General features: G+C 39.9%; 1 long non-coding RNA gene across 3 annotated transcripts; it reads right to left on the bottom strand.

Moving 5' to 3' along the window:
- Nucleotides 1-24,257: 24,257 nt before the first annotated feature.
- On the bottom strand, nt 24,258-140,560 carry LOC148777674 (uncharacterized). 3 transcript variants are annotated; one of them, XR_016037523.1, is made up of 4 exons: nt 140,334-140,560; nt 84,023-84,116; nt 73,818-73,899; nt 24,258-24,392 (listed from the first exon to the last, which is right to left on the bottom strand). It is a non-coding gene; the product is annotated as an uncharacterized LOC148777674 (long non-coding RNA). The 3 variants fall into 3 exon arrangements; XR_016037522.1 differs by lacking the exon at nt 24,258-24,392 and adding an exon at nt 35,900-36,130; XR_016037521.1 differs by lacking the exon at nt 24,258-24,392 and adding an exon at nt 69,947-70,104.
- Between the last annotated feature and the right edge of the window lie 3,619 nt (nt 140,561-144,179).

The raw sequence follows: 144,179 nt of genomic DNA, 5'->3' as shown, positions 1-144,179 counted from the left end.
ATTGTCTCTTAGGGACTTTGTAAGGGTTATATGGCAATGTTGCAGCAGCAATGTCACCTTGAGAAGGGGTAACAATCATAGATCAAGTTGAAGTAGAGTCATGGCAGATTCCAGTAACCACAAATCAGGCATCAATATGAAGGGCACAGACCATGGTACTTTGAAAGCTCTGGGAACAGGTTATGAATGTGCAAGAAAGGAGGCTCGTTTAAGGAAAGTGGTATAAAGCTAACGCTGGACTGACCAAGACAAAGCGCAGGGTCACAGGCCAGATGATTCCCAGTCAATTGATAAGATAGAGGAAGATGCTTCTTAGTGACCTATCCCCCAGTAGGGTACAGAAGAGTCTCTGGACCCCATGGAGAGGAGGAGCAGGTCCAGACACAAGGTGTAGCTCTCCTGGAGTTGGGTTGGGGGGTGGGCAGGGTTCCAAGGTTTTGACTCAACAGGAGCATATTGCTTCTGCATCTGGGAGTAGGGAAAGCAAGACTATTTAGAGAGACATGGTAAGACATTCTGACTGGCCTCCCACTCAGTTCAAGATCTTCTGGCTCATGAAGGACAAAGGCCTATTCAAGCTAGTTCAAGTACAGATAAGGTTGCTTTGAGAACTGAGGAATCTCAGAAGCCAAACACTGGGAATAATAGTAACTCCAGTTTTCTTGGGAGTCAGACTGGGCAGTCCCTGCAAAGACTAGGCAGTACTCTCCCTCCTTCATGCCACCTGCTTCCCTCTGGCTTTACTTCCTCCCTCTGCTCATGGGCTTCCTCCTTTTCATAACTGAGGCTGGAGCAGGGTCCCCTGGGCTTCTACTGGCCTCTCCCCTTCTCCTCTTGGCTTTGCACACCTGTCACTACTGTCTTCACAGATCATTCCCAGGTTTTACATTCTTAAGAGCAGCACCCATTAGCTCAATTCATCTGGAAACATATCTCACAGATTGCTAAGCATCACCTCCTCTTGATCTTTCAAGTTCCAGCATAGATGTCACTTCCTCTGACCAACCTTCCCGGTCACAGCCCCCTCCTTAGCCATGCTGGTGTCCTCACTGTGAGTTCCTGCAGGCTCAAGGCATACACACAGCCCCATAACTGCCTATTAATTTGCCTGTCTCCCAATTAAACCAGAAGCTCAGGGGGCAGGAACTATGTCTTAACTATAGTTACCTCCCCAGCTCCCTGATCTTTGAATAACTAAATATGGACTCAATATGTTTTGATAAATTAACCTATATTAAAGCAGCACGTACAAATACAGAAATACTTTACCTATACTTTTTATTCTAGCTGAGGCTGCCTCGTAAATCTCGATATTTCTATAAAAGCGCCTGCTATCCTTCCAGTTGTTTTGGCACCTGGCAGAGGGCACACATTGAAGACCTGTTTCTTTTGTACAGCCCTTTACTGCTCAGTGGCATTAACTAGTGAGCAATGAGTGAGGATTCACTTTACACATATAAATAAGGTTATGCCAGACTCTTTTTTATTTCTCACTGAACAAAAACATAATCTAAATGAGAATTTTTCTTACCCTGGGTAAATCTAAAGTGGACCTGAAATGCCATTGATTGACTTTTCTAACATGACATTAATACAGTTATCTTAGTAACAGAGACAGAGTCAAAGGGATTTTTAAAGGTTAAAGTTCTATATCTAACACTGCTAACCATGAATTCTAAGTCACAGGCCTAAAAAAAGTAAATGAACCCTTCTTTGAAATATCCACTTGGTTCACTTCTTACCTATATTCTAGTTCTGCTCTATAAAACTCCTATTAAGTTTATTTTAAACCGATATGTTTTCTTTCTCTTTTATTTTCCCAGTTTCACTCAGGAAACACATACAGATTGTATAGTCTGCACCAGGCACAGGTTTCTAAGACTTCCAGACAATAATCTTGCGTATCTCATAATGACACTTTCGGAGCACATCAACAATGCCATTAGCAGGGACAAGGATGTCTGTTCTATGAAGTACCTTCATCAAGAATCACGTGATGCCAACAAACCCCTTCAATCTTATGGTGGAAGAGACTGCTCAAGAGGTTGTGTGACTTTCTTGAGGTCACTCCAAGTGCACAGCAGAGTCCCACTGGGTTGGCTGGCTCCAAATTCAGTTCTGTGCTGCCTCGCGTGGTCGCTCATTCCCACTTCTTTATTAATATGGAGAATGGACAGGGAATATACTGTGTCCAATACTGCTTCTGCAGAAGCACCTGCCTGAGCCTCAGGCTGTCCAGCAGTGCAGTCCAGGTGAACATGACCTTCCATGTGGCTAATTCAGGGCTGACGTGAGCTTACAATGAGTGTATAATCTTTTCAAATAGCACAGTCAACAGACGTTTACCCTGCTGAAAATTTGTGTTAGAGCCTCACACAGCCAGAAATAAAATTGTAAATTAAAAGCTCTACAGAACATTCACTAGAGCCTGGCACTTTTGTCATTATAAAAACTATTTTTGGTGTTATGTTCCAATTTTTGAAGAAAAGTATTGTTCCCTTAACTTGCATTGGTTTCTCAGCAACTGAAAATTCAATGAAATATTAGAATGGAGGATTATGTCATTTTTCTCTGAAAAGTAAAAAGCCAATTGTTATACTGAATCAGTACTTCCCAGCTGCTGGAAGGCACATTATGTCACCCATAACAGCTCCCTATCAGAGTCACCATCTGGGTCACCATCCCCAGAGACCAGATAGGTTGCTCAGCCCTCCTAATCACTCCATTTCATACTATCTCCTCTAATCTCAATTCTAATTGAGATTTTTTTTAATTAAATACTTCACCCAACCATTTTGTCACTTGAGTTTTGAAAACCAAACTAGCAAACTAGATGACCTCTTCTAAACCCATGAAGCTATTATTCTATGAATAAAGCACTAAGTATTTGAATATTAAGCAGAAATCACACCTCAGAGGATGTTGTCGCACCTACGGATTCCAAAAAGTGACCCTTCTGGAAATCTCAAAAACACTTGAATGCTTTGTTAAATAAACATTACCAGCCCCAATCCTATATGTGCAGAATCAGAATATCTGGCATGGAAGCCCAGAAATTTATATTTTTAACATACTTCACCAGGTGATGCTGGTTTTCATCCTGGTTTAGGAAGTAATAATGAAATCAATGGTTCTCAAAGTGTGGTGCCTGAACTAGCAGCAGTGGCATCACCTGGGAACATTTTAGGAATGAAAATTTTCGGGTCCTGCCCCAGACCTACTGAATCAGACTCTTAGGGCAGGGTCCTAGAGTCTGTGTTTTTTTAAGTCCTCCAAGTGGTTTTGATGCAGGCAAAGTTTGAGGACCACTGACTTAAGCAAAAAAAATAATTAAATTTCAATTAAAAGAAATATATACTGAAATCCCCTTGGGTAAAGTCCCTGGGTTAGTCGCTGCAAGGAAAAAAGCAGCTCATTTTATACTTTTGAAGTATAGTTCTTCAAACATTTATTGAGAATTTTCTGTGCTAAACACTCTGTTAGAGGCTTCTTAGGATTTGAAACATAGTTCCTGGATTTAGCTCAGTTCAGTTCAGTCGCTCAGTCGTGTCCGACTCTCCGCGACCCCATGAATCACAGCACGCCAGGCTTCCCTATCCATCACCAACTCCCGGAGTACACTCAAACTCATGTCCACAGAGTCGGTGATGCCATCCAGCTATCTCATTCTCTGTCATCCCCTTCTCCTCCCGCCCCCAACCTTTCCCAGCATCAGAGTCTTTTCCAGTGAGTCAACTCGTCGCATGAGGTGGCCAAAGTATTGCAGTTTCAGCTTTAGCATCAGTCCCTCCAATGAACATCCAGGATTGATCTCCTCTAGAATGGACTGGTTGGATCTCCTTGCAGTATAAGGGACTCTCAAGAGTCTTCTCCAGCACCACAGTTCAAAAGCATTGATTCTTCGGCGATCAGCCTCCTGGATTTCTATGAGGCCACCATCACCCTAATCCCAAAACCTGGTAAAGACCCCACAAAAAAAGAAAACTATAGGCCAATATCACTGATGAACATAGATGCAAAAATCCTTAACAAAATTCTAGCAATCAGAATCCAACAACACATTAAGAAGATCATACATCATGACCAAGTGGGCTTTATCCCAGGAATGCAAGGATTCTTCAATATCCGCAAATCAATCAACGTAATACACCACATTAACAAACTGAAAAATAAAAATCATATGATTATCTCAATAGATGCAGAGAAAGCCTTCGACAAAATTCAACATCCATTTTTGATAAAAACCCTCCAGAAAGTGGGAATTGAAGGGACATACCTCAACATAATAAAAGCTATATATGACAAACCCACAACAAACATTATCCTCAATGGTGAAAAACTGAAAGCATTTCCCCTAAAGTCAGGAACAAGACAAGGGTGCCCACTCTCACCACTACTATTCAACATAGTTCTGGAAGTTTTGGCCACAGCAATCAGAGCAGAAAAAGACATAAAAGGAATACAAATTGGAAAAGAAGAAGTAAAGCTTTCACTGTTCGCTGATGACATGATCCTCTACACAGAAAACCCTAAAGACTCTACCAGAAAACTACTAGAGCTAATCAATGATTACAGTAAAGTTGCAGGATATAAAATCAACACACAGAAATCCCTTGCATTCCTATACACTAATAATGAGAAAATAGAAAGAGAAATTAAGGAAACTATTCCATTCACTGTTGCAACGAAAACAATTAAATACTTAGGAATATATCTACCTAAGGAAACAAAAGACTTGTACATAGAAAACTATAAAACACTAGTGAAAGTAATCAAAGAGGACACTAATAGATGGAGAAATATACCGTGTTCGTGGATTGGAAGAATAAATATTGTAAAAATGAGTATACTACCCAAAGTAATTTATACATTCAATGCAATCCCTATCAAGCTACCAACAATATTTTTCACAGAACTAGAACAAATAATCTCACAATTTGTATGGAAATACAAAAAACCTCGAATAGCTAAAGCAATTTTGAGGAAGAAGAATGGAACTGGGGGAATTAACCTGCCAGACTTCAGGGTCTATTACAAAGCCACAGTCATCAAGACAGTATGGTACTGGCATAAAGACAGAAATATAGATCAATGGAACAAAATAGAAAGCCCAGAGATAAACCCACGCTCCTATGGACACCTTATCTTCGACAAAGGAGGCAAGAATATAAAATGGAGAAAAGACAGTCTCTTTAACAAGTGGTGCTGGGAAAACTGGTCAGCCACTTGTAAAAGAATGAAACTAGAACACTTCCTAACACCATACACCAAAATAAACTCAAAATGGATTAAAGATCTAAATGTAACACCAGAAACTATAAAACTCCTAGAGGAGAACGTAGGCAAAACACTCTCCGACATAAATCACAGCAGGATCCTCCAAGACCCACCTCCCAGAATATTGGAAATAAAAGCAAAAATAAACAAATGGGACCTAATTAAAATCAAAAGCTTCTGCACAGCAAAGGAAACTCTAAGCAAGGTGAAAAGACAGCCTTCAGAATGGGAGAAAATAATAGCAAATGAAGCAACTGATAAAGGATTAATCTCCAAATTATACAAGCAGCTCCTGCAGCTTGATTCCAGAAAACTAAGTGACCCAATCAAAAAATGGGCCAAAGAACTAAACAGACATTTCTCCAAAGAAGACATAAAGATGGCTAACAAACACATGAAAAAATGGTCAACATCCCTCATCATCAGAGAAATGCAAATCAAAACCACAATGAGATACCATTTCACACCAGTCAGAATGGCTGCTATCCAAAAGTCTACATGCAATAAATGCTGGAGAGGGTGTGGAGAGAAGGGAACCCTCTTACACTGTTGGTGGGAATGCAAACTAGTACAGCCACTATGGAGAACAGTGTGGAGATTCCTCAGAAAACTGGAAATAGAACTGCCATATGATCCAGCAATCGCACTCCTGGGCATACACACCGAGGAAACCAGAATTGAAAGAGACACATGTACTCCAATGTTCATTGCAGCACTGTTTATAATAGCCAGGACATGGAAGCAACCTAGATGTCCATCTGCAGATGAATGGATAAGAAAGCTTTGGTACATATACACAATGGAGTATTTTTCAGCCATCAAAAAGAATGCATTTGAATCAGTTTTAATGAGGTGGATGAAATTGGAGCCAATTATACAGAGTGAAGTAAGCCAGAAAGAAGAACATCAATACTGTATATTAACGCATATATATGGAATTTAGAAAAATGGTAACCTGAACCCTGTATAAGAGACTGCAAAAGAGACATAGGCATTTAGAACAGTCTTTGGGACTCTGTGGGAGAGGGTGAAGGTGGAATGATTGGGGAGAATGGAATTGTAGCATGTATATTATCATAAGTGACCAGTCCAGGTTCGACGCATAAATTTTCCTCTGTTAAAAAAAAAAAAAGAAATAAATGTTATTATATAGACATAAAAAAAAAAAAAAAAAAACTAGTGGTTACCAGAGGGGAGGGGGAAGAGGGGAGAGGAAAGTTAGCAGTGTGGGATTAAGAGATACAAACGACTATGTATCAAATAGATAAGCAACAAGGATATATTGTATAGCAGTATTATATAGGGAATTATAGCCATAATCTTATAATAAAAAAAAAAAAAAAGGAGCTTATAATCTACTAAGACAAACTTTTCCTGTAAAGGGCTAGAGAGTAAGGGTTCTGGCTTATGAGCCACCTGGCCTCTGTAACTACTCAGTTCTGCCATCATAAAGGCAGTCTGAGATAACATGTAAATGAATGAGCTTGGTTTCATTCCAATAAAACTGCTTTTATAGATACTAACATTTGGATTTCATACAGTCAATTTCACATGCCATGAAATATCACTCATCTCAGAATTTTTTCCCAACAGTTTAAAAATGCAAAAATGATTTTGGAAGGTCTTGCATAAACATGTAGGGGACAGAATTGTCCTTTGATGGTAGTTCCCTTTAAAGTAAAGTCAATAAGGCAGTAACTAATGAAATCTGAGGGTTTGAGTCTCTGTAATGTCATCAATAGAAACTTAAAAGTCAGGATAAAGTTTTTTGGAAAGAAATTTGTTGGATTCTGTTTTAAATAGCCTTTTTGGTCACTTCCTATTCTGTTTTTTCCCCTAAAGAAAAATGTCTTCCTTTTCCCTACAGCAGAAACAGATCTGACCACTTACATATATATATATATATTTTTTGTCTTCTCTCCCATACCACACCTCATGAAAATAGCATGATGCTGACAGAAGGTCTTTTTGTTCTTTTCCTATGGGTCCAATTTTCCCCATTATGGAAGCCAAGATTTTCAGTACTATAAAAGCAGAACATCTTTATCAAACATACACTGCATTACTCCTTTCCTTCAATTACTAGGAGGCAGAGATTGACTACTACTTGGACAACATTTAGCCTGCAGAAAAATGCCAGCTGCATCAACTACTGCAGACTGTAATCCTTTGAAGATTCGTAGTTAACTGAGGCTCTTTATTTTTTTAATTGGGGGATAGCTGCTTTGCAATGCTGTGCTAACCTCTGCTATAAAAGGAGGTGAATCAACCATATGTATACATATATCCCCTCCCTCATAGACCTCCCCTTGCATCCCACCCATCTAGGTCATCACAGCACCCTGAACTGATGGATGCTCTAAGGTCCATCCATATCTCAGATTTCCACAGTTAAATTCTAAGTGTCCAGTTTCTAAAGATTAATAACCACAGCAATTACATGATACTACTCAAAGAGGACACGTTACACAATGAATCTGTGATGTCAGTTCCCAAATTCAAGTCCATTGAGTATATTGTCAGAAACTCTAGGCACAGCACCCAGAGTTAGCACCCAGAGTTAGCACCCTAGTGTCCTTGATGCCCAGTCAACTTTGGAAACCACTCTTTAAACTATGGTTGGTTAGAATGTGAATCAGAGAGCCTGTGTGACTCCGACAACAGCATGATTTTGGATGATCAGGCTCAGGAAGTGGCATTGTACCATGTTTCTGGGTCATGCAGGAAACATTTTCAAATGGAACTATAATTCTGAGTTATTCATCACAACAATAGTAGCAATGAAACCCAAAGTTCCCACTCAGAATAAACTGAACAAAGCATGAGCTGGCAGATTATAGAACATCCAAACCAGAGGGAGACATGGGAATGAAGAGCATACTGTGTCTGTGCCACTGGCTTTTTCACCTGCCGGCCCAGCCACTTACTAAGTTCCTTCCAGTTCATAAAGTCAAACCAAGAATTCCAAAGTTTATTCTTGACAATCGCCTAGGTCTCAACCTTGTCTTCCACTTATGGTCATTTTTATAGGCCCTTTTCCAAAATTTTTACTTCAGGGTTACTGACACTATACTCACTCTCAACAGCTGGCTTTCACCTCCTTGCACTCCAAGAGTTTGCAGATAAGCATCTGGGTTTTCTGTTCCCTCAGTCTTCATGCATTTCTTTGCCTCCACTCACTTCCTTTGTTGTCGGTGAAAATTTCTCATCTAGCACTTGCTCCTATAGAAATTCCTGCTGGGTAGGAAAGATACAGGGTTTTGGACATGTGAAAGTTACACATTTTAATTAGGAAAAAATGACTTAATAGCTAATTAATGAAGAACTACATGCAAGATATAGAGAAATCTCATATTAATTTAATCACGCTATTAGACAAAAGCAGCCTCACTTCTTCAGGCTTTCAAGATGGGAGAAATCTGTAGAACCCATTTGGTGAGTCTCAGAGAAACAGCCTGACAAAAGCAGAAATCAAGACAGACTGGGTTAGCCAGAGGGGGGCCACCAACTCTCTAGGGAATTCATACATTGTTTTGTATGAAATTAAGCTTAAATTAATTAGAAACTCATGTTTCCCTTTCCATTGCATAAGTTTAGGAACTCTCAAACAAACCTATACGTGCACAAACTTCTGTAGATACTATATTTTAAGACAGAAAACAGGACAAGGAATAGGACATTACATTTTAAATTATTATCAAAATTCTGATGCAGCATGAAACAGCAGGTAGGTGACACTCCTTCAGAAAATACCTCAACAAATCTCACCCCTGTCTGGGTGCTATGTGGATCACAGGTGTCATCATTCCTTCACTGCATAAGACAGGATTTAGTCACTGCATAATCAGCTAAATCATCTCAGTTAGCCAAAGCCAATAAGTATTCTGTTTTGGGTGCCCATAGTGCTACTGCTACTTCTAGGAATATAAGAAAAATCGGGCAATAGGTTTGTTATTAGCACACCCTCCCACTTAACTTACTGATACATTTCTGTGAATGGGAGGGGATCTTCTCTTACGACTTGCATTTCCTCAGAGCATATGCCTGCCCCAGATCTCTAATCACATCACCTATGCCTCGACCTGCTCTCCCAGAGAGGGCTAATGCTGCAAAATCACCAGACAGAACACCCTGATACTCAGGGATCAGATCCTAGATGTACTTCAAAAAGAAAACGATCTGATTGAAATGATTCACAAGTGGTACAAATAACAAGTGTGTTTCAACAATTGGGATGTGGAAGATCGCTGTGAGTTTTATGTCAGGAAAACCTTTCTCTGAAAGAGGTGAATACTGGAATTGGACCTTTATGAATGGGTGAAACCTATGGGCAGGAATCAGAATGGAATACCGATGGGTTAAATAAACAATGTGTGTCTGTCCCAAATTTCTGAGACAGACTGTGCCAGTAGTTAATCCAGCTCACTCCACATGTTTGAGAACATTTATTGATACCTAAATATAAGGGGAGATAAACATACTCGAAAAGAGACAACGTTATCTCAGAAATTTGTCTAACGTTAGGTTGCATTCACCAAGTCCTGCTTTATAATGCTTTTCCTGGGTACACCAAAAGACTGCATTTCCCAGCAACCTTGCATTAAGTTGGAGCCTTGTGACTAGTTTTAGCCAATAGATGTGAGCAGAATTGTTATGTGTCACTTCCTAGCTAAAATACCTAACAGCTGGTGGGGCTAACTGAATGCTTAATGATATTAGGAGATTATGTCATCTTTTAGGTGTGATAATGATATCCAGATGATGCTTTTAGAAAGAATCCATATCTTTTATTTTTAATTATTTAATTAATTATTTTTGGCTATGTTGGGTCTTCATTATTGCTCGCTGGCCTTCTGTAGTTGCAGTGAGTGAGGCCTACTCTCTAGCTGTGGTGCATGGGCTTCTCATCATGGTGTCTTCTCTCATCACAGAGCACGGGCTCTAGGGTGCAGGGACTTCAGTAGTTGCAGGTCTTGGCCTCTAGGATGTGTCTCAGTAGTTTAGGTACACAGGCTTAGTTGCCTTGTGGCATGTGGGATCTTCCTGAACAAGGGATAGAATCCCATGTCCTCTGCATTGACAGGTGGATTCTTAACAACTGGACCACCAGGGAAGTTCCTCCATATCTTTTAAAGATAGATACGAAGAACTTTCTGGGACCAGTTTAAAAACAGTCCAGTGAGAGTAAGAAGGGTAAGTGGGAATACAAGTGAAGCAAAATTGGTCCTGGACTGATTACTATTGTATATGATTAAAATTTATTATTGAATATATTGTATATATTGAAATTTATTATAAAACATTTTTAAAAGATGAGTTGGTGTGAGACCCTCTTGCCTTCCCCTCCTGCAATACTGCCTAAATAGAAGGAAATATTTACCTTCCTATAACCAATAAACTGCCTATTTCAGAGGCAAGGCTGTAGGACATCACAGCATGAAATCCCAGGTCACTAGAACAGAGTAGTCGTGATGACCCAAAGTGGATCTCGCGTGAACAGGAGCAAAATCTTTGTGTGTTATTCTCTGAGATTTGGGAGTTGCTTGACATGTTGGTATATCCTAACCTGAATAACACATAGACAGAGCTAATTTTGAAGATAGTTACCCTATATGGTCTGGAACTAGACAAAAAGATAATATATAAAATAACTGCATAAGAAACTAGCAGGATTTGGGGAAGGCACAGCACAGAGAAGGGGATTGATGGCAAGAAGGAAAAGCTGGGCAGCATATGGAGTCAAGGGACTTACAGAAAAAAAATATCAACCAAGAAATCATCCAGGGCAGGGGTGGCTAAAAATTTTTTAAAAATGGAACTATCTAACAAATTAGATAATCTAAAGGAAACAAATAAATTCCTAAAAACATAAAACCAACCAGGACTATATAAGGAAGAAACAGAAAATCTTGGCACATCGATAGAGTAAGGAGATCAAATCAGTAATCAAAAATCTCCTAACAAAGAAAAACCCAGGGCTGAATGGCTTCATGGTGAATTCTATAAAATACTTAAATAAGAATTAATACCAATCCTTCTCAAACTGTTCCCAAAACTGTGAAGAGGAGAGAACATTCCTAAATTCATTTACAAGGCCTTCATTATCTTAATACCAAACCCAAATAAGAATATTACAGGAAAAAAAAAACTACAGACCAATATCACTGATGAACATAGAAGGAAACATCTTCAACAAAATAAACAATTCAACAGCACACCAAAAGGACCATACATCATGATCAAGTGGGATTTATGCCTGGGATGCAAGAATGATTCAACATACACAGATTAAATAAGCAATGCACTGCATTAAGAGAATGAAGGATAACATTCAGATGACCATCTCAGTCAATGCAGAAAAAAGCATTTGACAAAATTCAGTATCCTGTCACAGTAAAAAGTCTCAAAAAATTAGATATGGAAGGAATGTACCTCAACATAAAAAAGCTCACATGTGACAAATCCAGAACTAATATCACCCAGCAATTCCACTTCTAGTTTTATATTTGAAGGAAAGGAAATCATTCTCTTGAAGAAATATCTGCACTTTCATGTTCATTACAGCATTAGACACAACAGCCAAGACATGAAAACAACCTAAGTGCCTGTCAATGGATGAATGGATCAAGAAGATGTATAGATACAGATATATACACAGTGGAATATTATTTAGCCAAAAAGAAAAGAAAATCATGCCCTGTGCAATGATGCAGATGAGCCTGAAGGACACTTTGCTAAAAGAAATAAGCCAGACAGAGAAAGAAAATTTGTATGATCTGACTTACATGTAGAATCTTTAAAAATAGTCAAATTCATAAAAACAGGGTAGAATGCAGGGGCTGTGCAGTGGATAAAATGGGGAGATATTGGTCAAAGTGTAAAATCTTTCCGTTATAAGATGACTAAGTTCTGGGAATCTAATGTACAACATGGTGAACGTAGCTGTGCTGTGTTGTGCTAAGTCACTTCGGTCATGTCTGACTCTTTGAGACACTGACTGTAGTCCACCAGGCTCCCCCATCCATGGACTTCTCCAGGCAAGTGGGTTGCAATGCCCTCCTCTAGGGGATCTTCCCAACACAGGGACTGAACCTGCATCTCATGTCTCCTGTATTGGCAGGCAGGTTCTTTACCACCAGTGTCACATGGGAAGCCCTGAATATAGTTAATAATATTGTACTGTATACTTGAAATTTTCTAAGAAAGTAGAGCTTAAGTGTTTGCACTCCCCCCACAAAAGTTAACTATGTGAGGTGATGGTAATGGCTATGTTAACTATGTTGACAGTTGTGAATTTTTAACAATGTATAAGAATGTATATGTATCATCACACTGTATACTTTAAATATATATAATTTTACTTGTATATTATAGCTTAGGAAAGCTGGGGAAAAAATACTTACTGTAGGTCTATTCTGGGTTCAACACTATAATATCTATTGGAGATAAAAAGGTAGGCATGGTCCCAGCCCTAGAAGACCTCACATCAAAGCAGAAAAGAGTCACAGCCATTAAGAAACAATGAAACAATGAAAAGTATAATAAGACAGAAGTAAATGCTGTTGGAGAATCAGATGTACCAAACACTGTGGATAAGGAAGTTCTGGCAAGAAGTCCTAGAAACAATACCTAAAGAAGCAGTATGAGCTAAGGATAAAGAAAAGGGCATTCCAGAAAAAGGAAGAAGTCTGTTAAAAAGCTTTGAGCCAAATGAAATATGGTATATTTGGGGAACTGAAAATATTTTAGGATGGATAATGCCTAACATTAAAGGAGAGATGTCAAGATGTAAGGCAAAAAAATCAGCAAGGGCCAAATCAAAATCATATATCCTGCACAGGAGTATTAGTCTCCACTCTAAAGGTTACAGGAAACCACTTACTATTTTAAGATAATTAGGAAGATCAAGTGCTAGCAGTGTGGAGAATGGATCTGAAGAGGTGCAAAACTGGGAGCAGGGAGACAAGGTAGGAGTCTATTTGCAGTAACCTAGGTAAGACTGGTTGACTGGATGAGGGCCTTAACCAAGATGATGCCAGAGTGTTGCAGATAAGTGGTCAAATTCTGGAGAAACTGAATGATCAGAACCACAGCCCTGGTGACTACTTGACTGTGAGATGTAAAAGAGACAGTTGATAAAATGATTGCCAGGTGTTCTAGCCTGGACAACCATTACGGTGATCTGAATCTTAGAGGTTTCTATAGGGTGGGGTAAGTTGTTCAGAGACTATACCTCACTCATAGGGTGATAAATGCAGAGGCTGCCTTTCACTTTTCTTCTCATCAAAATACAATGACGCCTTTGTCCTCTAACTTTTAATTACAGATTCCTATACAACTTGAAAGTAGACACATTTGCCATTCAATGTCACATCATTCAATTGATCAGCACACTCTATTCACTCCAGGCCAGAAAAGCTATTGATCAAACACACAGAAGTGCTGACAGCCTACAATTGGCCTCTGGAGATAAAATAGAAATGTGAACAATGAAAGTATTCTTGTCACTAGCATATCTTGAATGGTGATCCCTAATTAGTAGTGGTCCTCTGTGTGATTTGACAGGCCAATTGATCAAAATTAAGAAGTTCCAAAATGCATGCAAACTTTTTGGTAACATAAATTGTTTCTCAATTATGCTTTTTTTAGGTAAGCCTTATGCTGTTGATCTTCTTTCACTTTCATTAAGAGGCTTTTTAGTTCCTCTTCACTTTCTGCCATAAGGGTGGTGTCATCTGCATATCTGAGGTTATTGATATTTCTCCCAGAAATCTTGATTCCAGCTTGTGCTTCTTCCAGCCCAGCATTCCTCATGATGTACTCTATATATAAGTTAAATAAGCAGGGTGACAATATACAGCCTTGATGTACACCTTTTCCTATTTGGAACCAGTCTGTTGTTCCATGTCCAGTTCTAACTGTTGCTTCCTGACCTGCATACAGGTTTCTCAAGAGGCAGGTCAGGTGGTCTGGTATTCCCATGTCTTTCAGAATGTTCCACAGTTTATCGTGATCCACACAGTCAAAGGCTTTGGCATAGTCAATGAAGCAGAAATAGATGCTCTTCTGGAACTCTCTTGCTTTCTCCATGATCCAGCAGATGTTGGCTATTTGATCTCTGGTTCCTCTGCCTTTTCTAAAACCTGCTTGAACATCTGGGAGTCCACGGTTCACATATTGCTGAGGCCTGGCTTGGAGAATTTTGAGCATGACTTCACTAGCGTGTGAGATGAGTGCAATTGTGTGGTAGTTTGAGCATTCTTTGGCATTGCCTTTCTTTGGGATTGGAATGAAGACTACCTTTTCCAGTCCTGTGGCCACTGCTGAGTTTTCCAAATCTGCTGGCGTATTGAGTGCAGCACTTTCACAGCATCATCTTTCAGGATTTGAAATAGCTCAATTGGAATTCCATCACCTCCACTAGCTTTGTTCGTAGTGATGCTCTCTAAGGCCCACTTGACTTCACATTCCAAGATGTCTGGCTCCAGGTGAGTGATCATGCCATCGTGATTATCTTCATCGTGAAGATCTTTTTTGTACAGTTCTTCTGTGTATTCTTGCCACCTCTTCTTAATATCTTCTGCTTCTGTTAGGTCCATACCATTTCTGTCCTTTATCGAGCTCATCTTTGCATGAAATGTTCCCTTTATATCTTTAATTTTCTTGAAAAGATCTCTTGTTTTTTCTATTCTGTTGTTTTCCTCTATTTCTTTGCATTGATCACTGAGGAAGGCTTTCTTATCTCTCCTTGCTATTCTTTGGAACTCTGCATTCAGATGCTTATATCTTTCCTTTTCAAATCCCTTATGATTATACAGTGGAAGTAAGAAATAGATTTAAGGGACTAGATCTGATAGAGTGCCTGATGAACTCTGGACGGAGGTTCGTGACATTGTACAGGAGACAGGGACCAAGACCATCCCCATGGAAAAGAAATGCAAAAAAGCAAAATGGCTGTCTGAGGAGGCCTTACAAATAGCTGTGAAAAGAAGAGAAGTGAAAAGCAAAGGAGAAAAGGAAGTAAAAAGATATCAAGTTTTATAGCCAGAATATGTAAGTTCACATTCTGGCCAGGTTGAGTGACCAAGGGCAAGTCATTGAACCAAATTTACCAATGAGTGCATCACTCTCACTACTGAATCATCCTGCATCCCAGGGATAAATCCCACTCGATCATCGTGTATAACCCTTTCAATATGTTGTTGAATTCAGTTTGCACATTGGTAAATTTGGGAAACCATTCACCCATGTATCTTACCACCCAAGAGTATAAAGTAGATGATAAATGGAAAACACTCCATAGTTATATAATTTTTCATCATTGACAAATTTTCATAAGTACTATTGTCATTATTATTATCTTGACCTTTTCAATGAAAATAATATGGTGGAAGGGATTATTCTAGAATCTATCACATAAATTCATTTAAGATGACTATGAAGGAAAGATTAATTGTGAGGGAGTACTCCCTGCCTTCTGCTGCTAAGTCACTTCAGCCGTGTCCAACTCTGTGTGACCCCATAGACGGAAGCCCACCAGGCTCCCCCGTCCCTGGGACTCTCCAGGCAAGAACACTGGAGTGGGTTGCCATTTCCTTCTCCAATGTGTGAAAGTGAAAAGTGAAAGTGAAGTCACTCAGTCGTGTCTGACCCTTAGCGACCCCACGGACTGCAGCCTACCAGGCTCCTCCATCCATGGGATTCTCCAGGCAAGAGTACTGGAGTGGCTTGCCATTGCCTTCTCCGCTCTACCTTCTACATACCCCATATTTTCTTTCTCCTCAGTTCAGTTAAAGCAAAAGCAAAAAAAAAAATTTTGAGATAAACTAATAAATGACAGAGTACTTTCTCCTAGCTAAATTCAGAAAAACAGAAAATCCAAAGAAGAAGGAAACTCAGAGAGAAATTCATAAAAGAGTATTTGAACCAGGAAAATGTAATAGGGAGTGTCAACAAGTTACATACAGAACACAAATAAGATTTTAGAAAACCCAAGTTTAATAGTAGAGCAACTACTAAAAGGATGGGAAGTCACAGAAAACATCCATCTTCTGAATCTGCTTTATATGGTTGTAGAGCAATTTACTCTCACTACTTTAAAAGAAGAGATTCATGTCAATGTATGGCAAAACCAACCAATATAATATTGTAAAATAATTAGCCTCCAATAAAAAAAAAGAAAAAAATAAGAGATAATTACTACCAAAACAAGGGGCAAGGATATTAAAAATTTTGTGAAATTTACAAATGCTAGAAAAGAAGTCAAGCATAAGAGGAGACTATTAAGAGAACTGACATCCAGAATGAAGAAACTGGATAATAAAAACAGATTAATAGAGCAGATAAAAACACAGCACCATCACACCATTGTAAAGAAAGAGAAACGTAAAGAAAAAAGCATATCCAATTTGAAGATAATCTGTGTACTAAAGGGTGTAGAAATGCAAGCAAAGTGGGAAGTCTTACCTAAGAAATAAAGATAATTTTGGACTGTCAAAATACCTAATTCTAATACAGGTTGATTAGAATTATTATTAATTCTAATAATATTAATAGATTATTAATATAGATTAATAATAGAAGATTAATATATATATCAATATTATATATATTGATCTTGGAGAAGTATGAAAAACCGACCACGATCTTCAGTGAAATATACCTGGGTGCCTACTTGTCACATTTTTAAAGTTTAAAACACATGAAAAAAAAGAATATGAGGTCTTGAGAAGAAATTTTAGAATGTGTTTATGTCCGGATTCTTGGGAACTGAAGGCCAGGGCCTGGTGAATGTCCTGAGGTATCAATTTTGCCATGCGATTCACCAAAAGAAGAGATTTTGTTTTTTATTTCAGGTCTCCATATGGGAAGAAGCCACAACACAACACTTGTAGCGGCTAAGATGCGATGGTTTAGAGAAGAGTAAGCTGGTGCTCAAAGGAGTGTAGGGCAAGCACTTCCTTACTGATGACAGAACTTTTGATAGAAGTCACTCTGGTGAGTTGATAGCAGTCTGGTGTAGCAGATTATACTTGTTCTGGTCCTCCTGTCTCTTTTGACTACACATCTTACTTTTCTAGAAATTGTAACCTCAGGAAAGACAGGTAGCATATATTTGTATAAAATTAAGAATGCCCTGATGCTCAAACTTGAGGCACAAGCCTGGTTCCAAGAGAAATAAAAACAGAATCCAGTAAATATGATTTTTCTCCTTGATGACAATCTAATGCCTATATAAGAGACATAAATATATATGTGGGCTAAAATCTACAGAATAATTTAAAGAATGCAGTATCTGCGCAAATACAAAAAGGAAAAATCTAGAGTTTTCTATTATGGCAAAAAACTAAGACAAATTAATAAGGTTATGATTATGTTAAATAAATTTTCATGAAGTCATATTAAATAAGAGAATATCTAACAATATTACATGTGTCAGTTCTAAACAATAGAGTAGCAATATATTCTGAAGAACTACTGAGAAAATGAAAAATATAGTTGTACCTGGAAGACATATCAGTTTATAATGTCAAGTTTAGTAAATATGAAATTAAAAATAAAGGTAAATACAATTTTAAAATCTGTATCAAATAACAAATGACATAAAACTAACCCTGTAATAGTAAAATTTTAATGACAAGATAGAAAAATAACTTTTAAAATTAAGTCGATGTATGGCAAAACCAACCAACATAATATTGTAAAATAATTCGCCTACAATAAAAAATAAATAAATAAAAATAAAATAAAATTAAGTCCATACAGATTATTTTTTAGACTTGCTTAGAAAAGAAAATTACAATAAATATCAGAAAAGGAGAATACATATATATATCCTATATTACCTTGTCATATGATAAATAACAAAGTTCAATTCAGTTGCTCAGTCGTGTCTGACTCTTTGCGACCCCATGAATCACAGCACGCCAGGCCGCCCTGTCCATCACCAACTCCCGGAGTTCACTCAAACTCATGTCCATGGAGTTGGTGACGCCATCCAGCCATCTCATTCTCTGTCATCCCCTTCTCCTCCTGTCCCCAATCTCTCCCAGCATCAGTCTTTTCCAGTGAGTCAACTCGTCGCATGAGGTGGCCAAAGTACTGCAGTTTCAGCTTCAGCATCAGTCCTTCCAATGAACACCCAGGATTGATCTCCTTTAGAATGGACTGGTTGTATCTCCTTGCAGTCCAAGGGACTCTCAAGAGTCTTCTCCAACACCACAGTTCAAAAGCATCAATTCTTCGGCGATCAGCTTTCTTCACAGTCCAACTCTCACATCCATACAGGACCACGGGAAAAACCATAGCCTTGACTAGACGGACCTTTGTTGGCAAAGAAATGTCTCTGCTTTTTAATATGCTATCTAGGTTGATCATAAGTTTCCTTCCAAGGAGTAAGCATCTTTTAATTTCATGGCTGCAATCAGCATCCACAGTGATTTTGGAGCCCCAAAAAATAAAGTCTGACACTGGTTCCCCTGTTTCCCCTTCTATTTCCCATGAAGTGATGGGACCAGATGCCATGATCTTAGTTTTCTGACTGTTGAGCTTCAAGCCAACTTTTTCACTCTCCTCTTTCACTTTCATTAAGAGGCTTTTTAGTTCCTCTTCACTTTCTGCCATAAGGGTGGTGTCATCTGCATATCTGAGGTTATTGATATTTCTCCCGGCAATCTTGATTCCAGCTTGTGCTTCTTCCAGCCCAACGTTCCTCATGATGTACTCTGCATCTAAGTTAAATAAGCAGGGTGACAATATACAGCCTTGACGTACTCCTTTTCCTATTTGGAACCAGTCTATTGCTCCATATCCAGTTCCTGAGGGGCAGCTGTGAGGCAATACCCCTCGTCCAAGGTAAGGAGCAGCGGCTGCACTTTGCTGGAGCATCTGTGAAGAGATACCCCACGACCAACGTAAGAGAAACCCAAATAAGATGGTAGGTATTGTGAGAGGGCATCAGAGGGCAGACACACTGAAATCATAATCACAGAAAACTAGCCAATCTGATCACATTGGCCACAGCCTTGTCTAACTCAATGAAACTAAGCCATGCCGTGTGGGGCCACCCAAGATGGGCAAGTCATGATGGAGAGGTCTGACAGAATGTGGTCCACTGGAGAAGGGAATGGCAAACCACTTCAGTATTCTTGCCTTGAGAACCCCATGAACAGTACGAGAAAGCAAAATGATAGGCTACTGAATGAGGAACTCCCCAGGTCGGTAGGTGCCCCATATGCTACTGGAGATCAGTGGAGAAATAAATAACAAAAGCAGACTCTAAAATTGCTCAAGTATGTAAGCATTTAAAAATTATACCCTAATGTCTATGTCATGGAAAAAATCCAGACTATAATAAGGTATCATTTAAAGGATATTTATATGTATATATAAAATTTACATACAGAATAAGAAACATACTACTAGGTATATATTGATATTATATAATATAATATTACCGTAGGATAGTAAATGCTAAGAAGATATAAATAGAATCTAAGGCTCATTGTTTTATTTTTTTCCTAGTGAGGTGCTTAAATTTATTTGAAATCACAGAGTATAGTCCTGTGGAAGTAAGATCCAAAGGAGACAAATTTCTTTGCTCTGTGTGTGTGTGCGTGTTTCATAAGATTTATCAGGGCTTTGGAGACAAAAAATATCATAAATGCATTTATAAGAAGAAGCAATAGAAGTCTCATATATGAAACATTTAATCTAGACCAGTCACAGTACTGGACACTTTTCACTTTTATCTCATTATCATCCAACCCTCCATTACCTATACCGCTTGTTATTCTCTGCTTCTACCAAATCACATGCGATAGAAACTGGCCTATCAAAGAGAGGAAGGGTAGAAGGCTGGCACAACACTGCCAGGGGGCTTTTGTTAAATGGTAAATTTGAATGACAAACAGAAAACTTAAGTCATTCTAAAGCAGCTAAAAGAAACTGGTTGTAAAACAAAAAGGAAAGAATCTGAAGTGAGCCATTTTATTAAACATGACATCGTGTTATTTATATTACACACCATGCTTTTATAAACAGTTTCAATGGTACAGAAATTAAGATGTTGATATTCATTAATATTTCACTTTCTCAAATGATTTCAACTATGCTTTAGTCTCACTTCAAATAACTGCCTCTAGCTCTCCATATGCTCTTCAAAACTGATTTTAGAAGTTTCAAAAGAACGTGAAAGAAAGAGTCTAAACATATTTTTCATAGTTTTTGTTATAATCATCATTGATAGCACATTGGCAATTAATAATCTACACAGAAAAAAACTCTTGAGTTCCTATTTTTAGAAGATTAACCTGAAAGTGAGGTTAAAGTTAAACAAGAAGTACTACAAAATAAACCAGCTTTGCATTATTTATACAGCTTCCCACATAAATACCATATGCTAGGTATATTATACGTTAGAATGTTTAAATAGCCCTTTAAAGAAACCAATAATGCCATCAATTCCTATGAAAGCCTTGTCATTGAATCAGACATTTCCCCTTATCCTAATTATATCTATAACTCTTGCAGACAAATGGTGACATAACCAAATGTATCTTTACAAAATAACTATTCATTTTTATTTGCCATTCTTAATCTTTCCTCCCCTTGAATAGGATGTGATTGTTCTTTCCTCAAAGTACAAAACCAAAAGATAACATGGGAGGATTATTAAAAACTATCTAATGAATACCAAGGTAAATTTCCAAAAATGTGATTTCTACTGATTTGACTAAAATGTAAGTTTTTTAGACTGGATTACCTGGAAAGAGTAGAACAGACCTTTACATTACCTACAGGCAGAAATACAATAGCCTGAGCACAATCATGGCAGAGAACAAAAAAAGTGGTTAGCAAATAACCCCCCAGCGGACATTTCAAGACACTTTACAAACACTTCTTATGGTGAGCATTTATATCCCAACGATGAACTGAGTAAGAAAAGTGGAAGTAGCTGTGCCAAAAGATAATCAGTAATGAGGTGATGGAGCAAAGGCAAAGCTGAGTAAAGGGAACAGCGGCTGGTCACTCCGCCCCTGTGGTCAGTGTGCTGAATGCTTCACATTTTGTTCTATCCTCATTGCACTCTAGAAGCTAAGTATTATTTCTACCCCCCTCTTACAAACAGATCAAGGTGTAGAGAAGTTAGGTGATGTGTCCAGGGACACATCAGGGGCTAGTCTTTAAAACTCAAAGACAAAGCTCTCAACCACATGCTCACACAGCCTCTGAAAGTAATTTTAATGTGACTCATAATATTGATTGTTTTTGTTTTTGCGTGAAAACAGTTGGAAGAACTCCAAATCTTGAATGTCCTGAGACAAAGCACTAGCAAAGCTTTATTTCAACAGATGTCAAGGAAAGATTTTTCTTTTCATTTTTAACCTCATTTAATACTGGGGCCCTGTGGCCACCTTGGGCAAGAAAACTACAGAGACTGAGGTGACAGTGATGCCAGGATGAATTCTGTTCATAGTAAGTCTGGGCATTCTTCTCATTTCAGTCAGGACCAATTACACTGCCAATGTTGAAGTCACTGGGCCGTGTTTGGTGGAATAAAAGTTAAAAATTATATTTTGAAGCAGTCATAACTAGATGTTTAAAAATGAATATCATAGACCTATTTGAATAAGTGGCCCAAATCCAAAACTTGGAATAAATATGTGGCATCAGTCCAGTTACCTCATCAGTGTAACAGTGGGCATGCATAAATTTGCATCATCTCAATTTCACACTTATGCAAAGTCCTCTTTTAGGGTGGATCAAGGTAATCGACAAATTTTCAGACTAAATTTAAATTCTTAAAGACATTTTAGAGGCAACATCAACTACAAAACTGGTAGGAAAAGTATCTTCAAAGAACATGATTTCACTGAAAACAGTATGAAAAAAATATGATAATGGAAGCAAAAACATGAATGAAAATCAAGTAGAAAAGATACTTTGAGACATAAGCTATTCAATGAACAGATGGACTGAAATTTGACAGTTTTCATCATCATAACACACACAATTCCCACATCACACACACGCACACAATAAAGATTTCTAGTACAGGCAGTGGCATCCTAATTCTATTTGCAAGAGTATTCTCTAGACACATGTTTCTGCTTCTTTTAAAAAATAATCTTCATTTTATTCCATTTTTAGGATAATACTCTTATCTCACAAATATATTTTAATGTTGGGTAAATAATTGATTATGTTAATGGTTGAAATTACATATAAACAGAAGGACATTTTCATGTATAACTTTTAATAGGAAATTTATGATAAAGAGCAGCATCTCACAAGGCTGGTCTCCTGAACTGGCTGAATAAGATACTCTAAACTACCACACAAATACACTCATCTCAAACGCTAGAAAAGTCATGCTCAAAACTCTCCAAGCCAGGCTTCAGCAATACATGAACCGTGAACTTCCAGATGTTCAAGCTGGTTTTAGAAAAGGCAGAGGAACCAGAGATCAAATTGCCAACATCTGCTGGATCATCGAAAAAGCAAGAGAGTTCCAGAAAAACCTCTATTTCTGCTTCATTGACTATGCCAAAGCCTTTGACTATGTGGATCACAACAAACTGGAAAATTCTGAAAGAGATGGGAATACCAGATCACCTGATCTGCCTCTTGAGAAACCTATATGCAGGTCAGGAAGCAACAGTTAGAACTAGACATGGAACAAGAGACTGGTTCCAAATAGGAAAAGGAGTACATCAAGGCAAGTATATTATCACTCTGCTTATTTAACTTATATGCAGAGTACATTATGAGGAACTCTGGGCTGGAAAAAGCACAAGCTGGAATCAAGATTGCTGGGAGAAATATCAATAACCTCAGGTATGCAGATGACACCACCCTTATGGAAGAAAGTGAAGAGGAACTAAAAAGCCTGATGAAAGTGAAAGAGGAAGTGAAAAAGTTGGCTTGAAGCTCAACAGTCAGAAAACTAAGATCATGGCATCTGGTCCCATCACTTCATGGAAACAGATTGGGAAATAGTGGAAACAATGTCAGACTTTATTTTTTGGGGCTCCAAAATCACTGCAGATGGTGATTGCAGCCATGAAATTAAAAGACGCTTACTCCTTGGAAGGAAACTTATGACCAACTTAGATAGTTTACTAAAAAGCAGAGATATTACTTTGCCAACAAAGGTCTGTCTAGTAGGCTATGGTTTTTCCAGTGGTCATGTATGGATGTGAGAGCTGGACTGTGAAGAAAGCTGAGCGCCAAAGAATTGATGCTTTTGAACTGTGGTGTTGGAGAAGACTCTTGAGAGTCCCTTGGACTGCAAGGAGATCCAACCAGTCCATTCTAAAGGAGATCAGTCCTGGGTGTTCATTGGAAGGACTGATGTTGAAGTTAAAACTCCAATACTTTGGCCACCTCATGCAATGAGTTGACTCGCTGGAAAAGACTCTGATGCTGGGAGGGACTGGGAGCAGGAGGAGAAGGGGACGACAGAGAATGAGATGGCTGGATGGCATCACCGACTCTGTGGACATGAGTTTGAGTGAACTCTGGGAGTTGGTGATAGACAGGGAGGCCTGGCGTGCTGTGATTCATGGGGTCTCAATGAGTCGGACACAACTGAGCGACTGAACTGAACTGAACAGCAGAAGAGAGTGACTAGGGGGTCTGTTGGACTGTTTCTTGATTTAACAGCTTGAAGTGGATGTGGAAATATCCTTTGCTGTTAGACCATGTTACTAGATCATGTTTTTGGACTCCAGTGTAGAGTTTATTAAATACTCTGGATCATGTCTCTGAGTCAGTTAAATTAAAAACAGTCTCTATCCGTCCCAAAGTATATATGTATTAACATAGCTTATGACCAAAACAGTCTTTTTTAAAATGGTCTCATGCTGCTTTTGGGCTTCCCAGGTGACACTAGTAGTAAATAACTCACCTGCCAATGTAAGAGGCAATGTAAGGAGATGTAAAATGTAAGGAGATCACCTGCAGGAGATGAAAGAGGTGGGGGTTCAATTCCTGGATTGGGAAGATCCACAAGGAGAAGGAGGGTATGACAACCCATTCCAATTGTCATGGTATGACAACTTCATTCAAGTATTTTTGCTTGGAGAATCCCATGGACAGAGGAGTCTGTTGGGCTACAGAACACAGGGTCACAAGGGTCGGACATGACTGAAGTGACTTAGCATGCATGCTGCTTTTAGCCATATACCTGAAACAGGAAAGAAAAAATTTCCCCCAAACAATGCTAAGAGTCTACCACATATGTAACATTCTTCTTTCAAAAGAAATATACCTTGGTCTTGAAAACTGCTTCATTCAATCTGCATTAATTGCAGTTAATGAAAGAGACTATCGCAGGAGGTCACTGGAAGATGTAACTGATGGTTGACCCATGAACTAGACCTGGGCAGTGAGAGGCTCTTCCCCTCCCTGTCACCCCACTCCCAACACCCATGCTTGGAATATACACTCTGCCCATGGTTCCCACAGTGGGAGATGTTCCAAGGACACATCTCTGAGAGAGTAAACTGTTGTTGAGGCCATATGGACTGAACCCAGTTCAGGTATCTCTATTTTTTTTTTAAGTTTCTGGCAGGTGGGGACAGAGATCTATTCATCTTGCAGCCACCTAAGACAAGTCTTGAATCTGAGTTCCCTTACTTATTAAACTCAATGCCTTCCCAACTAGAGTGATCCATATCTTTCTTCACTTGCCCCTTGCCCTTTGTGCTCAATTTTCAAACCAACAATGACCAAAGTAAGAGCATGGCCTCTGAAGCCAGACCGCCTGAGTTTCAGCCCCCCAACCCTGTCTAGGAGACCTGAGCAAGTTTTATATTCTCTTTACACCTCCATATTTTTCTCAACTATGAAATAACATCTACTGGATAATTCTGTTCAGAAGAATAAATGAGTTATTTTATATTATTGAATATCTTCCAAATAATCTATTTGTTATACCAGGGATTCTAACCTCTGGGATCTACTGCCTGATATCTAAGATGGAGCTGATGTAATAATAGATAGAAATAAGTCACACAATAAATATAATGCCCTTGAATCATCCCAAAACCATCCCCCCTCCTTGGACCCATGCAAAAATGGTCTTCCACGAAACCAGTCCCTGATGCCAAAAAGATTGGGGGTTGCTGTCTTATACTAAAAAAGGAAGAAATATCATGGTCAGGTGAGGTTATGTGATTTCTACAAAGTCACAAAGTTAATAAGCATCAAAGGTGGGTTCAGTGGCCGCCTGCTTTACATCATGTATCATTTTCTCTGTGATCTTCAGGCCACAACTTTAAATTATGTGATAATTTACTTTCTTTCCAATGTTAACATTTGCATAAATTCTTTGATGATATGCAGAGAATTCTCCTCCTTGGTTACCAGAATACGATCTTCCAAAATGGGCAGACAGAGGGTAGTGCCCCCAAGTCTACAATAGTGCACTGGTTTAGTCGATGTCTGTATATTAGCTTGCCAACTGACCAAGGACAAGTAAAGGGGAGAGGCAGGAGGCTGCAAGCCTCACAACTTTAAAATATGTGACTGCTTACTTTCTGCTGCTGCTGCTGCTGCGTCACTTCAGTCGTGTCCGACTCTGTGTGACCCCATAGACGGAAGCCCACCAGGCTCCCCGATCCCTGGGATTCTCCAGGCAAGAACACTGGAGTGGGTTGCCATTTCCTTCTCCAATGTGTGAAAGTGAAAAGTGAAACTGAAGTCGCTCAGTCGTGTCCAACCCTTAGCGACCCCATGGACTGCAGCCTACCAAGCTCCTCCATCCATGGGATTTTCTAGGCAAGAGTACTGGAGTGGCTTGCCATTGCCTTCTCCAGTTTACTTTCTACTCAATATCAAATTTTGCATAGATTATTTGGTTATACCCAGAGGTAATTTCCATGTGCAAATTGCATGCAAATTAACTATATATTAAAGGGTAGATGGCCACCTAATGTGAAGAGACAACTTACTGGAAAAGACCCTGGTGCTGGGAAAGACTGAGGGCAGGAGGAGAAGGGGGCAAAAGATGAGATGGTTGGATGGCTTCATTGACTCAATGGACATGAGTTTGAGCACACTCCAAGAAGTGGTGAAGGACAGGGAAGCCTGGCGTGCAGGAGTCCATGGGTCACAAAGAATCAGAAATGACTCAGCAACTCAACTCAACTCAACTGAAAGGGTAGAGAGGGGACAAAAAGAATCGTATCTATTCCTAAAATCTTGCAACTATTTCCCTCACCCTTACAGTCCACCCACTTTTTCTTTTCCCCTACCCTTTTATTGTTTTTTCAATAATATTTTTCCTTAGAGGATATTTCTCTGCTTGCCTCAAAATTTTGAACTTGAATGAGATCCTCTGGGAGGATCCTCCTGTAAAGCCTAATGAATTAACAACTCCAAAAGAAACTAGTTTAGATACTTAGAAAATATCCATGACCCCATATATTTTCTAGTAGTCAAATGTGCCTAACTGGCACAGAGAGCAAATGACCAACTCAGATCATGTCTTTTTTCCCCATTTTTCTCCCTATCTCTCCTAACATCAGGTCCTCTGTTACTATACTAACAATTCTGACGGAAGTGGTATGGACTGAGAAAACTGTCCAAGTGTTTAGCGAATGGAGAAAACGAGAAGAATCAGGAATACACCAAACTGAGTCTCTTTCAGCAAGATCTGGACTGGATTCACCCACAAGCACCATATTTACTCTTTATCTTCCTCTCCTCTCTGTTCCCAGGTGGCGCTACTGGCAAAAACCTGCCTGACAATGCAGGAGACATAAGAGGCACAGGTTCGATCCCTGGGTTGGGAAGATACCCTGGAGAAGGAAATAGCAACCCACTCCAGTATTCTTGCCTGGAGAATTCCATGGACAGAGGAACCTGATGGGCTATAGTCCATGGGGTTGCAAAGAGTCGGATACGACTGAAATGACTTAGAACTTCTCTGTTAGCTCCTACTCCTAAGCTTGGCAAGCCCTGATATACACTCAGCACTCACAAAACAGGCAGAGTTCCTGCCCCAAGAAGGGGTTAAGGGAGTCCACAGCCCTTGAAGTGATTAGTAACATTTTGCATATATGTGCACATATATATTTTTCTGAGATAAAAGTCTAACTTTGATTTTCTTTCAACAGGATCTGGGATCCTAAATTGCTAGAACTCTCCTAAGCATACTCTCTGTCTCAGCCCAGACTCCTTTATGGGTATTATTTTTGGCTCAACACAACAAAGACTAAACTCTGGTTATTCCTGAAATTTCTTTAGGAGTTAAACAGTAGGAAGAGAGAGAATGACAGTGTGGGATAAGGTGCTCAAAATGGCGGGGCTGAGTGGATAAGTGCCCCTGAAGGCTCATTTTCTCAACTTCTGTTAATTTTAACATAACAGATAAAATCAGAAGTGGTTTCTTTTTTCCTAAAACAACAAACTCCAGGTTTGGGGATTTCTTTTAAAATGTGATATTGAAGTAAATTTCTTGTATTCTACTTCCCGGAAAGTACACTGAGGGTATTATTTTGAGGAATTTTATGTATGAGGCTCTCACTTGTTTAACAATTCTTCCCACATGAAAAATTCCATTCCCTCAAGAAGTGAATCTAAAGAGATCAAATAATTTCTCAATTAAAAGTTAGCTTCTCATAGAAATGAATGAGTAGAGTGATCAATGGTTAAATAAACAACCTCTATTTCAAGGTTTCTATTTCTCTTTTTCAACCCATAATAAAAACAGAAAATAAGCCAAATATGACCTGGCTTCCCCCCTCTAGTTGGAGGCTGAAACTCATAAATTAATACAGAGAACACTCCAGGAGTTGAGTTACTTAATCTCTTCACTCTGCCCCTCACCCCTATAAAAACTGGCCTTTGGGTTTTTCCTCATCAATCCATTATACATGATCTGCAGAACTGGAACTTCAGTTCAGTTCAGTTCAGTCGCTCAGTTGTGTCCGACTCTCCGCGACCCCATGAATCACAGCACGCCAGGCCTCCCTGTCCATCACCAACTCCCGGAGTTCACTCAAACTCATGTCCACAGAGTCGGTGATGCCATCCAGCCAGGAACTTAAACACAACAAAATCAAAGCAATGATGGAAAACAATTTTTATGTGCCAGACACTGTTGTAATTCAAATATATTTCTTATACAATATAATTTCAGGGGCAAATCATTATAACATCCATTTTATAGATGAGAAGAACAAAGAACTATAAACAATACTTAATCATTATATCAGGTGTTTCAGCTACTTAAATAAATCATGAGATAAAGAACCTGATTGTGTTGTGTAAACATAAGATACTATTCAAATGCCCTTAGTTACTTTTCAATTTCTGCCAACTTCTCCAAGATTTGCTGCTGCAAACACAGCCAGCATTCCAACTATAAAAACACTTCAAACTCCCTGAGCATTAGCAGTCACCTTCTCAGTTAATCAGATTCCAAACCTCAGAGCCCTAAACTGCTTCCTCTCAGTTTACCCTCCATAGTTAACCAGCACTTCCAGCTTGTTGATTCTACCTTCACAAAGGCTTTTCAGTCTGTGCTTCCTTTTCTACACTCCATGGAATTTCCTTATTTCAGGCCCCTGTTATCTCTCCCCTTCATACCTGCAGAAGTCCTCACAGCAATCACAGGTAGCTTCTTGGGCAAAATATTTATCTAGGTCAAATGATTTAAGACCCAGTTCTAGATCTACCATGTACTGATTCTGTGGTCTGGAATGGGATGTTTAATCTCTCCGAAGCTAAATTTCTTTAGGCATAAAATGGGATTATGTAATAGTTGCCTGACCTACCTCATAGACTATAAAGTTTTTTTTTAATGTTTGAGAAGTCTCTTTGAAAACTATGAAACTCATCCCAAATATGTAACTCTCACTAAGGTCTAAATTTATTGTCATTCAAAGTCTCCAAAACCTAACCATGAGTTACATATCCAAATGATTTCCCATGGCAGACACACCCAAATCTCCTCTACCAATGCTGTCTAGGTTCTTCTTCTGTATATTTTGCAACCTCTGAATACACAGCTTCGTGTGCACTGAATTCCTTTCCCTTCCATGGCTCCTGAGACCTGCTCAATATTTAAGACCAAAATAAAATCTCACTGTTGACTAAAATGATGCACAACTTGAGAATTACAAGTTAAGTTTTATTTGGGGCAAAATGAGGGCTACAGCTCAGGAGACAGCACCTCACATAGCTCTGAGACACTGATTCAAAGAGGCAGTGGAGAAAAGGCAATATATAAGATTTGGTGAAGGGAAGTTCAATGTAATCAAGTGCTTACTTAACAAAAGGTTTTCTGTTAGTCATGAGGAGCTGATGTAACCATGAAGGGATTCAGTGATTTTCTAGATATAAAGAGATGCAAGGATTGGGATCATGAAATCAGTTCCTGTAAATATCTAACTATCTAAAGACCTGTTCCACCAGTTTCCCTGGAGCACAGAAAAATGCCTCACTCTCCACCATGAATTCCCCTCAGGTGGTGTTGGAAGTTGGCAGCTGCAGCAGCACAGGGTTCAATCTCTGCAGAGGCAGATGGCAAATGCCCTCTCGTTGTTCAGTCACTGGCAAATGCTCTTGGCAAGCGCCAGTTTGTAGTTGACATCACCTTCTCTGAGAAGGCGTCTGCAAAACCCCTATAGGACTTGATTTCCTCCTTCTCTGGAGTTTCACCACATAGTTACCATTTTGTGAACTCTTAATAAATGTCTGACATTGTGCCAATGCGTATAACTACTTAAGAACATAATCTTCTGTGTATAAAATTATATAATCCTTTTATGCCTGTGATCCTCACACTGACTCTTAGAGGTCAACATTATTATCTCCACTTATAGATGAGGAAATTGGGTCTTTAGAATAGTCAATATCTTGGCCAAGGTTACACAAAAAATATAGTGCAGAGTTTGGCTTGGCCAGGTCTGTCTTTAGGAGCTTCTGCCCTTAACGTTTGTGTACAGACATCCTCAGCGTCTATATAACAGCCATTACCATAATCAGCCTGGTAGTAGTACAAAATACGTCTACCCATCTCTCTCACAAGTTTGTGAGTACCTGGATAATGAAGGAATTTTCTTTCTTATCCATTTGTACTACCAAATGACAGCTATACCTTAATGAATTTACATGACCTTTATTGCTATACCTTAATGAATTTACATGACCTTTATTGCTCTTCCAATTAAAATTTCCTCTCACCACTCCTGCTAACTCTCTCTCTCTCTTGCTCTTCCTTTATGTTTTCTTACCATCTAGAGCTAATTAAGTTTGGTATATGGACAACAGGATCAAGGAGAAGAACCACTTGGAAAACATCATTTCCTCATCTTAATGCTGATGTTTGAAATGAAAATATCCTATTAGAGTCTCAAGCCCTTCACAGAATATATAAACACTTAATAACTTTTTGCCTAAATAGTGCCCATAGTAACCAAAATAATCACATTGCAAAGAACTGTAACTACATTACACCCATAAATTACAATATAGCTTTATATAAAATTTCTTCTAAACTATGAATTATCGTAAGATTATTTTCTTTGTTCTTTTACACAATAAAGGATAAGAAGAGACTCAGAGCTTTAAGAAAGAATTTGAATTCAAAGTTTTTAGAATAAAAGTTCAAAAATATGATTTCCTTTTCAACAGTAGGATGAAAAATTTCTCAGCTGACCAAAGTAGCAAAGACACAGCTCACATTGGGAAAGATTACAGTTTAACAAAAACAACAAAGAGAATTTGTGTCTTTGGGTTCCCCCTGGAATGCACTCCCTTGAACAAATGAAGTGTTTCATGTAAACCTTAATAACCAGTAGCATCTACAGAGAGGCAGAACGACCTTTGATGTCTCCTTTGATATTCAAAGGCAGATTCTGAAGGAAAGAAGCTGTTCAACCAGTCAAAGAATGCACTCATAAATGTCTCCAGTGCACCAAAGCTCAAATTAACCTTCAATATACTGTTCCACGGCTATAATAATGTTTCTTCCTGAACTGTGAAACTCTTATCCTAGCAAGTTACTTACAAGGAAAGGATTATATACAAGAAAATATTTCCCTTTATCCTACTAGGAAATATAGAGACAGGAGATGTGAGAATCAAGTAGAATATAATTTCAGTTCTCTAAACCAATTCAAAAATCATTCAAAAGATGCCAAAATTCTAGTATAATTAGAAGGGACCATATGAGCTCTTGTAGTTTTACAGGTAAGAAAAATGAAATTCATGAAACTTTCATCATTTATTATCAAAGTGTCAAAGGTCAACTGGGGTTCAGGTTCTTTATGTTTATTTCAGCTTTTTTCCTCAATATACTGTATGATCAATTTAGTCAGAGATGCCAGAATAATAATATCTATTCTCTATAAATTAATACCTTTAGAAAATTCCTGGGATGCCCAGTGGTTAGGACTCCAAACTTCCACAGCAGGGAGCTTAGATCCATCCCCGGTCTCATGGCATGGCCAAAATTTACTTAAGAGATTTAATCAGTTGGTGCTGCTGACCACTCCTGTCAGAGAAGTTTCAATTTAATAACAAAATCTTATATTTACTGTGTTTGATATTTATTGGTCCCTGTGTGAAGCAAATGTGCTTCACAGAGTCATAACAGAGTCATAAGTCTGTTTTACAGAGTTATGAGGTTCAGAGTTTTGAGTTATAGAGTTAAGAGACTCTTATCCAGGAGTCTGGAAAGTGATGGATGTAGGACAGAAAGCCATCAACTAATCTATACCCTCTGCAAATAGAACAAAGTTTTGCTTATCTAGCATGTTTTTATTTACTGGTATTTCTGAGTGTCTATAATACAATGATTATTATTCATTTGTTTTCCTAAAAAATGTATGGTGGATATACAGTGTTATATATGTTACAGGTTTACAGTATGATGATTCACAATTTTTAAAAGGTTATAGTTATGAAATATTGGCATTGTATAACATATCTTTATCCCTTATTTCATTCTTACTGATTTGTACTTCTTAATTCCCTGCCTCTATATTGCCCTTCCCTCCTTTCCTCTCCCCAATAGTGACCACTGATTTACTCTTTATATATGAGTCTATTTCTTTTTTGTTATATTCAAATTTGTTTTATCTTTTAAATTCCACAGATAAATGATATCATACAGTATTTGTCTTTCTCTGTCTGACTTATTTCATTTAGTATAATGCCCTCCAGGTCCATTCATATTGATGCAAATCAGAAGTATCATTCATGTATGTTTGATGCCTTCTAAAATGAGAATCATCCGTGGCACATAGCTAGCACAGAATAAATGTTTGTCACAAAAAGAATGAACTTAGGAGTGTGCAGCCCTGAAGGGCCTTCTACAAGCTATTTTAAAATATAAACACGCTTATCAGATGTATGCACACGTGTGCCCAGTCTCTCAGTCACGTCCAATTCTTTGCAACCCTATGCACATGGGATTTTCCAGTCAAGACTCCTGGAGCGAGTTGCCATTTCCTCCTCCAGGGGATCTTCCTGACCCATGGATTGAGCCTGTGTCTCCTGCATCGCCTACATTGGCAGGAGGATTCTTTACCACTTGGGAAGCCCCACATATTGGATCAGTTCAGTTCAGTCGCTCAGTCGTGTCTGACTCTTTGCGACCCCATGAATCACAGCATGCCAGGCCTCCCTGTCCATCACCAACTCCGGGAGTTCACTCAAACGCATGTCCACAGAGTTGGTGATGCTATCCAGCCATCTCATTCTCTGTCATCCCCTTCTCCTTCTGCCCCCAATCCTTCCTAGCGTCAGACTCTTTTCCAGTGAGTCAACTCGTCGCATGAGGTGGCCAAAGTATTGCAGTTTCAGCTTCAGCATCAGTCCTTCCAATGAACACCCAGGATTGATCTCCTTTAGAATGGACTGGTTGGCTCTTCTTGCAGTCCAAGGGACTCTCAAGAGTCTTCTCCAGCACCACAGTTCAAAAGCATCAATTCTTCGGCGATCAGCTTTCTTCACAGTCCAACTCTCACATCCATACATGACCACGGGAAAAACCATAGCCTTGACTAGATGGACCTTGGTTGGCAAAGTAATGTCTCTGCTTTTTAATATACTATCTAGGTTGGTCATAACTTTCCTTCCAAGGAGTAAGCATCTTTTAATTTCATGGCTGCAATCAGCATCCGCAGTGATTTTGGAGCCCAAAAAAATAAAGTCTGACACTGTTTCCACTGTTTTTCCATCTATTTCCCATGAAGTGATGGGAGCAGATGCCATGATCTTAGTTTTCTGAATATTGAGTTTCCAGCCAATCTTTTCACTCTCCTCTTTCACTTTCATCAAGAGGCTTTTGAGTTCCTCTTCAATTTTTGCCATAAAGGTGGTGTCATCTGCATATCTGAGGTTATTGATAATTCTCTCAGCAATCTTGATTCCAGTTTGTGCTTCTTCCAGCCCAGAGTTCCTCATGATGCACTCTGCATATAAGTTAAATAAGCAAGGTGACAATATACAACCTTGACGTACTCCTTTTCCTATTTGGAACCAGTCTGCTGTTCCATGTACAGCTCTGACTCTTCCTTCCTGACCTGCATACAGGTTTCTCAAGAGGCAGGTCAGGTGATCTGGTATTCCCATCTCTTGAAGAATTTTCCACAGTTTATTGTGATCCACACAGTCAAAGGCTTTGGCATAGTCAATGAAGCAGAAATAGATGTTTTTCTGGAATTCTCTTGTTTTCTCCATGATCCAGCAGATGTTGGCAATTTGATCTCTGGTGCCTCTGCCTTTTCTAAAACCTGCTTGAACATCTGGGAGTTCACGGTTCACATATTGCTGAAGCCTGGCTTGGAGAATTTTGAGCATGACTTTACTAGTGTGTGAAATGAGTGCAGTTGTGCCAATTGTGCAGTAGTTTGAGCATTCTTTGGCATTGCCGTTCATATTGGATACTGAAAGGTAAAACAGAATCCAAAGAAGAGGCTGACTCAGAACCCCTAAGTGAAAACAGCTGAACACAGAGTATACACAGAGGAGAAGACAAACCCTAGGCCAGTTGGCTGCATTATAATTTCTGTGATGAATCAGCCAACCAGCCCCAAAGACTCAAATCTGCAACCCAGGCTGTAGCTAGCACAAGAAGGTTGATGAAGAATTCATGAGATGACTGCAGGTGAGAAAGCAGGGAACAAGGGAATAACTCAAGGAGATCAAATATAGTGGGAGTATCAACCACTGGCTAAATGTAAGAAGTGAGGCCAGGGAAAGAAAAAGAGAAAGGTTAAAAGAAACTGGACCTTTGAGGCCTATTGAAGAGTCTGCCCTTTATTCTGAAGGCAGGTAGGAGCCTGGAAAGGGCTTTAAGCACATACATGACACAGTCAGATTTCAAGCAGTATAGCATCTGCAGCGTACAACATTGGTGCACTGCCACTCTGGGTCCATGGCAGAAAGAATCACCATGGTATAGGACAAGGTATGGCAAAACAAGGCCCAAGGACCAGAGACATCAGTGATGAGAGCCAGACACAAAGTAGACAGCAGCGCTTTGGGGGAACATCAAGGGCACTTTTAGAAATATTGAGAATGCTGTAACGGTAGGAAGAAAGACTCCCTTGGGCTTCCCATGTGGCTCACTGGTAAAGAATCTACTACAAATGTAGGAAACGTAGTTTTGATCCCTGGATTGGGGAGATCCTGGAATAGGAAATGGCAACCCATTCCAGTATTCTTGCCTGGAGAATTACAGACAGAGGAGCCTGGCAGGCTACAGACCATGGGGTTACAAAGAGTCGGGCACCTCTGAAGTGACTGAGCATGCACAATTCTTCCTTAATTGTGGAAAAGAATGAAATGAGAAAAGTATATAATATGTATATATCAATATGATTTAGGTGCTAAGTATTTTCTCAAAATAATGTTCTGCTAATTGGTTAGTAACCTGTTATGTATGAAAAATTCTCTATTATTGTAACATTTAATTTGCTAGAATATTTAAACATACATAAATAGACCCATTTTGTATTTGTATATCATTTCATAGCTTATGTAGGGCTTTTCTATCCATCTTATTTTATCCTTGAATGATCTTTGTGATGCTGGCAGGACAGCAAGCATTGTTCCCATATCACAGGTGAGGCTCACAGAGCTAAAACGGCCAGAGGCAGTGAACAGTGAATAAGAATTTGAGTTTTCTATTCATATTTCTCTTAGCTATATGACCATAAAGATATGGAATAGAGCATGTCTTATCGCTGATCTCCGTCTGTCTAAACTTGTTGCACAGCATGGACTCAAGGAATCCATGCAAATAAAATCACTGCTACTTGCAGCACACTCTCATGCAGGTGTGTAAGGAAACAGTGCTGAGAAGATTAAAAACAGCCAAAACCGTTGTAATGATAGTTTCTGAATCCTTAGTTAGGATACAGTGCAATTAAGCTAATGAAACAGATTATTTGACATTGGGATCTGTTGTAAATCTGGGTATATACCACCTTATAAAAATAATTATTATAATAATATTTATCAAATGTTATAATAACATTTATCAAATGATTACATTATGCAAGGGACTTTTCCAAGTACTTTGCTTGAATTCATATGTCAATCCTCAGTATAAATCAATGACATGGACAGTATCACTACCTTTATTTTACCTGTAGATTGTATCAGTGCTAGTTTCTTAGTTGGTATGATTTTTTTTCCCAACTTTTTTCTGGCTAAAATAATTTCAAACTGAAGAGTTAAAAAAAATTAAAACCCATCTGTTTCTTGAGCTGAGTTCACACAGGGGCCATGGAAGACGTTTTGCAGCCTCAGCTTCCCACTGACCACAGCTTGTTCTCAAATAGATCACTTCATAGCTGGGGTCAAAGTCCTTCAGCAAAGGCAGCCCCTATAAAACACAGTGCAATTTAAAGGGTATAAATAATGCTGATACAAGAAGAAATAAATCTTTTTTTAGCCCAAACAAAACTCATCTGAAGAACAGGTCACATTCCCCATCTTGCTCTCAATGTAGCTTTACATTTAAGGTTTATATTTAAGACATGATGATTTGATCATTGTTGCAGATAGGGGTAGAAAGTCAGGAATAAGTCATTCTCTACACAATCTTGCCAGCACCTTTAAAGTTAATTTTTTCTCCAAAAAAAAAAAACCCACCTAAAACATTAGGCAATGAAATCCAGTGACTCCTGAGAGGTGGAAGGAATCATCCCAACTTACTGGCCTGGAGATTGAGTCCAGACCACAGTGGAGAGTGAGAAAGGTCTCCTGAGATGGACTTGAACTGGGCATCCCAGCAGTTGACAGTGGCCAGAGATCAGAAGGCACATGGGGACAAAGTGCTCTGTAGTTCTTCACCTGAACCTCAGATTATTTTTACCTTGAGGACAAAGACCTGGGTCGTGTTAAAAACAGCCTGTAGAACTTTTTTGTAAGGCTTCACTTCCTAATGTATATTCAACTTGATTTTCTCTTTTATTTTGAATTTTCACTCACATGGAAAGCTAGCTCCTTAGAAAAATGCCATAAATAACATTTTGAAGTAGAAACAAGAACCACATTGAGCCCAGCACTGAGTATTCAAGACATACATACAAACATTATTCATGTCAGGATATAAAACTTTGGCTACCATGTCTATCAGTATTGCAGAAATAAGGTATACAGCTTAATCATGGCTTATATACATGTAAACCATGCATTTCTTTAGGTTATGCAGTTTTTGAAACCTAATTCCTCCATAGACCCATAAGTCTATATTTGGTGGAAAAGATATCTACAATGGAAAGCTGCTAAAATCTAGAAATTCTGGTCTATTTTATTATGCAGTATGTTTGCATATTTGCTTTTCACATTTCTGATCAAATCAACCAAAGTATATTTCCAATGCGAAAATCAGGAATCAGTAGAAAATACCGCAGTTTGTCCAGCTGTAGTGGTCCATACTGTGCTGTGTCCTGAGAATGAAGAATCCTGTTTGCGGAGCCCACCCCTCACCCTGGTCCTCCAGGCTGTCTGGGTGTGGCAATGAATAGCCATTACATGAGCACAAATTCAAAGGACACACGCTAAAATACAAACACAGATAAAAATAAAACAAAAACCAAATTTATCCCCCAAACCTTTGTGTCTTTATTAAAAGTAGTTTTTTGAGTTTTTAATTCAGACATAGTCTCTGGTTTCCTGTATGAGTCAGACTGCAAATAACAGTAGTGATTAGTGATGGCCCCAAACGATCTTCCCTCTAAGCAGGCAGGAGCTATTATCCCATCCTCTGCTGGAAAACAGATGGTCACACAGCCCAAAGTCACACAGCCATTGAACAGAAGACCTGAAATGTCACTCTGGCCCAGTTGACCCCAGGAGCCTAAGCCTTTATCCATAGCAGTTATCTGTCTCTTTCTAGCCCTGAAATAGTAACTTCATACTGGTCCAACCTACTCTCTGACTGGGCTTCCTAATGATGGTCGTGTTCTGATTCTTAAAATACTTTAATCAGGACTCTTTTTTTGCAAACTTTTTAGTTTCAGTGCTCTGTGAATCTGGGTAAGTTCCTGGGCTTTCTGGGCCTGTTTCCACAGTGATCTCTACTGCTTCCTCTCATTCTAAGCTCTCAGAAAGTCTATTAATTTCCTCTTGACTGGAAGGAAAAGCACAATGAAACACACTTTTGTTCCAAAGATAAAACTTTATTTGACTTTCAACATTCTCCTTGTTCATTCAGCATTTATATTGAGGTCAGACCATCACAGTGCAGTTGTGAGAGGGAGCCTTGCTGAGGGGACAAATGAGGCAGAAACTTCATCTATCCCGGAGAAGGGAAGCCCATATACTAAATGTACAAAAGGTGTCCTCCACCCAGCAATCGTGGGTTCTGTGCCCACACTTCATTCTAAAGCATATATGGGTGTCCTGGCCTCACTATTGTTTAACACTTAGGGACTAGACAGCTTCATATTACTAACGACGTCACAGAGACTTGTTTGTGTGTGTGTGTGTTGAGTCTGTTAAGTTGTGTCCGACTCTTTGAGACCCCATGGACTGTTGCCCATGAGGCTCCTCTGTCCATGGGAATCTCCAGTCAAGAATGGAGTGGGTTGCCATTTCCTCTTCCAGGAGACCCTCCTGACCCAGGGATCAAACCCATGTCTCCTGCACTGCAGGCTTTGTTTACAGCCAATTTCATTTTCTCACTGATATGCTATCACACTGTTGCTATATTTTCAATCACCAAACCATGTGAAAATTAATGTCCAAATAAAGAAGATCATTTAATTTTTCTAGCTATGTAGGAGCAATGAGTGTCTTATCAGTGTTTCCATTCCAACCCAGGGCTTTACACAGTAAGCATTTAATTCATTCATCTGAATTTATGAAAGAAAATTTTCATTTATATCTTGTCTTTCAAAAATCTTAACAACATCATGATCATATCTAAAATAGTTATATTTAAAAAGATACATTTTTTGGCCTAAACCTGAGCCCATGGCCAAATCAAATTTCCTCTGAAAAATTTCTGCCATAAAGTTTTAGCTTTTAAAAGGTTACTAGTGAAACTAAATTGCCATCCTCCAATAAGCAGGTACAACACAAGCAATAAAGACTAACCAAAAGTGCAAATAAAAAACCAACAGCACTTCCTTCATTTTTCCTTGAACATGTCTTTTGGATCTGCAATTCACCCACTGTCTATAAAAAATGTATTGAAAGCAAGTGTTTCTCTGGTGAAAAGAAAATACTAACTGGTTTCAGCTCATTCATTCTGCAAATAGGAGAACTAGAATTTTCTCATCCATGAACGTGAAAGTGAAGTTGCTCAGTCGTGTCCAACTCTTTGTGACCCCCGGAGCTATAGCTGACCAGGCACCTCTGTCCATGGGATTTTCTAGGCAAGAATACTGGAGTGGGTTGTCATTTCCTTCTCCAGGGGATCCTCCCAACCCAAGGATCGAACCTGGGTCTCTCACATTGTAGGCAGACGCTTTACCACCTGAACCACCAGGGAAGTCCAATATTCATCCATACTTTATTGCTATCAGACAAATTCAGCATACTGAACTCAGCCAATATAACATACTTTACATTTTAATCTTAAAAAAATAACAAGAAGAAATGGAAGAAACAAGAGTTTCATAACTTATAAGACTATTTGGAATGAATTATTATGTAATGGTTTTAAGAGTTCACTTAGTGAACCAAAAAGCTACTTAGTTATTTACAGTGGAGGTTCATATTTTAAGAACTGAACTCAAATATAATATACATCATGGACTGAAAGAATTCAGGGAAGCCTGGTGTGCTGCAGTTCAAGGGGTCACAAAGAGTCGGACACGACTTAGCTAGTGAACAATGGAACAACAAAAGGATTCTACCATTAGTTTTAATTACATCACATCTTGCTATGCTTGGTACCTATAATATTAATCCTATTTTAAAAGATAAAAATCAAGCCACACCATTTGTGTATACCAAGTTTTTACCTATGAATCAACTTTATTGGGTATAATTTACATGAAATAAAATGTGCAAGTTATATGCATACATTTAGATACTTTTGGTCAGATATATACTTTTCCATCTCCTGTAGAAGTGTCCCTTTGAATTCATTCCCATCTTCCCCTGCATGAGGGACAGCATTATGGAAACAACATTTTCGGTCTTGTTTCTTTCACTCAGCATTATATTTTGAGGATGAATTCATATCAATGTATGTATCAGCATTTCATAGATTTTTATTGCTAAGTAGCATTCTATTGCATGGATATACCACAATTCGTTCATAAATTCACTTGTTGATGGATATTTTGGATTGTCTCCATTTTGGATATTATGAATAAACCTTTCATAAATACTCATTTACGTGTCTTTTTGTGGACATGTCTTATACTAAGTGTATATTTAACTTCATTAAAAACTACCAACTATTTTTTAAATACTTGTACTAGTTTACACTTTACTGAGACGAGTTGACTCACTGGAAAAGACTCTGATGCTGGGAAAGGTTGGGGGCGGGAGGAGAAGGGGACGACGGAGAATGAGATGGCTGGATGGCATCACCGACTCTGTGGACATGAGTTTGAGTGTACTCCGGGAGTTGGTGATGGACAGGGAGGCCTGGCGTGCTGTGATTCATGGGGTCGCGGAGAGTCGGACACGACTGAGCGACTGAACTGAACTGAACTGAAGAATGTCTGAGAAGTCCAGTTGCCTCACCTCCTCACACTTAATATTATGAGTCTTTAATTTTGACCATTCTAGCAGGCAAATCATGCTCTTGTGTTTTAATTTGTATTTTCTTGATGAATCATGATGTCAAACATCATTTATGTGTTTATTGGTCATTTTTAAATCTGGTTTTCTGAAATGGCTGTTCAAATCTTATGCCCATTTTTTCAAGTTGGTTGTATGGCTTCCTACTATCATGTTGTAAACTGTCTTCATCTATTTTTTTTTTTTAGGTAATTAATTTATTTTTTATTGGAGGCAAATTATTTTACAATATTATATTGGTTGGTTTTGCCATACATTGATATGAATTTGCCCCGGGTTTACATAAGTTCCCCTCCTGAACCCCCCTCCCACCTCCCTCCTCCCTTTATCCTCCCTCTGGGTCATCCCTGCATGCCAGCCCCAAGCATCCTATAACATGCATTGACCCTGAACTAGTGATTCGTTTCACATATGACAACATACGTGTTTCAATGCCATTCTCCCAAATCATCCCACCCTCACCCTCTCCCATAGAGTCCCAAAGACTGTTCTATACATCTGTGTCTCTTTTGCTATCTCGTATACAGAGTTATCATTTGCATCTTTCTAAATTCCATATATATGTGTTAGTATACTGTATTGGTGTTTTTCTTTCTGGCTTACTTCACTCTGTATAATAGGCTCCAGTTTCATCCACCTCATTAGAACTGATTCAAATGTATTCTTTTTAATGGCTGAATAATACTCCTCAAAACGAGGGACACATACAGACTGAAAGTGAAGGGCTGGAAAAAGATATTCCATGCAAATAGAGACCAAAAGAAAGCAGGAGTAGCAATACTCATATCAGATAAAATAGACTTTAAAACAAAGGCTGCGAAAAGAGACAAAGAAGGAAACTACATAATGATCAAAGGATCAATCCAAGATGAAGATATAACAATTATAAATATTTATGCACCCAACATAGGAGCACCGCAATATGTAAGACAATTACTAACAAGTATGAAAGGGGAAATTAACAATAATGCAATAATAGTGGGAGATTTTAATACCCCACTTACATCTATGGATAGATCAACTAAACAGAAAATTAACAAGGAAACACAATCTTTAAATGATACAATAGACCAGTTAGACCTAATTGATATCTATAGGACATTTCACCCTCAAACAATGAATTTCACCTTTTTCTCAAGTGCACATGGAACCTTTTCCAGGATTGATCACATCCTGGGCCATAAATCTAGCCTTGGTAAATTCAAAAAAGTTGAAATCATTCCATGCATCTTTTCTGACCACAATGCAGTAAAATTAGATCTCAATTATGGGAGAAAAACTATTAAACATGCCAACATATGGAGGCTGAACAACACGCTGCTGAACAACGAACAAATCATAGAAGAAATCAAAAGAGAAATCAAAATATGCATAGAAATGAATGAAAATGAAAACAAAACAACCCAAAACCTCTGGGACACTGTAAAAGCAGTGCTAAGGGGGAAGTTCATAGCAATACAGGCACACCTCAAGAAACAAGAAAAAAGTCAACTAAATAACCTAACTCTACATCTAAAGCAACTAGAAAAGGAAGAAATGAAGAACCCCAGGGTCAGTAGAAGGAAAGAAATTGTAAAAATTAGGGCAGAGATAAATGCAAAAGAAACAAAAGAGACTATAGCAAAAATCAACAAAGCCAAAAGCTGGTTCTTTGAGAAGGTAAATAAAATTGACAAACCACTAGCCAGACTTATCAAGAAACAAAGGGAGAAGAACCAAATCTTCATCTATTTTGAATACAAGTCCTACATATCTACTCTGTGGTATTTTTCTCCAGTCTAAGGCTTGCCTTTTCATCTTGATTTTCTTTATAATGCTTTACACTTTAATGAAAGATAATTTATCAGCTTCTTTTTCTTTTATGTTTAGGGCTTTAACTCTCTTATCTAAGAAATCTTTGCCTACTTCAATGTCACAAAAACACCATTTTTGGTCTCTTCGAAAAGTTTTATAGATTTTGCTTTTACATTTATATCTATCATCCATTTAGAATTAATTTCTGAATATGATGCAAGGTCAGGGAGGGCTTCCCCAGTGGCTCAGAGGTAAAGAATGCCTGGGTTGGGAAGATTCTCTGGAAGAGGGCATGACAACCCACCCCAGTATTCTTGCCTGGAGAATCCCTTGGACAGAGGAGACTGGCAGGCTACAGTCCATAGGGTCGCAAAGAGTCATACACCATGGAAGTGACTTCACACACATGCAGGCATGGTATAAGGGAATAACAGGTTGAAGTTTTCTCCCTATAAGGGTATCCATTTCCTAGCACTATGTACTGACATAATAATCCTATCCCTGTAATACACTTTGGTATTGCAATTGACAAATCACGTGTGGGTCTGCTTCAGGTCTCTACTCTGCTATGTTGGTCCATATGTCACAGACCAAATCAGTAATTTTTGAAATCACATATAAATTCCCCAACATTTTCTTCTCATTAAAATTGCTCTAACCATTAGAAGTCCTTTGAATTCCCAAAATTTGCATTGTAAAATTTGAAAAAAAATTTTTATCAACAAGTCTGCTGCTGCTGCTGCTGCTAAGTCGCTTCAGTCGTGTCCGACTCTGTGCGACCCACAGACGGCAGCCCACCAGGCTCCCCCATCCCTGGGATTCTCCAGGCAAGAACGCTGGAGTGGGTTGCCATTTCCTTCTCAAACAAGTCTGGTGGGAGATTAATTAGAATGACATTGAATCTTTATATCAATTTGAAGTGAATTGACATTTTAACCACATTTTATGCTTTGAATCATGAACACGGTATATGTCTACATTTATTTTTTTCTTCACTGATTTCTCTCAGCAATGTTTTGTAAATTTCAGTGTGTAGCTTTGGCATATATTTTGATTAAAATTATCCCTAAGTATGTCATGTTTGGGGTTACTGTAAGTGATATTTTAATTTCATTTTGTAGCTGCTCATTGCTAGTATATGGAAATATTTCACTCATTTTCTATCCTGTCACCTTCTTAAACTCACTTATTAGTTGTAACAGCTTTTTTATATATAGATTTCTTTAGAATGTCTAATTTCACGATCACATTGTCTGAGAGTAAATCCAGTTTTACTTCTTTTCCAGTTTGTATGCATTTTATTTTTTCTTTGTTGTTTTACACTTGCTAGGACCTCCAGTACAACACTGAGTACAAAAGATGAGAGTAGTCAGCCTTATCTTTTTCCCAATTTTGTTCAGACTTTCCACTAAGATATTAGTTTTACAGTTTTTATAGATGCATTTTATCAGAAAAGTTCCCTTTGATATTTTATTTTCTGAGACTTGTTTCATTAAATCATGAATAGATATATAATAGATTTTTGTCAAATGTATTTCTACATCTATTCAGATGATCATGTGAGTACTTTTAAATTTTTTTCTTATTACGTTAATATAGTCATTAATAGATAAACCAATTATTTACACATATGTGTGTCCCCGTGTATGGGTATGTGTATTTACCACCATCTTGTCTTGTTGAGATAAATCCCATTAGATCACGATGATGTATTATCTTTATATGTATGGTTGAATTCAATTTGCTAATACTTTTTTACACATGGTGACTATAATCTCAAATTTGTCCCATGTCAAACCATGTTTACTTCTTCTCATTCATCATCCCTGTTCAACCAAAACCACATATTCCTGTCACAATTTTCTTACTCATTTTTAGTCTTCAGTCTCATTAACTTTCTGGAATAATCAATAGTGCTGGTCACCTTCTCCATCCTGAAATTCCCATTCTTTGTTTTCCTGACCTTCCTTGTACTATGCATATCATTCTCTGTGATTTCCTACTACGGGTCCCCCTTTTTCCTCTAGACTTGTAGCACTTGTCATAGGCTCTACCTTGATATGTCTCCTACCTTTACATGAACACAGCCTGCCTCCCTCGATTTCTATCATAAGACTTTCTGTGCATTGTCAGTGTCCACCACAGCATCCTCTCACAAAAGATATCAAGAAGCAGTTGTGGATGACAGCAAGTGCAGTTTGTGAAGACTTCTCTAGTGTTTCTAAGAAATTTGGTCTTCAAAGTCCTCTACTTGCATGATACATATTTTTTCTGAAGACATTTATGTATAAGCTGTCTCTTCATTCTTATATTTTGTTCAGAATTCTTAGGAAAACCAGGAAGAGACCTTTCTTCTGTAGCTGATCCATTATCCCATTTGGTTGACCCTCCAAAACAGTCACACTTCAGCACTGACTCTTGTCTCAGACACTGACACTCTTGCACAGACCTCTGACATTACCCTTCACTGTATCACCAAATCCAAATAAATATCTCAGCCTTGCTACAGTCTTTCATTATCTTGAAAATCTGAATACCTCTGTTACGAATCCAACTCTTATCTGTAAAGTCAAGAAGGAAATGAGTAAAGAGAAAGTTAAAATCTCATTGATAGAATGAACCCTTCACCTTCCAGTTATGAACAATTAGGCTTGTCAGCATTCCCTTCAGGAAACTCCTCCTGCTTTATTAGGACTAATAGGCAATGGAATTTTGACGCTTTGATACTTGGGGCTATAAATCTACCATCAAGACAGGAGAGGACAAGCTTTGTGCACAAGCACAATCTTTATGGACCCCACAAGACGCTCCACTTAGGAATGCCCTTTATGTTCCAAGGTAGGAGTGAGAGGAGATGAAAGAATTAGATATGAACTAAGGAATTATTTTATTTTAACCAAATTTACAATAGGCCAGGTAACAGCTGTGCAAAGCAAGATCTGTGATTTCTCTGGTGTGTCAACCAAAGAAATTTTGTTTATGTAAAGTTCTTTCCTTTATAGGTCTAGACAAGAATTTATTGCTTTCATTGAATTTTATAAATTGTTTTGTATACATTCTTCTACATGAAAATAGTACTTCCACTTTTGGCAGAGAACACAGTAAAGGTGAAGGAAACAAGTGAAATTTTAGTGTGTCTTGTTCTTAATAAGAACTTATATGAAAAAACAAAAAAGTTTTATTAAACCATAAAGGCTTCTGTGGTGGTTGGTAAAGAATCCACCTGCAATGCGGGAGACTGGGGTCCGATCCCTGGATTGGGAAAATACCCTGGGGAAGGGAATGGCTACTAATTCCAATATTTCTGCCTGGAGAATTCCATGGACAGAGGAACCTAACAAGCTACAGTTCAATGACATCTCAGAGTCAGACATGACTAACACTTTCACTTCACTTTCAAAATGTTTTTAATTTCCTTTGAATGCTGATTTATTCTGAAAGGCTCCATGTTTAAGTCAACAAATCAGATAAACAGATAAATATAGCTTCTTTTTGCACATTAGTTTAATAAAAATTCATATAACTCTAACCAAAATTTTGTTTTCAAACTTAAATTATTTTCAAAAGCCAAGAAGTCCATAATTGCTTTAATTCATGACCAAAAAGCTTTTAAACTGGTTGAGTATTCATCAAAAAATATTTTCAGCTTCCCAACCGGTGGTCCAGATCCCTATTTTTAATTCTGTTAGGAGAAAATATCTTAAATATCTGATGGTCTCTTTCTAATCCTTCTATATTGAAAATTGTTTGGTCATCTCTTCATTCTCAAAAACTCCCAGAAGGGTCTTTCAAGAACATCAATCATTCTCATTACTTCCTTGTTTAACATCTTCAACACTTCCCCATAGAATTCATATAAAATGCAAATACCTTCCCATGGCTTACACCATCCTTCATGATTTGGTTCTAACAGCATTTCTGTCTTCCTGCATTTACAGAGGCAGTATCTTTATGAGGTCAAGAATTCTACCCATGGCATTTTTATTTCTGCGTCCTAACACCTGGCACAAACACAAATAGGTGGGTGGATGAATGAATGAATGAGTAATTTCACGTGTTTGAGGCCTTTGTTCATTGTTCATTGATGGTACTCTCATTAGAAAGAGTTCATATGATGTTTATTAGGATAATTTCATTCTTCTGGAAGGAATTCTGGGAAGTTTGATTTATCTGCATATCTGTTAATTCAATAACATTTTGAATAAGAGCAAGAATTTCAGATTAATTGTTTTAATTTAATTAATTATTGTGCTCTATTCACAATAATTTCTCAAAAAAATTGAACAAAACTGAATTCTGCTATTTTCTACTTATCCTCCTCATATGCTTTCTAGAAATGAAATCGATTTTCTTGTCTTTTTTAAGGTTTATTTTTATGTATTTACTTACTTGGCTGCATCAAGTCTTAGCTGTGGCACGTAGAAGCTTTAGTTGTGGCACGTGAACTCTCAGTTGCAGCATGTGGTTGGTATCTAGTTGCCTGACCAGTGATCACACTCAGCTCTCCTGCATTAAGAAAGTGGAGTCTTGGCCACCAGAAAAGTCCCTGAAATCAATTTTTGAAGCTGTCTTGTATGAGGCACTACCACAGAAAGAGACAGAACTGTGGCTTGAAACAACTGAGTTTTTGGTGCCCAAATAACACCACCACCAGCTTTCAAGGAAAGATGCACCTAATAGTCAGAAAGAGCTTCAGGGAGAGACTGAAACTGATCTGACACCTGCAGGAAAGAAGGGATTGATTGACAGGGGGAGGTGTGCATTTCCCAAAGGGCAAGAACTCAGGAAACTGGGAATATTAAAGGCAGAGACAAGAGCAAAAGTAATGCAGTTCTATACAACCCTCCTCACTATTCCCTTTATGTTGAGACATTAGTGTAATAGGATTACATATTCCTTCTGCACAATTCCACTTAAATTTTATCACCATTCTAAAGCCATTAAAAATACACTCTGGCTCCTCACTGAGCCACAATGCTAATTAGGTGGTGCCATTAGCATCAGGGCTTAGTCTGAAGTAATTACTTTGAGCAACATTTTGGCTTCTTTACTGAAACGTGGGGATGTGAAGAAGTAATTCTGGAAGTATTTTAATAGGGTTTAGTACAGATGCTTTCATCTGGAACACTGAGTCCGGGAATCATCAACCACTTAGGGACAATTATCCATAAAAACGACTATTTCTGTGCAAAATGAATGACTAGAATCAGATTCCCAGTTCCCTGGATTATATTGTTGACACTATTGATAACACTCTCTAACGGCATTTTTGGTAAACTTTAGTTTCTGTGCTGTGGTTTCTCACTCGGCAAAGAACCGCCTCCCTTTTTTGTAAGTTGATGGAGTTTTTTTTGCTATAATTCTTGCTTTGTTTCTAAAATTGTGACCAAAAAGTAAGAAGAAAAGTAAGGGAAAAGAGTGCTTCCCTGGTGGCTAGGTCAGTAAAAAATCTGTCTGCAATGCAGGAAACAGGGTTTGATTGCTGGGTCGGAAAGATTCCCTGGAGAAGGAAATAACAACCCACTCCAGTATGCTTGCCTGGAGAATCCATCCCATGAACTGAGGGGCCTGAAGGGCTGCAATCTACAGGGTCGCAAAGAGTCAGACACGACTGAAGCAACTGAGCATACACGCAAGGGAAATGAAAGCTATAGACCAGGCTTTATTTATGAAATGTGATGTAGAGGGAAGTGCAATGGTGAGAGAAAATAAAAAACTGCTAGCAGAAAAGTGGACTTTTTTGTGGGAAGTGTGATGAGGAGTTGTGGAAGAAGATGTCAGTCTTTCTGTCCTTGAGTAGATAAACATACCTGGGGGGCATGTTGGATCTCATGAATTGAATATGTGTGTGTGAGGAGTCGGGCAGTGGAAGTGAGAAATGGATTTAAGGGACTAATTCTGATAGAGAGAGTGCCTGATGGATGGAGGTTCATGACATTGTACAGGAGACAGGAATCAAGGCCATCTCCAAGAAAAAGAAATGCAAAAAAGCAAAATGGCTGTCTGGGGAGATCGTACAGATAGCTGTGAAAAGAAGAGAAGCGAAAAGCAAGGGAGAAAAAGAAAGATACACCCATTTGAATACGGAGTCCCAAAGAATAGCAAGGAGAGATAAGAAAGCCTTTCTCAGTGATCAATGCAAAGAAATAGAGGAAAACAATAGAATGGGAAAGACTATAGATCTCTTTAAGAAAATTAGAGATACCAAGGGAACATTTCATGCAAAGATGGGCTCAATAAAGGACAGAAATGGTAGGGACCTAACAGAAGCAGAAGATATTAAGAAGAGGTGGCAAGAATGCACAGAAGAACTGTACAAAAAAGATCTTCATGACCCAGATAATCACAATGGTGTGATCACTCACCTAGAGCCAGACATCCTGGAATGTGAAGTCAAGTGGACCTTAGGAAGCTACACTATGAACAAAGCTAGTGGAGGTGATGGAATTCCAGTTGAGCTATTTCAAATCCTGAAAGATGATGCTGTGAAAGTGCTGCACTCATTATGCCAGCAAATTTGGAAAACTCAGCCCAGGACTGGAAAAGGTCAGTTTTCATTCCAATCCCAAAGAAAGGCAATGCCAAAGAATGCTCAAACTACCGCACAATTGTACTCATCTCACATACTAGTAAAGTAATGCTCAAAATTCTCAAACTGCAGCAATATGTGAACTATGAACTTCCAGATGTTCAAGCTGGTTTTAGAAAAGGCAGAGGAACCAAAGATCAAATTGCCAACATCTGTTGATTATCAAAAAAGCAAGAGAGTTCCAGAAAAATATCTATTTCTGCTTTATTGACTATGCCAAAGCCTTTGACTGTGTGGATCACAATAAACTGTGGAAAATTAATTCTTCAAGAGATGGGAATATCAGACCACCTGACCTGCCTCTTGAGAAACCTGTATGCAGGTCAGGAAGCAACAATTAGAACTGGACATGGAACAAGAGACTGGTTCCAAATAGAAAAAGGAGTAGGTCAAGGCTGTATATTGTCACCCTGCTTATTTAACTTATATGCAGAGTACATCATGAGGAACGCTGGGCAGGAAGAAGCACAAGCTGCAATTAAGATAACTGGGAGAAATATCAATAACCTCAGATGCAGATGACACCACCCTATGGAAGAAAGTGAAGAACTAAAGAGTCTCCTGATGAAAGTGAAAGAAGAGAGTGAAAAAGCTGCCTTAAAGCTCAACACTCAGAAAACTAAGATCATGGCATCCGGTCCCATCACTTCATGGCAAATAGATGGGGAAACAGTGGAAACAGTGGCTGACTGTATTTTGGGGGGCTCCAAAATCACTGCAGATGATAACTGCAGTCATGAAATTAAAAGACACTTACTCCTTGGAAAGAAAGTTATGACCAACCTAGACAGTATATTAAAACGAAGAAACATTATTTTGTCAACAAAGGTCCATCTAGTCAAGGCTATGGTTTTTCCAGTAGTCATGTATGGATGTGAGAGTTGGACTATAAAGAAAGCTGAGCACAGAAGAATTGATGCTTTTGAACTGTGGTGTTGGAGAAGACTCTTGAGAGTCCCTTGGATTGCAAGGAGATCCAACCAGTCCATCCTAAAGGATATCAGTCCTGGGTGTTCATTGGAAGGACTGATGTTGAAGCTGAAACTCCAATACTTTGGCCAACTGATGAGAAGAGCTGACTCATTTGAGAAGACCCTGATGCTGGGAAAGATTGAGAGCAAGAAGAGAAGGGGACGACAGAGGATGAGAAGGTTGGATGGCATCACCAACTCAATGGACATGGTTTGGGTGGACTCGGAAGTTGGTGATGGATAGGGAGGCCTGGCCTGCTGTGGTTCATGGGGTCACAAAGAGTCGGACACGACTGAGCAACTGAACTGAACTGAGCTGAACTGAGGAGTTGGGAGGATTAGAGAGAAAGCAATTACTGGACCGAAGGCAAAATGATCCCAATTAGATATGAAGTGAATGTTTGGGGGGTTATGTTGGGATGTCTTGGTTTTAGTTACTCTGCTGTATCAATCACATATGCAGGTCACCCAACACCAAATGGCCCTCCCCATGATGGGCAGAGTGACGGTCCTTCTTTGGCTTGGCTTTTTCACCAACTATCCTTATTTTCATCCTGATGAGATTCATGAGACACAAAGATGATGCTTGGCTCATGTGTATTGTGTCCCCTAGAACAGAGCTTGCCCAGCTGCCATGATGCATTCCTTTTAGTTTCTCACCCTTGTGCTCCCACACAAATCTCACCTTCCTCTGTTCTCCACCCAGGACATCCTGTGCTCCAAGGCTATCACTCAGAGCCCTGCTATTCATCTCAGGGCTGCCCTTTATTCTTTTTGAATACCTTTGTTCCCATCACAAATTTCCAACAGCCTCCTCTTCCCAGCTTCTCATGGCTGCAGCTATTCACCTACTGACATTGGGCAAAGTACTTGTTTCTCTCACAAGAGGAGTTGTTGTTTTTGTTTAGTCACTAGATGGTGTGTGATCCTTTTGCAACCCCATGGACTGTAGTCCACCAGGTTCCTCTGTCCAGGAGATTTTCCAGGGAAGAATATTGGAGTGAGTCGCCATTTCCTTCTCCAGGGGATCTTCCCAACGCAGGGATCAAACCCAGTTCTCCTGCACTGCAGGCAAATTCTTTACCACTGAGCCACCTGGGAAGCCCCACAAGGGGAGAAGTTGAGACTAAAGAGCAATTGGTGAAGTTCCTCAGATGTCTATGTTACCCTTGCATTGGTTTTAGCATCAGCTTTCTTGCTGATTCTGCTCTTCAGGTGACCTTGACAGGCTTTCTCCTCACAACTCATTTTCCATGTCAGGCCTCCCTTCACCGAGAAACCCTCCTTTCTAGCTGCTTACTCCCACTTCCCCTTTTCTCCAACTCCCACATCACTACACTGATAGCTATGGGTTTGATGCTTCATTTTCCTGGGCTGAACTGTATACACCCTGAGGTAGCAATCATGTTATATATCTTCTTTTCTACCCCTCCAGGTGGTTACTTGTTTACAACAGATATAGAATGAGTCTCAGTTAGATTCAAGACACTGTAAGGAGACAAAGAGATATATTCATTCCACAGTGATATTTTGAATTCTTATTATGGGGACCCTGGCCTCCTGCAGCTTTCAGTCCAGTGATGGAGATGTCATACAAATATTTAATTTACAAAGAGTGGTAAAATTACCACAGAAAGCTATAGAATGCCATAATGAGCTTGTAATGGGGTCACCTTACTTAGTTTGAGGGAATATGTTTTTGCTTTGGCACAGTGTGGATTTCACAAATGAATGAGTGAATGAATGAAACAGCTAAGAAGAGCAGGAAATATGTGCAAGGACGCTCCCAGCAAACCTAATACTCTTTCTTTATTAAAAAACCCATGTGAAATAAAAAAAAATACTACTAATCACAATCAATAAAAATCATATGAAGGTGGGATGATTGGGGAGAACGGCATTGTAGCATGTATATTATCATATGTGACCAGTCCAGGCTCGACACATGATACAGGATGCTTGGGGCTGGTGCACGGGAATGACCTGGAGGGAGGATTTGGGGAAGAGGGAGGTGGGAAGGGGGTTCAAGAAAGGGAACACACGTACACCCGGGGCGGATTCATGTCAATGTATGGCAAAACCAACCAATATATTAATGTAAGGTGATTTGCCTCCAATAAAATAAATTAAAAAAATAAAATAAAAATCATAAAACAAATAATGTGACTGGAAGTAACTTTAGACATCATCCAAATCTGTACTATTAGCGTTTGAGGGACCCTTTCAAATTCTAAGACAAACAAATGTTTGCAGACAATTGCAGTGAGACCCCCACTAAAGCTCAAGAATACCATCATGAGATAAAAAGCATTTCTCTTGCAATACTTTTAGATATATGACATATATACAGTCAGGGTAGATGATAGTTTTCCAGTCAGAGCCACAGCATACCCAGAATAGCAGGTCCTCCCCAAAACTTTGATTTGTTCAATAAACTCCTAAGAAAAGAAGCTCTCCTTGAAGAAAATATCCACAAGGGTCTAAAGACAAATCTAGAATATATTCTTTTAAACTTTGTTTGTTGGGGGAGGGGTGCAGGGGGGAGATGCCAAAAAGGAGAAAAATCAGTTAAAAAGACAGATTCAAGATGTTTGAAACATTTACAAATCAAATGCATACCTTAAGTAGGAACAAGTCAAAACAAAATGTTATCTTAGTTTTCTTTTGCTTAAACTGAGTTATTTTATTTCTCTTGTAAACATGGGAATAAAAGAAAGTACTTTGTCTGCCAAGTGTACATGCTTCCAGACTGGTTCTCTCTAGCAGGAGAAAAATCAGCATGAAAGGATACTGAACAAGTGTAGAAACACAAAATGAGAGAGATGAAATCATTGTTTTCGTTTCTTTTTACACCATATAACGAAAAACATGTTTCAAATTTGAGAAAAGTTTCAAAATGTAGGGAACACATTCTATAGAGTTGTTATAAAGACATAGGTTTTGGACCCAAACTGCTGCATACAAATAAATCTGAATCCTTTTTGAACTAAACAGCCTCGGTCTATGCATTTAACATTTCAGAGCATAATTTCCTCTTAAGCAAAATGGGATAATAATAATAATAACAATAGCAATATTAATAGCCTCATGTAGAGCTCAGCAAATATTAAATAAAAAATAATCCATATAAAATACTTAGAAGGATACTTGACACATTTCAAAAATGCAAGAAAGAAAATAGAAAAGAAAAAAAGGAAGAAAAAATATTTCCACATTAGAGAGAGTTGAGAATAAGATGTTTCCATATAAAACTACATCTTTTAAAATACTTTTAAAATATAATATCAGAAACAAAGGTTGAGCAATGGAAATTTCACAGATGTCCAAAAGAAAGAAGCAAAACATGGAAAAGAAACCAGAGAACTCTGATAGTTGAACTCGTCTGAGGCAAAAAAAATGACTACCCACTCCAGTATTCTTGGGACTTCCCTGGAGGCTCAGACAGTAAAAAGAATCTGCCCATAATGCAGGAGACCCAGCTTCAATCACTGGATCAGGAAAAACCCCTGAAGAAGGGAATGGATACCCACTCCAGTATTCTAGCCTGGATAATTCCATGGACAGAGGAGCCTGGTAAGCTACAGTCCATAAGGTCCCAAAGAGTCGGACACAACTAAGCAACTAACACTCCATTAAAAAAGAAAACTTGAACAGCTCTATGTTTATTGATGCTGACATGTAAGATTTACAATACACATAAATGTATGAGGTTTATAATATACATCAGATCAGTTCAGTTCAGTCATTCAGTTGTGTCTGACTCTTTGCAATTCCATGACCCCCAGCATGCCAGGCCTCCCTGTCCATCACCAACTCCCGGAGTCCACCCAAACCCATGTTCATTGAGTCGATGATGCCATCCAACCATCTCATCCTCTGTCATCCCCTTCTCCTGCCCTCAAACTTTCCCAGCATCAGGGTCTTTTCCAGTGAGTCAGCTCTTCACATCAGTGGCCAAAGTATTGAAGTTTCAGCTTCAATATCAGTCCTTTCAATGAACACTCAGGACTGATATCCTTTAGGATGGACTGATTGGATCTCCTTGCAGTCCAAGGGAATCTCAAGAGTCTTCTCCAACACCACAGTTCAAAAGCATCAATTCTTTGGCGAACAGTTTTCTTTATAGTCCAACTCTCACATCCATACATGTCCACTGGGGAAAACCATAGCCTTAACTAGATAGACCTTTGTTGACAAAGTAATGTCTCTGCTTTTTAATATGCTATCTAGGTTAGTCATAACTTTCCTTCCAAATAGTAAGTGTCTTTTAATTTCATGGCTTCAATCACCATCTGCAGTGATTTTGGAGCCCAGAAAAATAAAGTCAACCACTCTTTCCACTGTTTCTCTGTCTATTTGCTGTAAAGTGATGGGACTGGATGCCATGATCTTAGTTTTCTGAATGTTGAGCTTTAAGCCAACTTTTTCACTCTCCTCTTTCACTTTCATCAAGAGGCTCTTTAGTTCCTCTTCACTTTCTGCCATAAGGGTGGTATCATCTGCATATCTGAGGTTATTGATATCTCCTGGCCATCTTGATTCCAGCTTGTGCTTCATCCAGCCTAGCATTTCTCATGATGTACTCTGCATACAAGTTAAATAAGCAGGGTGACAATATACAGCCTTGATGTACTTCTTTTCCTATTTGGAACCAGTCTGTTGTTCCATGTCCAGTTCTAACTGTTGCTTCCTGACCTGCATACAGGTTTCTCAAGAGGCAAGTCAGGTGGTCTGGTATTCCCATCTCTTTCAGAATTTTCCACAGTTTATTGTAATCCACATAGTCAAAGGCTTTGACATAGTCAATAAAACAGAAATAGATGTTTTTCTGAAACTCTCTTGCTTTTTCCATGATCCCGCGGATGTTGGCAATTTGATTTCTGGTTCCTCTGCCTTTTCTAAAACCAGCTTGAACATCTGGAAGTTCATGGTTCACGTATTGCTGAAAGCCTGGCTTGAAGAATTTTGAGCGTGACTTTACTAGCATGTGAGATGAGTGCAATTGTGCGGTAGTTTGAGCATTCTTTGGCATTGCCTTTCTTTGGGATTGGCATGAAAACTGACCTTTTTCGGTCCTGTGGCCATGGCTGAGTTTTCCAAATTTGCTGGCACGTTGAGTGCAGCACTTTCACAGCATCATCATAAATGAACATAAATCGCAATGAAAAGTTAAAAATGCTATCAAATGTCTCACCATCTTATGAAAACATAAGTGAAGAAAATTATGCACAAAAAGACAGGCACTCTCATAATGAGGCAAGTTATCTTGAGTAAGTCTGAAATGGCTGATTTGCCAAGGGAGGGACCAACATTACAAGAGGACCAGCTTAAAGGCTTTTTTGGAAGCTTTGCACTAAACGAGTTGGGCCCCTCACTGGTCTGCTGTGCCGAGCACACTTTGTACCTCTTCAGAGAAGCAAGCAGAGTTTATAGCTGACTTCTGTTCCTGTTGATTCTACTGAACAATGTTCCTTAATCAAGCAGCTGACACACAGCTAGTTGACTTCCAGACTGAGCTACTCCATACTCAGCCCGCACCCTCTGGCCAGGGTCTGCCGAGAATCTGTAGGCCTGTTAGGACACAGCGGATTCCTTGTAAGTCACTTGGCTGCTTGTGCTCCCACTGCATGCCAATTAGTCTGCAGGCTGCTCTTTCTCTGCAGCCATCAGAACTGCACTCCTGAATCAGGAATGTCTCAGGAACCACATGACTGAGACACCAAATGATGCCGATGCTCAGTGTCTGTCATCAACCTGGACCTCAAATGGCCTTGGCAAACCCTGAGCCCTTAGCAGACCATTTTCAGAATAGGTACTATGAAAGTTACCTATTTTACAAGGTAAGAAGAGGAAGTATTTACACAAGAAGTTTTATGTGATGACTGTGGGGTGTGGGTAGAATAAACAAGCATTCAAGTAAATAGATTTCTGGGTTTTCGTCCAAATGTTGTTTTTCTATTCCCTCTAACCTACTGAAATGTTCTTCATTATTCTATAAATTCTAATGCTAAAAATTAGACACACTGAGCTAGGGTTTTGTCAATTTTTGTTGTTGTCTAGTTGCTAAGTCATGTCCAACTCTTTGTGAAACAGTGGACTATAGCCCTCCAGGCTCCTCTTTCCATGGGATTTTCCAGGCAAGAATACTGGAGTGGGTTGCCATTTGCTTCTCCAGGAGATCTTACTGATCCAGGGGTTGAACCGTCTCCTGCATTGCAGGCAGATTCTTTACTACTGTGCCATCTTGGAAGCCCCTTAGTTTTTTTTTTTTTTTAGCTCAAGTTATAAACTAAAAATGATAATATATTTCTAACATGGCTATAATGAGTGAAGTTAGTGAAATCAGAGGAGTGTACATAGGAAATACTCAGGGATATGGGGTTGAGAGGCAGGGCATGAAAGAAAAACTGTTGAGCTTCTGAATGCTCTTGGCAAAATCCCCCCAAAGCCACTTTACAAAGCTGCCCTATATCTTCTGGCTCATCTCAAGATACTCTTTTCATAAGGTTCCACCATTCTCAAATGTACTGCAGCCAGCCCTGGGGAAAAAAATACATGGAAGAGAATCCTAAAAATGAATGGCACTTTCAGATCATTTACAACAAACAGAAAACACACTAAGAGAATCAACAGTGTAGAAAGACAAATATTGTCTGATCTCTCTTACATGTGGATTTTAAAACAGGTGAGCTCATAGAAACAAAGAGTAGAATGGGGCTGGAGGATGGAGAAATATCAGACAAAAAGTACAAACTTCCAGTTATAAGATGACTAAATTCTGGGGATCTAATGTGCAGTATGGCAACCACAGCTAGGAGTACTATGTTGTATATCTGAAATTTGCTAAGATAATAGACCTTAAGTGTTCTTACCACACAAAAAAAAAACAAAAACAAAAAACTGGTAACTATGTGAGGTAATGGATTTCTTAATTAGTTTGATTGTGGTAATCATTTCACTATATATATGTACATCAAGTCATCATGTTGTCCTTAAATATAAGCAACCAAGCAGGACCCTATGGGGCTTTCCCAGGACAGGACCTTCCCCAAGCTTTAGTCTCTCAGACTTCCCCTGAGTCACAAAAACCTGGCTCAAGAGTTAATGATTGGAAGAATATGAACATGTAGTAACAAAAGATAGTACTTGGGCCAGAAGAACTGGTGACAATTTAAACAGATCAACTGTATGGTAGAGTCACAGAATCTTTAGTTCCTCCCAGAAGGACATAGATAATAGTGTCTGATATACACTCTTCACTTATTTTATAGATCCCCAAACCATACTAGAAGAAAGAAATTAACTGCATGATGGTCATGCACATGTAGTCCCAAGACAGATGCTTGGAGCCTGAAGATTGGTGATTTTCCCTGTGACACCACCCTATTACCTCACTATCAACCAGGGAATTGTGTGTGGATTGATCACACACCTTCACCTCCACTCTTTCACCTTGCCTTTAAAGCTCTTCCCTGAAATCCACTGGAGAGTTAAGGTCTTTTCAGCATTTGTCACACAGATTCCTTGTTTGGCACTTGTAATAAACCATACACTTTCCTTCACAACCCATTGCCAGTAAACTGGCTTTACTGTGTGCAGATAAGCAGACCTAAGTTTGGTTTGGTAAAATATATATAATTTTAATTTGTCATTTATGCCTCAATAAAACCTGGGAGGAAACATTAGGGGAAAGCCTGTGAAAGGTATATGGGAACACTGTGCTGTCATAGTGACTTTCCTATAAATCAAAATTATTCCAATTTTTTTTAAGATCATCAAAAAAAATAAATTGTATAAATATAACTTTAATAGAAAAATCAGAATCTTTCTTTTAGGGTGATAATAGTATTATAGGGGCTTCTCTGGTTGCTCATATATAAAGAGTCCGTCTGCCAATACAGGAGGAGCAGGTTTCATCCCTGAGTCAGGAAGATCTAGAAAAGGAAATGGCAACCCACTCCAGTATTCTTGCCTGGGAAATCCCATGGACAGAGGAGCCTGGACGGCTACAGTCCATGGGATCATAAAAGAGTCAGACATGACTTACGCACATAAAAGAATATGCACATAAAAAAGAGTATTTTTTTGTGTAAGAAACTATTTTCTATGCAAAAATGTCCAAATAGGTTAATCCCTAAAGACAAAATTTAAACCACAGTATGTTTTCAGCCACAATAGCAATTATTTTCTTCCTAACTTCATTTCCCTACTGTTGGCTCACAGGCCACTCTCAGTGTCCACAACCAATGGGAACAAGAACAGGAAACTCAAGTTTGCAGATGCTGAGTGTGATATGTTCCTAATTCAACACGAGACAGAAAAGAGGCCCTGTAGAGCGAGTCCTTAAACTGAAGTCCTTGTCCTCAGGCCACATATAAAGGCTTTCTACATACATTATTTCCTTAGGTTTGCTGAGATAGTAAGCAGTCGATGTATTATATTGTTTCTCTTTCCCAATAGCTGTTCCTACCACCTTCTAGAGGGAAGGCAAAACTTTCCCTCTTCGAGAACATCACAAAAATCCACTGCCCTGGAGGGTAAAAACTGATGAGGCATCACAAAGAAAATTTCTGTTGTGGTTACAAAGAAAAATGACTGGAAACATAGAGAAGAAACACTTTGCAAGGCAGATGGTTTCCAAATCCTTGCTTTCAATATAATTGAACATCATCTAGTGAAGGATCATTTTAAAATATTTGATCGAAAATGGGAAGTGATTCTTTGGCATGTAACTTGGATTATTTTACTATACATTTAGAAAATTAAAAAAAACATTTACTGATTTATGAGAAAAGTAATACTGCAATGGAAAATAGGGATAACACTACTGATGTTGAGAAACAACTGATATTTATCATGAATAAAATTTATTTTCCATGTAAAAGTATCAACATGAAAATAATATATATATAGTGCTTACTATGGACGTTAAGTGTTATATATGTTTATCTCATTGGACTCTGTTAAGCTCTCCAAGCTTAATATTATTTTTACTGCATTTTACAGTTGAGACAATAAAAACATAGAGAGGTTGAGAAACTTTTCCAAGGCTACATATCTGGGCAGAGCTAGCTTTTGAATCTAGGCAGTCTGACTCCAGAGGGTGTGCTCTTAAGCATACCTTGTGTTGTCTCAGTGCATTTATAATAAGTATATTTAGGTTACTTATATATATTAATAACCAAATCCACAAACATTTTTCCATATTTAGAAATTTACAGTAATAATTTAACATTTGAAAATGTATATACAAATTTTTATTGTGAATAAATATGATAGAGTAGCCAATGAAAGTCTTGATTTTTTAAAAAATTTTTATTTTATATTATGGTATAGCCAATTAACAATGTTGTGATAGTTTCTAGTGAACAGAAAAGGGGCTCAGACATACATATACATGAATCCATTCACCCCCAAACTCTGCTCCTATCCAGGCTGCCACATAACATTGAGCAGGGTTCCATGTGCTATACAGAAGGTCCTTGTTGGTTATCCATTTTAAATATAGCAGTGTGTACATGTCCAACCCAAACTCCCTAACTATCCCTTCTCCCCATTCTTCCCCTGAGCAACCATAAGTTCATTCTCTAAGTCTGTGAGTCTCTTTCTGTTTTGTAAGTAAGTTCATTTGTATCTTTTCTTTTTAGAGTCCATATATAAGGTATGTCATATGATATTTCTTCTCCTCTGACTTACTTCACTTAGTAAATGAACCAAAGATGATACAAACAGATGGAGAGAGACATACCATATTTTGGATTGGAAGAATCAATATTGTCAGAATGACTATACTACCCAAAGCAATCTACAGATTTAGTGAAATCCCTACCAAGTTACCAATGGCATTTTTCACAGAACTAGAACAAAAAAGTTCACAATTTGTATGGAATCACAAAAGATCTCAAATAGCCAAAGCAATTTTGAGAAAGAAAAATGGAACTGGAAGAATCAACTTCCCTGACTTCGGACTATACTACAAATCTATCGTCATTGAGATAGCATGGTATTGGCACAAAATCAGAAATATAGACCAATGGAACAGGATAGAAATAAACCCACAGAGATAAACCCACAAACATGCGGGCACCTCATCTTTAACAAAGGAGCAAAACTACACAATGGAGAAAAGACAGTCTCTTCAATAAGCAGTGCTGGGAAAACTGGACAGCTAGCTATAAAACAATAAAACTAGAATACTTCCTAACACTATACACAAAAATACATTCAAAATGGGTTAAATACTTAAATGTAAGGCAAGAAACTATAAAGTTCTTACAAGAAAGCATAGGGAGTACACTCTCTGAAATAGATAGCAGTAATATACCCACCTCCTAGAGTAATGGAAATAAAAATGAAAATAAACAAATAAGACTAATACAACTTACAATATTTTACATAACAAAGGGAACCATAAACAAGATGAAAAGATAGCCCTTATAATGGGAGAAAATAATTGCAAATGCAGTAACTGATGAAGGAATAATCTCCAAAATATATAAGCAAATCATACAGCTCAATATCAGAAAAACGATCAAAACAGACATACAGATGGGCTAATAAACACATAAACATATGTTCAACATCACTTATTATTAGAGAAATGCAAATCAAAATTACAATGAGCTATCACCTTGGACTGATCAGAATGACCATCACCAAAAAATCTATAAACAGTAAATGCTGGAGAGGATGTGGAGAAAAAGGAACCCTTTTGCTCTGTTGGTGGGAATGTAAACTGATACAGTTATTGTGGGGAACAGTATGGAGATTCCTTTAAAAACAATGAATAAATCTATAATATGATCCAGCAATCCCAGTACTGGGCATATATGCTAAATAAACCACAATTTGGCCACATGTACCCCAATGTTCACTGAAGCAATATTTACAATAGCCAGGACATGGAAGCAACCTAGATATCCACAGACAAGTGAATGGATTAAGATGATGTGGTACATTTATACAATGGAATATTACTCAGCCATAAAAAGAAACGAATGTGAGTCAATTGTAGTCAGGTGGAAGAACCTAGAACCTCTTATACAGAATGAAGTAAGGCAGAAAGAGAAAAACAAATATCATTTATTAACACATACAAATGGAATCTAGAAACATGTTACTAATGATCCTATTTGCAGGGAAGCAATGGAGAAAATGTAGAGAACAGACTTGTGGACACAGCAGGATAAGAAGGGGTGGGAATAATGGAGAAAGTAGTATTGACATATATACACTATCATGTGTAAAATAGATAGTGCATACATACATGCACAGTTGCTCAGTTGTGTCTGACTCTTTGCAACCCCATGGTCTGTAGGCCACCAGGCTCACCTGTCCATGGGATTATCCCAGCAAGAATACAGGAGTGGGTTGCCATTTCCTCCTCCAGGGGACCTTCCCCACCCAGGGATCAAACCAGTGTTTCCTGCACTTTCTGCATTGGCAGGCAATTCTTTACCACTGAGCTACCTGGGAAGTCCAGCTAGCTAGTGCAAAGTTGCTATGTAACACAGAGAGTCCAGCCTGGCACACTGTGATGATGTAGAGGGATGGGATGGGGTCAGGGGAGAGAGTCCCAAGAGGGAGGGGAGATATATATATATATACATATATATCTCAAACTATGACTGATTTACATTGTTGTATGGCAGATACCAACACAACATTGTAAAACAATTTCTCCCCAATTAAATATTTAAAAAATAAAATACTATTACAATGAAAAACAAGAATTTTATACAGAGTATTCATAAACCCACCACGTACACTCTATGTTAATATTTTATTATACTTTTATACTTTCTTATCACAAAGGCATCGATTCATTCAATATGTTTTTTTAAGCTCTACTGAATACAATAATCTAAGTGGACAGTATGAGGATTTTTTTATTAGGTTTACAAAAATTCTACAATGATTTTCACAAGCCAGTTTTAAAATATTTCCATCTTCTCTCCAAAATCCCCATGCAGTTTGCAACCAATCATCAATTCCACCCCCAGTCATTGGCAAGCACTGACACACTTTCTACATGCATAACTTTCCATTCTCCTATTATCTCAATAAATTTGACTGATCTATTATGTATATTTCACAGCTTGTTTTTTTCACATTAGAGTGATGTCTGAATTTCACCCAGATTGTTGCTTATTCCTTTTTAGTTCATTCCTTTTTGTTTTGGGGTAGTACTTCATGGTGTAGATATTCCATATTTTGTGTACTCATTCACCAAATGATGGATGGATAACTGGTTTGTTTCCAGTTTTTGACTGGTAATGATGAATGAAGCCTCTAGGTACACTCACATGAAAGTTTACTGTGAACATATGTTGCCATTTCTCTTTGATGAATACCTAGGAGTATAATTGCTGGTAGAATGGGGAATGTGTATTTATTAATATCTTTTTAAAAAACTGTGTGTGCCTGTTTTCCAAACACTTTGGAGCATTGTTCATTCCTACTAGTAATGCAGGAGAGTTTCTCCATATTCTTGCCAACATTTGGTGTTGAAAGACTCTAATTTTGTTGTTCAGTCACCAAATCACACCAGACTTTTTGCGACTCCATGAACTGCAGCAGGTTAGGTTTTCCTGTCCTTCACCATCCTCCAGAGTGTGTTCAAACTCATGTCCATTGAGTCAATGATGCCATCCAACTATCTCATCCTCTGTCACCCCCTTCTCCTTTTCTACTCAGTCTTTCCCAGCACAAGGGTCTTTTCTAATAAGTTAGCACTTCACATCAGGTGGACAAAATATTGGAGCTTCAGCTTCAGCATCAGTCCTTTCAATAAATATTCAGGTTTGATTGCATTTAGGAACTTATGATCTGAGTCACAGTCAGCTCCAGGTCTTGTTTTTGCTGACTGCATAGAGCTTCCCCATCTTTGGCTGCAAACATAATCAACCTGATTTTGATACTCACCATCTGGTGATGTCCATGTGGAGAGTCATCTTGTGTTATTGGAAGAGGGTGTTTGCTATGACCAGTGTATTCTCTCACAAATATCTGCTAGCCTTTGCCCAACTTCATTTTGTACCCCAAGAACAAACTTGCCTTTTATGCCAAGTATCTCTTGACTTCCTACTTTTGCATTCCAGTCCTCTAGGATGAAATCCTCTAGGATGAAAAGGACTTCTCTTTTGGTGTCAGTTTTAGAAGGTCTTGTAGGTCTTCATAGACCCACTCAAATTCAGCTTCTTGTGCATTAGTGGTTGACTCATATCCTTGGATTACTGTGATGTTGAATGGCTTGTGTTAGAAGCAAGGTCATTCTGTTGTATTGTAGATTGCACCCAAGTACTGCATTTCAGATTCTTTTGTTACCTATGCAGGCTACTCCATTTCTTCCAAGGGATTCTTACCCACAGTAATAGATATAATGGTCATCTGAATTAAATTCTCCCATTCATACCCATTTTAGTTCACTAATTCCTAAAATGTCGATGTTCACTCTTGCCATCTCTTGCTGACCATGTCCATTTACCTTGATTCATTGATTAAACATTCCAGATTCCTATCAATATTGTTCTTTACAGAATCAAACTTTACTTTTACCACCAGACACATACATAAAGGAGCCTCACTTCTGCTTTGGCCCAGCCTCTTCTTTCTTTCTGGAGCTATTTTTCCACTCTTCCCCAGTAGCATATTGGACACATTCCACCTCGGAGCTTATCTTTTCTCCTTTCCTACTATTCCTTTTTTTTTTTCCCCTTTTCATACTCTTTATGGGGTTCTTGAAGCAAAAATACTGGAGTGGTTTGCCATTCCCTCTTCCAGTGGACCATGTTTTGCCATAACTCTCCACCATGACCTGTCCATCTTGCATGGCCTTGTATGGCACAGATGGCTCAGTGCTTCATTGAGTTATGCAAGCCCCTTCACCACAAGACTATGATCCATGAAGGGGTCAATTCACTGTAAACAAGTCTTTTTTTTTTTTTCTGCACTCATTATACTGCTTCTTGATCTACATGTGTGTGAGACCAGTCGCTCAGTCTTGTCTGACTCTTCACAACCCCATGGACTGTAGCCTGCCAGGCTCATCTGTCCATGGAATTTTCCAGGCAAGAAAATTCCTTGAGTGGGTTGTCATTTCCTGGAGTGGGCTGTCATTTCCAGGTGACCTTCCCAACCAAAGGATCAAACCTGGGCCTCCTGTGTGTCCTGCATTGGCAGGCAGATTCTTTAGCACTGTGCCACCTTGGAAGCTCTTTCTTGATCTATACATCTGTCCTTGTATCAATAATATATGATCTTGATTACTGTGGTGTTATACAGTTAGTTTTAAAATCAGGCAGGCTTTCAGTAGTTTTGCAATATATATCTGGGTGTGGATTGCTTTCTGTTTTTTTAAACTTGGTGTTCATTGTATCTGCAGATTATCTTTCTTCAAACTTGGAATCACTCAATCATTAAGTTCGAGTTTTTCTTTTGTCTCTTTCTCTCTCTCCTCTCCTTCTGGAATTCTCATGAAGCATATACTGACAGACAGGACAGTTTTGTATAAATCCCTGAGGCTCCATTCACTTTCTTCAATCTTTGTTTCTCATGATCTTTGGATTGAACAATTCCTATTCATCTACCTTCAAGTTCAATGATTCTGTTTTCTGTCATCTGAAATCTGCTATTGAGATAATCTAGGGGGTATTTAAGTTGTTTTCAACTGTAGAATATCTTTTGGTTCCTTTTTTAGGTTCTATTTCTTTAATGATATTCCATATTTGTTGAGTTATTGTCATATTTTAGTTCTCAGAATATAGTTTCCTTTAGTTCTTAGCATTATAAGTACTGCTTTGTAGTGTTTGTCTGATAAATCCAATATTTGGGCCTTCTCAGTGTTATTTCCTTTTTTTTTTTTTCCCTAAATGTAAGTTTCACGAGATCTCAGTTGAAAACTGGTCATTTCTGATGATATATTGCAGAAATCATGAACTCTATTTTATTTTTTCTGAAGGTTTTATTGTTATTTTTTGCAACTTGCTTGGACTTTGGAATTTGTTTCCCCTGCAGTATGTAGCCACTGATGTTTCTGCTTAATTTTTAATTCTGTCTTTATTTTTTGGTTTTGTTTCCTAGGAGTTGCTTCTGGGTCTGCATACCTTAGAGGTTACCTAATGACTTGGGCAGATATTGCCTAACTACCTTGAGCTGTACACCGTCCATCTTCCATGAGTCAATCTTTGTGAGGTTTGGGGAGCACATTCAAAATTACAGCCCGTTCTTAGATCTGCCTTGCTTTTTACTGCTTGCTTACATGTAGTGTTTTAGTTAACGGGGCACAAGTGCATAGGTTGTGTCAGCCCTTCTACACTCTCACTGGCAGAGTCTCACTGTTAATTCTCTGGATGATCCATAGTTCACTTGAAAAGGACTTTGGACCATCAAAGTTTCCACTGAGTCTAAGATTTAGTCAACAAAATAGTGATTTTCCACTCTACCTCAAATTGTTTGCTCCTTCTAGCAGTGAAGCTGTTTGTTTGTTTATTTTGCATCCATCTTTACTCTGGTAAACTGACAAAACTACAGCTGGGAAGGATGACTGGGACAGGCCCCAGGCAAGAAGGCTGCAGATATTCTGATGTTATTACCTGAAGCTCCAGAATTATTTCAGTAGTAAATGCTTCTCAAATTTCTGTCTTGTCCATTGAATTTGCATGGGCCTGGAAGTGGTTGTTTATTATTTTAATTTTGGGTAGTTTTAGACTTTCTTGTTTTGGAGGCATTTCTCCAAACTATTTACTTTGCCATACCTGGAAAGCCCTCTTATTTGTGTGTTTTTGAAATGGATGCTAATGGATAACAAATCACTCCAGTACTTATATTCTATTGGTTCTATGAAGACCTACAAGACCTTTTAGAACTAACACCCAAAAAAGATGTCCTTTTCATTATAGGGGACTGGAATGCAAAAGTAGGAAGTCAAGAAACACCTGGAGTAACAGGCAAATTTGGCCTTGGAGCACGGAATGAAGCAGGGCAAAGGTTAATAGAGTTTTGTCAAGAGAATGCACTGGTCATAGCAAACACCCTCTTCCAACAACACAAGAGAAGACTACACATGGACATCACCAGATGGTCAACACCGAAATCAGATTGATTATATTCTTTGCAACCAAAGATGGAGAAGCTGTATACAGTTAGCTAAAACAAGACCAGGAGCTGACTGTGGCTCAGGTCATGAACTCCTTATTGTGAAATTCAGACTTAAATTGAAGAAAGTAGGGCAAACCACTAGACCATTCAGATATGACCTCAATCAAATCCCTTATGATTATACAGTGGAAGTGAGAAATAGATTTAAGGGACTAGATCTGATTGATAGAGTGCCTGATGAACTCTGGACGGAGGTTCGTGACATTGTACAGGAGACAGGGACCAAGACCATCCCCATGGAAAAGAAATGCAAAAGAGCGAAATGGCTGTCTGAGGAGGCCTTACAAATAGCTGTGAAAAGAAGAGAGGTGAAAAGCAAAGGAGAAAAGGAAAGATATAAGCATCTGAATGCAGACTTCCAAAGAATAGCAAGGAGAGATAAGAAAGACTTCCTCAGTGATCAATGCAAAGAAATAGAGAAAAACAACAGAATGGGAAAAACAAGAGACCTCTTCAAGAAAATTAGAGATTCCAAGGGAAAATTTCATGCATAGATGGGCTCGATAAAGGACAGAAATGGTATGGACCTAACAGAAGCAGAAGATATTAAGAAGAGGTGGCAGGAATACACAGAAGAACTGTACAAAAAAGATCTTCACGACCAAGATAGTCACAATAACGTGATCACTGACCTAGAGCCAGACATCTTGGAATGTGAAGTCAAGTGGGCCTTAGAAAGCATCACTACGAACAAAGCTAGTGGAGGTGATGGAATTCCAGTTGAGCTATTTCAAGTCTTGAAAGATAATGCTGTGAAAGTGCTGCACTCAATATGCCAGCAGATTTGGAAAACTCAGCAGTGGCCACAGGACTGGAAGAGGTCAGTCTTCATTCCAATCCCAAAGAAAGGCAATGCCAAAGAATGCTCAAACTACCACACAATTGCACTCATCTCACAGGCTAGTAAAGTCATGCTCAAAATTCTCCAAGCCAGGCTTCAGCAGTATGTAAACCGTGAACTCCCAGATGTTCAAGCAGGTTTTAGAAAGGGCAGAGGCACCAGAGATCAAATTGCCAACATCCGCTGGATCATGGAGAAAGCAAGAGAGTTCCAGAAAAACATCTATTTCTGCTTCATTGACTATGCCAAAGCCTTTGACTGTGTGGATCACAATAAATTGTGGAACATTCTGAAAGAGATGGGAATCCCAGACCACCTGACCTGCCTCTTGAGAAACCTGTATGCAGGTCAGGAAGCAACAGTTAGAACTGGACATGGAACAACAGACTGGTTCCAAATAGGAAAAGGAGTACGTCAAGGTTGTATATTGTCACCTTGCTTATTTAACTTCTATGCAGAGTACATCATGAGGAACGCTGGGCTGGAAGAAGCACAAGCTGGAATCAAGATTGCAGGGAGAAATATCAATAACCTCAGATATGCAGATGACACTACCCTTATGGCAGAAAGTGAAGAGGAACTCAAAAGCCTCTTGATGAAAGTGAAAGAGGAGAGTGAAAAGGTTGGCTTGAAGCTCAACATTCAGAAAACAAAGATCATGGCATCTGGTCCCATCATTTCATGGGAAATAGATGGAAAAACAGTGGAAACAGTGTCAGACTTTGTTTTTTTGGGCTCCAAAATCACTGCAGATGCTGATTGCAGCCATGAAATTAAAAGACGCTTGCTCCTTGAAGGAAAGTTATGACCAACCTTGATAGTATATTAAAAAGCAGAGACATTACTTTGCCAACCAAGGTCCGTCTAGTCAAGGCAATGGTTTTTCCCGTGGTCATGTATGGATGTGAGAGTTGGACTGTGAAGAAGGCTGATCGCCGAAGAATCGATGCTTTTGAACTGTGGTGTTGGAGAAGACTCTTGAGAGTCCCTTAGACTGCAAGGAGATCCAACCAGTCCATTCAAAAGGAGATCAATCCTGGATGTTCATTGGAGGGACTGATGCTAAAGCTGAAGCTGCAATATTTTGGCCACCTCACGCGATGAGTTGACTCACTGGAAAAGACTCTGATGCTGGGAAAGGTTGGGGGCGGGAGGAGAAGGGGACGATGGAGAATGAGATGGCTGGATGGCATCACCGACTCTGTGGACATGAGTTTGAGTGTACTCCGGGAGTTGGTGATGGACAGGGAGGCCTGGCGTGCTGTGGTTCATGGGGTCGCGGAGAATCGGACACGACTGAGCGACTGAACTGAACTGAACTGAACTGAAAAAGAGAGCTAAAAACAGTTTTGCGTAAATCATCAACATTAAAAGTATATGGGAAATGACATACTTTAACTCTTAACGTGATTAAAAATTTAAGATACCAATTTAAAAATTAAGAGGGCATGTGCAGTTTGTAAAAATTTAGTAGGTACAAAAACCAAAAGTTTAAAGGTTTAAATTCCCAGCCCTAGATAAAAGAAAAACTTTAAGATCAAAGTCCTGGGCCTAGAGAACTGTCCCATAATCATTTGAAATATACCAGGTCTGAATGGAATCATGCCTGCTGATTTTTCTTAGAATGACACAGTTTTAGTAAAAAGTTGTGTTCTGTATGCTATTACATCTTACTTAAATTTGCCCACACACAAAATAGGAACTAAATGCTCTTAAAATTTTCTAAGGGTTATAATTAGGCTACCAATTGCATTCTTTAGTTTTGATGTTTCTTTATTAGGTACAAGACTGTTCTTATACATATGATATAATACCCACTTATAATTAGAAAGTAGCAAGTAACATTCATTTAGCAATTATTCTGGGATTTTCAAAGATTTATGATGTTGGGGCTTTACAATTCTTTCTAAAATATGTGTTTTATTACAATGTAACAGACCAATAACTGCACTTCAGTTAGGCAAGTTGCCTTCTCAGCTTTCAAGAGATTTATGGTAAAATAACAATAGGCACTTACCAAGATTAAGTACTCTACAAAAGCTGCAGATCACTGATGATGAGTTAAACCTCATTATTGTACTAGTTACTATGCAGGAGATATGTAAACTATCAAAACAAATACAGGGCAACAACTTTAAAGCTCCTAAAAGAGATAAATGTATTTTGCAAGGTAGTGAATTTCTCCTTCTACATCTCAGTATATGCCCAAACATGGTCTAAGTGGTTCTCTCTATGGAGAGAAATGGTAGTTGGAGGACAAAGGGCCAAAGGGGGACTCATTCTTCACTTGTTACTCTTTTGGATAATGAGAATTTGCCTTCTAAATGACACATGCATGTATTAACTATTCCACAAGAATAAATAATTTTAAAGTATAAAATGATAGAAAATATCTTCTATCTATTATGAAGACATGTTTCTTATTAACTCAGGTGTTACATTTCTAATGAAATTATCTACTGTTTTTTGAATACACATTAGTAAATCAATGTAAGGAAAATAAGAATAGGTAATGGGAATCAACAAAACCAAAATAAAAACAATGTTGCTAAGAAAAAAAGGATAAGTTTTAATTCACAGTGTGAATTAAAAAATGGATAATGTGGAATTAAGAAAGAAATCTGGGTTTTTACACATTGTTTCATCACTTTCTATTTTGAGAGTATATGGAGGCTGATTAGGAAAAAACGGTGATTTCAGTGTTGAAAGATGAGAGTTAAATTGCATCTTTCAGCACTGAAATCACCATTTTTCCTATCTTGCAAGAAAACATGTGTAGAGGTTAAGAATATTGCCTGTAAAGTTCAAATTAAGTCTCTGCCAATTATTAAGTGGCCTGGGGTACAGTGCTTAACTACTCTCACCCTATTTCCAGATCAGAAAAACAGACTAATGACAAACTTTACCTAATATGATGGCTTCAAGGATCATTGAGGTAGTACACATCAAATGCAAAACAGCCCAGCCACACAACAAGCAATTAATAGATCCTTGCTATCATTGTTAAGGGATAACAGTGTTGATATGAATCCCAAGCTTAAAAACCAGTGACATAATTTGTGAACAGATCTTTTGCTCTGTTATAAATTTTAGGCATTTGATTAGACTTTGCATATGTGAATTAATAGATAAGATGAAAAGTTGGTAGATTTTAGAATGTTTATGACCTACCACTCTGTAAAAAGGCAACCAAGCTGTCCTGGTGTCTGTCTATGCTCCATGATGCCCAAATTGAAGGACTAAGGAAACAAATATGTGTAGTTAGTGCATTTAAAGAAAAAAAAAAATTATAAATTCAAGATGAATGAAAGCTCAGTGGAAAAGGTAACTTACTCTAAAATAAAAGTAAAATGTTTCATTGTGACAAAGATACCTATCCTGCACTGCATAGATCCCTGACATCACAATGACTCTAACTGCATTAGTCCAAAAATACAGAATGCTTTGAAAGGCAACAGGAGAAAGGGGATCCTGAAATACCTTGTGAACAGCCAGGGATCATGCTTGGGATTCATTTCCAGGCAATCAATCAGCTTGTTGATTCACCAAAATGGAACTGTTGTTTAAGATCTGAATGCTTGGTTTAAGAGCTATTGACTACTGTCACTTGAGACACTACAAGTTGCAGCCTACATTAGCTGTGTAGTTGTAGAAAGACTGAATATCTTAATGAAATCAAGCCTCCTTAAATGACCTATAAATTCAACATGATTTTAATCAAAACTCGGGGCTGGTGTGCGGGGATGACCCAGAGGGAGGATAAAGAGAGGAGGGAGGTGAGAGGGGGGTTCACGAGGGGGAACTCATGTACACCTGGGGCGAATTCATGTCAATGTATGGCAAAACCAACCAATATAATATTGTAAAATTAAAAAAAATAAATCAAAAAAATAAAAAAATAAAAAAAAAACTTTATAAATTTGGAATATTTATAGCCAAGAACCCATGGAAAAAAAACAGAAAAGATATTTGTTATTGTACCAAATCCATAATTATTATAAGACTATAATATTAAAAATCATGTGGTATTAGCACAGGGAAAGTAAAAAGAGAAACACAAATACATGGAAACTTCAGTGAGGAAAGGCTGGACATTTCTCTAAGTCACGTGATGATCAGCGATTTTTGACATAGAAGAGGAACTGGACTCCAAGGTTACTCTGTGTGTACTAAAAAAGTCAATTACAGGGTCTTTAATGAGTAAAATAAATAGCCAGTGGGAATTTGCTGTATGGCTCAGGAAGCTCAAACAGGGGCTCTGTATCAACCTAGAGGGGTGGGATGGGGAGGGAGATGGGAGGGAGCTTCAGAAGAGAAAGGATATATGTATACCTATGGCTGATTCATGTTGAGGTTTGACAGAAAACAGCAAAATTCTGTAAAGCAGTTATCCTTCAATAAAAAATAAATTAAAAAAAACAGCTATGAAAAAAGCAAAGCTAAAAACTTTTAGAAATAGAATATAGAAGGATCTTCATGTATTCGGAATGGAGAAAGATTTCTTAAATAAGACACAATAAGTATAAACCAAAGAGGAAGTTGTTAAAATTAATAACAGTCTTCATCTTCCTGCTGTCATAACAAAGAACCATAAGCTGGATTGTTTAAACAATAGAAATGCATCCTCTTACAGGTCTGTGTCTTAGAAGTTCAAATCAAAGCATTGTCAGTGTTGGTTCCTTCTCAGGCCTCTCTCCTGAGAGAGAGAGACAGCCATCTTCTTGTTCTTCACATTACCTTCACTCTGAGCCTGTCTGTATCCAGATTTCCTCTCATTGAGGCACGAGTTGAATTGACTTAGGGCTCACCCTAGCAAGGTCCTATTTATCTACCTCTTTGAAGGCTGCATATCCAAATACGGTCACACACTGAAGTACTAGGGGTTAGGGCTTCAGCATGTGAGTTTGGGAGTGACACAATTTAGCCTATAAAAATGGGCAAAGACTTAAGCCCTTCATAAAAAAAGAAACCCCAGTGGCTGATAGTGCACCATCAAAATATGCTGAATCTCTTTAATATTCACAGAAAAACAAGTTAAAAACCAGAGTGACATACCATTTCACACCCACAAGATCGGTCAGGATTTTAAAGCTGATAGTATCAAGTATTGGCAAAGATATGGATCAACTGGATTGCATATCCTCAAGGATAAGACTGGAAATTTAGCTAACGACCTTAATTTTTTTCACCCATCCAGCAATATTGATGGCATCTATGCCTTAAGTTTCAGGGTTGTCAATTCTAGGAATATTAACTAAAGAAAGTCTTATACATTTACATCAATGAGCATGTAAAAATTGTTTATACCAGGACTATTTGTGGTAGGTAACAAGACAATGGAAAACCAAAGTTTATCAATAGCACTATGAATACATTATAGTACAATCCTATAATGAAGTATTCAACATCCACTGAAAGGAATCAATTACAGCTAAAAGCAAAAATGTAGATGAAGTTCAGGAACATAAAGGTAAGTGAAAAAAAAGCAATTTCAAAAATAACACTTAAAAATGATGATTTATATAAATTTCAAGAATAGGAAAAGCTAAAAAATATTTTTAAGGATAAAACACATGGTTAAGCCATAAAGGAAAAATAAACATAAAATTCTGGATAATGGTGCCGCTGAGGCAGAATGGTTTGGGGGCTGCTGCTGCTGCTGCTGCTGCTAAGTTGCTTCAGTCATGTCTGACTCTATGTGACCCCATAGACGGCAGCCCACCAGGCTCCCCCGTCTCTGGGATTCTCCAGGCAAGAACACTGGAGTGGGTTACCATTTCCTTCTCCAATTCATGAAAGTGAAAAGTGAAAGTGAAGTCGCTCAATCGTGTCTGACTCTTAGCGATCCCATGGACTGCAGCCCACAAGGCTCCTCCGTCCATGGGATTTTCCAGACAAGAGTATTGAAGTGGGGTGCCATTGCCTTCTCCAGTGGTTTGGGGGAGGGGAACACAATACAGATATATTCACTGAATTCATTTGAAACTCTAAAATATATCAAATGTTTTATTACAATTTTTGTTATACATTTAATATTTAACAAAAATATTGTAAAGTAAAAAATTAAGACACATAATACACCTGTTTCACATTATGTGAAAGTATATTCCATTTTCCACGTATAACATTTCAAAGTCATCAGAACTACACTGGAATTGATGTGGTGGGGAGGGAACAATGTACATGAGTCCCAGTTTCATAAACCAAATACTCAAATTCAAAATGCAGGTACATAATCATAAAAGTGGGGCTTCCCGGGTGGCTCAGTGTTTAAGAGTCTGCTGCCAATGCAAGACACTCAAGTTCGATCCGTGGGTCAGGAAGACCTCCTGAAGGAGGAAATGGCAAATCAATCCAGTATTCCTGCCTGGAGAATTCCATGGACAGAGCAGCTTGGCGGGCTACAGTCCATGGGATCACAAAGAGTCAGACACGACTGAGCGACTGAGCATGCATGCACGCAAATGTGAAAGTGCCATTTCAGAAAAGGGAATCTGATTCCAAATAACAGGCCATCTGGCAGAGAGAGACAAATCCCACAATGACCTCTTACTTTTTTTTCATAAGCTTTCATATACAGAGCCAGGATTCCATGGCCTGACTGAGTAACCAATTATTGGTCCAAAAGGAAAAGGAAGACCATATACTGTGCTCTGACTCATCTAACACTGCTCCAGGAAACACAGTAGAGTTTTAGGGAGTACCATCCAACCCCACAAACCTGACAGAGCTGCTGCCTAAATTCCTGAGCTGCAAGGCAAAGAAAGGGTGGGTAGAATATAGGAAGTGAGGCCTGGGAGGGGAGAAGCAGCCTGTCTTGTGAGCTTGCCTAAATTTCTGCCCTAACTTCTGCCTGTTTAAATAGGTATTTTTAATGTTTTTACTATAATCCAAAGTCAATTAACATGAAAGCTGCTTGCTTTCATGGGGGACATTTAAATACAGTACTTACTCTGTTAGTAACAAGGATTCCACTGTTTTTCCAATATTAAGAAAATCCCAAAGAATCACTTCACGATTTTTATAGCTTTCTTCTGGAAAAGAAAAAAAAAAAAATTCTGGATCTGCAATACAAGTGGGAATGGAGCATTTAGCCAAGACAGACATACAGAAAGAAATACAGACCAACTGTGTTTCTCTTCAAGGGTTTTTGGAACCATCATCCTTATCTTACTATAGTTATCACAAGATCTACAATAATTTCTGAAACTCTGTGCCTTTTATCCTAAACATCTCACCGTTGGTTAAGTATTATACATACTAATCTTAAATCATGGCTGGAATAATCATTGAGTTTCAATGGCACATAAGAAAAGCATCCTTAACCACAGATTAGGAAAAATTCAGAAGCCAGATCATTCAATACTTCTAGTATAGAAATCATTCTAAAGATGGAAAGACTCGTTTCTGTACTTGGAAGTTAAACATGTGCTTTTAAGATTACCCAGTCCAAACATCTTTATGACTTGTAACTAACCTGGATGTAGTTGAGACAATGAATTACACGCACATGGTAACAGGACAGCAAACACCCTACTCCACAACATTCCAGAAGGCACTGCTGAGCACAGCAGCAGGGTAATGCTGCTGCTCTGGTCTGGTTAGGCTAGGAGCATCATTGAATGCAATTAAGTTCCACAAAATGTCAAAATACAGCAAGGAAACCATAATGCATAATGTCACAGAAGCTCTGCATCTGGAGAAATTCTCTGCATAATTTATTGTGCCTGTGCTACAGCACTGCATGATCAAAGCAAAAGAAAGAAAAAGCAGAAAGGCCCACTACAGTGGACCCTGATTGATCATCTGGAACACAGGGTTGTGATTTGCATAGTGAATATAGGAATGAGGATTACAGGGAAATGGAACCCTAAACCACATGTACAAGACTGTGAGATTTGGGAAACCATAACAATGAAACTTTCTTTGAAGTTTAAGTTATAACAGGGTTTATCGCTTTCTATTCACAGGTCCTCACAGCTATTACAAAAGCAAAAGGAGTTTCAAAATTATGGGTTTTAAGCACAGCATTGACTGGCCACACTGAATTAAGTATTCCCCATTAGTCTGATAGTAGAAAACCTTCTAAAAGAAGAAGGAGCTTTATTCAGATGCTAGAGGTTTCTTCACAGGAATATTACAATTGGGGGCTCCATTTACAAGGCACAACAAAAATGACACAATGTGGTACCTTGAGCATCAGGCTCTGTTTTTAGATCCAGCCCCTAATCAGTGTGACAGGAATGAGAACCCCTGTGGCAAAAGGGAGCCGCGCCAGATGCTGGGGGAGGCTCGGTTCTGGAAGGAACAGCTGAGAATGGAGCAGCCCCTGTGTGGCCAAAAGCTCAAGTGCTGTCACCTGAACTCAGCCCGTGGGGAGGAGGCTGCCACGCCAGCTCCCTTCCAGAGCCTCCTAGGCTGTCACGACCAGGAGACCCACACCAGGACAGCTGGAAGGAGCTTCCAGGCTGAAATCAGAGGGCGTGGGGTTCACAGGCTTGGCTGGGCCTTAATATCACCCGACCTGCTCATGCAACACATCAGAAAAAGGAAGAGCAGAGAGACCACAGATTGAGAGTCTTACCCTTAGGACATGGACTCCATGTCTAACTGCAGGTCTTTGATCCCTCACTGCCAGAAGCATATCAACAGCAGTTGGTAGAAATGCAGGTTCTCAGGCCCTGTGGCAGGATCTGTTGAACCAGGAGTTATTCTCAAAGAGCCCCCAAAGATTCCCATGTATATTAAGGTTTGGAAAGAAAGCACTGCTCCACACGACACTGCTTAATTCCTGCAGTCCAGCAAAGCTCAGACTTTACCGGCAAACCATTACTAGCTGTGTGATCCTGAGTGAACTGCTTAAAACTCTGTCTCTCAATTCCTTATGCAAAATCCTCACAATACTTACTTCACAGGGTTCTCGTTGGAAGTAAACTAATGTATGGAAAGTGCCAAGTATGATGCCTGGCATAAAATAAATTATATAAAAATTCCAGCAATTATTTTTTTAAATATTAGTTTTATTCATGATGATTTGACAAGAAAAACATCTGAAAGCTATCAACTACCAACTTCTGCATATATATGAAAGTGAAAGTCACTCAGTCGTGTCCAACCCTCTGCAACCCCCTGGACTATACAGGGCATGGGATTTTCCAGGCCAGAATACTGGAGTGGGTAGTCTTTCCCTTCTTCGGGGGATCTTCCCAACCCAGGGATTGAACCCAGGTCTCCTGCACTGCAGGAAGATTCTTTACCAGCTGAGCCACCAGGGAAGCCCAAGAATACTGGAGTGGGTGGCCTATCCCTTCTCCAGCGGATCTTCTGATCCAGGAATTGAACTGGGGTCTCCTGCATTGCAGGCAGATTCTTTACCAACTGAGCTATCAGGGAATGCCTCTGCTTAAAGACACGGATTTTGCAAGACTTGATATAGTGACTCCTTGGTGTCTTCAAAGAACCGAGAACTCCCAGGCTCCATATAAAAGGGTGGCTTAGTGTCTTATCCCTGCTTCCTAATCCAGTCTCTTCTTGCCACAACGAGAAAAACAAAAACAGCCACATTTCTAAGGAGGCAGATGGATTAAGCCAAATGTCTCATTAGCAACATGCGTCACTAAAAATTCTGAGCTTGAGGCTTTGCAAAATCATCTTTCCACATCTGCCTGAAAATTTCATTAAAATACCACTCCTTAGAGACCAGGAGATGCTACTGATTTTTTTCCCCACTATTCCTCCCACCAAAGTGTCCCTGAGTCCTGGTTACCCAGTGTAGGTCAACTGAACATTCTGAAGATACCCACAAACAAGCCACATTTCCACTCACTCCACAAAACTTATGAAGCACTGCTCTATGAATCTGTTCTAATTTTGCACTCAGAAAATCTAAGGGGAATAAAGCTATTTTAATATGTGCACACAGGTAAGTAAGTATTTCATATGTGCACACAGGTAAGGCTTCCCTCACAGCTCAGTTGGTAAAGAATCCACCTGCAATGCAGGAGACCAGGGTGCAATCCCTGGGCTGGGAAGATCACCTGGAGAAGGGAAAGGCTACCCACTCCAGTATTCTGGCCTGGAGAATTCCATGCCCTGTATAGTCCATGGGGTCGCAAAGAGTTGGACACAACTGAGCAAATGAATTTAATAATAATTCACTTAATTTCACATAATTCACATAATAATAATTAATAAGATCTTTCTCCAATTTTTATGCATGTTATTCTTCCTCCTCACCAAATTACACAAACTGGAAAACAGTGAAATTTAGATTTGATTACAGACATAGGGACATGTTTACAGCCTCTCACAGACTAAGATAGCTCCAGTCATTGTGAACTACTTATGATTTTTTTTCAGTTTATCAGATTCTCTCCATTTTATGCATTTTTTTACATAATTAAAATGTTCTTTCTCAGTTTTAACTGTTGTGTATACTTTCCAGCTTAAAACTACAAGGAATACACTGTATTCCTACAAGGAAGTTTTCCAACAAGGAAAGTTACAAGGAATACTCAGCTATTGACAGTTAAGTCTATTGCTCATTGCAGAAAGGGGAATGACACCTTGGAACTCTGGGATGCCTTAGGAAGAGGGTTCAGAAGGAACCTATCATAGGATTGGGGTTAGTATTAGGTGAATACAGGTAGCGAGGAAGAGCATTACTCAAGACTTGCTGTTGTCTACCATATTAACAATGGGGAAGAACTGATGCAAACCAAATCTGCAATTTGTAAGGAAGGAACACTCACCCATATTACCTAGGATGGAGGAGTATTTGGTCATCTTTCACTTTAGACAATGTTCTGGCTTTTGTCTCTGCTCAGATGTGATTTTAGAGTACACTTGTTTTTGTTTTTTAATTTTTATTTTTATTGGAGGCTAATTATTTTACAATATTATATTGGTTGGTTTTGCCATACATTGACATGAATCCGCCCCGGGTGTACATGAGTTCCCCCTCCCAAATCCTCCTCCTACCTCCCTCCTCCCCTTATCTTCCCTCTGGGTCATCCCCGCATACCAGCCCTGAGCATCCTGTAACATGCATCGACCCTGAACTGGCGATTCATTTCACATATGATAATATACATGTTTCAATGCCATTCTCCCAAATCATCCCACCCTCACCCTCTCCCACAGAGTCCCAAAGACTGTCCTATACACCTAAGTCTCTTTTGCTGTCTCATATACAGGGTTATTATTTGCATCTTTCTAAATTCCATATATATGCGTTAGTAAATCAAATCCCTTATGATTATACAGTGGAAGTGAGAAATAGATTTAAGGGACTAGATCTTTTAGATAGAGTGCCTGATGAAGTCTGGACAGAGGTTCGTGACATTGTACAGGAGACAGGGACCAAGACCATCCCCATGGAAAAGAAATGCAAAAAAGCAAAATGGCTGTCTGAGGAGGCCTTACAAATAGCTGTGAAAAGAAGAGAAGTGAAAAGCAAAGGAGAAAATGGAAAATATAAGCATCTGAATGCAGAGTTCCAAAGAATAGCAAGGAGAGATAAGAAAGCCTTCCTCAGTGATCAATGCAAAGAAATAGAGGAAAACAACAGAATAGGAAAAACAAGAGACCTCTTCAAGAAAATTAGAGATTCCAAGGGAATATTTCATGCAAAGATGGGCTCGATAAAGGACAGAAATGGTATGGACCTAACAGAAGCAGAAGATATTAAGAAGAGGTGGCAGGAATACACAGAAGAACTGTACAAAAAAAGTTCTTCACAACCAAGATAGTCACGATAACATGATCACTGACCTAGAGCCAGACATCTTGGAATGTGAAGTCAAGTGGGCCTTAGAGAGCATCACTACGAACAAAGCTAGAGGAGGTGATGGAATTCCAGTTGAGCTATTTCAAATCTTGAAAGATGATGCTGTGAAAGTGCTGCACTCAATATGCCAGCAAATTTAGAAAATTCAGCAGTGGCCACAGGACTGGAAGAGGTCAGTTTTCATTCCAATCCCAAAGAAAGGCAATGCCAAAGAATGCTCAAACTACCGAACAATTGCACTCATCTCACTGCTAGTAAAGTCATGCTCAAAATTCTCCAAGCCAGGCCTCAGCAATATGTGAACCATGAACTCCCAGATGTTCAAGCGGGTTTTAGAAAAGGCAGAGGCACCAGAGATCAAATTGCCAACATCCGCTGGATCATGGAGAAAGCAAGAGAGTTCCAGAAAAACATCTATTTCTGCTTCATTGACTATACCAAAGCCTTTGACTGTGTGGAGCACAATAAACTGTGGAAAATTCTGAAAGAGATGGGAATCCCAGACTACCTGACCTGCCTCTTGAGAAACCTGTATGCAGGTCAGGAAGCAACCGTCAGAAGTGTACATGGAACAACAGACTGGTTCCAAATAGGAAAAGGAGTACGTCAAGGCTGTATATTGTCACCCTGCTTATTTAACTTATATGCAGAGTACATCATGAGGAACGCTGGGCTGGAAGAACCACAAGCTGGAATCAAGATAGGTGGGAGAAATATCAATAACCTCAGATATGCAGTTGACACCATCCTTATGGCAGAAAGTGAAGAGGAACTCAAAAGCCTCTTGATGAAAGTGAAAGAGGAGAGTGAAAATGTTGGCTTGAAGCTCAACAATCAGAAAACAAAGATCATGGCATCTGGTCCCATCACTTCATGGGAAATAGATGGAAAAGCAGTGTAGACAGTGTCAGACTATCTTTTTGGGCTCCAAAATCACTGCAGATGCTAATTGCAGCCATGAAATTAAAAGACGCTTACTCCTTGGAAGGAAAGTTATGACCAACCTAGATCCTAGATAATATGTTAAAAAGCAGAGACATTACTTTGCCAACAAAGGTCTGTCTAGTGAAGGCAATGGTTTTTCCCGTGGTCATGTATGGATGTGAGAGTTGGACTGTGAAGAAAGTTGATCATCGAAGAATTGATGCTTTTGAACTGTGGTGCTGGAGAAGACTCTTGAGAGTCCCTTGTACTGCAAGGAGATCCAACCAGTCCATTCTAAAGGAGATCAATCCTGGGTGTTCATTGGAATGACTGATGCTAAAGCTGAAACTGCAATACTTTGGCCACCTCATGCGACGAGTTGACTCACTGGAAAAAACTCTGATGCTGGGAAAGGTTGGGGGCGGGAGGAGAAGGGGACGACAGAGAGTGAAATGGCTGGATGGCATCACCGACTCTGTGGACATGAGTTTGAGTGAACTCCAGGAGTTGGTGATGGGCAGGGAGGCCTGGCGTGCTGTGATTCATGGGGTCACAGAGAGTCGGACATGACTGAGCGACTAAACTGAACTGAACTGACTGATTGTATTGGTGTTTTTCTTTCTGGCTTACTTCACTCTGAATAATAGGCTCTAGTTTCATCCACCTCATTAGAACTGGTTCAAATGCATTCTTTTTAATGGCTGAGTAATACTCCATTGTGTATATGTACCAAAGCTTTCTTATCCATTCGTCTGCAGATGGACATCTAGGTTGCTTCCATGTCCTGGCTATTATAAACAGTGCTGCAATGAACACTGGAGTACATGTGTCTCTTTCAATTCTGGTTTCCTCGGTGTGGATGCCCAGGAGTGCAATCGCTGGATCATATGGCAGTTCTATTTCCAGTTTTCTGAGGAATCTCCACACTGTTCTCCACAGTGGCTGTACTAGTTTGCATTCCCACCAACAGTGTAAGAGGGTTCCCTTCTCTCCACACCCTCTCCAGCATTTATTGCATGTAGACTTTTGGATAGCAGCCATTCTGACAGGTGTGAAATGGTATCTCATTGTGGTTTTGATTTGCATTTCTCTGATTATGAGGGATGTTGTGCATTTTTTCATGTGTTTGTTAGCCATCTTTATGTCTTCTTTGGAGAAATGTCTGTTTAGTTCTTTGGCCCATTTTTTGATGGGGTCATTTATTTTTCTGGAATTGAGCTGCAGGAGCTGCTTGTATATTTTTGAGATTAATCCTTTATCAGTTGCTTCATTTGCTATTATTTTCTCCCATTCTGAAGGCTGTCTTTTCACCTTGCTTATAGTTTCCTTTGCTGTGCAGAAGCTTTTGATTTTAATTAGGTACCATTTGTTTATTTTTGCTTTTATTTCCAGTATTCTGGAAGGTGGGTCTTGGAGGATCCTGCTGTGATTTATGTCAAAGAGTGTTTTGCCTACGTTCTCCTCTAGGAGTTTTATAGAATCTTGTCTTAAATTTAGCTCTTTAATCCATTTTGAGTTTGTTTTTGACTTGATTCATCTGACCTCAGATCTGTCAACATTTTCTGACGTTGCTGTTCTTTGAAATTATTTTTATGCAGCAAGACACCCAGGCCTGACAGTGAGTGCCAGGCCAGTGACCAGCTAGCAGTGGCTAATTTTCTCAACAAGAAAACCCCTCTTCCCTCAAAACCCAGGAGTGTGCCTGTGAACCCGCCCTCCACACCAAGGGTTGGATGTCTGTCTCCAGTGCTCCTACTGCACACCGCATGCACCCTCCTTAAACAAATGTGGAGCCAGGAGCCCACTTCAATTTACTCTTCCTCTGCTATGCTCGAGAGCTCCTACTGACAGGAGTTTTTATCTGTATTTGCTCCATGTCTCCCATGGTCCTCAGGACCATTTCTGCATCCTGCTCCTCTCTGTTCTATACAGAAACCTGCCCTGTGTGCTACAACTGGTCCCTGTGGCCTCTGCCTTCCAGTTTGATTTCACAGGGAGCCCCACCAGGAGGTGGGAGGAAGGGAGGTCAGGGAAGAGTCCTGCAAGGCTGCCTCAGGATGGGTGTGTCACTCTTTGCAAGTCTCAGGTTTTCTACAGGATTCTCTCCTCTGGCTTTGAGTAAGTGTCACCCCTCTTCCCTTCAGGCCTGGAGGTGATAACAGTAACTCTGCCCTCACTACCCTGGGGTACCACTCCTGTGGGGTTTATACCTGCCTTTGTGAACAAGCTCAGTTCAGTTCAGTTCAGTTGCTCAGTCATGTCTGACTTTTTGTGACCCCATGGACTGCAAGCTTCTCTGTCCTTCACGAACTCCCGGAGGTTGTTCAAACTGTGTCCGTTGAGTTGGTGATGCCATCAAAACAACTCATCCTCTGTTGTCTGCTTCTCCTCCTGCCTTCAGTCTTTCCCAGCATCAGGGTCTTTCCCAATGAATCAGTTCTTCGCATCAGGTGGCCAAAGGATTGGAGTTTCAGCTTCAACATCAGTCCTTCCAATGAATATTCAGGACTGATTTCCTTTAGGATTGACTGGTTTGATCTCCTTGCAGTCCAAGGTGACTCTCTCAAGAGTCTCTTCCAACACCACAGTTTGAAAGCATCAGTTCTTTGGCGCTTAGCTTTCTTTATAGTCCAACTCTCACATCCATACATGACTACTGGAAAAACCATAGCTTTGACTAGACAGACCTTGGTTGGCAAAAGAATATCTCTTCTTTTTAATGTGCTGTCTAGGTTGCTCATAGTTTTTCTTCCAAGGAGCAAGAGTCTTTTAATTTCATGGCTTCAATCACCATCCAAAGTGATTTTGGAGCCCCCCAAAATAAAATCTCTCAATGTTTCCATTTTTTCCCCATCTATTTGCCATGAAGTGATAGGACTGGATGTCATGATCTTAGTTATCTGAATACTGAGCTTTAAGCCAACTTTTCCACTCTCCTCTTTCACTTTTATCAAGAGGCTCTTTAATTCTTCTTCACTTTCTCCCATAAGGGTGGTGTCATCTGCATATCTGAGGTTATTGATATTTCTCCCAGCAATCTTGATTCCACCTTGTGCTTCTTCCAGCCCAGCATTCCTCATGATGTACTCTGCATATAAGTTAAATAAGCAGGGTGACAATATACAGCCTTGATGTACTCCTTTCCCGATTTGGAATTATTCTATTGTTCCATGTCCAGTTCCAACTGTTGCTTCTTGACCTGAATATAGATTTCTCAGGAGGCAGGTGCGGTGGTCTAGATTCCCATCTCTTTAAGAATTTTCCACAGTTTATTGTGATCCACACAGTCAAAGGCTTTGGCGTAGTCAAAAGAAATAGATGTTTTTCTGGAAATCTCTCTTTTTCAATGATCCCGCGGATGTTAGCAATTTGATCTCTGGTTCCATTGCCTTTTCTAAATCCAGCTTGAACATCTGGAAGTTCATGGTTTACTTACTGTTGAAGCCTGACTTGGAGAATTTTGAGTATTACTTTGTTAACGTGTGAGATGAGTGCAATTTTGTGGTAGTTTGAACATTCTTTGGCATGGCCTTTCTTTGGCATTGGAATGAAAACTGAACTTTTCCAGTCCTGTGAACAAACCCTTCTTCAATTATCCTAACTTGAGTATGTCTTCTTTCCTGTCATTACTGTGGCCACCACACTGTGCCTCTATATGGTTTTGTGTCTATTTCTGTGCCAAAAATGATTCCACCACTGAGAATAAGACCCCAACTTTACAGGTTTATATTCTGAACCTAGCCCAGTGCCTGGCACTTATTTGCACGGATGAATATATTTACTTTTCATATTAAAACTTTCCCATTTTTTCAACATGAAGATTTTTCCAGGTAGGTGGGAAAGAGGTGGATGATTATGTGTGGAAGATTTTCCTGAAGTGACTCAGAGAAGAGTGTGGAATAAGCCACACAAGAGAAATATTCCTGGAGTCAGTAATGGGGGAGGGGGAGGGGAGCTGACAGTCAGAGGGAGGGTGAAAGGTAATAAGCTTTATAAGCTGAAACAAAAAAGTATAATTATTTCCATATAAACCCACTTATTCTTATCTAATGAATCAAAGTTTTTTGATTCACTGATTTGGTTCATTGAAACACAAAATATTTCATCTGGGCAAATGAGACTTTGAAATGAGCACAAAAATATCCTAGTAGCTTGCCTATCAGATATGGTGAATGCATGCAGCATAACCCACCATCTTCTCAAGAACTACCACACACAAAATTTCAAGGTGACTTTTTCAAAATACATTTCATAGAATGCAGCCATATTTCTTCACATAGGAGACTGACGGATTACACTGAGTATATTATTAGTAACTAAGACCGCTTATAATTCTGGGCTTGAGTGCCTTACAAAACTGTGTTACACATCTGCCTACAATTTCAACAAAATAATACACATACCTAAGGACAAGGAGATGCTATCATGTCCTCTCTTCCACTTACCCTTTGAAATAAGTCAGATTGCTACAGGCAAGCAGAGATTCCACATTTAGAGCCGTCTCTGAGAAAGATCACTGGAGGGTGACAGCATCGCCATCTGCAACAGAGGATGGTAGGGATTAGCATGAGGATGATGTAATTATTTCTCGATGCCAACAGAGGTTTCACCTGATTGTTCTCCAGCTGTTCTGTATTAAAATAAATTGCACACATTTAAAAGAGCTGGTAAACAGAGTGATAACGATTCAGATGCTCTCGCATTTAAATAATCAACTTTGTACAGAATTGAGGTATAAATAAAACAGGAACTGCACTGAGAAATACTACATTATATTGATACAAAAAGTGGGGAAAAGTCTCTTTGAGAATGATATTTTTAACTCCGTTTTTTGCAAGGTGGTATAACAATGTAACAAATCTCCACATTTTGTCCTCTAAAAATATCTGAAGGCAACATGGGAAGATATTCGAAAGAGAAAAAAAGTCATGAGATATTAAGAGATCACAGATTTTCTTGCAAATATCATGTTAGAATATGAAATAGAAACAGATTCCACATATTCTTAAAGAAGCTTTGGATGACAGAGTGAGAAGAACCATGAGAATTTGATTTTCATAATATTCTATCAGTGAACTATAGTTCCCAATAAAAGATTTAATTCAGCAAGTACAGCAATTGATTGAGTAGTACCCTAAATGTCTAGCAAAGCAGATATATGCTTAAAACACACTTATGTTTAAAAGCCACACTTGCACAACACAAGACGTGATGATAAAATATCAGAAAATAAATATTAACTTCATAAAAGACAAAGTTTAAAACTAGATAACTGTTTCAACCTACATGACAACAGAAATTATGTGCTTCTTGTGCACCAAATAATGCAAGAAGATACATAAAAATGTCTAAATCTATTGAGTACCAGGGCAAAGAAGCCCCAACAAGATGCTAGGAGAGGCAAAATTGCATTTAGAATCAAACCCCACACCCACCAGAGATGCTCAGAGGGTCCCAGGGACCCCACAAAAGACAGAGCCAGACCTACCTTTGAGTGTTTGAGTGTCTCCTGCAGAGACATGGGTCAGTAGTGGCCTGCCACGGAGACAGGGCCTCTGGTTGAAGCAGATCTGGGAGGCACAGCATGTGAGTCCCACCATAGAGCCAAGGAGCAGATAAACAGGAGAACAATTATACCAAAGAAGTTCTCACACTGTTGTGAAAGTTCTAAGTCCAAAACAGAGTTCCCAACCTGGGGATCCAGCAAAAGGCCTGAGAACCCCCAGGGAATTTGACTTTGAAGGCCAGTGGGATTTGATACAGAACTTCTACAGGACTGGGGAAACAGACACTTGAAGGGCACAAACAAAACCTTGTGCACACCAGGACACAGGAGAAAGGAGCAGTGACCCCACAGGAGACTGAGCCAGATTTGCCTATGAGTGTCCAGGAGTCTCCAGCAGAGGCGTGGGTCAACAGTGGCCTGCTGTGGGGTCGGGGCACTAAATACAACAGTCCTGGCATAAACCCTTTTGAAGGAGGTTGCCCTTACTGCCACTACCTCTGCCATAGTTTGGCCTCAGGCCAAACTTCAGTGAGGGAACACAGCCGACCCCTCAACAGAAAATTGGATTAAAGACTTACTGAGCATGAACCCACCCATCAGACTAAGACCCAGATTTCCCCACAGCCCGTCCCTCCCATGAGGAAGTTTCCACAGGCTTCTTATCCTTATCTGTCAAAGGGCACAGAGAATAGAAACCACAATTACAGAAAACTAACCAAATTGATCACTTGGATCACATCCTTGTCTAACTCAGTGTAACTATGAGCCATGCTGTGTAGGGACACCCAAAATGGATAGGTCATGGTGGAGAGTTCTGACCAAACGTGGTCCACTGGAGAAGGGAATGGCAAACCATTTCAGTATTCTTGTCTTAGAAAGTGAAAAGCGAAGGTAAAGTTGCTCAGTCGTGTCTGTCTCTTTGTGACCCCATGGACTGTAGCCTATCAGGGTCCCCTGTCCATGGGATTCTCCAGGCAAGAATACTGGACTGGGGTGCCATTTCCTTCTCCAGGGGATCTTCCCACCCAAGGATCGAACCCAGGTCTCCCGCATTGCAGGCAGTCGCTTTACCATCTGAGCCACCAGGGAAGCCCCATTCTTGCCTTAAGAACACCATAAACAGGCAAAAAGATATGACCCTGAAAGAACTCCCCAGGTCAGTAGGGGCCCAATGTGCTACTGGAGAAAAGTGGAGAAATAGCCCCAGAAAGAATGAAGAAGTTGACCCAAAGCAAAAACAGTGCCCAGTTGTGGTTGTGACTGGTGACGGAAGTAAAGTTCGAATATAAAAAGAACAATATTGCATAGGACCTGGAATGTTAGGGCCATGAATCCAGGTAAATTAGAAGTGGTTCAACAGGAGATGGCAAGAGTTAACATAAGTGAACTAAAATGGACCAGAATGGGTGAATTTAATTCAGATGACAATTAAATCTACAACTGTGGGCAAGAATCACTTAGAGGAAATGGAGTAGCCCTCATACTCAACAAAAGAGTCTGAAATGCAGTAATTGGGTCCAATCTCAAAAATACAGAATGATCTCTGTTTGTTTCCAAGGCAAACCATTCAATATCATAGTAATCCAAATCTATGCCCCAATACTAATGCTGAAGAAATTGAAGTTGAATGGTTCTATGAAGGCCTACAAGACCATCTAGAACTAACACCCAGAAAAGATGTCCTTTTGATTATAGAGAACTAGAATGCAAAAGTGGGAAATCAAAAGATATTTGCAGTAACAGGCAAGTCTGACCTTAGAGTACAAAATGAAGCAGGGCAAAGGCTAACAGAGTATTGCCAGGAGAACACAGTGGTCATAGCAAACACCCTCTTCCAAAAACACAAGAGACGACTCTACACATGGACATCACCAGATGGTCAACTCTGAAATCAGATTGGTTATATTCTTTACAGTTGAAGATGGAGAAGCTCTATACAGTCAGCAAAAACAAGACCAGGAGTCGACTGTGGCTCAGATCATGAACTCCTTATTGCCAAATTCAGACTTAAATTGAAGAAAGTAGGGAAAACCACTAGACCATTCAGGTATGACCTAAATCAAATCCCTTACAACTATACAGTGGAAGTGACAAATAGATACAAGGAATTAGATCTGATAGAGTGCCTGAAGAACTGTGGATGGAGCTTTGTAACATTGTATAGGAGATGATAATCAAGACCGTCTCCAAGAAAAAGAAATGCAAAAAGGCAAAGGAGACCTTACAATAACTGAGAAAAGAAGTTAAAGGCAAAGGAGAAAAGGAAAGATATATCCATCTGAATACACAGTTCCAAAAAATAGCTAGGAGAGATAAGAAAGTCTTCCGAAGTGATCAATTAGAGGGAAACAATAAAATGGGAAAAACTAGAGATCTCTTTAAGAAAATTAGAGATACCAGGGGAACATTTCATGCAAAGATGGGCACAATAAAGGACAGAAATGGTATGGACCTAACAGAAGCAGAAGATATTAAGAAGAGGTAGGAGATCAGTCCTAGGTGTTCATTGGAAGGACTGATGCTAAAGCTGAAACTCCAATACTTTGGCCACCTCATGCAAAGAGTTGACTCACTGGAAAAGACTCTGATGCTGGGAGGGATTGAGGGCAGGAGGAGAAGGGGACGACAGAGAATGAGATGGCTGGATAGACATGAGTTTGAGTGAACTCCGGGAGTTAGTGATGGACAGGGAGGCCTGGCATGCTGTGATTCATGGGGTCGCAAAGAGTCGGACACAACTGAGCGACTGAACTGAACTAAACTGAACTAAGAAACACAGAAGAACTATACCAAAAAAAATATATATATATATATATATATCTTAATGACCCAGATAACCATGATGGTGTGATCACTCACCTAGAGTTGGACATCCTAGAAGGTGAAGTGGACTTTAGGAAGTATCACTATGAACAAAGCTAGTGGAGGTGATGGAATTTCAGCTGAGCTATTTCAAATTCCAAAAGATGATGCTGTGAAAGTGCTGCACTCCTATGCCAGCAAATTTGGAAAACTCAGCAGTGGCCACAGGACTGGAAAATTTCAGTTTTCATTACAATCCCTAGAAAGGCAATGCCAAAAAACATTGAAACTATCACACAATTGCACTCATCTCACATGCTAGCAAAGTAATGCTCAATATTCTCCAAGCAAGGCTTCTACAGTATGTGAATGGAGAACTTTAGATCTTCAAGGTGGATTTAGAAAAGGCAGAGGATCCAGAAAGCAAATTGCCAACAACCGTTGGATCATAGAAAAAGAAAGGGAATTCCAGAAAAGCATATACTTCTGCTTCATTGACTACACTAACGCTTTTGACTGTTTGGATTACAACAAATTGTGGAAAATTCTTCAAGAGATGGAAATACCAGACCACCTTACCTGCCTCCTGATAAATCTGTATGCAGGTCAACAAGCAACATTTAGAACCGGATGTGAAACAATCGACTGGTTCAAAATTGGGAAAGGAGTAAGTCAAGGCTGTATATTGTCACCTTGCTTATTTAACTTATATGCAGAGTATGATGCAAAACTCTGGACTGGATGAAACACAATCTGGAATCAAGACATCCCGGGAAAATATCAATAACCTCAGATGTGCATATGACACCACCCTTATGGCAGAAAACAAACAGGAACTAAAGAGCTTCTTAATGAAAGTGAAAGAGGAGAGTGAAAAAGAGGCAAAATCAATACAATATTTTAAAGTAATTAGCCTCCAATTAAAATAAATAAATTTAAAAAAAACTCAACATTCAAAAAACTAAGATCATGACATCTGGTCCCATCACTTCATGGCAAATAGATGGGAAACAATGCAAAGAATGATGACAGACTATTTTCTTGGGCTACAAAATCACTTTGAATGGTGACTACAGCCATGAAATTAAAAGATGCTTGCTCCTTGGAAGAAAACCTGTGACCAACCTAGATAGCATATTAAAAAGCAGAGACATTCCTTTGCCATCAAAGTTTGTAGAGTCAAAGCTTTGGTTTTTCCAGTAGTCAAGTATGGATGTGCAAGTTGGACCATAAAGAAAGCTGAGCATTGAAGAATTGATGCTTTTGCACTACGGTGTTGGAGAAGACTCTTAAGAGAGTCCCTTGGACTGGAAAGAGATCAAACCAGTCAATCCTAAAGGATTATCAGAATATCCATTGGAGAGACTGATGTTGAAGCTGAAACTCCAATACTTTGGCTACCTGATACGAAGAACTGACTCATTAGAAAAGACCCTGATGCTGGGACAGACTGAAGGCAGGAGGAGAAGGGGACGGCAGAGGATGAGATGGTTGATGGCATCACCGACTTGATGAACGTGAGTTTGAGCAAGCTCTGGGAGCTGGTGAAGGACAGAGAAGCCTGGTGTGCTCCAGTCCATGGGGTCACAAAGAGTTGTACACAACTGAATGATTGAACTTAATTGACTACCAGCTTTATTTTGAAATCATCTTTCTCTCGTTAATGTGAAGTCAGATAATTAAATAATATCATAATATACAACTATTTTAGTTGGTATTAAGGCAATTAAAGTAACACATAAGATAAATAAAATGCTACTTAAAATCTAAGTATGTATGCATTTTTCCTGTCACATTTGCTGCTGCATTTGGGCACATGGTTGACAAGTTTTCCAAACTGATGTGTTAACTCCTACATTATTGTATGGCAGAAACCAACACAACACTGTTAAGAAATTTTCCACCAATTAAAAAATAAATAAGAAATACAATATATAAGTAAATTAAAACACAAATTTATAGCATTTCCTTATATGGATATACCAGAATTTACTTACCTAATCTTTCTTAAGGCCTATGTTTTCCAAATGTCCTGTTATTATAATCAATGATGCTGATATCAACATTCTTAATACACATATATTTGCAAAATGTTCCCCACAGCAGTTTGCTGTCATTTGTCTCCACTTACAGTATGTGTAAAGATAAATTTGTTTCAAATTTAAAAATATATATTGAGAATATATATATATTTAGGGACTTCTCTGGTGATCCAGTGGCTAAGACGCTGAGCTCCCAAACCAGGGGGGCCTGGTTTGATCCCTAGTGAGGGAACTAAATCCCACATGCCACGACTAAGTCCCAGCCCAGCCAAATAAATAAATGCTTTAAAAATATATGGGTGTATATATTTAGAGTTTGTATGTTTTCCCCAGACTGTGACCTTCAAAGCAGTCTCAGATTGCTTCTAAGAACTGGAGAGTGTAGAGAAACTTTTCCTACCTGCCCTCCCCCCCACCCCCTTACCCCTTTGACAACCTGACATGTTTGTATTTGTTACATCTGGTGTCTGTCTGCCTTCCAGGGGACCAGAAGCTCTGTGAAAGCCTGAATTTTCTACTTATTAATGCAACTCCAGCACCTACCACAGTTCAGTGCCTTGCATGTAAAATGTGTGCAGGAAATAATTGTCAAATGACTAAAACCTACAATTTGAACCATGTGGGTGTTTCTGACACCATGTGTGTTGTTGGGTTGTGGAAGGACACAAACATGTTTTCAGTGTTTTTATGAAGTGAACTTTGTATTTAATTTCATGTGTAACCCCCATTACCATTTTTTAAACAGGTTTTTACAGTTTTCTATAATAAACATGGAGGCCAAATAAATAAATAAATACATAAAAATAAAATTATCTCTCTTGATAAATATATTGTTTTCCTGAAAAGAGTGAATCCGTTGATATTCATTAAGTTAGATGATATGTAAAGCAAGAATCTCTTGCTATTGTTTGGTCACTCAGTTGGGTCTGATTCTTTGCAGCCCCAAGGACTGCAGCACGCTAGGCTTCCCTGTCCTTCACCATCTCCCAGAGCCTGCTCAAACTCATGTCCATTGAGTCGGTGATGCCATCCAACCATCTCATGCTCTGTCAGCCCCTTCTCCTCCTGCCTTCAATCTTTCCCAACATCAGAGTCTTTTCTAATGAGTCATTTCTTTGCATCAGGTGACCAAAATATTGGAGCTTCAGCATCAGTCCCTCCAACAAACATTCAGGATTGATTTCCTGTAAGATTGACTGGTCTGATCTCCTTGCAGTCGAAGGGACTCTCAAGAGTCTTCTCTAACACCACAGTTCAAAAGCATCAGTTCTTCAGTGCTCAGCTTTCTTTATGGTCCAACTCTCAAGAACTTCTAGTGTTTTGTTTTTTTTTAAAGAAGGGCATGAACTTCAAGGACTTGGTATCTATTTCAAAAAGAAAGTACCAATACATAAAGGCTAATTAAGAATACAAACCAGCAAATGATAATTGTTGAATAAGTAAATCAGTAATAAGTGCTGTGGGTTTTCAGATAAGTTGCAACTGAACAAGGCAGGGTATTTGAAAATAAATTATCTAAAGAATGTTTTATGCCAAAAGAAATTTGGAGGAGAAGATGTGGAGGTGGGTGATGACACAGGGAAACCAAAGCGACTGGTAAGCACAGGGTATATTTCATGCCAGTGAGGAGAGAGATTTGGGGAGCAAACTATTTCAAAAGAACAATGGGATCTCTGCAGACATGAAATGCAGACATGAGGCCAATCAGCCTACAGCGACAGAGGGAGACAGTACAGATGGTGTTGAGTCATTGAGTCATGGGCTCTGAAACCAGACAGATGTCCTTTCCAACTGTGGTTCAGCCACCTACCAGTCCCATTCCCTCATCTGCAAAACAGAGGTGGTAATGGTGGCTACTTCTAAGAATTTCTATTAATGTTAAATGGGAAATCTCCTTTTTTGGTGTGTAACACACATCAAGCGATCAAAAAAGTATGAGTTGCTATAACCAGCCACACTGAATGGTCTGGGTCTGGTTGTGTCACCATTAGAAGGGTCTTGGTGTAGAGTAGCAGACATGGTGAATTATTTTACTATAACCAGAACCATGCCTCTGTACTCAGCTGTTGGTTCCCACTAATTCTCCACATCTGCTCTTACAAATGCTAAGCGTCACAGGACAGTTAATATAGACTTGGATCAGGAAAGACAGAGTCATATAGTAATTGCATGTGTTTTCCTTAACAAGTTATTTTCTCTGAGCTCATTTTTTTTACAAGTAAAAATGTGTAAATAATAAAAGCAACATGTATAGGTTAGCATGAGGCTAAAATCAGATAACTATAGCAAAAACAAGTGACCAAGAGAACCAGGCACATAGCATGCTCACTATAAAGGTGACAATACCACCAATTATTTTCTGAGCTCCACTTCATGCCTAGTCCTGGGCATTGTCTATTTAATCATCCTAACAATTCTATGAGGGAGCTGGTGTCTTTAGTCCCATTTTACATATGAGGAAACTGAGATTAGAAAGATGAAGTAAATTAGCAGGTCACAGAACTTGGGAGTAGCAAAAAACTGCATCTGATTCAGGCAATCTGACCCCAGAGACACCACTTCACCCTTTCCGTCCCACCTCCTCAGGACCCCGAGAACAATCTCATGGGCCAGTGTCAGACTCTGAGTTCAGGGCCTCCCTGACCACACTGACTCACCATGAGGATGCCTTAGATTCACAGAAAAGCCATACTCAAAGGGAAATCCTTTGTGTTCTCCAGGAAGTTGAAAGTTATTACTTATTACCCTCTGTTCCATTCTTAAGTCAGACACTGACAGTCATGGCCAGTGTCCAAAGAGGCCACAAGAGTCAGCTGAGGTCTCAGGTCTTCACCCATCCCCTCTCATTTCCTTCCAGGGAACACACTTTGGTCAAAATGACCATCTTCTAAACAGCCAGCATTCTCCCTCTCCTATCTTCGACCTGACAAAACTTGCAACCAGGCTGCCTCTGCCTCCATGGAGGCCTGAACTGCTCACGACCAGCTTCTCTGCTCAAGCCTTCATTCCCCACTGGGCTTTCCCTCAGTCTCTTTGTCAACAGTTTTCTGTACTCAACACCTGCTTTGCCTCACCTGTCTCAATGTTGTTTTGCTTGCTCTATTATTCATCTTGAGAAGCTTCCCATTTCTTTGTTTTGACAACACAGTGCTTGAGGGCATGAGTGCTAAATTGCTTCAGTTGTGCTGACTCAGACCCTACAGACTGTAGCCCACCAGGCTCCTCTGTTCAAGGGATTCTCCAGGCGGGAATACTGGAGTGGGTCGCCGTGCCCTCCTCCAGGGGATCTTCCCAACCCAGTGATCAAACCTGAGTCTCTCAGGTCTACCTGCATTGGCAGGTAGGTTCTTTACCATTAGTGCCACCTAGGAAACCCTTGACAACACAAGGCCTACTTTTTTTTTTTCAAAATGTCAGTTTCCACATAACATTAATGTACCTGAAACTGTTCAGTTACATCTCTTTGAAGACCTACATCCAGCACTTTACTGGGGAAAATAAATATAACTTACTTCTAAGAATAAGGTTCAATTCTTTTTACCTTTTTCATAGCATGATGATCAACCACTCTCCTTCATTCTCTTAAGTATAAGATGCATCTTAAAATATATGTTGAAACACCTCTCATCTCACCAAGCAGTTGAAAAAACTTGCTTAAATCACGATTCACTCTTTCTGATACGTGTTGCCATTCTGTCTTTGCACTCCTCCACATGCTCTTTGTACTTTGGGAGAGAGAAAGGGTGATGCTACAGATGATGTATTTCTTCTCAAACACTCATATGAGTTGGCCTCTATCTGATGGAGCCATATGCCTTAGCTGGCGTGATCTGATCTTGCATGTAGTGGTGGGAGACACAGCATTCAAATACCTTCACCTCTACCTAGGACATCTATGCATCTTAAGTTTTGCTCACAGTTTCAAGGTACTTTCTTGGGACTACGTTAGTAAGTAGATGGGTGACATGCTTCCTTAATCCAGAAAATCATGGATTATTTTGAGAGTTCTACAAGCTAAACAGAAAAAACTCTTTTGAATCACATTATGGAAATAGCTGAAAAATCAGTCTCTTGGAGTGTGCCATATTTCCCATGCTATTTGTGTTGGACTGTCATTATCAGTTTTTTGTGACATTCAATTGTATTTAACTTTATCTTTACTTCAATTTCAGCACTTGGTAATTTGCAGTTCTACTTTTGCTTGTTTTGCTTTTTACAACTGAAACATTTCTAAGGGGTATTTCCAGCGATCACAGATCCTTCTACCTCGAGGCAGTTAACGGTTTAGTTAACAACTGTATTAAGCCATACTGTGATTATGGAGATAACCTGGGACCTCTGAGGTTATTTCAATTCTGTGTAAACATTTTCAGAACATAATTCATTGAATCTCTTTATGTGAACTTTGTTTCTCAACAGTATTTGACTCTGTAACATGCATTGACCTCTCCCAGACTAGTTAAAATAGAGATAATAGCTAAAATAACCCATCAAGTCACAACTGTGGTTTCATCAAACACAGAACCACTGAGCCTGAGTTAGGTGGACAGAGATAAAGGTCATGACAGAAGGAGAGCAATACCCACGCCGAAGCCTCAGTTCAGTTTGGTTCAGTTCAATTCAGTCGCTCAGTCGTGTCCAACTCTTTGCAACCCCATGAATCACAGCACTCCCTGTCCATCACCAACTCCCGGAGTTCACTCAAATTCATGTCCATCGAGTCGGTGATGCCATCCAGCCATCTCATTCTCTGTCGTCCCCGTCTCCTCCCGCCCCCAATCCCTCCCAGCGGCACCTACTGACCTGGGGAATTTCTCATTCAGTATCCTATCATTTTGCCTTTTGATACTGGTCATGACAGAAGGAGAGCAATACCCACGCTGAAGCTTAGACCCCTCCAAAATGAGTATATTCCTTCATATCAGCCAAGGTGGTACTGTTCTTTCATATAAAAATCCCGTCCACTTGTGAAGTTAAGATATTTCCTGCCATAGCTAGCTTTCTTTTTACATCAGAGAGTGAATGAATTGATTCAGAGGCGGGACCCAGGAGGCAGGTTTTAGAACTAGAGTTAGAGCTGATTTTCATCTTCATTACACATGCTGCATGAACCTGAGCAGGTCACTTCTGCTTACTTATGTCTCCATTTGTTCATCCATCACATGCAGATATAATAGTACCAACTGCAAAAATTGCTGTGGGGGTTAAATAAGCATGGAGGTATTGGGAACAGTGCCTGAACACAGAAAACACTCAATGGCTCAGCTATTAAAAAGAACCAAATTTTGTGCCATTTTCAGAGACATGGATGAACCTAGAGACTGTCATACATAGTGAAGTAAGCCAGAAAGAGAAAAATGAATATCAGCTATTAACTCATATATGTGGAATTAAGAAAAATGGTACAGATGAATCCATCTGCAAAGCAGAAATAGAGACACAGGCACAGAGAACAAACATATGGACACTAAGGTGGGGAAAGGGGCATGGAATGAATTGGAAGATTGGGATTGGCATATAGGTACTCAGTTCAGTTCAGTTCAGTCACTCAGTCGTGTCCGACTCTCCGCAACCCCATGAATCACAGCAAGCCAGGCCTCCCTGTCCATCACCAACTCCCGGAGTTCACTCAAACTCATGTCCACAGAGTCAGTGATGCTATCCAGCCATCCCATTCTCGGTCGTCCCCTTCTCCTCCCGCCCCCAAACTTTCCCAGCATCAGAGTCTTTTCCAGTGAGTCAACTCGTCGCATGAGGTGCCAAAGTATTGCAGTTTCAGCTTTAGCATCAGTCCTTCCAATGAACACCCAGGATTGATCTCCTTTAGAATGGACTGGTTGGATCTCCTTTCAGTCCAAGGGACTCTCAAGAGTCTTCTCCAACACCACAGTTCAAAACCATCAATTCTTCAGCAATCAGCTTTCTTCAGAGTCCAACTCTCACATCCATACATGGCCACGGGAAAAACCATAGCCTTGACTAGACGGACCTTGGTTGGCAAAGTAATGTCTCTGCTTTTTAATATACTATCTAGGTTGGTCATAACTTTCCTTCCAAGGAGTAAGCGTCTTTTAATTTCATGGCTGCAATCAGCATCCACAGTGATTTTGGAGCCCAAAAAAATAAAGTCTGACACTGTTTCCACTGTTTTTCCATCTATTTCCCATGAAGTGATGGGACCAGATGCCATGATCTTCGTTTTCTGAATGTTGAGCTTCAAGCCAACCTTTTCACTCTCCTCTTTCACTTTCATCAAGAGGCTTTTGAGTTCCTCTTCACTTTCTGCCATAAGGGTAGTGTCATCTGCATATCTGAGGTTATTGATATTTCTCCCAGCAATCTTGATTCCAGCTTGTGCTTCTTCCAGCCCAGCGTTCCTCATGATGTACTCTGCATATAAGTTAAATAAGCAGGGTGACAATATACAGCCTTGATGTACTCCTTTTCCTATTTGGAACCAGTCGGTTGTTCCATGTACAGTTCTGACTGTTGCTTCCTGACCTGCATACAGGTTTCTCAAGAGGCAGGTCAAGTCGTCTGGGATTCCCATTTCTTTCAGAATGTTCCATAGTTTATTGTGATCCACACAGTCAAAAGCTTTGGTATAGTCAATGAAGCAGAAATAGATGTTTTTCTGGAACTCTCTTGCTTTCTCCATGATCCAGGGGATGTTGGCAATTTGATCTCTGGTGTCTCTGCCTTTTCTAAAACCTGCTTGAACATCTGGCAGTTCACGGTTCACATATTGCTGAAGCCTGGCTTGGAGAATTTTGAGCATGACTTTACTAGCATGTGAGATGAGTGCAATTGTGCGGTAGTTTGAGCATTCTTTGGCATTGCCTTTCTTTGGGATTGGAATGAAGACTGACCTTTTCCAGTCCTGTGGCCACTGCTGAGTTTTCCACATTTGCTGGCACGTTGAGTGCAACACTTTCACAGCATCATCTTTCAAGATTTGAAATAGCTCAACTGGAATTCCATCACCTCCTCTAGCTTTGTTCGTAGTGATGCTCTCTAAGGCCCACTTGACTTCACATTCCAAGATGTCTGGCTGTAGGTCAGTGATCACGTTATCGTGACTATCTTGGTCGTGAAGATCCTTTTTGTAGAGTTCTTCTGTGTATTCTTGCCACCTCTTCTTAATATCTTCTGCTTCTGTTAGGTCCATACCACTTCTGTCCTTTATCGAGCCCATCTTTGCATGAAACGTTCCCTTAGAATCTCTAATTTTCTTGAAGAGATCTCTTGTTTTTCCTATTCTGTTGTTTTCCTCTATTTCTTTGCATTGATCACTGACGAAGGCTTTCTTATCTCTCTACTGTGTATAAAATAGGCTTCCCACATGGTGCAGTTGTAAAGAATCTGCCTGCCAGTGTAGGAGACATCAGTTCAATCTCTGGGTCAGAAGGATCTCCTAGAGAAGGACGTGGCAACCCACTCCAGTATTTTTGCCTGGAAAATCCCAAGGACAGTGGAGCCTGGGAGGCTGCACTCCATAGTGTTACAAAGAATCAGATACCAGTGAGTAACCAAGCTAAAGCTAGAGAGCTTCTGCTGCTGCTAAGTTGCTTCAGTCGTGTCCGACTCTGCGCGACCCCATAGACGGCAACCACCAGGCTCCTCTGTCCCTGGGATTCTCCAGGCAAGAACACTGGAGTGGGTGAGCTAGAGAGAGGTGTATAAAATAAGTAACTAACAAGGGTCTATTCTATAGCACAGGGAACTCTACTCAATGCTCTGTGGTAACCGAAATGGCAAGGAAATCCAAAAGAGAGGGGATATACTATGCATACAACTGATTCACTTTGCTGTACAGTAGAAACTAACACAATAGTGTAAAGCAAATATACTCCAATTTTTTTTTCAAAAAAAGATGATTATATTAGTGTAATGGATAGTTTCATGTGTCAGCTTGACTAGGCTGACCAGTTATACAAGTAAACACTAGTCTAGTGTTGCTGGGAAAGTTTTGTTGTCGGGCTTAACATCTACAGTCATTTGACTTTGGGTAAATATTAGCCTCAATAAACTGGGAGAGCCTCATCCGATCAGTCAAATGGCTATAAGAGCAAAACAGTTTTCCTTGAATGGAGAGGTTTTGCCTCGGGGCTGCATTGCAGGCACCTGCCCAGGAGTTTCTGGTTGGCTATCCTAGGTCCTATAGATTTTGGACTTCCCTAGAAAGATCCCACAATCACATAAACCAATCATATTCCTTGATAAGGAGACAATTCTTGTTATTCACAGTAGTTATCTTTTACAAAGTGGCCAAGTACACTTAACAACTAGTAAATATGGAGCCATTGCTCCTATGTGAAGATACATAGACTCCTGTGAGCCTCTGGTCACTCTATTTTTGCCAACCAATCAATATATAATCTTGTTTTCTTGTGTGTTTCTGTTTAAAGACACTTTATTTAATATATATTTATTACAAATAATTAATTTTATGGTCTTTGGGTGATTTAAAGCCAGGGAATTTGGAAGCCATTTTCATTATATAGGTTTGCTTGAAACTGTCCTTGCAAAAAGCAGCAGCTGTGTGGCGCAGGAGCGGCCAAGAGGAGCTATACCACATCCAAGGTCAGGAGCAGCAGCTGCACTTTGCTGGAGCAGCCGTGAAGAGATACCCCACGTCCAAGATAAGAGAAACCCAAGTAAGTTGGTAGTTGCTGAGAGAGGGCATCAGAGGGCAGACAGTCTGAAACCACAATCACAGGCAACTAGCCAATCTGATCACATGGACCACAGCCTTGTTTAACTCAGTGAAACTAAGCCATGCCATGTGGGGCCACCCAAGACAGATAGGTCATGGTGGAGAGGTCTGACAAAATGTAGTCCACTGGAGAAGGGAATGGCAAACACTTCAGTATTCTTGACTTGAGAACCCCATGAACAGTATGAAAGGCAAAAAGATAAGACACTGAAAGATGAACTCCCCAGGTCAGTAGGTGCCCAACATGTGACTGGAGATCAGTGGAGAAATAACTCCAGAAAGAATGAAGGGATGGAGCCAAAGCAAAAACAACACACCGTTGTGGATGTGACTGGTGATAGAAGCAAGGTTCGATGCAGTAAGAGCAATATTGCATAGGAACCTGGAATGTTAAGTACATGAACCAAGGCAAATTGGAAGTGGCCAAGCAGGAAATGGAAAGAGTGAACGTTGACATTCTAGGAATCAGTGAACTAAAATGGACTGGAATGGGTGAATTTAACTCAGATGACCATTATATCTACTACCATGGGCAGGAATCCCTTAGAAGAAATGGAGTAGCCATTATAGTCAACAAAAGAGTCTGAAATGCAGTACTTGGATGCAATCTCATAAAACAACAGAATGATCTCTGTTCATTTCCAAGGCAAACCATTCAAGATCACAGTAATCCAAGTCTATGCACTGACCAGTAATGCTGAAGAAGCTTAAGTTGAATGGTTCTATGAAGGCCTACTAGACCTTTTAGAATTAACACACAAAAAGATGTCCTTTTCATTATAGGGGACTGGAATGCAAAAGTAGGAAGTCAAGAAACACCTGGAATAACAGACAAATTTGGCCTTGGAATATGGAATGAAGCAGGGCAAAGACTAATAGGGTTTTGCCAAGAGAATGCACTGCTCATAGCAAACATCTTCTTCCAACAACACAAGAGAAGATCTACATATGGACATCACAAGATGGTCAACACTGAAATCAGATTGATTATATTCTTCTCAGCCAAAGATGGAAAAGATCTATACAGTCAGCAAAAACAGACCAGGAGCTGACTGTGGCTCAGATCATGAACTTCTTATTGCCAAATTCAGACTGAAATTGAAGAAAGCGGGGAAAACCACTAGACCATTCAGATATGACCTAAATGAAATACCCTATGATTTTACAGTGGAAGTGAGGAATAGATTTAAGGGACTAGATCTGATAGAGTGCCTGATGAACTATGGACGGAGGTTCATGACATTGTACAGGAGACAGGGATGAAGACCGTCCGCAAGAAAAAGAAATGCAAAAAGGCAAAATGGCTGTCTGAGGAGGCCTTACAGAGAGCTGTGAAAAGAAGAGAAGTGAAAAGCAAAGGAGAAAAGGAAAGATATAAGCATCTGAATGCAGAGTTCCAAAGAATAGCAAGGAGAGATAAGAAAGCCTTCCTCAGGGATCAATGCAAAGAAATAGAGGAAAACAATAGAAGGGAAAGACTAGCAATCTCTTCAAGAAAACTAGAGATAACAAGGGAACATTTCATGCAAAGATGGGCTCGATAAAGGACAGAAATGGTATGGACCTAAAAGAAGCAGAAGATGTTAAGAAGAGGTGGCAAGATTACACAGAAGAACTGTGCAAAAAAGATCTTCATGACCCAGATAATCATGAAGGTGTGATCACTCACATAGAGCCAGGCATCCAGGAATGTGAAGTCAACTGGGCCTTAGGAAGCATCACTACGAACAAAGCTAGTGGAGGTGATGACATTCCAGTTGAGCTATTTCAAATCCTAAAAGATGATGCTGTGAAAGTACTGCACTAAATATGCCAGCAAATTTGGAAAACAGTGGCCACAGGACTGGAAAAGGTCAGTTTTCATTCCAATCCCAAAGAAAGGCAATGTCAAAGAATGCTCAAACTACCGCACAATTATACTCACCTCACATGCTAGTAAAGTAAGGCTCAAAATTCTCAAAGTCAGACTTCAGCAATACATGAACTGTGAACTTCCTGTTGTTTAAGCTGGATTTAGAAAAGGCAGAGGAATGAGAGATCAAATTGCCAACATCTGCTGAATCATCGAAAAGGCAAGAGAGTTCCAGAAAAACATCTATTTCAACTTTATTGACTATGCCAAAGCCTTTGTGTGGATCACAATAAACTGTGGAAAATTCTGAAAGAGATGGGTATACCAGACCACCTGACCTGCCTCTTGAGAAACCTGTATGCAGGTCAGGAAGCAACAGTTAGAACTGGACATGGAACAACAGACTGGTTCCAAATAGGAAAAGGAGTATGGCAAGGCTGTATATTGTCACCCTGCTTATTTAACTTAGATGTGGAGTACATCATGAGAAATGCTGGGCTGGAAGAAGCACAAGCTGGAATCAAGATCACCGGGAGAAATATCAACAACCTCAGATATGCAGATGACACTACCCTTATGGCAGAAAGTGAAAAGGAACTCAAAAGCCTCTTGATGAAAGTGAAAGAGAAGAGTGAAAAAGTTGGCTTGAAGCTCAACATTCAGAAAACTAAGATCATGGCATCAAGTCCTATCACTTCATGGCAAATAGATGGGGAAAAAGTGGAAACATTGAGAGATTTTATTTTGGGGGGCACCAAAATCACAGCAGATGGTAACTGCAGCCATGAAATTAAAAGACCCTTACTCCTTGGAAGGGAAGTTATGACCAACCTAGACAATATATTAAAAAGCAGAGACATTAGTTTGTCAGCAAAGGTCCGTCTAGTCAAGGCTATGGTTTTTCCAGTGGTCATATATGGATGTGAGACTTGGACTACAAAGAAAGCTGAGTGCCAAAGAATTGATACTTTTGAACTGTGGTGCTGGAGAAGACTCTTAAGAGTCCCTTGGACTGCAAGGAGATCCAACCAGTCCATTCTAAAGGAGATCAGTCCTGGGTGTTCATTGGAAGGACTGATGTTGAAGCTAAAATTCCAATACTTTGGCCACCTGATGTGAAGAGCTGACTCACTGGAAAAGACCTTGATGCTGGGAAAGATTGAAGGCAGGAAGAGAAGGGGAAAACAGATGATGAGATGGTTGGATGGCATCACCGACTCAATGAACATAAGTTTGGGTGAATTCCGGGAGTTGGTGATGGACAGGAAAGCCTGGTGTGCTGTGATTCATGGGGTCGCAAAGAGTCAGACACGATTGAGCGACTGAACTGAACTGAACTGTCCTTGCAAAACAAGCCAGCCTCACCAGTGCTGGAAATCTGCTTTTTCATGTAACCCTTTTCTTGTCAACCATTTAGCAGATATTTTTAAAATTCCTCTATAGCTTCTTGATCTGCAGAACTTATCTCATCTTTAAGTTAACTTTTTTTTTAATACTGTGTCGTCTTTTGAAATGAGTCAGCAAGTTAGCACTAGCCCAGAAATGCTTTTCTAGTCGTGGGTAACATGACTTTAAATTTCTTTGGCTCTCAATCACATCATTGCTGTCCACTATGGTTTTTTAATGGGTCATTATCTCGTGAATGCATTATCTTAGCCACTTTATCATTTCCATAGCTTCATCACACACTCTGGTTTTATCTTAACACTTTCCAGAGTGGTTTCATGTGCAAAGCAGTGAATTTCTTTTTCCTATTTATGGATGTATCCTATTGCAGACTTATAAACATTGAACTCACAGCCAATAGCACTACGACTCATGGCCAGGGGAAACTTGTCCAGAACACAGATTTTTCTCCATAAGGCAGATCACAGTCTTCCTGTGCTTAAGAACACTGTACAGCACTTCAGCACTACACTTAAAGGTCACTTTAAACAGTGAAGTCACAAAAAAACTGAATAAAAATATGAAAAATACGGTACATTAGACTTTAGACTGCGCTTCCCCCCCACAAAAAAAGAAAATTTTGTTCACAGTATGAGAATTTAAGCAAGAAGTCAGGACATCTAACCTCTAACCTCAGTTGGGAACATACATGAAAAGCAATTCAAATTTTTTGTCACTCTGTGCAGGTCCAAAAATGATCACAAAAGCAATGCAAATATTGACTTGGGGGTTGCAAAAATGTTAGCAAGTAGGTGAATTCACAAATATGGTATCCAGAAATAACAAGGATTAACTATAGATATAAATGCAGATATAAGTATAGCTTTGTATCTCTGATAGAACTCTAACAGCTGTTACAGCTTATATCATTAATTATTCTGGAAATGTCTGAAATCTATGGAGTATTTGTTACTGAATTCAGAATTGTATCTGATTAGCAGGTGTTGAACAAACATCAATAAATATTTATATAATTAAACTCACAGAATTAACTATGTTTCATAAAACATCCTAACATAAAATGGAATGGAATGGAAGCAAGTTAACGAACACATAATTTCAGTGTCCTGCTCCCGGGTGGGTTTCAGGCCAGCATGAAGAGGAGAAGGTACCCACCGATCCAGACTGAGTGTCAGCTATGCAGCATGTATTGCCTCAGGTGATAGAGAAGAAAAAAGCACCAAAAAAAGTCTAAAAGGGAAACAATATCATAGGGCATTTCTAATCAACATAACACTGTAGAAGTAACGGTGCAAGACTTTCAAGGTTTGGTCATATAAAGCACTGCAGCATATCTTTGCTTACTCAAAGTAAAGTCAGTTACCATGTTGTGAGGATACTCAAGTAGCACCATAGAGAAGCCATATGAGTGAGTCAGTCCAAGTTAAGCCTTCAGATGACTGCAGACCCTGCTGACAAATGATTGCCACTACCTGATACCCCAAGTCACTGTCAAATTCCTGACCCACAAAAACTGAGAAAGATAATCAGGAATTATCATTTTAAGCCATTAAGTTTTGAGGTGATTTATTAGGCAGACCTATTACAATATTAATAAGTAACAAGCAAAGAAGACCAAAGGGAAAGAGTCAATGTATTAGAAAGATAATCAGAAAAAAAAGGATGTAGCGGAGGGAAGAGTTATACGTTGAAAGGGAGAGAAGATGTGAAACAATCGTTTTGGAGTATGTAAAAATTAATGGACTAGAAAGTTCAGTAAGATTGATGGGTAGCATTGTGTTGTCATTTGAGATTTATATTCATTAATCTGCAAGTTATGTGTTTTTTTCCTTGAATATTTATTTGTTTGGATCTAGCAGAATAGGTAGGAAAACGGGTTACACAAAGTTGTGATTTTGCCAGATGAATATGAAGAAAGGAGAGAGCAAGAAGGGAGTTAATGTTAAATGAGAGGAACTCTGAAGATGGCCCATAGGCTCTAACATGACCAAGAAAGGTAGCAATGATGTGGGTACTGACTGGGAGTTAAATGCAGTAGTATGTGAAACTTGGTGATCCTGGTGGAAAGGAAGAAATGCTAGGGAGGAAACATCAGAGGAAGTAAGCTGGAAGGGAAGAAGGCACTTTGCTTAAAATTCAGATTTTAGATACATTATAGTCACTGATGAAAATAAGCATATGGAAGTGAAAATTATTTTTAAAATAATAGCTCACATTTATCAATCATATACTATGCTTCAAACATTGTTTTAAGAACTTTCTTTTTTTTTAATTTTTATTTAATAAATGGTACAAAGCACAATGCCAAAAACATTAACAGTTAAAATTTCACCAAATGAAAAAAATACTATAGAATACACAGTTGTAAAAAGCTACATTAAGTTATTTTGCAACTGCCTCAAGCAGCAAAAAGAAAAAAAACCCAATGCCATACCTAAGTTATCCCTCTCTCAAAATAATGCCATTTATGTTATAAACCATGAGCATCCCATCAAAAGACAGGAACTGCTTTTGTTAATTCATATATATATATATATGTATCACTTTGCTATACAGCTGGAACAAACTTGTTAATTCATATATATATATATATATGCTTTTGTTAATTCATATATATATGTATCACTTTGCTATACAGCTGAAACAAACACAGTTCAGTTCAGTTCAGTTCAGTCGCTCAGTCGTGTCCGACTCTCCGCGACCCCATGAATCACAGCACGCCAGGCCTCCCTGTCCATCACCAACTCCCGGAGTACACTCAAACTCATGTCCACAGAGTCGGTGATGCCATCCAGCCATCTCATTCTCCGTCGTCCCCTTCTCCTCCCGCCCCCAACCTTTCCCAGCATCAGAGTCTTTTCCAGTGAGTCAACTCGTCGCATGAGGTGGCCAAAGTATTGGAGTTTCAGTTTTATCATCAGTCCCTCCAATGAACATCCAGGATTGATCTCCTTTAGAATGGACTGGTTGGATCTCCTTGCAGTATAAGGGACTCTCAAGAGTCTTCTCCAACACCACAGTTCAAAAGCATCGATTCTTCGGCGATCAGCTTTCTTCACAGTCCAACTCTCACATCCATACATGACCACGGGAAAAACCATTGCCTTGACTAGACGGACCTTGGTTGGCAAAGTAATGTCTCTGCTTTCACTGTAAATAAAATATAGTACAATATAAAATAAAAATAAGTAACAGAACTTTGGGGCTTTACACCGAGTTAGAGTTCCTATCAGAGGGATAACAGCACCACAGCTGTACTGAATCCTCATGAAGGAGGCACACGAATGACTGGATTACAAGAGTTACAGGAATGAGAGCTGCTCACTTCCCAGAAACTACAGCTCACAGAAAACCAACAAAGGCACGAGATACAGACCATTCACTTATGAATGTGTAAAACTCAAGAAAGTCCACATTATTCCTACAACATGTTGAAAATGCTTCAGAATTCACACAATACTATTTTCTTATGGTTCTGGTTAAATTATATATACCAATTTATAACAAATGGTAAAATCTATAACTCTGCTCAAAGTTTTAAAAGATTACTTAAGAATTGTATTTCTTGTATTTCTATGCCACCTTTATAGTTCTGGTTTCTCATTTCTTAATTAGTAAATTCAGCGTGCAGGTTCTATCCCAGGCTAATTTATACACTTCCGGAAGGAACGGCCTCTTAAATCCACAGAGTGTTGAGGTGGGGAGACGCCAACCATGTCAGATTCATTTCACATATGATAATATACATGTTTCAATTCATTCTCCCAAATTATCCCACCCTCGCCCTCTCCCACAGAGTCCGAAAGACTGCTCCACACATCCGAGTCTCTGCTGTTGTCTCGTATACAAGGTTATCGTTATCCTCTTGCTATATTCCATATATATGCATTAGTATACTGTATTGGTGCTTTTCTTTCTGGCTTACTTCACTCTGTATAATAGGCTCCAGTTTCATCCACCTCATTAGAGCTGATTCAAATGTATTCTTTCTAATTTCTGAGTAGTACTCCATTGTGTAAATGTACCACAGCTTTCTTATTCATTCGTCTGCAGATGGACATCTAGGTTGCTTCCATGTCCTGGCTATTATAAACAGTGCTGCGATGAACACTGGGGTACATGTGTCTTTTTCAATTCTGTTTTCCTGGGCGTGTATGCCCAGGAGTGGGGTTGCTGGGTCATATGGCAGTTCTATTTCCAGTTTTTTAAGGAATCTCCACACTGTTCTCCATAGTGGCTGTACTAGTTTGCATTCCCACCAACAGTGTAAGAGGGTTCCCGTTTCTCCACACCCTCTCCAGCATTTATTGCTTGTAGACTTTTGGATAGCAGCCATTCTGACTGGCATGAAATGGTACTTCATTGTGGTTTTAATTTGCATTTCTCTGATTATGAGTGATGTTGAGCATCTTTTCATGTGTTTGTTAGCCATCTTTATGTCTTCTTTGGAGAAATGTCTGTTTAGTTCTTTGGCCCATATTTTGATTGGGTCGTTTATTTTTCTGGAATTGAGCTGCAGGAGTTGCTTGTATATTTTTGAGATTAATCCTTTATCAGTTGCTTCATTTGCTATTACTTTCTCCCATTCTGAAGGCTGTCTTTTCACCTTGATTATAGTTTCCTTTGCTGTGCAGAAGCTTTTAATTTTAATTAGGTTCCATTTGTTTATTTTTGCTTTTATTTCCAGTGTTCTAGGAGGTGGGTCATGAAGGATCCTGCTGTGATTTATGTCAGAGAGTGTTTTGCCTATGTTCTCCTCTAGGAGTTTTATAGTTTCATTTATTATCATGCTTCTCATAAGAAACTTCATTTTCCCGACAAGGAAGCTGAAGCACAGATATTAAATGGCATACCAGAACTCATACAAGTAGGAGCACTGGAATTCAAACCCAGGCAATATTGGACTCCAGAGCATACATTTTTAACCAGCCTGCCACAATAGCTACATGTGTGGGCAACCAATCACAGCAACAAAAAGAATGATTGTGGAGTGCTTCTCTTTTTGAAGGAAGATGGAGAAGAGGTGATAAAATGCCAGTAAAGGATGTCCAGTTCATTTCTACCAACCACAGCATATTTCTGGAGAGAAAAATATTATGGCCTTTACTCAAGAAGACTGTAGTGTCATCAGAGGAAATTTAGGTTTCACTTGGTCAAAGTAGGTGAAAAGAATGTGGAATGGAGAAGCTGGCTAAAGACAGTTGTGGGGTGCACAATGGAGGTGTTTGGAATGGCATGAAATGGAAGGGGATATCCAGAATAGGGTAAGAATACAATCATTGATGCATAAGCTGGGAGTTCTGGTCTTCTCATAGCCATAAAGAAGAAAAGAGAATGAGAAACAGGAAACGAACTGGTCCCCTCATTCTATTCAAACCAGAGGGCCTGGGCCACAGGACAGCTCTTCTCACTTGCAGTTCCCAGTGGTATGGAGGCCCAGAGAAGCATGAAGGCCCTCTGATGATCATACCTTTAGGACCTTGACAAAATAAAATTTGTCCGTTTCTTGTATGTTATTCTTGCATGAAGACATTGAGAGGGGCTAGAGCTTTAGGAGGAAGTTTATGGATTTATCATTTCACTGTAACCTGGAAAATAAGTTCATACTTTGAGCCATTTATTGATAATTGAGGACAGGCATGTAGACCAATGGAACCAAATAATGAGCTCAGAAATAAACCCACACACCTACAGCCAATTAATCTATGACAAAGGAGGCAAAAAAAATACAGTAGAAAAAAGTCTCTTCAATAAGTTTTGCTGGGAAAACTGGATAACCACGTGTAAAAGAATGAAATTGGAACATTCTCTAACACCATATACAAATATAAACTCAAAATTAATTAGAGAGCTAAATGTAAGACCAGAAACCATCAACTCCTAAAAGAGAACATAGGCAGAGTACTCTGACATAAATCATGGCAATATTTTTTTGAATCTGTCTCATAAGGCAAAAGAAATGAAAGAAAAATAAACAAATGGGATCTAATTAAACTGAAAGGAAACCACCAACAAAATAAAAAGACCACCAAAGGAACTGGAGAAAATATTTGCAAATGATATGATGGATATGGGGTTAATATTCAAGATATACAAACATCTCATGCAACACAATATCAAAAAAAATTGTAAAAAACAATCCAATAAAAAAAAAGAAACAGGCAGAATACCTGAATAAACATTTTTCCAGAGAAGATATACAGATGGCCAACAGGCATGTGAAAAGATTCTCAACATCATTAATCACCAGAGAAATGCAAGTCAAAATCAAAATGAGAAGTCACCTTACATCAGTCAGAATGACTAGCATCAAAATGTCTACAAATAATAAATGCTTCTGAGGATGCTTAGAAAAGGGAACCCTTGTACTCTGTTAGTGGGAATATGAATTAGTGCAGCCAGTATGGGAAATGATACGGAGGATTCCCTAGAAATTAAAAATAGACATACCACACAACCCAGCAATTCCATTCTTGGGTATACATCTAGAAAAATGCAAACACCAGTTTGAAAAGATGCATGCACCTCAGTGTTCAGAGCAGCACTATCAACAATAGCCAAGATATAGAAGCAACCCAAGTGTTCATCAGCAGATGGACGGATAAAGAAGGTGTGGTATATATGCAGTGGAATATTATTCAGCCAAAACAAGAATAAAATTCTGTCCTTTGCAACAATGTGGATGGAACTAGAGGATATTATGCTTAGTGAAATAAGTCAAAGAGAGAGAGACAAATACTGTATGATATCACTTATATGTATTATTTTTAAAATGACACAAGTGAATGTCTATAGCAAAAAAGAAACAGACACATAGATATAGAAAACAAACTAACCATTATTTTGTTGGGGAGAGGGAAGGTGGGAGCAAGTTAGGGGTATGGGATTAAGAGATACAAAATACTGTATATAAAATGATGAGCAACCAGGATATATTGTACAGCACAGGGAATTATTTATCTTCAATAAATTTTAATGGCTAATAGTCTGTAAAAATAATGAATCATAATGCCGTACACCTGAAATTAATATGGCAAATCAACTATACTTCATTTTAAATAGGAGGCAGGAGCTTCCCTGGTGGCTCAGTAGTAAAGAATCCACCTGCTAATGCAGGAGACATGGGTTCAGTCCCTGATCTGGGAAGATCCCACTTGCCATGAAACAGCTAGCCCATTGAGCCTGTGCTCTAGAGCCTGGGAGCCACAAATACTGATCCCATGTGCTGCAACTACTGAAGTCCACGCCCTAGAGCCTGTGCTCCACAACAAAAGAAGCCATGGCAATGAAAAGCCCACACAATGCAATTAGAGAGTAGCCCTCAGTCTCCATAACTAGAGAAAAGTACAAACAACAGTGAAGATCCAGTACACCCAAAAATAAATACAATTTTAAATTATTTAAAATAAATAAATAGGCATACTAAACCATATTTGTCTTTTCTTTTTATTTATATTAAATAAAGTGAGCCTGCCTCACTTTTTTCCCCAAGAAATTAAAGATTCCCTAGTGCATGACCATGACCAATTATAGTGAAGCACTGCTTTAGCATGTCAGCCATGAATACCTGCACAGACATGCATTACCTTTGAAAAGTTTCAGCCAAGAACCCATAAAAATAATTATGACCTTGCCAAAATAAAAGAATCTATCCCCCAGAAATGTTACACACAATGTTGTTTTACTGAGGAACAGAACAATTCTACAAAAAAAACCCACCAGATATAATAATCAGGGCCAAGGTTTTCTTTCTATCAGTGAACAGGCTGTCACTTTACAGTCCTTTAAAAATATATGGGCTTCTTAGAGATGGAGTGTGATATTTCATATTTTACTTAAAGGTGAGTAAGGTCCTTTTGAAAAATGCTGAACTCAAAGGCCCTGGACAGTAGAATCCCACTTATTGCCAGCGTGATGATAACATGGATAAGAGGAAATCAAATGATCAATGCCCAACAAGCGCAAAATGTGGGCTAAAGCCACTCAGGGACCCAGAATGAGGAGAAAATTAGATCAGACAAAAGTGCTCTCTACCAAATGTTTCTAGCTGTCTAGAAGATAATAGGGATGGGAATGGGCAACCTCCAGAACCTGGAGCAGGCTTCAGGGTGGAATCTTCCCAGGTGGCTCAGTAATAAAGAACCCACCTACCAATGCAGAAGATGCAGGAGATTCAAGTTTGATCAGACACGACTTACCAACTGAACAAATCCCCTAAATCTTACAACTACTTCATGAGGCCTTTATTCCATTTTGGGAGTAAGAAAATAACTTATGTTCTCAGTAATAAAGCTGAAACTTGGCCCCAGAACTTCTGTCCCTGGAGGCTGGCTATGTACCTAATCACTAAGCTATGCTGTTGTTTAGTAGTTGTGTCTGACTCTTTTGTAACCCCATGAACTGTAGCCCCACCAGGCACCTCTATCCATGGGATTTCCTAGGCAAGAATCCTGGAGTGGGTTACCATTTCCTTCTCCAGGGGATCTTCCCGACCGAGGGATCAAACCCACATCTCCTTCACTGGCAGGAGAATTCTTTACCATGAAGCCATCTGGGAAGCCCAAGCTATGTTACTCCATCATTATTAGAGATAAACAAGAAAGGAAATTTCAGAACCACTTTTCAAAATTAAGTACACCAGAACAACCTTTCAAGTCATGGAGCAATTTTTCCTATGTGAAAACTAAACTGCTTCTTACTATGCAAGCCTTAATTTAAAGAGATTTGATATTAAAGGCCTCTTGCATATAATCTTGATCAAAATGAATTCTTGACAGTTTATAACCATAATCTGATGGGGTGATCAACATTAAAGCAGCTTCCTAACAATCAGGCCAGTAAAATATATCTTCAGTTCAGTTCAGTTCAGTCGCTCAGTCGTGTCCGACTCTTTGCGACCCCATGAATTATAGCACGCCAGGCCTCCCTGTCCATCACCAAATCCCGGAGTTCACTCAAACACATGTCCATCGAGTTGATGATGCCATCCAGCCATCTCATTCTCTGTCGTCCCCGTCTCCTCCCGCCCCCAATCCTTCCCAACATCAGAGTCTTTTCCAGTGAGTCAATTCGTCGCATGAGGTGGCCAAAGTATTGCAGTGTCAGCTTTAGCATCAGTCCTTCCAATGAACACCCAGGATTGATCTCCTTTAGAATGGACTGGTTGGATCTCCTTGCAGTCCAAGGGACTCTCAAGAGTCTTCTCCAGCACCACAGTTCAAGAGCATCAATTCTTCGGCAATCAGCTTTCTTCACAGTCCAACTCTCACATCCATACATGACCATGGGAAAAACCATAGCCTTGAGTAGACGAACCTTTGTTGGCAAAGTAATGTCTCTGCTTTTTAATATACTATCTAGGTTGGTCTTAACTTTCCTTCCAAGGAGTAAGTGTCTTTTAATTTCATGGCTGCAATCAGCATCCGCAGTGATTTTGTAGCCCAAAAAAATAAAGCCTGACACTGTTTCCACTATTTCCCCATCTATTTCCCATGAAGTAATGGGACCAGATGCCTTGATCTTTGTTTTCTGAATGTTGAGCTTCAAGCCAACGTTTTCACTCTCCTCTTTCACTTTCATCAAGAGGCTTTTGAGTTCCTCTTCACTTTCTGCCATAAGGGTGGTTTCATCTGCATATCTGAGGTTATTAATATTTCTCCCGGCAATCTTGATTCCGGCTTGTGCTTCCTCCAGCCCAGCATTCCTCATGATGTACTCTGCATATAAGTTAAATAAGCAGGGTGACAGTATACAACCTTGACGTACTCCTTTTCCTATTTGGAACCAGTCTGTTGTTCTATGTCCAGTTCTAACTGTTGCTTCCTGACCTGCATATAGGTTTCTCAAGAGGCAGGTCAGGTGGTCTGGTATTCCCATTTCTTTCAGAATTTTCCACAGTCTATTGTGATCCACACAGTCAAAGGCTTTGCATGTGTCTATTTTCTTTGCCAAGTAAATAAGCAATCATCTGTTCAAGCACAAGTTTACCAGCTGCCTGGATGCAGCATGCATGAGTTAAATTCCAATCCAAATCACATAATTAGTTGGCCTTTATATATCAATCAGGTACACAAGAATAATCCAGATGGAAGTACACTTAATAAATAGCCTGTATTTTAATTTTCACTGGCAGACCACAGATTAAATACATTCTCTATTCTTTTTCCCCCCATTCTGCAAGGGAATTCAGATGTACCTTTATCAACATAAACTAGCTGCCATTTCATTATTATAATAACATTATCAAAACTGGATAAAACAAATTCTGAAAATGAGGCTATGAATGTGTGTTTGTAACAATAAGTAAACAAGATATTACTACCAAAGTGTTCATTTTACTTCCAATTATCAATTTTGTGAGAATGTATTTCTTCTCTTCCAACCAAGGTCTCAAATGTCTCTTGCAGGTAGACAGCTCTCATTTTACCCAAGTATATCCAACTTTAAGTGTTCAGAAATGGCAGAATTAATTAGAAGCTAGAAATAAAATTATAAAAAGCATAGAATAATAAGAAAGTTCCCATTAGTTTTTATATTCTTCAGAGGAAAATGAACATTTTAAGAGATCATCAGTGTTGGGTTTTCACAGATATGCAGGATTCAACTATGGCAAAAATCTCAGAACCATGGTTTTGGCATTCTCAACAGTTAATTATCATTGTCAGTTTATTAAAAAGCAGCAGTTCATATAAAGCAACTTGACTATATTTAACCTTCACATTCATGTCCTTCTGACTTCATCACTTTTTGCCATATAGGAATCTAACTCAAAGATGTCCACACCACTGTACTTGTTGCCTTGGACAGGAGTCCCCTTGGCATCTCCTTCATCTTCCTCCCTGACGGAGTTCCTGCCTCCATCCCCACTTCATCCTGCTTACTACACAAGTCCTGAGCTGTCACACACATCTGTTTCCAGTTCACACCTCTCATGCTACTTGTGCTGAGACTTTCCAACTTTTCTGCAGCTTACTGTCTGTTAGGATGCCACTCCAACTTCCACATGGATAAGATGCTCCATACAGTTGTCCCATGGCACCTTGTGCATTTATCTATCATTATGCTTTATATTCATATGACTCTACAAATTGCCAACATCTGCTGGATCATGTAGAAAGCAAGAGAGTTTCAGAAAAACATCTATTTCTGCTTCATTGACTAAGCCAAAGCCTTTGACTGTGTGGATCACAATAAACTGTGGAACATTCTGAAAGAGATGGGAATCCCAGACCACCTGACCTGCCTCTTGAGAAACCTGTATGCAGGTCAGGAAGCAACAGTCAGAACTGGACATGGAACAACCGACTGGTTCCAAATAGGAAAAGGTGTACGTCAAGGTTGTATATTGTCACCTTGCTTATTTAACTTATATGCAGAGTACATCATGAGGAACGCTGGGCTGGAAGAAGCACAAGCTGGAATCAAGATTGCCGGGAGAAATATCAATAACCTCAGATATGCAGATGAAACCACCCTTATGGCAGAAAGTGAAGAGGAACTCAAACGCCTCTTGATGAAAGTGAAAGAGGAGAGTGAAAAGGTTGGCTTGAAGCTCAACATTCAGAAAACGAAGATCATGGCATCTGGTCCCATCACTTCATGGGAAATAGATGGAAAAGCAGTGGAAACAGTGTCAGACTTTGTTTTTTTGGGCTCCAAAATCACTGCAGATGCTGATTGCAGCCATGAAATTAAAAGACGCTTGCTCCTTGGAAGGAAAGTTATGACCAACCTTGATAGTATATTAAAAAGCATAGACATTACTTTGCCAACCAAGGTCCGTCTAGTCAAGGCAATGGTTTTTCCCGTGGTCATGTATGGATGTGAGAGTTGGACTGTGAAGAAAGCTGATCGCCGAAGAATTGATGCTTTTGAACTGTGGTGTTGGAGAAGACTCTTGAGAGTCCCTTATACTGCAAGGAGATCCAACCAGTCCATTCTGAAGGAGATCAATCCTGGATGTTCATTGGAGGGACTGATGCTAAAGCTGAAACTCCAATACTTTGGCCACCTCATGCGAAGAGTTGACTCACTGGAAAAGACTCTGATGCTGGGAAAGGTTGGGGGCGGGAGGAGAAGGGGACGATGGAGAATGAGATGGCTGGATGGCATCACTGACTCTGTGGACATGAGTTTGAGTGAACTCCGGGAGTTGGTGATGGACAGGGAGGCCTGGCGTGCTGTGATTCATGGGGTCGCAGAGAGTCGGACACGACTGAGCGACTGAACTGAACTGAACTGAACTGACCACTAGAGTGTGGACAGACATCTAACCTATGTGTGGGTTAGACACTCTAATGAGAATCTAGAATCAGGACAATATAATTCTAGTTCATCTCTTCTCAAGACAAATGGAGAGATCATGCAAACAGTTTTTGAAGAGGGGGGCGGGAAAGGAAGACAACATGGACAAAAAGCAAAATGAAAGTAGCAAATTCCTGACAAGGTGAAAAATAAATCAGTTTAACTTACCATTGCTAGTGTCCAGAAACCACAATCACATATGCAACTTTGGGTTCAGTGATATTCCTAAGACACATACAATAAGTGATGAATGTGTATATACTAACTAAATGAACCAGTGACTGCCTTAATTTATTAGAAGAGAACAAAGATTCCCTGCAGTTTCCCTGGTAGCTCAGCTAGTAAAGAATCTGCTTGCAATGCAGGACACCCTGGTTCAATTCCTGGGTCAGGAAGATCCCCTGGAGAATGGGTAGGCTACCCACTCCAGTAGTCATGGGCTTCTCTAGTGGCTCAGGCAGTAAAGAATCAGCCTGAAATGCGGGAGACCTAGGTTCGATCCCTGGGTTGGGAAGATCCCCTCGAGGAGGGCATGGCAACCCACTCCAGTATTCTAGCTTTGAGAATCCCCATGGACAAAGGAGCCTGGTGGGCTACAGTCCATGGGGTCACAAAGCGTCGGACATGACTGAGCAACTAAGCACAGCAGAGCAAAGATTCCCTCTCAGCCACCAATACACAGTAGAACCTCCAGTTTTGCACCCAACATTGCAAGAAAAGCAATTTTTAAAAGAAGAAACATGATAGTATAGTTTTATAAGATTTTGGATATAGAAGGAATGATTGGGGAGATTGGGGAGAATGGAATTGTAGCATGTATATTATCATAAGTGACCAGTCCAGGTTCGACGCATAAATTTTCCTCTGTTCAAAAAAAAAAAAAAAAAGAAAGATCATAGAAGATACTCAAAATCTTTAACTTCCTCCAATTATCACTATTTTAAAGATGAGAAAATAGAGGCCCAGAGAGGTAAGAAAATTGCCCAAGGTCATAAAGCAAGTCAGAATCCCCATAGAGTTCATTATACCTTTGACTCAAGGATGACCAAGAAAACACTTGTGATGTGATGTGATCTTTCAGAAGAACAAAACCAGATGGTGGTTTTATATCCTGCAGATTTTTCAAGAAAAGCAATGATAACAGCCAAGGTTTTAAGACATTCTATTCTCTTAGTCTTTAACCATGATAACACCTTGTTGAAAGGATTAAAGAAAGACCAGGGGACTCGCCATCTCAGCTGTAAATTAGGTGATTTAATGAATAATCACTGGAGACATGAAAGACAACTTCTCATTTTCTTTGCATAAAAGTCAAAATTACAGTTATCAATTTAAATAAGTAACCATTTTAACCAATAATATATGTCTCATATTTGAAGTGTATATCATAACTTTTCACAATCACAAAGAATTACTTAAAGCTGAATGCAAAGTATAAAAGAAAAATCTTTTGAGAAACACTTAACTCGCAGTCACGTAAAGCTCTATCAATCAATAACTAAAATGTACTGACTAGTCACTAGGTGCAGAGGAACACCAGACCTTAACCTCAACATTATCTTCTCACTCACCCAATTCTGGATGGTTATTTGAAATTGTTTTCTTTCTTTCTCAAATTATGATAGATTAGTTGCCTCCATACTCTAGAAATTCAGATTTATGCTTCCTTTAAATACTCCGGCAGTTCTTTTGGAGAGTAAATTAAAGGCAAGTCTTTAAAGTCAGTCTCCTCATAAGGACTGCTGCCTAGAATAATTTCAAAATTAATATACATTTTCTAGCTTATATATAAATGATGACCATGATTTGTATAATGCAAACTATTCATGTTTATAAAGTTTACATACAAAAAACATAGCTTCCTATATAAAAATAAAGTTGATTCATCTAGAAATTGGTAACTATATCTCTGTTTATTTCTTATACTTCAATTTAATGATTTGTTTACTTAACTAATGGTGTTTTATTCAGCAGAGACTCTAAAGGATTTTTTTTTTACTATTGTTAGTTACAGAAAAATAACGAATAAACACAAACAGTTCTTTTCAATACTTTATTAATATAATGAGGCATTCATCAGTTAAATAAATACAACCTTTGTTTAGGAATGACTGTTAACCCAAGCATTCTCTGAGCATCCCAAACACTGATGAACTTTAAAACGTTATCCAAGAATACTTTTATTTTTTATTTCTTTATACTGTATTTTTGTTCCCTTTCAAATGCTATAAGCTCATAAAAAAGAGAAAATTTAATAGGTCAAATGAAGATGATCCCATTTCCCCTAATGTACCCAACAGAGAATGCAGGAACATTGTAGAAAGAATATAGTTCTCAATAATAATTCAACATTAATTTGGTATAAAATAAACATGGGAAAATGTGAGCTTTACCACTGATTAATTGTCTCTATGTATTGGATTGTTTTAAGCCTTTTCATATATTATCTCTTATTCCTCACAACAAATGAGGTAGGTACTAGTATTTTTGCTTTGCACACACAAGGACCCTGACACAAAGTTTAAAAAATCTGTCCAGCACTCTGACCTCCTCCTTTCTTCCTGAGAACGAGAGATGATACTTATGTGAAAGATGCCTTCCATGTACCAGGAGGAAAGGAACAGTTATATCACCAGAGACAGGGAGTCAAGACTGAGAGAAATCAATAGAAACTGACTTTGTTAAAATAACTCTTATCATCCTTTTTTGTCATTTATTGTTCAGTCACCCAATCACGTCCAATTCTTTGTGATCCCATGGACTGTAGCACTACATGCTTTCCTGCCCTTCACCATCTACTGAAATTGGCTCAAACTCATGTCCACTGAGTCAGTGATGCCATCCAATCGTTTCATCCTCTGTCATCCCCTTCTCCTCCTGCCTTCAATCTTCCCCAGCATCAGGGTCTTTTCTAATGAGTAGGCTCTTCACATCAGGGGACCAAAGTATTGGAGTTTCAGGTTCAGCATCAGTCCTTCCAGTGAACATTCAGGGTTAATTTCCTTTATGATTGACTGGTTTGATCTCCTTGCTGTCCATGAGACTGTCAAGAGTCTTCTCCAGCACCACAGTTTGAAAGTATCTATGCTTTGGCTCTCAGGTTTCTTTATGGTCCAACTCTTCACATCTATACATGACTACAGGGAGTGCTGGTAACGGGCATTACAACTTTAAATAAAGGGGCAGGGAAGGCTCATTATGAAGGTGATATTTGAGCCAAAGTCAAAGCAGGTGAGGGACCATGTTTTGCAGATATTTTGGTGCAAAAGAAAATGGAAAAGGGATGCTTATGGAGTGTGCCCAGAAGTTTGAAAGCAATAAGGATCAGGGCTAGGATTAGGGGGAGGCAAATTGTGCAAATGCAGGGTTAAATTCTATCTTCCTTCTAAATGTTTATATTGTGTGTATCATTATTACACATATTATTGGGTATCATGATTTTTGCATTAATTTTGATATTAAACTAAAATACTACTTAAAAAGATAAATTTGCCCAAGTTCATACACCTGACAAATAGTGGGGCAGAACAGGAGCCCAGGCTTTTGGCATGAATCCACGTTGTTCACCACTCTGTGTACTGAAAGCTTCATATGCTTTTGTAATGGCTCTGTGTGTACTCAGACATGTCCGACTCTTTGAAACCCTATGGACTGTAGCATGACAGGCTCCTCTGTCCATGGAATTTTCTAGGCAAGAATACTAGAGTGGGTTGTTATTTTCTCCTCCAGGGGATCTTCCCAACCCAAGGTTTGAACCCAGGTCTCCTGCATCTTCAGCATTGGCAGGTGGATTCTTTTACCACTGAGCCAATAGTAAAACTTAAATATATATGCAAAACAATTAGTATAGTTCCTGCCCATTAGTAAGTACCCAGTCAAGTATAACTATGGTGGTCACCATCACGGTTATTGGTTTATAATCATGATCATGAATTGTGATGCTTGTTGCTGAATTCTAAAATATTCATTCTCAACTATTTTTGTATGTACAGTCCTATTTTTTGGCTGAAAATGTTGGTCTGCTCAATTCTTCATTAAAAAATTGTTTCTACCGTGTATTTCTCGTATTCTGTCACAAGCATTCTACAGTATATAGATTATTCATGTGACCTATGTTTATTATGTGACCTTGATTATTCATGGGTCCAAACATGTAACCTATGATTTTCAGAGGAAAAAACTGGAGCTTTTACCAAGTACTTTGGGATCTTAAGGAATTGCTACATAGTCTAGAATTATGTCCTCATGTAGTAACTATTACTAGATCTTCTGAGTTTTTACAACAGAACTATGATGAGACTGCTTTTATTATAACCAAGTCTTTTGGCAGGTTACATTAAAAGAAAGTAGGGAAGAATAAAGGAAGACAGGGAGGGAAAAAGAGAAATGCTAATGTGTGTTTACAAAAGGCTGGAGAGATATTTGGTTATCTTGAAATCACAGCTCTTAACTAAAGATAGAGAATTCCATATGGTGACTTTTTGATGGAAAAGCTTGAGACATGGAATATTCAACAAAGATGTTATGACTGACTGAATTGCTTGTCAGTCAGAAATGCCTAGATTGTGTTATCTTCTCTTTCAACATATGATCCTAGCCATTTATATGAAGGTAGATACCTAAATTGATTAGTTTTAACTGAGAAAGAAAATAATTTATCTTCCATTGACTGAAATTCATCAGTCAATCAGTCAGTTCAGTCGCTCAGTCGTGTCCGACTCTTTGCGACCCCATGAATCACAGCATGCCAGGCCTCCCTGTCCATCACCAACTCCCAGAGTTCACTCAAACTCATGTCCATCGAGTCGGTGATGCCATCCAGCCATCTCATTCTCTGTCGTTCCCTTCTCCTCCTGCCCCTAATCCCTCCCAGCATCAGAGTCTTTTCCAGTGAGTCATATCGGTGATCAAAAATGGCCAAGCACCAGTGCCCAATTAACATTAAGCAAAATGAACCAAGGACAGAAGTAGCTAGAACTACCCCATAGAGTAAAGAAATTTTGCTACCAGTAAATTAAAGAAATTTTGTCTCTTTAGCAAATGATTTATTTGAAGGAGCTGCTGCTGCTAAGTCACTTGAGTCGTGTCCGACTCTGTGTGACCCCATAGACAGAAGCCCACCAGGCTCCCCCGTCCCTGGGATTCTCCAGGCAAGAACACTGGAGTGGGTTGCCATTTCCTTCTCCAATGTGTGAAAGTGAAGTCACTCAGTCGTGTCCAACCCTTAGCGACCCCACGGACTACAGCCTACCAGGTTCCTCCATCCATGGGATTCTCCAGGCAATAGTACTGGAGTGGCTTGCCATTGCCTTAGTGCTAATTTCTGAATGAAGCCAAGAAACATTTTATTGAAATAAACCATTTTAGTACTGAGTTCAGTTCAAGTACCAACGCAGCTGCCAATAAACTTTTAAATGAATACATCAACATAATTTTTGTTTTGCTACATATTCGAGGGACTCACAATGCAAAAATATATGTACATATATATTTTAATATAAATTTATTTATTTTAATTGGAGACTAATTACTTTACAATATTGTAGTGGTTTTGCCATACATTGACATGAATCCACCACGGGTGTACATGTGTTCCCCATCTTGAACCCCCCTCCCACTTCCCTCCCCATCCCATCCCTCTGTGTCATCCCAGTGTACCAGCCCCGAGCACCCTGTCTCATGCATTGAACCTGGACTGGCAATTTGTTTCACATATGATAATATACATGTTTCAATGCCATTCTCCCAAATCATCCCACCCTCACCCTCTCCCACAGAGCCCAAAAGACTGTTCTATACATCTGTGTCTCTTTTGCTGTCTCGCATATATTTTATTCTCTGTATTTCACCATAAAGGAATTTGAGAGTCCAGCTTGGGTTAAATCAACCAATCCAAAAAATAATAGAGGCAGGAGTCTTTAGAATAAAACCCTCTTCCCTAATGATAATCCCCAATGGAAAGTGGCTGATAATTTAGAAAGCTAGCAATACTAGTCTAATATAGTTTCTTCTATAAATTCTCCAATGACTCCCCTCATCTCTGTTTCTCATATGCTAAAATGAAGATATTTGATCATGTTCCTAGTTAAATAACTTCTTCCCTGCTAAAAGACATTTTCCTTGGCATCAGTATACCCAACTACTTCTCCAATGCCTTCACATACCCTAAGAATGTTTCCTCAGGGTACTTGGTGTTAACAAAATCTATAGAGAGTTTATTGTGCTTAAAAATTTTAAAAAAAATATTTTATAAGCAGCATAATAACATTTTTATGCAATTGGATAAAGACTGGAAAAGATCACAGCAGTATGAAATTATTAAATTCAAATACTAAGATATATTATGAAGCATTTTTAAAATAACTGGTTAATTTAAATCTACCAGGATTTGTTGAAATCCAATGGATGACAAATTCCTCTTCAGAAAACTGAGACCGACAAACTATTTCACTTTTAGCATGGTGTGGGAGAAAGAAATCATCATCATAAAGTACAAAATCTGAAATGCTGAGTACAGACTAACCTGTCAGGTTATATCCCCAGGAGCCTCAGACTTAAGGAGGGTCTGTGTTCATTCACCAACTTTTATCCTGGGGCCTCTATTCAGTGCTCACGAGACAGGACAGGGATGGTACCTGGCATAAGCCCCTTCATTGGAACACAAGCACTAAACCCCATCTTGTATGAAGCAAAACCTTGAAGACATGGGGAATGAGGTAGGAAACCCTCCTGCACCTGCTCTTGGATGAAGGTATGCTTGCTGCTTGGGAGGGAGGGCTAGCAGCAAAGTGATCTGCAGCTGATGGGGGATGAGACAGCTGAGTCCAGGCCCTTCAACTGAGCCCAGGCCCCTAAAGCAGAGGCCTGCTATCACTAGGAGAGGGCAGGACACGTGCTCTGACGGAAGGGCTCCCTGCAAGACACGGTCACTGGTATAGGACAGACTATGGCTATGTGGCAGGGGAAGGTGGGGGAAGTTGTAGTGAGGACAAAGGTCTGAAACACTAAGACAGTTTCGTACCTACAGTGTAGATGAACAAGGCCTTCTAAGAACTGAGGCTACATCGACAGAACCAAGAAACTCTACCTGCCTTCATCATAAGCCTCCACCAATAACCAGCAGTAGCAGTCTGCTGCTGGGGAAGAACAAGGCCATGGGAAAATATCCACTTGTAGTTCAGGTCTCCTGGGCCTACTGAGATGAGAGCAAACCAAGAACCCTGAAAAAAGGCCCTACAGTAATGAAGTCATGGGCTTCCCAGACGGTGCTAGTGGAAGAGAACCCACCCGCACATGCAGGAGATGTAAGAGATGTGGGTTCCATCCCTGGGTATGGAGGATCCCCTGGAGGAGGGCATGATTCTTTTCTAGAGAATCCCATGGACAGAGGAGCCTGGAGGGCTACAGTCCATAAAGTCACAAAGAGTAGGATATGACTGAAGTGACTTAGCACACATGCAGTGAAAACCACATGCTGAGCACAAAGTGGCAGCAGCCCACCATTGGAGGAATTTGGGGAGGAAAAATAGTGAGAGGGTTTCCCTGGTGACTCAATGGTAAAGAATCCACCTGCCAATGCAGGATAACAGGTTTGATCCCTGATCTGGGAAGATCCCACAGGCTGTGGAGCAAATAAGCCTGTGCATCACAATTATTGAGCCTGTGCTCTAGAGTCAAGGAACCACAACTACTGAACCCACATCCCGCAACCACTGAAGACAATTCACCCTAAAGAACATGCTCTGCAATAAGAAAAGATACCACAATGAGAAGTCTGAACCACAACAAAGAATAGCCCCTGCTCACTACAACTGGAGAAAATCCCAGGCAGCAAAAAGACCAGCACAGCCAAAAATACTTAAATAAAAATAGCTTTAAAAAAATAGTGAACAAAGAGAAGAAGTACAAGCTGGAAGAAGCACAGGCTGGAATCAAGATTGCCGGGAGAAATATCAATAACCTCAGATATGCAGATGACACTACCCTTATGGCAGAAAGTGAAGAGGAACTCAAAAGCCTCTTGATGAAAGTGAAAGAGGAGAGTGAAAAGGTTGGCTTAAAGCTCAACATTCAGAAAATGAAGATCATGGCATCTGGTCCCATCACTTCATGGGAAATAGATGCGGAAGGAGTGGAAACAGTGTCAGACTTTATTTTTTTGGGCTCCAAAATCGCTGCGGATGCTGATTGCAGCCATGAAATCAAAAGACGCTTACTCCTTGGAAAGAAAGTTATGACCAACCTAGATAGCATATTAAAAAGCAGAGAGATTACTTTGCCAACCAAGGTCCGTCTAGTCAAGGCTATTCCAGTGGTCAAGTATGGATGTGAGAGTTGGACTGTGAAGAAAGCTGATCGCCGAAGAATTGATGCTGTTGAACTGTGGTGTTGGAGAAGACTCTGAGAGTCCCTTGGACTGCAAGGAGATCCAACCAGTCCATTCGAAAGGAGATCAGTCCTGGATGTTCATTGGAAGGACTGATGCTAAAGCTGAAACTCCAATACTTTGGCCACCTCATGCGACGAGTTGACTCACTGGAAAAGACTCTGATGCTGGGAAGGATTGGGGGCAGGAGGAGAAGGGGATGACAGAGAAGGAGATGGCTGGATGGCATCTGCAACTCAATAGACATGAATTTGAGTGAACTCTGGGAGTTGGTGATGGACAGGGAGGCCTAGCGTGCTGTGATTTATGGGGTTGCAAAGAGTTGGACATGACTGAGCGACTGAACTGAACTGAACTAAAACAAAGAGAACAGATTATCCAAAAGATATGAGGCAATATAGATGTACTTGGAGTACCAGAAGGATAAAAGAAAAGTGTACAGAAAGATTATTGAAGATATAATTTTCAAAATTACTGAAAGACAAGCAACCACAGATTCAAGAAATTCAGAGAGCCCTAGCAGTACAAGCACCAAGAAAAACCCCACCTAGGTGCCTCATAGTCAAACTTCTGAAACCCAAAGACAAAGGGAAAATCTTCATAGTAACCAGAGGAAAAAAACATTTTCTGGAGGCACAAAGATAGGAAGCAGAACAGATTCACTGTCAGAAATAAAGCAAGCAGGAGACAATACAGTCACCTCTTCAAAAAACTGAAAAAAAAAAAAATCAACTCAGAATTCTGTGTCCAGTGAAAATACCTTTCAAAAAGGAGGCTGAAAGGTAGATTTTTCCAGAGAAACAAAAGCTGAGGAGAAATAATTGTCAGCAAACTTGCAGAACAAGAAATGTTTAGAAGAAACTCCTCAGGCAGAAGAAATCTGATACAAGATAGACAAAAAGAAACAAAGAACATGGGAAAAGGGAAAAAATGTGGGTAACTAAGACATTTTTCTTCACTTTAATCTCTTTCAAAGGCAACTGTCTGAAGTGAAAACACCAGTCAAGCATATGTTTCATAGAATATGTTGAAGTAAAATGTATGAGAAGAGTAGCAGGCAGGATAGGATGGAGGAAATTAATGAATAATATGGTAAGATTCTTGTACAATATAGGAAGTATTATAGTATTACTGGAAATGTACTGTCATAAGTTAGGGGCTTCCCTGGTGGCTCAGATGGTAAAGAATCTGCCTGCAATGTGGGAGACCCAGGTTCAATCCCTGGGTCAAGAAGATCCTCTGGAGAAGGGAATGGCTACCCAGTCCAGTATTCTTGCCTGGAGAATTCCATGGACAGAGGAGCCTGGCAGGCTATAGTCATAAGTTAAAACTTTCTACTGAAAACAACAGAACGACCAAACTAAAAGATGTATAACTAATAAACTAGTAGGGGAGATAAAATAGAATCATAAAAAATACTCAAAAGAAGGTGATAAAAGAAAGACAAAGGAAACAATAGGACACATAGAAAAGAACTAAAATTAGATTTTTTAAAAGGGCAAATTTAAATACAAATGCATCAATAATTAAATTAACAGTGTAAACACTTCAGTTAAAGGCAAACTGTTGGAGAAGATGAAGAAAGCTAGATCCAATTATACACTTTTTAAAGGAAAATTACTTAAAATAGATATATAGACATAGATATATAGATTTAAATGATGGGAAAATATGTCATGCAAATGCTAATCAAAATAAAGCTCTATTAATATCACATTAATTGGATTTCTAGGGCTTCCCTGGTGGCTAACAGTAAAACAACCTGGTAAAGAACCTGCCTGCCTCTGACCCAGAGAAGGTGGTCTCCGCCTTCCTGAAGGTGTCCTTCATGTTCAAGGAGGAAGCCTCGGTGAGGACAGCCATGCAGGATGCAGTAGATGTTTTGATGAAAGCCTTCAACTCCTCCTCCTTCTACTCCAATGCCTTCCTCACCCGCTTCTCATCCACATGGGTCTGCTCAAGAGTGAAGACAAGGCCATTGCCAACCTGTACTGCCCCCTGATGGTGCTGAACCACGTGGTGCAGCAGGACTACTTCCCCAGGGCCCTTGCCCTCCTGCTGCTGGCATTCATGACCAAGCCCAACGGCACCCTGGAACCCTGCTCCTTTGCCCGCCACAATCTACTGCAGACGCTGTACAAGGTCTAGATGCCAAGCTGGCCTCTCCCCATCCCTCGCCTGGACCAGTGACTTGGGAAAGGACTCAGCAAAGGACTCTGGCCAGCAGCAGGGAGGGTCATTGTCATTTGTGCCATGTCTCTTGAGTGTGTGTGTCAGTGTGGCATACGTGCAGGCATGTGCCTCTTGTCGGGGTTTGAGTTTTTAATGTTTCCTTGCTGGACTGGCCCTGATCCCGCCGGAGCGCAGCTGACTCTCAGGTGCAGGGCTGCAGGCTGCTCTGCCATTAAACTCACTGCCATCTGAGGACGTCCTACTCTGTGCGCAGGCGCCAGGCCCTGGTGTCTGTCCCCACCCACCTTGCCTTCCTTGCCCTGCGGGGCCACACCAGGCCTGTGGAGTTGCTTTCCGAGTGCTGTCCCCTCCCTATAGAGCAGCCAGGTGTGTCCTGCCCTGCCTGGGGCTGCTCACTCGCTGACTGCTCTGCTTCCTGTCACCAGGCCTTTTTCCTTTGGCCACCCCTGCCCCTACCATCCATCCCTGCTGTGTGATCCCTCAGCCTGCGGGGTCTGGACTGCTTTACCTGGGGCCACAGGGTAGGTGGCAGAGGGTAAGACTGGCACTCACACTGTGTGGACAGGAAGCAAAGCCAGAGGGCAGACACTAGGGTCTGGGGGCTGGACTTGCCTGGACGGTGCTGGTTCTGCACCCTTTGGGACCTCCTCTGGCTGCTAAGATGTCTGGGAGTGGCCTGGGAGCCACGTTGGAGGGGGCATCTGAGCAGCCCCAAACCTGTTCTCCAGCTGTGGGGCAGGGACAGGGCCTGCTCATGCCTGAAGATCAGGGGCCAGGGCGAGATAGGGGTTGGGCTGGGCTGGAGCACCCTGTGCCACCCTGTGCTTCCCCACGTGCTCTGTGCAGTGTCCGGGCTGTGCCCAGGGCTTCACAGATAAAGTGTGGCAGCAGTGAACACTGAAAAAGAAAAAAGGAAGCTGCTTGCCAATGCCAGTGAAGGAGACATGGACCGGATCCCTGTGTCTGGAAGAGCCCCTGGAGAAGGAAATGGCAGCCCTCTCCAATATTCTTGTCTGGGAAATCCCAAGGACAGAGGAGCCTGGCAGGCACAGTCAATGGGGTCGCAAAAGAGTTGGACATGACTTAGTGACTAAAAAAACAACTGAATTTCTGAACAAGCAATATTAATGAGAAGGGGCATTCCATAATGATGAAAGGTTTAATTCATCAAGAAGACATAATAATCTTAAATGTGCATGCGCTTAATTGTAGAGTTCAAATACACAATAATATAAATGATATACCATAATAGTTTTGTTAGTGAGTTTGGTTTATATCAGGAACAAAGGCTGCATTAAAGTTAATTCTCCCTCAGTGCCCACCACCACCACCTTCCTGCTTCGCCAGCTTCAGTGATAATTGTCTGGATGTGGTATCATAAGTTCTATGACAAAAGACTAAAATATTTCTATCTCCCAATAAAATAAAAACCTGTATAGCAACATATGTCCTAAGACATCTTTAAATAAAGAAATTTCACATGCAAATGAATAAAAGGAAATAGGAAGAAACTAGCAGTGACACAGAGAAGCTGAAAGGGGAAAAAGACTTCAAAAAATATGAAGTTAGATCCCCTGTCATGTCACTACTTGTGCTCTGAATTAAGCATATTTACTTATTAATTAGGCTTAAGCTTTCATCAAGACACTTCAAAGTGAAGAGATTAGCATATGAAGCAAGCATGGTTTCACAACATCACTTTAATATACAGTGGCTGTATATTCCGTGAAGTCTCAGTATTTAACTTCACACCTTGTTCATTCCATTATTTCATTTTTGACAGGTAGCAGCTGAATAAAGTCAAGAACTACTCATCTGAATTTAGTCAACAAGGAAAGGTATTTAAAATGTAGGAAGGAGGAATAACAGATAAACAACAATTTCCATCAGAAGAAAATGTTATTATTTATTGACTACATATGATTTAGTTACAGATTATTCTTTCTGTCTCTTACAAATCTCATTGCCCTAGCTCATCAAATTTTCTCACACCAGTATAATGCTGTTAATAATTATCTGAAATGCATTTGGTCTCTCATAGCATCACAGGTATGGAATAAAAACCTTAGCATTCCTGTAAAGGAGACTAAATAATATGATGAAAATTTATACAGTGCTTTCACTTCAGGGAAAAAGAAAAAAAAGCATGAGATTTATGAGAATAAAGTAGTAAAAGGACATAAGAATTTCACTAATGCAAAGGACTGAATGTTTGTGTCCCACCAAAATGCATATGTTGATGCCTAGATCTCCAATGTGAGGGTATTTGGAGGCAGGACACTTAGTAGGTAATTAGGTCATAAGGGTGTGTCACTTATGAGTGGGATTAGTGCCCTTACAAGAGGCTGAAGAATTTCCCCCTTCCACCATGTGAGGACACAGTAAAAATTAATCAGGGAGTGGGCCTTCACCAGACATCAAATCTGCAGACACCTTGATCTTGGACTTTCAGACTCCAGAACTCTGAGAAATAAATTTTTACTCTTTATAAGCCACCAAGTCCATGGTATTCTGTTATAGTAGCTTGAATGGACCAAGATAGTTCCTCCTTCCAACAGTGCCAGTTGAAATATTTATATGTCTCCCTATATATTCTAATTTTATAGCTTTACAATTTCACATTAGTGCCAAATGTGTAACTGTTCTCCAAATCCAAACCTGTCTCAGTAACCTGATTTACATGCTTTTGTGCAATTAAAATATGTAATTAAAATGTGTAGTTAAAATAAAGACTTTTAAGACTCACTGAGTAGGAGTTTAACCAATGTTTCATCTGCAAAAGTTAGAAAATGAGCCAATTTTAAGCAAAAATCATGGTCATCAACCAGCTAAGTTCTATGAGGAAAGGATTGTATTTCATTGACTCTGATATTCCCCCAACAGCTGGAAGGATGCCTGATATGTAACAGACACTCAACACATATTGTTACATTAATGTAAGAATATGAGAGACTTGCAGCAGAGGTTTCTGCAGAGATGAATTCCTTAAACCAAGAACTGTCTCAGTGGGTATTGTGGTGACTGTCATTGAAATAGGAAACATGGGCTCACACATGTATCAGGAATAAGGAAAATAAAGATAAGACTTCATATACATATCCCTGAGCCTACTAATGTCAAAAGTTGTGTGCATTAATTTGACGTATTGGTAAGATGGAGAAAAAGTATTTAAGTACAAGGCATTTCTCAATTCACCAACAGCAATTTAGGAGAAAGACAGCAGTAAATGAATTTCTTCTGATCTGGAGCCATGTATACCCACAGTCCAGGATTTCTAATACAATAAATTCTGCTTTTAAGCCAATCACAGCAAAGAAAATAAAATTAGGCAACTAAATAAATGAAATGAGAAGGAAAGGATTTTGCCCATGCTTGGTGACATCTGTAACCCATATATTATTTACCAGATAAAGTATTTAGCCAGATTTGTGTCAGCCTCAGAGTAATGAGCATAGCATAATTTCACTCTAGGGTTTTACTTGGAAGGAGCTCTCTCTCACAAATGAACTAAACAAAAACAGGAACAAACAAACCTCATACAAATTCATCATTTCATTTCCAAACTGTGTAATATCAGAATCTCAGAGCCACTATTTCTCAGTGTATTCATGCTTTGCTAAGAACTGAATTGTGTTTCCCCAAAATGTTTATGTTGAAGGTCTAACACTCAATGTGATGGTATTTGAGATGTAGACAGATTTATTAACAGATTAGATCATGAGCTTGAGGTCCTCACGATGGGATTGGTGCACTGATGAAAAACACCAGAAAGCTTGCCTTCCCTCTCTCTGCCCCGTGAAGACACAGTAAGAAGGTGACCCTCTGTGAGCTAGGAACAGACATCTTGCCAGGGAGTTGGATCAGTCAGCATCGTGATCCTGGACCTCTCAGCCTCCAGAATTATGAGAAATGCATTCCCATCATTTAGGACACCCGGTCTATGGTTTTCTATTACAGCAGCCCAAGGTGACGAAGACATGCTTAAGAAAACAATAGGAATGGAAATAAAAATAATGCTGTGGTCCCATTGCACAATGCCTGGGTTAGGAGTTTAGAAACACAGTATCACATTTAGCCCTCACAACCTTTCCTGAGGGAGGTCATATTTCCCTCACCATTTTACATGTGAGGAAACTGAATCTCAGAGAAATGAAACAAATTGCCTAGGAAGCACTGGAATCGTGACTTAAATCAAGGCCCTCTTCCTGCCAGCTCAGAACTGTTAAGTCCTGGACATCACGTCTTCAGACTTTCTATTAACTTAAGTTAATCCACCACCTGATACAAAAGAACAAATAAAGATTCCAAAAATTACTTTAATCCTTTGCAACATACCCCAAATTTTGCCAGCTTTCCTTTCAAAAGTGGGCAGTTTCCCTCTTTGCTCACGAACATGACAACCTATAAACCTCAGGTTTCAACAGTGCTGTGTATTGCAGTCCAGTTGGCTCACTCTTAGAATTACTGATGGCTGGGGTTAAACATGAAAATGGCAGTGAAAGTCTACCACCGGAATCCTCACCTATGCCAGCTCCTCGTTGGGGCTCTTTAGAGTCCAAATGGCCTATACACGACCTAATGGTAACAGTGCAGGTTCTGGGCACAAATCCAAGCTTCTGTTGGCTCATCCTGGAATTTCAGGGAGTGATTTGAGCTCTTAGTCACTTCACATGAAAGTGGAAAATATAACACTATCCCAAGCAGTGACTGTAATGATTACATGAGGAAACACACCCCTGGCCCTTGGGAGACTGTGTACCACATGCTTTTTCCCATCCCTGTTTCTCCCTTCTACCTTCTCCCCTATCTGCTGCTCATCCTCATCATCCCCTCCTCTAGGGCCTCTTTCATCAGTCATCCCCAGAGGGTTTCTTTGCCATGACTATATGAATCCCCTGTCTTTAAACAAAAATAAATATAAAACCTGCCATTGCTCCAGCTGTAGCGTCCTTCTCCTCATGTCTTCATTACGACACTTACTGAAAGTGTTCTACACTCAGTTCCCACATCACATTACCACCCATTCATTTGTTTATTTACTTTGAATATTTGGCATCTACATTTGCCAGGCACTGGAGAAGGAAATGGCAGCCCACTCCAGCGTTCTTGCCTGGAGAATCCCAGGGACAGTGGAGCCTGGTGGGCTGCCATCTATGGGGTCGCACAGAGTCGGACACGACTGACGCGACTTAGCAGCAGCAGCAGGGTATAACTGTCAGAGAAGGCAATGGCACCCCACTCCAGTACTCTTGCCTAGAAAATCCCATGGATGGAGGAGCCTGGTAGGCTGCAGTCTATGGGGTCACTCAGTCGGACACGACTGAGCAACCTCACTTTCACTTTTCACTTTCACGCATTGGAGAAGGAAATGGCAACCCACTCCAGTGTTCTTGCCTGGAGAATCCCAGGGACGGGGGAGCCTGCGGGCTGGCGTCTATGGGGTCGCACAGAGTCGGACACGACTGAAGCGACTTAGCAGCAGCAGCAGCAGCAGGCTATAACTGTGAGGAAAGTCTGAGCTGGCCCTGCCCTGATCTTATGGCCTCACTATTCTCCTTGTGGTCTGACTTCTGTCTCTCTTTCTGCTGAGACCCCCACACTGACAGTCACCAATGCTCTCCTAACTCCTCATTCCTCTCCTCCATCACCCTTCTGAACAAATGAACAAATCCCTTTCTCTCTTACTCAGGGATCTCACATCTCCCTGTGACTACATTCTCCCTCCACCTCTAACACCTACCTCTCCAAATTCCTCCTCCAATCCTTCCATCTCAATAAAGAGCTTCTCCATCCACCCAGCTATTCTGTTTGAGCTAGAAACCCAGTAATTCTTGGTTTTTCCCTCTCCCCATCCGGCCCACTAGTAGGTCCTGTTGACTCTAATCAAAACATACCCCTCATCTCTACACACCCACGTTCTTCTCATTAAACCATGTAACTGTTTCCTACTTGATCCCCTACTTAATCCAAGTACATAGTCCATCCTGATCACCACCAATTTGTCACATGGCAGGCAGAGTGATCTTGAAAGCTAATCCAGTAGTTTTTTAAACACAATTTTAAATGCTTTAAAAAATATAAACTCCAGATTTCTCATTCCACTCAGAATAAAATCCAAACTTGCTTCTATAGCAAAACAGCCCTATATCACCTGGGCCTGCCACCCCCTGAGCTCACTCCCTGACTTCCCCCTTGCTCATTACCATTAAGCTTGAGAGACTCTGACCAACCTTGCAGTGTTGGTCCTCCCCACATTCAATCTCAGCTCAGACTCCGCCTGCGCAGGGCGGCTGACCTATCACTCTCTATCACATCCCGTTTCACTCTCAAACACATCCTGTTTCATTTCCTCTTCATAGCACTGACATCATTTCTTCACTGTAGATTATTTAATATCTGTTCTCCTCTACAGGAAGGGAAGGTACACAGGGTCCTCATTCACCAAGACATCCCTGGTGCCTAAAATGTGCCGGGCACATGGCAGATGCTTAATAAATATGTGTTGAATGAACGACCAATGAGATGGGAAAATAAATGATATAAATGGTCAAAAGAGGGAATGACTAGGATCAAAGACCCTGAAAAGAGGAGGTTTTTCTGGAACTTCACAGAAGACGTAAGCTGAAGTGGTAAAGTACTAACACTACAAATTGAACTTTCATATTTATTAGAATTCTTGTCCATTAGAAACAGCTTCATTTAGTGAGAATCCATGCTGATAAATCTGTCAGTCTTCATAGCTGGATCAGAAGAGACAACACCAACACTACAAAGGCTTTGGAAAATCCTGAACTCTAAAAGAATCTCCCTGCCTCCTCCTAAACATGTCTTAAAGGCAGAGTCCTCCAGGCTTCTTCCCAAATGTGTGTTGTAATATTGGGTTGGTCAAAAAGTTCCTTCAGATTTTTCATACGATGTCATGAAAAGCCCAAACTTTTTGGCCAACCCCAAAAATTTCTAACATAAGAAGCAGGGAGAGATAGCAGGGAAGGTAGAGCCCACCTACCCCAGAGAACTAGGAACACCTGCGCTCTTGTGCTCAGGGCTCTTGCACCACGGAAGCAGCAATATTTTCTCCTCCTAATTGAGGCTTCACAGACTCACACCTAACCTCCCCTTGTTTCTAAGTAAGGGCAAAAAGCTGGGCTTCTGCTACCTTCTTTTTCTCCCTTTCCACTACTCCTTTTTTCTCTAATCTATGAAAAGAAGGGAGAAGGCAGTGGTGGTGGGGTGCGGGCTACAACTGATTCAATGCTTCACCCTTCAAGTCACCAGAACTGTACAAAGTGCCACTGAATATTGAAATTCACAGAGATGAGGAGCCCAGCAGGTACCTCATCGTGGACCACATGACTTTCAGACACACTGGGAACCCAGAGCTCTGGGCTTCTGGTACCAATGGGGAGGCAGCCACTCTAATTCCTCTGTGAGAGGACCACTGCTGCTTCCAGTTTTCCAGAGAGGATGTGCTGACCACAAGAGGGACCAGAGCTTCCATGCTGCCATGCTCCCATGGATGACCCTAGCACCCCTGATTTCAAAAACCTTTGAAATTGAGGGAAAACAAAGTCAAACAACAAGGCTTGCAACAAGAAACAGCAGTCCCTTGGCCAACCCAACCCTTTCCCAAATCCCACTTCCTAAAAGCAACATTTTTACCTACTTTCAACCCTTTTTTATATTTTTGCATTTATATTCTCTCATCCCTTTATTTTTTTATACTATTTACCTTCACATCTTAAAGTAACACAATTGTACAACCAGTACCTGATTTTCCAATTTTCAGCATTATCATATTGACTTTTTTCTACAGAAACTAGGATTTGGCCTCCTCACATCATCCTCACCAACACCTAGCCCCACACAGGCACACACACAAACACACTTCCCTTCACCTGCGCCCTCCAAAGACTACTCTCAGTTAAGTCAGTTTTCAAATGTCTTTATTATGACTATGGAAATATTGTTCACTGCTGATCCACAGTTTACTACAATCACATTTTTATTTCTTAAACCACACTGGAATATAGTTTCATGCCCATAAGATGGTCAAAAATTAAAAATATGATATCCCAAAGTATTGATAGGCAAGTAGCACAAAAGGAATTCTCACACGATGTGGCTGTGAGGAGGAACGGCTACATTCAGACTGTGTGACTAAGGAGGTTATTTTCTTATCTCTTTGTATAAAGAGGATAACAGCCTGATTGGGAGCATTCAGTGGTTTCATGCCTGTAATAGCCTGGCATATTGACTGGCACAGGGTCAGGACTCAAGAAACATTAACCCCTATTAGTCAGGTGTCCTGTTACAGCTCTCATTCTACAATTATCACAATGTAATCAAGTGTTCATATCAAGTTACTCACATGATATTTATCTCAACAGATCAAAAGCTCTTCAAAGACAAGAACCATACCTGTTTTGTTCTCAGTTATACCCTTAATGCTAGTGGAGGGCTATGCACAAAATAAATGTTTTGAATGAATGGATGAAGAAAGGAAGAGTGAGTGAATGGGTACCTTCACCAGTGCAGAGATGCTGAATGTGAGGGTTAAAGCTTTCTTTTAAAGTATAGACTTGGAAACTCTGAGCTATGAGGCTCTTAACCTACATATCAGCAATGTGATTCCTTCCACAGTCTTGGTAGTTTGTTATGATGAAGGTTTAAGAATGGTTCATAGAACGGAAGCAAGAATTATCCCTCTTTGAAAAAAAGAAGCCTGGTTCTGCAGAGATGGGATGAAAAAGAGTAAGGAGTGTAGGTTAACAGTTGACTGGAGAGTCACAAGACCACAGGAGACACTAATTCACAGATAAAGCAGATCTGGAGTGAACCAGGTGAGACTGTTTGCAGTCCTTTGTTGCATTCATTTGCTGTCTGAAACAAAGCAAAGGAATTTAGGAGGGAGCTTTGGAGTGCATTTAAGAAGAAAGGGGAAAGCAAGGGAGATTAGTCAGGGGCTTGATCTCTGATAAAGAGTGTGACCTACCGATTGCTATACAAAATTTCATTAAATTATTCTTCTAATTAAAGGGAAAGAAAGGAAAGAAAGCTTAATATGAAGGAAGGAAGGTCCTCAGACTCATGGCATTTGGATACTGGGGTATTTGGCATAAAATCCATGCTCAAGATGAGCTTGGGTTAAAAGGATAACTAGGCTCTTTGCCTTTTACAAACAGCTGGGATTTCCAGAGAGCCAACAGAGTAGCAGGTTCTATTAAATGATCTCCAATTATCAGCTTCACAGGCAGGAAAGTGATTAAAATTTAATGGCATATCCCAGCTTGTTCCCATTCAACAGAGCTGCTGTCATCTTCCTGTCAAGGATAATAAAGAAGTGAGAAATGTTGAAAAGAAAAAAAAAAGGAAGAAGAATGTTTTTAAGGTAAAATTCTTCAGCTGACAATGTAGGAGAATAAATCAGCCATGATAAGAAAAAAGATCAAAAGTGATTTTGCCTTATAATTACTGATGTGAGAGTCTGTATGTCAAACGGTTGCTATTTATGGATTTAATAAGGAAAGAAATTCTCAGTATGTGCTTCAACTCCTAATATTCTTAGTCAAGATATTTTTTTATCAATACCCCACATATTAAAATGCCGATGCTTTACCCTTTGTTTTTTTATTTTTTTAGTTAAATGGGCTAATGAAATGAATATAGTTGTGTTTTAGTTTGAATATGATGTATGGCGATAAAGTCAGGTATGACACTGACTTTAACAGTGTACCTACATGCTTCAACATGACCCTATGCAGAATTGCAATAGGAAATTGCCAGAACTGTTTGCGGCAGTTTTTTCCAGCAGCATCACTGGAGGAAGTAAATAGGCTCCAGGGTCAGTAGCATCCCTTGTTGGACAGCACCCATTGGGATGCATGAGTCACAGCTGAAGCACCTGTCTGGGGCTCCACACTGGGAAGACAATAAGAGGCTCTTGAAAAGTCTTAAAGACAATATATGTCAGGCTCTGGAGAAGGCTGGGAATCACATGTATAGCATGAAGAGCTAGAAGCAAAGGATGTGTGTGCAGCAACTTTCTTTGGTGATCTTAAACTATAAATTACATCACTGTGACCGTAGCATCTGACAAACACAGTAGCTTTCCCTGTGTGATCAGAAGCTAATCATGCAGGCTACAAGATGGACCTTTGAAAGTCTTGATTATACCTGATCTTCATACCAAGTTGTCACAGACACAGATTTCAGGGAAGCTTCTACCTACTGGGAGCCAGCAGCAGCCAGTCTGGGTAGTGCTGGGCAGTGATAATTGTCCATCCCATGTGGTCCCTGAGTGCTGCTCCCATCAACAGGGGCACCTCTGCTTTTCTCTTTCCCACCCTCAATCTCCCTCTTTTTCTCTGCTTGTGTCTTGTGCCAGTCGACTATTAGCAACACTTACAGCCTAGGCTCACTAACCTTACTTAGGAACTGGCAGTTTCAGAAGAACTTGTGCTCTCAGAAAGCTCAGAAAGAAGATACAGAACTCTTCAGAACACACACTGGAAATATCATCATGGTGGTCTCCCCAACACATACCCACATCCCCCTGCAAAAAAAGACTTGTTATTCCAGCTGCTGGGACCGCTAACAAACTCTTTAGAGATGGCTCCAGTGGCAGGGCTGCCTCGCCCAAGTAACAGTCCTTCCCAGAGCAGCAAATAACCAATGACTAACAGAGAATGAGATGGCTGGATGGCATCACCGACTCGATGGACATGAGTTTGAGTGAACTCCGGGAGTTGGTGATGGACAGGGAGGCCTGGCGTGCTGTGATTCGTGGGGTCGCAAGGAGTCGGACACGACTGAGCGACTGAACTGACTGACTAATCAATGAGGGAGTATAAATATATTGATCTTAAGGACACTTTTTCATAAACATCTGCAAGCAAAATTTCATTTCAGAATCATCTCTCTAGGACCCAGTCTATAACACTTACTATCATGGATGATCCAGGAGAAAAACAGATGCTAAAATGGGGTTTTGGAACTGGATCATGGATCACTCCCTGTCCAGCAATAAGGACCCTCTCTCTCATGGTAGGTGAGGCCCAGATAGCACCTGGCATAGGGCAGCTGTTCCATTTTTTAACCTTCCAGCAGTGGTCAGTTGAGATGGTATAATGATAGAAGGGACTGCATTGGCTGGCGTCAGATATAAAAGGGAAGGGGCAGATACAAGATCATGGAATTACCTGGTTATTGCTCTACTAGAGGAGGCAGCAAGGGCAGGGAGGTAGGTAACGAGTAGCTGAGAGATTACTGACTAGTTAAATGTTATGTGTGAGAACCTTCTTGCATGCATGATAAGTAGCTTCAGTTGTATCCAACTGTGTGACTCTGTAAACTATAACCTGCCAGGCTCCTCTGTCCATGGGATTCTCCAGGCAAGAATACTGGGATGGGTTGCCATGCCCTCCTCCAGGGGATCTTCCTGACCCAGGAATTGAACCCATGTCTCTTATTTCTCCTGATTTGGCAGGCAGGTACATTACCACTAGCACTGCCTGGGAAGCCCAAGAAATTCCTTCAGTTCAGCTCAGTTCAGTCACTCAGTTGTGTCCGACTCTTTGCGACCCCATGAATCACAGCACGCCAGGCCTCCCTGTCCATCACCAACTCCCGGAGTTCACTCAAACTCATGTCCGTCGAGTTGGTGATGCCATCCAGCCATCTCATTCTCTGTCGTCCACTTCTCCTCCCGCCCCCAATCCTTCCCAGCATCAGAGTCTTTTCCAGTGAGTCAACTCATCGCATGAGGTGGCCAAAATATTGGAGTTTTAGCTTTAGCATCAGTCCTTCCAATGAACACCCAGGATTGATCTCCTTTAGAATGGACTGGTTGGATCTCCTTGCAGTCCAAGGGACTCTCAAGAATCTTCTCCAGCACCACAGTTCAAAAGCATCAATTCTTCGGTGATCAGCTTTCTTCACAGTCCAACTCTCACATCCATACATGGCCACGGGAAAAACCATAGCCTTGACTAGACGGACCTTTGTTGGCAAAGTAATGTCTCTGCTTTTTAATATGCTATCTAGGTTGGTCATAAGTTTCCTTCCAAGGAGTAAGCGTCTTTTAATTTTATGGCTGCAATCAGCATCTGCAGTGATTTTGGAGCCCAAAAAAATAAAGTCTGACACTGTTTCCACTGTTTCCCCATCTATTTCCCATGAAGTGATGGGACCAGATGCCATGATCTTCGTTTTCTGAATATTGAGCTTCAAGCCAACTTTTTCACTCTCCTCTTTCACTTTCGTCAAGAGGCTTTTGAGTTCCTCTTCACTTTCTGCCATAAAGGTGGTGTCATCTGCATATCTGAGGTTAATGATATTTCTCCCGGTGATTTTTTTTAAGTAATTAATTTATTTTTTATTGGAGGCAAATTATTTTACAATATTATATTGGTTGGTTTTGCCATATATTGACATGAATTCGCCCCGGGTTTACATAAGTTCCCCCTCCTGAACCCCCCTCCCACCTCCCTCCTCCCTTTATCCTCCCTCTGGGTCATCCCCGCACGCCAGCTCCGATTCCAGCTTGTGCTTATTCCAGCCCAGCATTCCTCATGATGTGCTCTGCATATAAGTTAAATAAGCAGGGTGACAATGTACAACCTTGACGTACTCCTTTTCCTATTTGGAACCAGTCTGTTGTTCCATGTCCAGTTCTAACTGTTGCTTCCTGACCTGCATACAGGTTTCTCAAGAGGCAGGTCAGGTGGTCTGGTATTCCCATCTCTTTCTCAAAATTCTCCAAGCCAGGCTTCAGCAATATGTGAACCGTGAACTTCCAGATGTTCAAGCATGTTTTAGAAAAGGCAGAGGCACCAGAGATCAAATTGCCAACATCCTCTGGATCATGGAGAAAGCAAGAGAGTTCCAGAAAAACATCTATTTCTGCTTCATTGACTATGCCAAAGCCTTTGACTGTGTGGATCACAATAAGAAACTCCTTAGCAGCCTACAAAGAAGCTTTCCCCCACTGCAGAGAGGGCAGAAGAAGCTGAGGACCAGAGCCAGGTTTGTCTGAGTAGCTGAACTCTAAAAATTTGTTACTCTCCCAACTAGGAGGGATCTGCTATGCCAAGGTCAGGTTCCTGGTTGAGAAAGAATGGGAGTCCAAATGGATGAAATATGTGGGTTGATGACCACTAAACATCTTGACTTCATAGACCAGAGTCCCCAGAACACATTAGAAAATGACAAAAATGATCCACTTCTCTCTACCAACTACTAACACTCCTATCCTTCCTTAAAATGATGCAGTCGTCTTCCCACTGGAAGCTAATATGTATCCCTGTCAGAAGTGGGATGATACTCCAAAGCTATGGCAAGAGCTATCCAGCCTGGACCAGCAGGAATACACACTGAACTGTATGCTGAGGGTGCTTGGACAAGAGGGCCAGGGCATAAAGTTGAATGAAGGTGAGATTATCATTACCTAATCTTTGCAAAGATTCCAGGAGATGGTATGAACTCGCTTTTAGCAAGCCACCAAAAGCATGAGAAAACACATGCCTAATACTAATTAGGAGAAGGCAATGGCACCCCACTCCAATATTCTTGCCTGGGAAATCCTGTGGACAGAGGAGCCTGGTGGGATATAGTCCATGGGGTTGCAAACAGTTGTACATGACTTAGCCACTAAAGAGCAACAACAACAAAGCTAAATTAGATAAGGTCAGAATTGAATAATAGACCATGGTGGAAAATGGCTTAAAAGGCTCAGATGAGAGGCAAACCAAAATGGATATTCTATGTAAAGCCTGAAAACCCACCAGATAGTTATATTCTCTAAGAAGGCCTGGAGGATATACATTTGCAAAGTGAAAGTGTTAGGTGCTCAGTCATGTCCAACTGTTGGTGACCCCATGGACTGTAGCCCACCAGGCTCCTCTGTCCATGGAGCTCTCCAGGCAAGAATACTAGAGTGGATTGCCATTCCCTTCTCCAATACCATTTGTGAAGGCCAGAAGAAACAAACTAGTAAAGCGGTCATCAATGCCCCTCCTCTTTGGGCCAGAAGGAGAGGCCATTACACAGGGAGGCTTGCTGATTACAACACGAAAGATAGGATCTCAAAGCAGTAGATGCCACTCAGCAGAGTATCTTTCAAAAGCCAGGTGAGAGCCATTTTCATAATAAGCAGCAAGTCGAGAGCCAGAGGGACCTGAGCCACAGAGAATTATTGGCAGGGTTAATAGAAGCCAATGTCCTATGGACCAAAAAGAAGGGCAGTCAACAAGGATATTACTCAGGTTGTTGTCATTTAGTCACTAAGTCATGTCCAATTCTTTTGCAACCCCGTGGACTATAGCCCACCAGGCACCTCTGTCTATGGGATTTCCCAGGCAAGAATTTTGGGCAGGGTTGCCATTTGCTTCTCCAAGGGATCTTCCTGACCCCGGGGTCGAGCTCATGGCTCCTGCTGCATCTCCTGCATTGCAGGCAGATTCTTTACTGTTGAACCAATAGGGAAACCCAGTGGGGTTGTACCATCAAAATAAACCAAGCATGGATCATCAGGAACCTGAAGAAAACATAACCAATTTAAAGTCAGAGTCACTTGCAGAGTTTCCAGACATGAGTGAGTTTTTATACATGGAACCCATTGACTGAAGAAGAGGGAAAGTTTCTTTCTGAGAAGGAGGGAACTCTCCAACACCTTCTAACACACACCTAAGTGAACACAAAAATGATTGCTCTGGTCCTTCCCCAAAGGAACCTATGACCGTTTACTTGCATAAATATACACTGAGAAAAGGTCCAAACATTTGTGAGGACTATTGGACCCAGTGCTGAATTGACACGGATACCTGGAGCCCTGAAGCATCATTATAGCCTCTCCCTTAGAGTGAGAGTAAGCAGGGAACAAATGAATTCTGTTCACAGTGAGTATTCAGGATTTACAGACCCACCACGTGATCATCTCCCAAATCCTTGCCCAATTTTATTATATTTGGATAAATGTAGCAATCCAGGGCTTAGAAGAGCATGATTAGAGCTAGACTCCTGAGTGACGAGCATCTGGGTCCTGTCACCAGGTAAGCCCCTAATGTGGGCAGAGGTACTAGCTGAATGTAAGAGAGATCTAGCCTGGGTGCTAAGGAAGAGACATGATTAGCAATGGAAACCCTGAGACCATCTCCACCGGCGAGGCTACAACTTCTTCTCACTTATCTTTCTCTTCCAAGTTTCTCCCAGGAAGAGGTACACTGGAGTCCTGGAAGAGCTGTCCCAGAATGAATAGGCAAAACTGGATTCACATAGGATGAGGAGTGTGTGCTGGGTACTTAGTTGCTCAGTCATGTCCAGCTCTTTGCGAGCCCATGGACTGTAACCCACCAGGCTCCTCTCTCCATGGGGATTCTTCAGGCAAGAACACTGGAGTGGGTTGCCATGCCCTCCTCCAGGGGATCTTCCCAACCCAAGGATCGAACCCAGGTCTCCTGCATCGCAGGCAGATTCTTTACTGCTGTCTGAGCCACCAGGAAATGGACGCCCCCCTCCCACCCCGCTGAAATCTCCCTCCAATGAAGAACTCACCTGATCCTGAGAATGCTGTCAGCAGACAGCTGTTAGCTGTCACACTACTCAGGGATTGCCTTAGAAGCAGAACACTGTCTTGTCCACGGTCATATCCTTTCCCAAAGTGGCCCACATCCAATGACTGATTGATGCAAGGGTATTCAAGCCTGACCATCTCAACCCAACCCAGAACAACTCTGAAGAGCCATTCTAGCCAAAGAGCTCTCACCTAGACTGTCATTGGGTCTGCTTCATACCTTAATGATTCCCTTGACCCAGTTCTGCTTCCTTCCCCTCCTCCACAGATACTAATCTCAGTGACACTCCTTAATAAATATTGTGAGACTACATTTTATTCCAGAGTTTGTGCCCCAGATACCAACTGACAGCAGGCATTTAACCTCAGTGTTTTCAACTCTAAAATGGTAGAAATACCTACATTGTTCATTTCACAGGGGTAAAAGACAAACGGCATAATCTATGTGGGAGCACTTTTGAAACCATCAAGAGTTAAACAATTAGAATCCTGTGATTACAGCATGTTGTTAGTATGCAGATAATCATGGCCCTAATTCTTCCATTCTGTATATTTTTCTAGTGTGATCCAGTTTTTGAAAACACACCACCTGATGTGAGGAGCCGATTCACTGAAAAAAAACCTGATGCTGGCAAAAGATTGAATATTGAAGGCAAAAGAAGTGGGTGGCAGAGGCTTAGATGGTTAGATAGCATCACCGACTCAATGTATGTAAATTTGAGCAAGTTCCAGGAGATGGTGAAGAACAGGGAAGCCTGGTGTGCTGCAGTCCATGGGATTGCAGAGTCAGACACAACTTAGCAACTGAAAAACAACAACACAAAAACTTGAAAGCTATTATGTTCTAGCTCTAGGGTTCATTTGCTACACTGAAAAAGGCAGAAAGGATTTTGAGTATAATATGAATCTTTTTTCTCCTTCACAAATTAAAAGGCTACCTTGGGACTTCCATGGTGGTCCAGTGGCTAAAATCTGGTGCTCCCAATTCAGGGGGCCCAGGTTCAATTCCTGGTCAGGGAACTAGATTCCACACAGTGCAACTAAGACCCCAGGCAGCCAAATAAATAAATGTTGAAAACAAATTTTAAGCTACCTAGTTCCATTATTTGTTTTTAGTTTATGGATTTGTATCATGTTGTTTATAAATTGCTGGGAGTAGTGAAAAAATCTTAAATCTGCCTTCACAGATTTTAAAAATAAACAAGACGAAGTATTAACCAAAACAAAATATTGGCCTCGATCAGTTTGTTCTTTGCCATCAGTGTCCACTCAATGAAGCAGGAGTGCTCACCACCTGTTCTCTCCCTGGGAGTGAGTAAACAGTCCAGCTTTGCTCTATTAATTAACTTATGGGCAGGAAATGGGGTGCCAAGTAGGCTAGCATCTCATCATTGTGTGCTGGTAATCTAAAAAGGTAGCCTACTGGTTTGCAAATGGGTCCAGCTGCCTAAATCTATTGTGGTTGCCCCAAAAAGATGATGAGACAAAGATCTTTTGGATGAGCTCTTTACCATCTGAGCCACCAGGGAAGCCCCTTGGATGAGTTGTCTACTCTCAAAATATTCAGTGGTTTGATTAATCACACATGATGATGACATCTTGCCACTCTTCATATTTGATGCAACTGTCATTTGTTTTGTGCCAGACCTTAAGGTCACAGACACTTTCCCTAAACTGAGGCAGCTCATCACTGAGCTGAGAATAGAGACTCAAACACAGTCCACATCTGCTGGGCCACTTGATATTAAAACCCCCCAGAACATGCCCTGATTAATACTTTTCCATTCCCTGCATCACAAACAAGCCAAATCCATCTCTAATGACAAACTCTACACATTACAGGGTAGCAGCCAACAGTGGAGAATGAGAGCCAGTGGGAAGATGAGTCCACTGGTACTTAACACAGAGCCTGAAGCACTGAAAAGGTGCCCGTGAGAACTTTTCACTGACAGTGAACAGTTGAAACTTCATCCCCTAACAGCCAAAGTGTGAAAGTGAAAGTGTTAGTCGTTCAGTCATGTCTGACTCTGTGTGACCCCATAGGCCGCCAGGCTCCTCTGTCCATGGGATTCTCCAGGCAAGAATACTGGAGTGGGTTGCCATTCCATTCTCAAGGATAACATCCCGACCGAGGAATCAAACCCAGGTCTCCAGCATTGCAGCAGATTCTTTACCATCTGAGCCACCTGGGAAGCCCAAACCTCTCTAAACAGACAAAAACCTCTCTAAAATCCTGGAAACACAGTGATTAGTGATTGCATTAAGCACTAAGAGCAAGCTGGAATTCTTGGTAGGTACTTCATTAACTAGTTTTGAAAAGAAGAAAAAATGTGTAGAATATCTGAAGTGCATTTAAGAATCTAAAGTTTCTACAGAACATAGTTTAAGAACATGATCTAAAATATTAATTTAGTTAACAAAAAGTTATTTGTATCTAATTCCTTTTTGTTGTTTAGCTTCCGTGATTATCAGTACTCTGTTATTTTAGTGTTCTGATACATTCTTCTGTATCATCTAAACTACATTTTATTCCTTCTGGTGTATTTTCCGTTTCAGATATTGTATTCTTCATCTCAGGTTCTTCTTTATATTTCCTAACTCTTTGCGCTATTGTCATTCAGTTGCTCAAGCATGTCCAACCCTTTGCAACCCCACGAACTGCTACACACTGAGCTTCCCTGTCCTTCACTATCTTCTGCAGTTTACTCAAACTCATGTCCACTGAGTCAGTGATGCCATTCAATAATCTCATCCTCTGTTGCCTCCTTCTGCCTTCAGTCTTCCCCAGCATCAGGGTCTTTACCGATGAGCTGGCTCTTTGCATCAGGTGGCTGAAGTATTAGAGCTCCCACTTCAGCATCAGTCCTTCCAATGAATATTCAAGGTTGATGTCCTTTAGGACTGACTGGTTTGATCGCCTTGCTGTACAAGGGACTCTCAAGAGTCTTCAGCACATTTTGAAAGCATCAGTTCTTCTGCGCTCCACCTTTTCTATGGTCCAACTCTCACATCCAAAACTGACTATTGGAAAAGCCATGGCTTTGACTATACGGACCTTTGTCAGCGAAGTGCCATCTCTGCTTTTTAATATGCTGTCAGGTTGGTCACAGCTTTTTTTCCAAGGAGAAAGCCATCTTTTAATTTCATGGCTGCAGTCACCTTCCACAGTGATTTTGGAGCCCAAGAAAATAAAATCTGTCCATTTCCATTTGTTCTCCATCTACTTGTTATGAAGTGATGGGACCAGATGCCATGATCTTAGTGTTTTGAATGTTGAGTTTTAAGCCAGCTTTTTCACTCTCTTTCACCTTCATCAAGAGGCTCTTTAGTTCCTCTTCGCTTTCTGCCATAAGGGTGATGTCATCTGCATTTCTGAGATTATTGATATTTCTCCCTGCAATCTTTATTTCAGCTTGTGCTAAATCCAGTACAACATTTTGCACAATGTACTCTGCATGTAAGTTAAATAAGCAGGGTGACAATATACTGCCTTGCATACTCCTTTCCCAATTTTGAACCAGTTCATTGTTCCATGTCCATTCTAACTGGTGCTTCTTGTCCTGCATACAGGCTTCCCAGGAGACAGGAAAGGTGGTCTGATAGTCCCATCATTTGAAGAATTGGCCACAATTTGTTGTGATCCACACAGTCAACGAAGTAGATATTTTAATAATATTTTAATAATCAATGAAGCAGATATTTTATTTTGGAATTCCTTTGCTTTTTCTATGATCCAGTAGATGTTGGCAATTTGATTCCTGGTTCCTCTGCCTTTTCTAAAGTCAGCTTGTACATCTGAAAGTTCTTGGCTCATGTACTGCTGAAGC

This window comes from Moschus berezovskii, chromosome 6 (assembly GCF_049115385.1).
Source record: "Moschus berezovskii isolate FMDL1 chromosome 6, NW_MosBer_1.0, whole genome shotgun sequence".
Lineage (NCBI taxonomy): Eukaryota > Metazoa > Chordata > Mammalia > Artiodactyla > Moschidae > Moschus > Moschus berezovskii.
Note: the sequence above shows the minus strand (reverse complement) of the source record. Positions and strands in the feature narration are given on the sequence as shown.